At 46.8% G+C, this 101985-nt stretch overlaps 2 protein-coding genes across 2 annotated transcripts in view; both read left to right on the top strand.

Annotated features, from left to right (window-relative positions):
* Positions 1 to 3121: 3121 nt before the first annotated feature.
* Positions 3122 to 77185, top strand: gemin5 (gem (nuclear organelle) associated protein 5). The gene is made up of 28 exons (XM_072264144.1): positions 3122 to 3415; positions 4529 to 4683; positions 5517 to 5698; positions 9982 to 10133; positions 10840 to 10953; positions 11532 to 11661; positions 13843 to 14005; positions 19526 to 19738; positions 22108 to 22193; positions 23465 to 23547; positions 25671 to 25807; positions 28723 to 28796; positions 29732 to 29913; positions 35393 to 35532; positions 38541 to 38712; positions 40434 to 40649; positions 51429 to 51560; positions 55259 to 55381; positions 56045 to 56140; positions 57331 to 57468; positions 58423 to 58570; positions 61558 to 61677; positions 62779 to 62989; positions 65511 to 65774; positions 69160 to 69322; positions 71653 to 72289; positions 75073 to 75160; positions 75586 to 77185. Exons 1-28 carry the CDS (start codon positions 3178 to 3180, stop codon positions 75757 to 75759), a joined length of 4731 nt encoding a protein of 1576 aa, XP_072120245.1. The 5' UTR covers positions 3122 to 3177; the 3' UTR covers positions 75760 to 77185.
* Positions 77186 to 91637: 14452 nt separating this feature from the next.
* anxa6 (annexin A6) overlaps positions 91638 to 101985 on the top strand; it is a 96155-nt gene continuing 85807 nt past the window's right edge. Inside the window, 2 exon segments of the mRNA XM_072264631.1 lie at positions 91638 to 91792; positions 97260 to 97317. Coding sequence (XP_072120732.1) covers positions 97300 to 97317 — 18 coding nt within the window. The 5' untranslated portion in view covers positions 91638 to 91792; positions 97260 to 97299.

Here is a 101985-nt window from a genome sequence, read left to right as displayed (position 1 = left end):
TGGCTATATTTAAGAGGGAGTTAGATATGGCCCTTGTGGCTACGGGGGTCAGGGGGTATGGAGGGAAGGCTGGGGCGGTGTTCTGAGTTGGATGATCAGCCATGATCATAATAAATGGCGGTACAGGCTCAAAGGGCCAAATGGCCTAGTCCTGCACCTATTTTCTATGTTTCTATGGGAGGGAGAGGGAGATAGAGAGAGAGAGGGGGGGGGGGGGATAGAAACATAGAAAATAGGTGCAGGAGTAGGCCATTTGGCCCTTCGAGCCTGCACCGCCATTCAGTATGATCATGGCTGATCATCCAACTCAGAACCCTGTACTTGCCTTCTCTCCATACCCCCTGATCCCTTTAGCCAGAAGGGCCATATCTAACTCCCTCTTAAATATAGCCAATGAACTGGCCTCAACTGTTTCCTGTGGCAGAGAATTCCACAGATTCACCACTCTCTGTGTGAAGAAGTTTTTCCTAATCTCGGTCCTAAAAGGCTTCCCCTTTATCCTCAATCTGTGGCCCCTCGTTCTGGACTTCCCCAACATCGGGAACAATCTTCCTGCATCTAGCCTTTAGGATGTTATATGTTTCAATAAGATCCCCCCTCAATCTTCTAAATTTCAGATAGAGTGAGAGAAGGGAGAGGGGATAGAGAGAGTGAGAGAAGGGAGAAGGGATAGAGGAGAGAGAAAAGAGAGAGGGAGAGGGAGACAGGAAGGGTGAGGGGAGGAAGAGGGGAGGGGGAGGAGTATGGAGTTTGAGAGAGACAGCGAGAGGGATTAGAGAAACTCTGATGGGAGTGAGATCCTTCAAGATGTTTCTGGCCTTTTTCCAGCACCTTTGTGTACATATGTCCTCCAGTAGGAAGTAGGTTCAGGAGACCTCAGGATCCTCACCACCAGAATCAGGAACAATTATTACCCCTCAACCATCAGGGTCTTGAACTAAAAGGGATAACTTCACTCACCCCATCACTGAAGTGTTACCAATGGACTCACTTTCAATGACTCTTCATCTTTTTCATGATATTTATTGCTTATTTATCAATATTTGTTTTTCTTATTTCTTTTTATATTTGCATAGTTTGAGGTCTTTTGACCATAAGATATAGGAGCAGAAGCAGGCCATTCAGCCCATCGAGTCTGCTCCGCCATTCAATCATGGGCTGATCCAATTCTTCAAGTCATCCCCATACCCTTTGATGCCCTGGCTAATCAAGAACCTATCTATCTCTGCCTTAAATACACCCAATGACTCGGCCTCCACAGCCACTTGTGGCAACAAATTCCACAGATTTACCACCCTCTGACTGAAGTAATTTCTCCTCATCTCTGTTCTAAATGGACGTCCTTCAATCCTGAAGTCGTGCCTTCTTGTCGTTGAATCCCCTACCATGGGAAATAACTTTGCCATTTTATCTAATCTGTTCAGGCCTTTTAACATTCGGAATGTTTCTATGAGATCCCCCTTCATTCTCCTGAACTGGAGAGAAGGGGGGAGGGAGAGGGATAAGGGAGAGGGGAGAGGGGGAGGGAGAAGGGAGGGGAGAGGGGGAGGGAGAAGGGAGGGGAGAGGGGAAGGGAGGGGAGAGGGGGAGGGAGAAGGGAGGGGAGAGGGGGAGGGAGGGGAGAGGGGCAGGGAGAAGAGAGGGGGAGGGAGAGAGAGAAAAAGGGGAGGGAGGGGGAGAGAGAAAGGGGAGGGAGGGGGAGAGAGAAAGGGGAGGGGGGGAAGGGAAGGGGAGGGAGGGGGAAAGGGGAGGGAGGGGGAGAGGGAGGGAGGGAGGGGGGAAAGGGGAGGGAGGGAGGGAGGGGGGGAAAGGGGAGGGAGGGGGGGAAAGGGAAGGGGAGGGAGGGAGGGGGAAAGGGGAGGGAGGGAGGGAGGGGGGGAAAGGGGAGGGAGGGAGGGAGGGGGGGAAAGGGGAGGGGGGGAAAGGGGAGGGAGGGAGGGAGGGGGGGAAAGGGGAGGGAGGGAGGGAGGGAGGGGGGGGAAAGGGGAGGGAGGGAGGGAGGGGGGGAAAGGGGAGGGAGGGAGGGGGGGAAAGGGGAGGGAGGGAGGGGGGGAAAGGGGAGGGAGGGAGGGGGGGAAAGGGGAGGGAGGGAGGGGGGGAAAGGGGAGGGAGGGGGGGAAAGGGGAGGGAGGGAGGGAGGGAGGGGGGGAAAGGGGAGGGAGGGAGGGGGGGAAAGGGGAGGGAGGGAGGGAGGGGGGGAAAGGGGAGGGAGGGAGGGAGGGGGGAAAGGGGAGGGAGGGAGGGGGGAAAGGGGAGGGAGGGAGGGGGGGAAAGGGGAGGGAGGGAGGGAGGGGGGGAAAGGGGAGGGAGGGAGGGAGGGGGGGAAAGGGGAGGGAGGGAGGGAGGGGGGGAAAGGGGAGGGAGGGGGGGAAAGGGAAGGGGAGGGAGGGAGGGGGGAAGGGGAGGGAGGGAGGGAGGGGGGGAAAGGGGAGGGAGGGAGGGGGGGAAAGGGGAGGGAGGGAGGGGGGGAAAGGGGAGGGAGGGAGGGAGGGGGGGAAAGGGGAGGGAGGGAGGGAGGGGGGAAAGGGGAGGGAGGGAGGGAGGGGGGAAAGGGGAGGGAGGGAGGGGGGGAAAGGGGAGGGAGGGAGGGGGGAAAGGGGAGGGAGGGAAGGGGGGAGGGAAGGGAGGGAGGAAAGCAGGGAGGGAGAGGGAGATAGACAGAGGGGGAGAGGGATAAGGGAAGGGAGAGGGGGTTAGAGAAACTCTGATGGGAGCGGGATCGTTCAGGATGTTACTGGCCTTTTTCAATGACTCATCTTTTTCACGATATTGTTTATTTATTCATTACTATTTTTCTTATTTCTTTTGACATTTGCCCAGTTTGAGGCCTTTCGCACTCGGTTGAACGCCCGTAGTTGGCGTGACCCTGTGTGGGTATGGTGCTGTAGGTTTACTGAGGCTGGATCTCCGGGTTGGATATGGGGACGGGAGGTGCGGGTACCTGGACAACAACTTCACCTTGAGCTTTGATGGCGCCGGTGATGTGTTGGACAAAGTCGGCTGGACAGAGGTAGTGACACCGAGGGTCCGGTCCGGGCTGGAGGCCAGCCGAGGCCGGCGGACTGAGCAGGATCTTGGGGGCGGTATCGGAGGGAGGAGCTGCCTCCCCGGGAGGGGAAGGGGAGGGACTGCGGCGCACACGAGTCTCCGAAGGCCGGGCGAGGAGAACCGGACCTCATGCCCGGGACGGGATCAGGACCGGGGCCGGGAGCTGGAGCCGCGGAGAGCGCGGAGCGAGGGGCCGAGGAGCCGCAGGCCGGCTCGAGGGCGGCGATGTCGGGCCGGCTGCTCACCCCGTCCCCCAACTGGTACTGCAGCCGCTGCAGCGACGCCAGCCTCGGCGGCGTCCTCGGCTTCGGAGCCAAGAACGGAGTCTTCCTGCTGGGGGTTACCCGGGACCGGCCTCTCGTCCTCGGTAACACTCGCCCCCACCCCCAGGGGGAGAGGGGGAAGTATGATGGAGAGAGGGGTCAGGGAAAGGCGAGAGGGAGAGACCTGCATCGGTTAACTCATCCCCCATGCGTCCCAGCAGCGCCCTTGTTCAGCCTTGGAGATGCCCTTTCACTCTTCAGTTGGCGAGGAGTTGGGGATGGTGGCCCTTGGAGGGATGTGACAGGCAGAAACTCCCAATACTGTACCTAAACTGGAAGCACAGAGAGCTCTACAGCGTGGAAACAGGCCATTCGGCCCACTCTGACCATGTTGAACTTGTCTGCCCTTTATTCCATGGTCCACTGCCTCCTGGTCAGATTCCTTCTTCAGTCTTTGTCATCCCCAGCTCTTTTCTTCTCAGATCATTCACCCTTTTAGCCCTCTCCCCACCCCCTTGCCTTCCCTTCAACCTCACCTATCACCTGCCAGCTCCTACTCTTGCCCCTACTCTTTCATTGTGCCCTTTCCCCTTTGCCCTTTTCCTTCCAGGCCTGATGAAGGATTGTTCTTTCAGAGTCACGGAGGCACAACACAGGCCCTTTGGCCCATCTCATCTCTGCTGTTCAAGATTCCCATAGGGGGAAAATAGAGGGGGGAATATACATTTACATTTTAATGTTTACAGTATTATTTGCACAGTTTGCCTTGTGTAGATTGCTTGATTGTTAGTCTTTATGTATAGATTTTCAAAAATTCTGTTGTGTTTCTTTATCTATATGCCTGCACGAAAATAAATCCCAATTAGTATAGGTATGAACTGATTCAGCAACCTATGGACTCACTTTCAAGGATTCTACAACTCATGTTCTCAGTATTATTTCTTGTTTTTGTATTCTTTTGTCTTTTAGACATTGGTTGTTTGTCAGTCTTTGTGTGTAGTTTTTCATTGATTCTATTGTATTTGTCTGTTCTACTGTGCATGCCTGCAAGAAAATGAATCTCAGGGTTGTATATGGTGGCATATAACAAACTCTGATAATAAATTTACTTCGAACTTTGATAATAAATTAATTTTTACTTTAACTTGCCTAAGTTTGGTCATATCCCTCTAAGCCCTTCCTGTCTTAATATAAGAAATGTTATTGTTGGATTGCAGGGGAGCTGATGGGTCACACAGAGAGGGTGACGGGATTTGTGTTTTGTCCACATCCCGGCCTGTCCGGTATCTGCGCCAGCGCGTCCGACGATGGCACTGTCAAAATCTGGGACACGGAGAATAAAGCTGTGCTGAAGGAGCACGCAGCTCACCAGGTTAGTGTGCCAGCGATGTAGGTTGATGAAAAAATTAAATTTAAAAGTTTGAAGGTTCCCTTTATTCATCACAGGTCCATCAAAACAGGGACTGGGTCAGCCTACAAGTGTCACCATGCTTCTGACACCAACGTAGCTTGTCCACAGCTTACTAACCTGAACTGTCCGTCTTTGGTCTGTGGGAGGAAACCGGAGCACCCAGAGGAAACCCACGCGTTCGTGAGGAGGACGTACAGACTCATTACAGATGGTGCCGGAATTGAACTCTGAACTCTGTACTGAGCTGTAATAGTGTCGCGTTAACCACTGCGCTAAGTTGGTACCCCATGTGGATGTCACAAGAGCAGAAGTAGGCCATTCGGCCCATCGAGTCTGCTCCACAGCTCCCCCATGAGCTAAACTATTCACCCATCTAGTTCCAATTTCTGGCTTTTTCCCCATATCCCTTGATACCCTGACTAATTAGATACCTGTCAATCTCCTCCTTAAACACCCTCAATGATCGGGCCTCCACAGCTGTATGTGGCAACGAATTCCACAAATCCACGACCCTCTGGCCAAAAAAATTTCTCCTCTTCTCTGTTTTAACTGGGTACCCTCTAATTCTAAGACTGTGTCCTCTTGTCCTGGACTCACCCACCAAGGGAAACAACCTTTCCACATCTACTCTGTCCAACACTTTCAACATTCGAAATGTTTCTATGAGATCCCCTCTCATTCTTCTATACTGTAATGTCGGGGTGGAATGCGCGCCTGGGTGGTGATTTGGCAGGAGATCCGGCTGCCACTCACACGTGTCTAATTGCCTCCTGGCTCTCTCTCTCTCGTCACAGGCGATCATCACTGCCCTGCACTGGTCCCCGCTCAGGAAGGATATGGTCGTGTCAGGTGACGAGAAGGGGCTGGTCATCTGCTGGAGACACTTCAAGGATGATACCCAGAGCTACTTTCCGGAACCCCGCCACATCTTCTGCCTTTCCTGTTCACCACACTGCGAGGAGCATGTGGCTGTGGGGTAGGCACCTGCGTCCTTACTATTACCCGGGAGCCTGTCACCCTCCCCCTTCGGATGTGTGCAACTCTGAGAAGTTCAGGAGAAATTTCTTTAGCCAGAGGGTGGTGAATCACCACTGGCATCTGTGGAGAGCGAGTCACTGGGTATAGTTACAGTGGAGGTTGATAGGTTCTTGATTAGTCAGGGTGTCAAAGGTTATGGGGAGAATGGGGTTGAGAGGGATAAAAATCAGCCATGATGGAATGGTGGAACAGACTTGATGGGCTGAATGGCCTAGTTCTGCTCCTATGTCTTATTTCTTAAGTTTTAAAACAATGTCTGCTTTAAGTATATCCAATGACCTGGCCTCTACAGCCATCTGTGGCAAAGAATTCCATAGATTCAGCACCCTCTGGCTAAAGAAATTTCTCCTCATCTCTGTTCTAAATGGACATCCCTCTATTCTAAAGCTGTGCCCTCTGGTCCTAGGTTCCACCACCATGAGAAACACCCTCTCCATATCTACTCTATCTAGGCCTTTCAATATTCGATAGGTTTCAATGAGGTCTTCCTTCATTCTTCTTAACTCCAGTGAGTACAGGCCCAGAACCATCAAATGCTCCTCATATGTTAACCCTCTCCAATACCAGCACATTCATTCTTAGATCCCAAATCTGCTCACAATTGGGTCGAGAGAGATAATAAATCAGCCACGATGGAATGGTGGAGCAGACTTGATGGGCTGAATGGCCTATTTCCGCTCCTATGCCCGCTGGTTTTTATGGTCTAATCTCGATAACACTAGTCTCACTAATCTCAAATCTTATTGAATTTTTTGAAGAGGTTACTAGGAAAGTTGACGAGGTTAAAGCGGTAGATGTCTATATGGACTTCAGTAAGGCCTTTGACAAGGTTCCACACGGAAGGTTAGTTAGGAAGGTTCAATTGTTAGGTATTAATATGGAAGTAGTAAAATCGATTCAACAGTGGCTGGATGGGAGACGCCAGAGAGTAGTGGTGGATAACTGTGTGTCAGATTGGAGGTCGGTGACTAGTGGTGTGCCTTGGGGATCTGTACTGGGTCCAATGCTGCTTGTCATATACTTTAATGATCTGGATGATGGGGTGGTAAATTGGATTAGTAAGTATGCAGATGATACTAAGATAGGTGGAGTTGTGGATGACGAAGTAGGTTTTCGAAGCTTGCAGAGAGATTTAGGACAGTTAGAAGAGTGGGCTGAAAGATGGCAGATGCAGTTTAATGCTGATAAATGTGAGGTGCTACATTTTGGTAGGACTAATCAAAATAGGACATACATGGTAAATGGTAGGGCATTGAAGAATACAGTAGAACAGAGGGATCTAGGAATAATGGTGCATAGTTCCCTGAAGGTGGAATCTCATGTGGGTAGGGTGGTGAAGAAAGCTTTTGGTATGCTGGCCTTTATAAATCAGAGCATTGAGTATAGGAATTGGGATGTAATGTTGAAATTGTACAAGGCATTGGTGAGGCCAAATTTGGAGTATTGCGTACAGTTCTGGTCACCGAATTATAGGAAAGATGTCAACAAAATTGAGAGAAAATAGAGATTTACTAAAATGTTACCTGGGTTTCATCTCCTAAGTTATAGAGAAAGGTTGAACAAGTTGGGTCTTTATTCTTTGGAGCGTAGAAGGTTGAGAGGGGATTTGATAGAGGTATTTAAAATTATGAGGGGGATAGATAGAGTGGACGTGGATAGGCTTTTTCCATTGAAAGTGGGGGAGATTCAAACAAGAGGACATGAGTTGAGAGTTAAAGGCAAAAGTTTAGGGGTAACATGAGGGGGAACTTCTTTACTCAGAGAGTGGTAGCTGTGTGGAACGAGCTGCCAGCAGAAATGGTTGAGGCAAGTTCGATGTTGTCGTTTAAAGTTAAATTGGACAGCTATATGGACAGGAAAGGAATGGAGGGTTATGGGCTGAGTGCAGGTCGGTGGGACTAGGTGAGAGTAAGAGTTCAGCATGGACTAGAAGGGCCAAAATGGCCTGTTTCCGTGCTGTAATTGTTATATGGTTAACATCATACAACCTCGGGACCCCCAAGGCATTCTAATGCAAAGGAGCACTATTTATGTGGAATCACAGGTGATCTAAGTGGGTGGTAGGATTGCTTTGAGAGCCCGCATAAGTTCAATAGAATCAAGACGTGCATCCTGCTCATGGACTGTTAGTCCCACTCTCATCAGGAAGGAGGCTACATTAACATCCAAGCCAGGACCACCAGACTCAAAAACAGTTACTTCCCCCAAGCAGTAAAGCTGATCAACACCTCCGCCCACTAACCTGCCTCTCCACACCCCCAACCACCACTACTTTATCATTTCATGTCAACCACCTTACAGTGGTGCTGGGAAGTTTGTGAACCCTGTAAAATTCTCTCTATTTCTGCATAAATATGACCTAAATTGTGATCAGATCTTCATGCAAGTCCTAAAACTAGATAAAGAGAACCAAATTAAATAAATAACACGAAAACATTACACTTGTTCATTTACTTATTCAGAAAAATGATCGAATATTACATGAATTTGTTAGAAAATGTTTGTGAACCTCTGTGCTTTTAGTAACTGGTGTGACCCCTTTGTACAGCAATAACTTCAACCATACTTTTCCGGTAACTGTTGATAGTCCTGCACATTGGCTCGGGGGAATTTTAGACCATTCTTCCTTACAAAACTGTCTCAATTCATCAATATTTCTGGAATATCTTGCATGAACTGCCCTCCTCAGGTCAGGCCACAGCATCTCAGTTGCGTTAAGGTCTGGCCTTTGACTTGGCCATTTCAAAACACGAATTTTCTAGTTTTTAATCCATTCTGTTAATTTACTTTTGTGTTTTGGATCATTGTCCTGTTGCATCATCCAGCTGCTATTAAGCTTCAGGTGACGGACCGCTACCCTGACATCCTCCTATAAAATGTCTCGATACAATTTTGAATTCATTGTTCCCTCATTGATTGCAGGCTGTCCAGGCCCTGAGGCAGCAAAGCAGCCCCAAACCATGATGCTCCTTCTACCGTGCTTCACGGTTAGCAGGTTTTGGCGTTGGTGTGCAGTGCTCATTTTCTTCCAAACATAGTGGTGTGTATTTCTGCCAAAAAGTTCAACTTCTGTCTCATCTGTCTGCAGAATATTGTCCCAGAAACATTGTGGAATATCAACGTGGTCTTCGCAAACTTGAGACGTGCAGCAATGTTTCTTTTTGGAGAGCAGTGATTTCCTCCGTGGTTGTCCTTCTGTGAACACCATTCTTGTTCAGTGCTTGTGGTGGGCACGTGAACAGAAACTTTTGCAAGTTCTCGAGATTTCCTCAGGTCTCCTGCTATTACCCTTGGGTTCTTTTTTTTTATCTCTTCTGCATTGCATATTGTGCTCTTGGTGTGATCTTTGTGGGACACCCACTCCTAGGGAGAGTAGCAACAGTGCCGAGTTCCCTCCATTTGTAGACAATTTCTCTTACTGTGGACTGATGAACACTCAGTCTTTAGAAATGCTTTTGTAACCTTTTCCAGCTTCATGCATCTCTACAATTCTTTGTCTAAGGTCCTCTGGAAGTTGTTTTTGATTGAGGCACAGTGCACATAAAAAGATCTTGGAAAAGTGCAGCTGTCTCAGTAATCTGAATGTGTGTGTCTTTTTATACGACAGGGCATCTCTACAAACCACACCTCCAATCTCATCTCATTGATTGGAACATCTGACTCCACTTTTCTGAATCTAGACAGTGATTGTTTAAATGCTGCACTCAGTAATGATGAGAAGTAATTGTCTGTGTGTTTTTAGTTCAGGCAGATTGTGTTTATTATTGTGACTTAGATAAAGATCAGACCACATTTTATGAGTAATTAATGCAAAATACAGGTAATTGCAAAGGGTTCACAAACTTTTTCTTGTAGCTGTATGTATAGACACTCCTTTGCCTAACATCCCTTAATGGGCATGCAATCACTCTGTGTATAAACTATCTTATGTATTTATAATTATTGTTTTTTATTACTATTGTGTTCTTTATCTTTTTTTTGTTTGTGCTGCATCAGAACTGGAGTAACAATCATTTTGTTCTCCTTTACAGTGGTGTACTGGAAATGACATTAAATGTTAAGCTATCTTAATCTGTCCTGATGAAGGGTGTCAACCTGAAATGTTGACTGTTTATTTCCTGCCATAGATGCTGCCTGACCTGCTGAGGTTATTTTTTTGGGACCATTTTCCGAGTGTGCTGGGAGTTTAACTGTTCCTTCACCTCCCTCTCCTCTGTCCAGGTACAAAGATGGAATGATTGTCATCATTGACATTCACAGGAAGGGAATGGTGGTGCACAGACTGCGTGGTCACGATGGGGAGATCCAGTCCCTGGCCTGGTGTCCACAGCTGTGGGAGGAGGGACAGCTTCCTTGTGCTGACACTGTGGCAGGTAGGGCGAGGGTGCCTCATCCTTAGGTGAGGGGAGGGAGCTTCACTCTGTGTCTAACCCGTGCTGTCCCTGCCCTGGGAGTGTGTGATGGGACAGTGTGGAGAGAGCTTCACTCTGTATCTAACCCATGCTTTCCTTGTCTTGGGAATGTGTGACAGGACAGTGTGGAGGGAAGTTCACTCTGTATCTAACCGTGCTTTCCTTGTCCTGAGAGTGATTGATGGGACAATGTGGAGGGAGCTTCACTCTGTGTCTAACTGATGCTGTCCCTGTCCTGGGAGTGTATGATGGGACAGTCAGGAGGGATCTCACTCTGTATCTAACCCGTGCTGACCTTGTCCTGGGAGTGTGTGATGGGACATGTGGTGGGAGTGTTTCACTCTGTGTCTGATCCATGCTGTCCCTGCCCTGAGAGTGTGTGATGGGACTTGTGGAGGGATTTCACTCTGTATCTAATCCGTGCTGATCTTGTCCTGGGAGTGTGTGATGGGACGGTGTGGAGGGAGCTTCACTCTGTGTCTAATAGTATGTCTAAACTTAAAATTGAATAAGATAGTGACTGTTTCTCACGTCAGTGTTATTTTGTGTGTTACCCCACATCCTCAGGTTTTGTTAAACCAGCCTTGTGCTTATTCTGGGAGTGTGTCCTATCACAGGAACAACACAAGTATTTTTTAAACATCTGGGGTGTTTATTTTCCTGTCAGAAACCGACGAACAGAATGGGAACCATGTAAAAGAGGAGACCGTACGGTTCTGTGCGCTGGCTTCCGGGAGCAGGGACCAGACAATTCGGATTTGGAACTGCTCTAAGGGGAAAGGTAAATTTAACTTCACTCACTCCCTCTTGTTCCCTCTCGCTTCTCCAAAATAGACCTCCCTCTCGTCCTCCTCCTCTCCTTCCTTCCATGGTTCACAGTCCTCTCCAATCAGATTCCTCCTCTTTCATCCCTTTACCTCTTCCACCTATCCCCTCCCAGCTTCTAGATTCATCCCCGCTGCCCCACCCACCTTCACCCTCACCTGGCAGGTTGTACCCCCCCCCCAGCTTCTTTTCCTTACCTGTCCTGATGAAGGGTCTAGGCTTGAAATGTCAGTAGTTTATTCCTCTCCATAGATGCTGCCTGACCTGCTGAGTTCTTCCAGCATTTTGTCTGTTCTGTGGATTTCCAGCATCTGCAGAATCTCTTGTAGGCACATTGGCTTTTGGCTGATCTGTGCTTTCCCTGCCCTGGGGGTGTGTGATGGGTGATGGGACAGTGTGGGGGGAGCTTCACTTGATGGATTTGCTGGAGGGTGGTGAATCTGTGGAATCCTAACCCTTTCTGGTTTGTGTTGTGCCTGAGGCACGGTGAAGCTCTCCGTGCTTGATTCGGATCTGGAACGATCTGTGTTACAGGTCTGGTGACCCTGAAGTTGCCTCAGCTGAAGAGGCGGGGAGCAGCCGACTTGGGGACGAAGGAGCGGATATGGCTCACGTTGCATTGGCCCCAGGGCCGTCCCACCCAGCTGGTGTCCAGCAGCTTTGGGTAAGTAGTCCATCCGGTCAGTCTGCCCCTTGAACTGCCATCCTCGCTTCCGATTACCTCTTCAATGCACTCGAGAGTGGCAAAAATATTTTAAAAAATCATTCCTCCTCCTTTTCTGATTCAGCAGCAGGAGATATTGGTGAACAAGTAAGGCACTGTACACGTGTTACAATTGAAAGTAAATTTATTATCGATGTATATCAGAGTTCACAACCCTGAGATTTATTTTCTTGCAGGTATTCACTGTAAATATAATGAAACACAATAAAATCAATGAAAAGCTGTACCCAGTAAGCTGGGCAAACAACCAACGTGCAAAAGATAAACTGTGCAAATAGAATAAGCGAAAGAAAAATCAAAAATAATAAATAAGCAATAAATATTGAGAGCATGAGACGAAGAGCCCTTGAAAGTGAGCCCATAGATTGTGGGAACAGTTCAGAGTTGGGGTGAGTGAATTTGAGTCAGAAATTACTTGAAATCAGTGCGGTTTGTGGATTGGGCTCTGTAGTTCACGTTATGATGTGTTTTGGGTTTCTGCTCACTCGTTCTTTTGCTGTTGCTGCTGCTGAGGGTGATTTTAATTGGGGCAGTTTGCAGATAAAGAACGGTACAATGCCGGTTTGAACTCAATGTGCCTGGACTCATTCAATTTTGTGTTTTAGATTTTGTGTTTTTCACTCTTTTTGCCATTTGCACAATTTTTTGGGCTCATTGGGGGAGGGATTGATGTTTTTGTTGTACGGTGTTGCATGGTTTTCTTTGTTTAGTGGCTGTCTGTGGAAAGACGTCTCGGATGTACACCGCGTACATACCTTGATCATAAGTGTACTTTGATGTTGAAAGAAATTACTTATTTATTTACTTATTTACTCAGTAAAGAATAAAATACGGAAAGAAAGGGAATTAATTTAAAAAGTAGAAAAAGAGAGAAAATAAAACTCATCAACCAACCGCTAAGCCGCTCCACATAATGTACTGCTGGAGGGCAGCAGCTGGCTGGATCATCGTCTGGTATGGCGGGGTCACCGCACAGCATCAGAAAAAGCTGCGGACAGCTGTAAACTCAGCCAGTCCATCATGGACACAACCGTCCCCACCATTAACACATCCACATGAAATACTGTCGCAGGAGAGCAGCATCCATCATCAGGGATCCCCACCTACCAGGACATGCTGTCTTCTGGCTGCTGCCATCAGGAAGGAGGTACAGGAGCCTCAGGGTCCACACCACCAGGTTCAGGAACAGTTATTACCCCTCAACCTTCAGGTTTGTGAACCAAAGTGGATAACTTCACTCACCCCATCACTGAAATGTTCCCACAACCTATGGACTCCTCATCGTATGTTCTTGATATTAATTGTTTGTTTATTTCTTTCTGCTTGTATTTACCCAGTTTGTTGTTCAACACTGGTTGTATGCCCTGTTGGCTGTGGTCTTTCATTGATTCCATTGTGTTTATGGATTTACTGATTATGCCCACAAGAAAACAAATCTTGGAGTTGTATATAGTGAGATATATGTACTTTGACAATCAATTTACAGTGAACTTTGCTCTTCAAAATGTGGTGGCTCAAGAAGGCAGAGTCCATTACTAAGGACCTTAAGTACTAAGACACATACACTCAATGTTTTAGGAACATCTTCCCCTCTGCCATGAGGTTTCTGAATGGACATCGAAAAAATGAACTCCGCCTCATTTTGTCTTTTTATTTTATATTATTGTAACCTATATTGATTTGTCCTGCCTGCACTGCACTGCTGCTACAAAACAGCAAATTTCACAACTAGAACACGAGATTCTGCAGATGCTGGAAATCCTGAGCAACACAAACAAGATACAGCAGGTCAGGCAGCATCTGTGGAGGGGAATAAACAGTCCTGATGAAGGATCTCAGTCAGAAACATCGACTGTTTGTCCTCTCAGTAGATGCTACCTGACCTACTAAATTTCACAACAATAAATCGAACTCTGATCCCTCACCGTTGATAACTGTGACTTCAGAAGCCCAAAGCCCAAGCCTGGGAATTCTTTCTTGTCCTCTCGACTTCTCCAATGCTCTCTCCTCAAAACCAGCCACATTGCAGCAACCACTATTCACCTTCCATCCCCCTTCCCCCATCCATCATTTCTGTGAATATGGACAGCTGTTTGACGAGGGTTTTTCTTTCCCCTGCAGGGGGGAGCTGCTGCTCTGGCACTTGGCGAAGTCGGCCAAGCCGAAATGGACGCTGTTGGGCCGATCTGAGGGCCAGAACCACAACAGGATCGTCTTCAACCTGAGCTCCGTCCGCCAAGATGACGGCCCCGAGCTGCTGCTCTCCACCTCCATGGACCGAGACGTGAGTACTTGCCGACATTTTCAGGCATCATACAGGCAATCTGACCCCGTGGAGTGGGGGTTACGGATAGCGTGCGGGCAGACCTATTTCGAGATGCCATGCGGAATGGACCCTTGCAGCTCTTCAAACCGCACCAATAAGCAACACCCCCAATTTAACCCTATCCTAATCACGGGATAATTTACAGTGACCAATTAACCTGCCAACTGGTACGTCTTTGGACTGTGGGAGGAAACCAGAGCACCCGGAGGAAACTCACACATTCCATGGGGTCTCCTTACAGTTGATGTCCGAATTGAACTCTGAACTCTGGAATGCATCGAGCTGTAATAGCATCGTGCGAACTGGTTCCCCCCACAGTCTAGAGATGTAGCGGGTAGGGTAATTGGTGATTGTAAATGATCCAGTGATTAGGCTAGGGTCATTTGGGGCTGTGGGGGTGCTGGGGTGGTGTGGCAGGGTCTACTCCGCACTGTGTCACTAAATAAATTTTAGTTTCTTTCCAATATTTTTATTATTAATTTTACATATAAGAATACAGAGTACAAGAAAAAAATATATCAATACATTATACCAAATTGCATATGAAGACTCCTTATCCTATATTCGTACAGATTAATTAATTCATGGCATTGAAATATAGTAATTTTATTATATAAAAAAACTAACCCGCTACCAAGACCAAAGCTGATTAGTAAAGAAAAGAAAATATTGGTCATCATCTGCTTTAACAGCAAATCAAAGGTTTTGAAAATAATTCAGAAAAGGTCCCCACAATGTTTGAAAGTCTTGGCTAGATTCAGAGATTGAACGTTGAATCTTCTCTAAATTTAAACATGACATCACATCACGTAACCATTGAGCGTGAATAGTAGGGGCCGAATAAGTTTTGGTTTAATGTGGTATCTTGTTCAACACCGTTATGATGGGCCGAATGGCCTGTGCCATGTCACTGTGTAAATGATCTCACCTCGTTTACTTGAACCAGATCATTCCAGACAGTTGCAATGGCCTCAAGGCCAACTGGCATTAGCACCTCAGACTGATACACACAGGAACAGGCCCATCGGCCCACTGAGGTGGTGCAGACCATCAAGTGCCCATTGGTACCAATGACATAGGTAGGAAAAGGGAAGAGGTCCTGAAAACAGACTACAGGTATTTAGGAAGGAAGTTGAGAAGCAGGATCGTAAGGGTAGTAATCTCGAGATTACTGCCTGTGCCACGTGACAGTGAGGAGAGGAATAGAATGACGTGGAGGATAAATGCGTGGCTGAGAGATTGGAGCAGGGGGTAGGGATTCATATTTCTGGGTCATCGGGACCTATTTTGGGGCAGGAGTGACCTGTACGAAAAGGACTGGTTGCACTTGAATCCCAGGGGGAACCAATATCCTGGTGGGGAGGTTTGCTAAGGCTACTGGGGAAAGTTTAAACTAGAATTGTTGTGGGGGTGGGAACCGAACTGAAGAGACTGGGGAAGAGGAAGTTGGCTCACAAATAGAGAAAGCTTGGAGACAGTGTGTGAGGGAGGATAGGCAGGTGATAGAGAAGGGACGCGCTCAGACGGTTTGAGATGTGTCTATTTTAACGCAAGCAGTATTGTGAACAAAGCGGATGAGCTTAGAATGTGGATCAGTACTTGGAGCTATGATGTAGTGGCCATTACAGAGACTTGGATGGCTCAGGGACAGGAATGGTTACTTTAAGTGCCGGGTTTTAGATGTTTCAGAAAGGACAGGAAGGGAGGCAAAAGAGATGGGGGCGTGGCACTGTTGATCAGAGATGGTGTCACGGCTGCAGAAAAGGTGGACGCCATGGAGGGATTGTCTACGGAGTCTCTGTGGGTGGAGATTAGGAACAGGAAGGGGTCAGTAACTTTACTGGGTGTTTTTTATAGGCCGCCCAATAGTAACAGGGATATCGAAGAGCAGATAGGGAAACAGATCCTGGAAAGGTGTAATAATAACAGGGTTGTCGTGGTGGGAAATTTTAATTTCCCAAATATCGACTGGCATCTCCCTAGAGCAAGGGGTTTAGATGGGGTGGAGTTTGTTAGGTGTGTTCAGGAAGGTTTCTTGACACAATATGTAGATAAGCCTACAAGAGGAGAGACTGTACTTGATTTGCAATTGGGAAATGAACCTCGACAGGTGTCAGATCTCTCAGTGGGAAAGCATTTTGGAGAAAGTGATCAGAATTCTATCTCCTTTACAATAGCATTGGAGAGGAATAGGAACACACAAGTTAGAAAAGCGTTTAATTGGATTAAGGGGAATTATGAGGCTATCAGGCAGGAAACTGGAAGCTTAAACTGGGAACTGATGTTCTCAGGGAAAGGTACGGAAGAAATGTGGCAAATGTTCAGGGGATATTTGTGTGGAGTTCTGCATAGGTACGTTCCAATGAGACAGGGAAGTTATGGTAGGATACAGGAACCGTGGTGTACAAAGGCTGTAGTAAATCTAGTCAAGAAGAAAAGAAAAGCTTACAAAAGGTTCAGAGAGCTAGGTAATGTTAGAGATCTAGAAGATTATAAGGCTAACAAGAAGGAGTTTAAGAGGGAAATTAGGAGAGTCAGAAGGGGCCATGAGAAGGCCTTGGCAGGCAGGATTAAGGAAAACCCCAAGGCATTCTACAAGTATGTGAAGAGCAAGAGGATAAGACGTGAAAGAATAGGACCTATCGAGTATGACAGTGGGAAAGTGTGTATGGAACCGGAGGAAATAGAAGAGGTACTTAATGAGTACTTTACGTCAGTATTCACTATGGAAAAGGATCTTGGTGATTGTAGTGATGATTTGCAGCGGACTGATAAGCTTGAGCATGTAAATATTAAGAAAGAGGATGTGCTGGAGCTTTTGGAAAGCATCAAGTTGGATAAGTCGCCAGGACCTGAGGAGATATACCCCAGGCTGGTGAGGGAGGAGATTGCTGCGCCTCTGGCGATGATCTTTGCATCATCAATGGAGGCGGGAGAGGTTCCGGAGGATTGGAGGGTTGAGGATGTTGTTCCCATGTTCAAGAAAGGGAGTAGAGATAGCCCAGGAAATTATAGACCAGTGAGTCTTACTTCAGTGGTTGGTTAGTTGATGGAGAAGATCCTGAGAGGCAGGATTTATCAACATTTGGAGAGGTATAATATGATTAGGAGTAGTCAGCATGGCTTTGTCAAGGGCAGGTTGTGCCTTACGAGCCTGATTGAATTTTTTTGAGGATGTGACTAAACACATTGATGAAGGTAGTGCAGTGTAGTGTATATGGATTTCAGCAAGGCATTTGATAAGGTACTCCATACAAAGCTTATAGAGAAAGTAAGGAGGCATGGGATCCAAGGGGACATTGCTTTGTGGATCCAGAACTGGCTTGCCCACAGAAGGCAAAGAGTGGTTGTAGATGAGTTATATTCTGCACAGAGGTCGGTGACCAGTGGTGTGCCTCAGGGATCTGTTCTGGGACCCTTACTCTTCATGATTTTTAGAGATGACCTGGATGAAGAAGTGAAGGGATGGGTTAGTAAGTTTGCTGATGACACAAAGGTTGGAGGTGTTGTGGATAGTGTGGAGGGCTGTCAGAGGTTACAGCAGGACATTGATAGGATGCAAAACTGAGCTGAGAAGTGGCAGATGGAGTTCAACCCAGATAAGTGTGAAGAGGATCATTTTGGTAGGTCAAATATGATGGCTGAATATAGTATTAATGCTAAGACTCTTGGCAGTGTGGAGGATCAGAGGGATCTTGGGGTCCGAGTCCATAGGACACTCAAAGCAGCTGCGCAGGTTAACTCTGTGGTTAAGCAGGCATATGGTGTATTGGCCTTCATCAATTGTGGAATTGAATTTAGGAGCTGAGAGTTAATGTTGCAGCTATATAGGACCCTAGTCAGACCCCACTTGGAGTACTGTGCTCAGTTCTGGTCGCCTCACTACAGGAAGGATGTGGAAGGATGTTGCCTGGATTGGGGAGCATTCCTTATCAAAACAGGTTGAGTGAACTCGGCCTTTTCTCCTTGGAGTGATGGAGGATGAGAGGTGACCTGATAGAGGTGTATAAGATGATGAGAAGCATTGATCATGTGGATAGTCAGAGGCTTTTTCCCAGGGCTGAAATGGTTGCCACAAGAGGACACAGGTTTAAGGTGCTGGGGAGTAGGTACAGAGGAGATGTCAGGGGTAAGTTTTTTACGCAGAGAGTGGTGAGTGCATGGAATGGGCTGCTGGCGACGGTGGTGGAGGCAGATACGACAGGGCCTTTTATGAGAGTTTTGGATAGGTACATGGAGCTTAGAAAAACAGAGGGCTATGGGTAAGCCTAGTAATTTCTAAGGTAGGGACATGTTCAGCTCAAGTTTCTGGGCCGAAGGGCCTGTATTGTGCTGTAGGCTTTCTATGTTTCTATGTTTCTATCTGTCTATTTCTCTTGGGACTGACAGAGGATGAGAGGTAATTCAGTAGAGGTGATAAGGCATAGATTTGGTGGATGGCCAGAGACTTTTTTCCCCAGGGTGGAATACTAGGGGCCATGACTTTAGAGTGATTTGAGGAAAGTATAGGGGGATGTCCGAGGTAGATTTTTTACATGGGGTTTGATGTGTGGAACATCCTGTCGGGTGGTGGTAGAGGCAGATACATTAGGGGCATTTAAGCACATGGGTGATGGAGAAATGGAGGGCTCTTTAGGAAGGAAGGGTTAGATTGATTTTGGGGTAGGTTATAAGGTTGGCACGACATTATGGACTGAAGGGCCTGTTCTGTGCTGTAGTATTCTATGTTAATGTGGGAGAGATTAATAATAAAATATTTAAAAAAACATGATTGATATTCAGTGTGAACTCTGTAATATTTCTATTGACATGGCTAGTTAATTCAGATTGTCAGCTGCCTCACTGAGATTTGACCTCTTGACTCAAGATTCAACTATTAAAGATTGTTTAATGTTGTTTCCAGTACACAAGTATAAAGGGGAACAAATTAATCGTTACTCCAGACCCAGTGCAGCACAAACAAAACAATAAGATAAAGAACACAATAATTAAAAAACGCAATAAAAATAAATACACAGGATAGGTTATATGCATGGAATGTACGTCCATAAGGTGATAGGAGTGTCTGTATAAGGTGACTCCGAGGGGAAATGAAGAAGTCGTAGCGGTTGGGGGTGTGGAGGGGTGGGTTAGTGGGTCGAGGTGTTGATCAGCCTCACTGCTTGGGGAAAGTCACTGTTTTAGGCGGTCCTGGCGTGGATGTTACATAGCCTCCTCCCTGAGGGCAGTGGGACAAACAGTCCCTGAGCAGGACGTCACTGGTTCTTTCCCAGCACCTTTCTGTATGTGTGTCCTTGATGCCGGGTAGGGTAGTGCCGGTGACGTGGTGGTAGGACTGTGATTCAGTAACGTAACTAACGTGCTGCCTGCTTCTGCTGGACACTGACCAGTGGAGTCTCGGGCAAAGGGTCCCACCCTCTCTCGTGGTCTGTCCACTCTCTCAAGACCTGCAGTGACCTCGGCTCGTGCTGCCCACAGGTGAAGTGCTGGGATCTGTCCACTCTGGACTGCTGCTGGACGCTGCCGACCCTTGGCGGTTTTGTGTATGGCCTGGCCTTCTCACCGGTGAACGTGGGCTCGCTGGCTGTGGGCGTGGGCGACGGGATGATCCGAGTGTGGGACACCATCTCGCTCCAGGGCCCCTACGACATCAAGACCCTCTGGCAAGGCATCAAGTCAAAGGTCACATCGGTGAGTGTCCGTCAGTTCGTTGGTGTTAAATGGAGGCTAATCTGTCCGTCAGCCCTGTTCTCCCAGTCGGGATTAGGGCCCTGGCCCGCCAGTTGTGCGCAGATGCAGAGTGCGTCATTTATCATAGTGATCCAAGCTATTCGGCCCATTGAGCCTATGCCGACCACAACGTCCACCCTGCTCGCCAATTGCCCATAATTTTACCCCTCCCCCCCCCACCTGGCCTCTCTCTCTACCTATCAAATGTCTCTTACAGAACTGTGCAAAGGTCTTAGGTACATACATGTAGCTCAGGTGCCTTTGAACTTGGAGCAGAGAGGGAGCTTGTAAATCTGGCAGGAGCAAAGGATGTTGAGAATGGCGGGGCGGAGTGCTGAGGGACAGATGGCAGAGAAGGAATTTCAGGGGCAGAGGATGCAAGGGTGCAGACACACCCAGCCCTGAGACACCAGGCAAGGTTATTTGATTCCAAACAATTGGTTTATTGATCATTATAGAATGTGTCCCTGGTGCTTCCCGCTCCCTCCCCTCTCCCTTCCCCTTTTCCCAACCATGATCCCCTTCTCTCTGACCCCGCTTCCCACTCTCAATAGAGACCCATATCAGAATCAGTTTCATCAAGGTTGCTGGTGAACACAGCAGGCCAGGCATCATCTCTAGGAAGAGGTACAGTCGACGTTTCAGGCTGAGACCCTTCGTCAGGACTAACTGAAGGAAGAGTGAGTAAGAGATCTCTTACTAGATCTTTCTTCAGTTAGTCGTGACGAAGGATCTCGGCCTGAAACGTCAACTGTACCTCCTCCTACAGATGCTGCCTGGCCTGCTGCGTTCACCAGCAACCTTGATGTGTGTTGCTTGAATTTCCAGCATCTGCAGAAGTCCTCGTGTTTCAGAATCAACTTATCATCTCTCACATATGTCGTGTTCTTTTTTTGTAGCAGCAGGACAGTGCAATCCATAAAATTACTACAGTACTGTGCAAATCCTTAGGCACCCTAGATATATGTGTGTATGTATGTATATATATATATATATATATAAAAGACTTTTGTACAGGACTGTAAATGTTGCCATTGTACCCACGTTGACCACTTTTGGCAGCTCTTTGCTACCATCGGAGAGGAGGTACAGGAGCCTGAAGACACACAAACTGTGTTTTTGGAACAACTTCTCCCCCTCTCCCCCACCATCACCCCAACCAGTGCAAGGGTGTTTATTCAGTGTGTCAACCATTAAACTTACAAAAACTAGCAAAGGTAGCAAAATGAAAACTACCAATATTTACAAAAAGATAGCTACAAGAAAACACATTAGTTCCGCACTTGTATCTGGCCAGTGTACTGGCAGCTCGATCTCGCTCTGCTACGGAGAGCGATTCGTCTCATTTTTTTCGATGACAGGAAATAGCATTAATTGCCAACAAAGTTAACTTAAGACAGCACATGAATTAGAATATGAAGCACCCCGCAATGTAGTTACAATCATATTGCAAAATAAGCAGAGGTATCTCCCTTAAGTACTGTGTACTAACAACATATACACATTGACACATCCCCTTTGCTGAAGAAATGGAATACTCCACCGCGTATGATGGGAAAGGCACCATAAAGCCGAACTCGTTATCAGACTATATCGGGCTGAAACATTGAAGTGCGTTGACAACAGAACGCCGAGGCTGTGCGTGTGTGTGTGTGTTAACCGAGCGCTCTCCATCACACAGATACAAAGAAAGTGCCTTGTAAGTAAACAGTAAAGTTCAAGTTGTGAGTGACGTTATGGAGTCAAGAGTGTATTGTACAATATGTCCATTCAACAGTCTGCTAACAGTGGGCTAGAAGCTGTCCTTGAGCCTGGTGGGATGTGCTTTCAGGCTTTTGTAACTTCTGCCCGATGGGAGAGGGGGGGAGAGAGAATGTCTGGGATGGGTGGGGTCTTTGATTCTGCTGGCTGCTTTACTGAGACAGTGAGAAGTGTAGACAGAGTCCGTGGAGGGGAGGCTGGTTTCTGTGAGGCGCTGGGCAGTGTTTCCCACTTTGTGCAGTTCCTTGCCATCTTGCAGGAGATGGCCTCCCTGTCATGGCTAAGGTGCCTCTGATATCTATTGGGAACTTTGGTGGTGATGTGCGTTATGTGTGCACAAAGCACAGATGATAACGGAGTATGATTAAGAGTTTTTACTGAGTCATGTTGGTAATGGTACATGCTGGGAGTACGTGCCGCCAAGATGAAAAAGAAAATCCTGTGCAGAAAGAGAGAGCCCTGCACGTACGAGGCCCAATTGATTCACCGCTCAATCGATCGGCTGCTTGTGCGCTCGCCGCAGTCTCACAATTGATCCGGTACACTTCAGCTTGTTTCCTTTGTTTCAGTTGTGTTGGCATCCAGCCAAGGAGAGCCTGCTGGCGTTCGGGACGGAAGATGGCAAAGTGGGCATTTACGAAATCTACTCAAACAAGTGAGCTTCATTTATATAGCGCCTTTCTCCAGTGCCCTCCCTGCCCCCTCGAGTATTGTTCAGACCTCTCTCTCCTTGGTAAGGGGTGGGGGGGGGGGCTTGAACTCTCTCACCTTTGGGGCACTCCTCTGTTTTCGTGGATGTTTGCGAAGAGAAAGAATTTCAGGATGTATATTGTATACATTTCTCTGACGTTAAATGTACCTATTGAAACCTCTGTATCACATCCGGAGTTCCCGTATCACTTGGGAGAATAGGAGGCGATATCCACACCGACACTCCAATTGGTTCGTATGATGTGGGTGATCCTTATCTCTCCATAACCATGTGTGTTCCTGGCAAATTCTTCCACAGAAGTGTTTTGCCATTGCCTTCTTCTGAACAGTGACTTTACAAGACAGGTGACCTCAGCTATTATCAATACTCTTCAGAAACTGTCTGCCTGGCATCACTGGTCACATAACCAGGACTTGTGATATGCACCAGCTGCTCATATCAGCAGAGTGAGCATAGGTATTGGAATTAAGATGGCTGGACACCAGGAAATCCTGTGCATGGGGAATGAAGTGAATGTGCTCACAAAGTGGTCCCCCCAGTTTATATTTGTGTCACCAACGTAGAGGAGGCTACCTTGGGAGCACCGAATACAGTTGAGGTGCTGTTGTAGGGCAGATGGTAACACGACTTTCTTACAGTTCAGAGTTCAGTTCTGGCGTCCTCTGTAAGGGGTTTGTACGTTCTCCCTGTGACCACGTGGGTTTCCTCTGGGTGCTCTAGTTTCCTCCCACAGTCCAAGGAGTACCGGATAGTAGGCTAATTGGTCATTGTAAATTGCCCTGTGATTGGGCTGGGGTTAAATCAGTGAGGTGCTGGGTGGTGAGGCTTCCTAGGCCGGAAAGGCCTATTCCACACTGTATCTCTAAATGAATAAATGGCCTTGTTAGATTTTCAGGTGAAGTGTTTCCTCACCTAGTCCTAGTTCAATATGCTCTTAAGGTTAACTTACAGGTTGAGTCACCCCACCTCACTTTCCCTGAACACCCCAACCCTCCTCTCCCCTCTCAATCCTCCGACCCTTCACCCTCTACGCTCCCCTGACCCCTGCTGCACCTTCACCATCCCTCGCTGACTGACCACCTTCTCTGAAAATGTCGTATGTTAGTTTCTGTCCATAGATGCTGCCTGACCTGCTGAGTTCCTCCAGCATTGCTCTGGATTTCCAGTACCTGCAGAATCTCTTGTGTTTATGATTCCCTCTCCTTTCATTCCAGGTCTCCTCAGATTTCCAGCTCCTACCACAGGAAAACTGTGTACGCTCTGGCGTGGGGTCCCCCTGTGCCTCCCGTGACTACAGGTGGGTCTCTCCCACCATCCCACCCCCTTGAGACAACACAAGCTTTCACGTACCCTGTTCCTTGGCTACACATCCCACCCCAGTTTCTAATCATTCAGCGCACTCAGTTCTGTAACCACAAGACTGAAAGACGTAGGAGCAGAATTAGGCCATTTGGCCCATCGAGTCTGTTCCACCATTCAATGATGTCTGTTATTTTGTTCTTGACTATACTCGCCTGTCTTCTCCCCGTAACACTTAAAATCCTTACCAATCAATCTCTGGCTTAGGTATTCCTAATGACAGCCTTCACAGCTGTCTGTGGCAGTGAATTCCACAGATTCACTTTACTTTATACTTTATTACTTTATTGTCACCAAACAATTGATACTAGAACGTACAATCTGCGCTTCCTGCTCCCTGGAGTACAAATGGATAGTAAATATTAAAAATTTTAATTATAAATCATAAATAGAAAAGGGAAAGTAAGATAGTGCAAAAAAACCTCGAGGTAGGTCCGGATATTTGGAGGGTACGGCCCAGACCCGGGTCAGGATTCACCACTATCTGGCTGAAGAAGTTCCTCCTTATGGATGTCCTCCAATTTGAGGCTGCGCCCTCTGGTCTTAGATTCCCCCACTATAGGAAACATCTTCTCCACATGTACAACACCAGGTATTTCAACATTCGATAGGTTTCTATGAGATCCTCCCTCATCCTACTACAGGTCCAGAGGCATCAAACGTTCCTCATACGTTAAGCTTTTGATTCATGACGTTCATAAACCTCTGGACTCTTTCCAGTGCCCGTACATCTTTCCCGAGATACGAGACCCAAAGTTGCTGACAGCATTCCACCATCGTCCAGGTCATCCTCTGTTCTCGCTGCTGACATCAGGAAGAAGGTACAGGAGTCTCCGAGTCCCACACCACCAGGTTCATGAACAATTACATCCCTCAACCATCAGGCTTCTGAATCAGCATGGATAACTTCACTCATCTCAACACTGAACTGATTCCACAACCTACGGAATCACTTTCAAGTACTCTACAACTCTTGTTCTCAATTCAAATCATTACTTTATTATTATTATTATTACTTTTTTTTCATTTGCACAGTTCCTCTTCCTTTGTACGTTGGTTGTTTGTCAGTCTTTGTGTGTAGCCTTTCATTAGTTCTATTGTATTGCCTATCTACTGTGAATGCCTGCAAGAAAATGAATCTCAGGGTCGTATCTGGTGATAAATATGTACTTTGGTAATAAATTTACTTTGAACATTATAACACTTTATAGAGCCTCTGCATTACATCCTTGCTTTTATACTCTGGTGCTCTTGAAGTGATACCAACACTTCATTGAGGTAATGATACGAAGGTGCTGCAGGAAGTTGTAAACTCAGCCAGCTCCATCACAGGCACCAGCCTCCCCACTTTAAGGACATCTTCAAAAGGCAATGTCTCAAAAAAGTTTCTTCCATCATTGTGGACCCTTATCACCCAGGACATATAACCATATAACCATTACAGCACGGAAACAGGCCATCTCGACCCTTTTAGTCCGTGCCGAACTCTTACTCTCACCTAGTCCCAACGACCTGCTCTCAGCCCATAACCCTCCATTCCTTTCCTGTCCGTATAGCTATCCAATTTAACTTTAAACAACAACATCGAACCTGCCTTAACCACTTCTGCTGGAAGCTGGTTCCACATAGCTACCACTCTCTGAGTAAAGAAGTTCCCCCTCATGTTACCCCTAAACTTTTGCCCTTTAACATGCCCTGTTCTCATTGCTACAGTCAGAGAGGAGGTACAGGAGCCTGAAGGCACACACTCAGCGATTCAGGAACAGCTTCTACCCTTCTGCCATCAGATTTGTGAATGGACAGTGAACCCACGAACTCTACCTGACTATTGTTTCCTCTCTTTTCCCACCACTCACTTAGTTGATATCTACATTTCAAATTGTGATTTATAGTTTTTATTATTACGTATCGCGTGAAACTGCTGCCACAGAGCAATTTTCACAACATATTAAACCCAATTCTGATTTACATCGAAGCTGCATAGATGTAAGTTGTTGTTGTGGGTTAACCCTTGCATTGCTGGCAACGCTGACTTGTGTACCCTGGTCTTTCTCCCGTCAGCTGGGGCTGGGGACGGTCCAGCCCTGACCCTGTACAGCTGTGCGGGCGAGGGTATCATCCTCCAGCACAACCCCTGGAGACTGACGGCAGATGCTCAGGACATCAACCGGATCATCCGGGAAACAAATGGGATCAAGGTGGGTCCACGGGTGAGACGAGGGTCGCGGGTGCTGAAACCTGGAACACTGAGCAGTCCGATGGAGGACGAATTAATTTCAGCTGTATTTGTCAGCTCTGCACTCGGTGTACACCTGCTCTAATGAGCCAATCGCATGGCAGCAACTCGACGCATAAGAGCAGGCAGACGTGGTCAAGAGGTTCAGTTGTTGTTCGGATCAGAATGGGGAAAATATGTGATTTAAGTGACTTTGACCGTAGAATGATTGTAGGTGCCAGGCAAGGTCGTTTGAGTATCTCAGGAACTCCTGATCTGGGATTTTCATGCCCAACAGTCTCTAGAGTTTATAGAGAATGGTGCGAGAAACAAAAAAACATTCAGTGAGTGGCAGTCCTGTGGGGGAAAATGCTTTGTTAATGAGAGAGATCAGAGGAGGACGGCCAGACTGGTTCGTGCTGACAGGAAGGTGACGGTAACCATGCATTCCAACAGTGGTGCGCAGAAGACCATCTCTGAACGCACAACATGTTGAACCTTGAAATGGACGGGCTACAGCAGCAAAAGATCACGAGCATTCACGTGGTGGCCACTGAATTCGATACCTCCTCTGACTAATAAAATAGCCATTGAGAGCGTGTTGAAACACACAGTGAAATGCATCTCTTGTATCAACGACCAACACAGTCTGAGGATGTGCTGGGGGCAGCCTGCAAGTGTGTCCGTGTTTCTGACGTTGACGTAGCATGTCCGCAGCTCCCTGTCACTAATCCGTACGATCCGTCCCGGAGGAGGTTCACAAGAATTATCCTGGGAAAGGAAGAGTTAACCTACGAGGAGTGTTCAGTGGCTCAAGGCCAGTTTTTGCTGGAGCTTAGAATATTGAAAGGTCTAGACAGAGTTCACGTGGACAGGATGTTTCCAGTAGTGGGAGAGTCTAGGACCTGATTTCAGAATACAAAGATGTCCCTTTAGAACACAGATGAGGAGGAATTTCTTTAGCCAGAGCATGGTGATTCTCTGGAATTCAATAAAACAGATAGCTGTGGAGGCCAAGTCATTGGGTATATTTAAAGTGGAGGTTCTTACTGAGTCAGGGTGTCAACGGTTACAGGCAGAAGGCAGGAGAATGGGGTTGAGAGGGAAAATAAATCAGTAATAGAATAGAACAGAATAGAATGGTACAGCACAGTACAGGCCCTTCGGCCCACAGTGTTGTGCCGACCCTCAAACCCTGCCTCCCATATAAGACCCCACCTTAAATTCCTCCATATACCTGTCTTGTAGTCTCTTAAACTTCACTAGTGTATCTGCCTCCACCACTGACTCAGGCAGTGCATTCCACGCACCAACCACTCTCTGAGTAAAAAACCTTCCTCTAATATCCCCCTTGAACTTCCCACCCCTTGCCTTAAAGCCATGTCCTCTTGTATTGAGCAGTGGTGCCCTGGGGAAGAGGCGCTGGCTACCCACTCTATCTATTCCTCTTATTATCTTGTACACCTCTATCATGTCTCCTCTCATCCTCCTTCTCTCCAAAGAGTAAAGCCCTAGCTCCCTTAATCTCTGATCATAATGCATACTTTCTAAACCAGGCAGCATCCTGGTAAATCTCCTCTGTACCCTTTCCAATGCTTCCACATCCTTCCTATAGTGAGGTGACCAGAACTGGACACAGTACTCCAAGTGTGGCCTAACCAGAGTTTTATAGAGCTGCATCTTTACATCGCGACTCTTAAACTCTATCCCTCAACTTATGAAAGCTAACACCCCATAAGCTTTCTTAACTACCCTATCCACCTGTGAGGCAACTTTCAGGGATCTGTGGACACGTACCCCGAGATCCCTCTGCTCCTCCACATTACTAAGTATCCTGTAATGATAGAATGGCAGAGCGGAATCGATGGGCTGAATGGCATAATTCTGCTCCCATGTTTTATGGTTTTTGGAATGTGGGAGGCACCCCACGGGGTCATGAGGAGAACGTACAAGTTTCATTATGGATGGCGGTGGAATTGAACCTCGATCGCTGGTGCTGTAAAGTGTTAGGCTTTCCACTAGTCTGCCCCTGACTGGGCAGGTCAAGTGGCATCTGGAGGGAAATTGGACAGCTGATGCTTTGGGTCAGGACCCGTATCAGGGTGGGGGATGGTACCTGGGGTGGTAGTGGAGGCAGGTGTATTAGAAGTGTTTAAGATCATAAGCCTTAGGAACAGAATTAGGCCATTCAACCCATTGAGTCTGCTTCACCATTAATCATGGCTGTTTTACTATCCCTCTTAACCCTATTCTCCTGCCTTCTCCCTATAACCTTTGACATCCTGACTAAACAAGAACCTACCAACCTCTGCTTTAAATATACCCAATGACTTGACCTCCAAAGTCATCTGTGGCAACAAATACCAGAGATTCACTACCTTCTGGTTAAAGAAATTCCTTTGAAGCTCTGTTTTAAATGGCTATCTGTCTTCTGAGGCTGTGTCCTCTCGTATCAGACTCCGCACCATAGGAAACATCCTCTCCAGATCCACTCTATCCAGGCCTTTCAATATTCGATAGGTTGCAGAGGAATCCCCCCCTCATTCTTCAAAACTGCAGCGAGTACATTTTAGGTAGACCGATGAATGTGTCGGGAATGGAGGGATATGGACATTGTGTAGGCAGAAGGGGCCAGTGGGTAATTAGTTAGTAGATAACATTATGGGCGGAGGAGCTGGTTGTTGTGCTGTACTGTTCTGTGTTCTGGATGGTCTACAGGGAGCGAGTGAGGGGGGTAAACATTCAGGGTCGTGGAGGGTTTATAAAATCACAATCCTTTGTGGGTGTCAAGCTGCCCCCAAGTATGATTGGAGTTGCCCTTGTCCGGACAAGTGCTGGGGTTGATGAGAAGTGAATTAGCTGGAAATAATTCTTCGAAAATTCCCCTTGATCCTGCAGCACAAACTCCCAGGCCGCAGTGAGCTGAGTTGGAAGCCGGATGGGACAGTCCTGGCGATCGGCAATGACGACGGGTAAGAGGAACACCTCGCCATTTGTCTTTTAGTTTCAGACTCCGTTATTGTCACCTTCACCAAGATGCAGTGGCCGTAGCTCACGGAATAAACGGTTTACGTGGTAGAACAAAGGGAGTACATGTCCGTAATTCCTTGAAAGTGGTGTCACAGGTAGCTAGGGTCGTAAAGAAATCTTTTGGCACATTGACCTTCATAAATCGAAGCATTGAGTACAAGAGATGAGATGTTATGTTGAAGTCGTATAGGATGTTGGTGAGGCCTAACTTGGAGTGTTGTGTGCAGTTCTGGTGACCCACCTACAGGAAAGATGTAAATAAGATTGAAAAAATGCAGAGAAAATTTATAGGGATGTTGCTGGGTCTTGAGCACCTGAGTTATAGGGAAAAGTTCTAGGACTGTATTCGCTAGAATGTAGAAGCCTGAGAGGAGATTTGATAGAGGTTTACAAAATTATAAGGGGTATAGATAGGGTAAATGCAGTCAAGCTTTTTCCATTGAGGTTGGGTGAGATGAGTACTAGAGGTCATGGGTTAAAGGTGAGAGGTGAAATGTTTAAGGGGAACCTGAGGGGTAATATGTTCACTCAGAGGGTAGTGAGAGTGTGGAATGAGCTGCCAGTGGAAGTGGTGGTGCAGGTTCAATTTCAACATTTAAGAGAACTTTGGGTAGTTACGTGGATGGGAGGGGTATGGAGGGCACTGGTCTGGGTGCAGGTCGATGGGACTAGGCAGAATAATGGTTCAGCACAGATGAAATAGGCCAAAGGTCGTGAAGGGGGCACGTTAGTCAGTGTGGAGCAGTTAGGCCGATGGGTCTGTCCCATGCTTTATGAGGAGTGATTCTGCCTTATGGCCTCTCTTCTTTGTTGGGATCAGTTGCATGTTTCTGGCTTTGTTACCCAGCTGGGTCTCCCTGCTTTCTGCTTGTTACAGCTCCATTGAGATCTTCCAGGCTCCACTCCTGACGTTACTGTGCACCATCCAGACACATCACAAACTCATCAATGCCATCCGCTGGCACCACACTCACAGCACAGACCCTGAGCTCGGCTTCCTGCTGGCCTCGGGATCCAACAACGCAGTGGTCTACGTCCACAACCTCAGGACTGTGTTGGGTAAGTGTCTGCAGGCCTTCAGCTTCCATTCCCACCCCCCCCCCCACCATCCCACTCCCACCTGACTGTTGGATTGTAATGATTTTAATCCAAAGTTCTTTCAGAAGTCAGGGAAGAGGCACAAAAGTTGCTTCCTGATCATTTTATTAGAACAAAGAGAAATTGAAATCAACAGTGATAGAAGTGTACGAAGTGAAGGGAGGGATGAAATGCTGAGGGACTAAGATGGCGCTGACCTCTTGCAGCTTATTTACACAAGGAAAATTTCAATCAAATTTGTAGATAAGAGCCAACCAATGAGATGCCCCTTATTCAAATAATAAAGTACCAATGATCACACAATAGGTCAGGGTTTCTCATCCAGGGTTCCGCGATTTAAAAAACATCATTGTTTGAACTTCACACGACGCTAGCGCCAGCAGTGGTGGGCAGTGACCGTGCAGCCGTCTGCAATCTCAGCCCAGTACAGCAGGACTGTGTTTATTTGCTTGAGCCCGTTCTCCGTTTTTAACGCAAGGTAGCAGGGGCCATTGATGATTGGTAAGTGCTGTATTGCACGGAGGGGAGGATGAATTTAGATTATGAAGACACGTAGTCCTCTTTTATTGTCATTTAGTAATGCATGCATTAAGAAATGATACATTATTTCCTCCCGTGTGATATCACAAAACACAGGACAGACCAAGACTGAAAAAACTGACAAAACCACATAATTATAACATATAGTTACAACAGTGCAACAATACCATAACTTGATGAAGGGGTCCATGAGCACAGTAAAGTTCGAAGTTTCTCAAATGTCCCACATCTCACGCAGACGGGAGAAGGAAGAAAAACTCTCCCTGCCATGCCGACCACGGTCCGACTCTGAGTCAAACGAAAACTTCGAGCTCTGATCAGCTCTCTGACACCGAGTACTGAGCGCCATCTCTGTCTGAATGATTCGACCTCCTTCTCGGTCGCCAACAGCGGGCAAGGCCGGGGATTTTGAGGCCTACCCTCCAAAAGATTCCCGACCACACAGTAACGACAGCAGCGAACGGGTGTTTCAGAAATTTCTCCAGATGTTCTTCTGTGCTTTCACATCCATTCTCCATCAAATCAGAATTGTCCACGGCCCCTATTTAACAGATACGATATCATTTTTCACCGGAGGGCTGGGCACATGCAGGCGCACCGCCATCTTCTCCTCCTGCCGATGGTAGGTTGATAATTGATGAGCACTGAATTACACGGAGGGGAGGATGGTAGGCTGATGAGGAGCCTGAAGTGTGTTTTCTGAGCATTGAATGGACTCGTCCAATTTGGGCTGTGACGTCAGCCTCTCCCTCCTGAATTTCCTCCCCCAACTTCCCCTTGTGCACCACTGACTGGCTTATGGGAGCAAACAAACCCTACTAGTGTGGTAGAAAATTGGAGGGAAATTTTCATTCTTAAGACGGTCCGGTCTGGTGATATTGGAAGAGGAGGATACTAGGCCGTGGCCTATGGACAATTCTGATAAGGTTAATGATGAAGAATTACAATCTTTCTGAGTCATTTCACTGCACTAGAGCAACAACAGACACAAAAAAAAGTCCGACTTTACAATGAAAGCTGCTTATTAATGGGTTTTACATGGACTGGTGATGCAAGTGCTCCTATTCCATCGTAACTAGTCTGTGGCAAACAACTTGCAAATGTAGCTGTGGCTCCAGTAAAATTGAAAAGACACTTAAATACAAATCACGGCCATATGACAAGTAAAAATGCTGATTATTTTAAATGACTATTGGAATCTCAAAACAAGCAGATTAAAGCTTTTGAAAATAAAGTCACAGTCAGTAAAATGATCAGGAAGCAAGTTATTTAGTGGCTTTATGACCATTTAATTCGAGAATGTTTGAAAAAAACTGTGAAAACCTGGACAAAGAACACACCAACCTCCTGCTATATGCACAAAACCGGTGGCTTAGCAGAGGAAGAGTTCTCAACAGTTTGAGCTGAAAGGTGAATTGCAGGAGTACTTTCAAGGAAAAAGCAGGCCAGATTTTGCTAAGTCCTTTGAAGATGAAGAATGGCTGCAGAAACTAGTCTACTTAACATATGAGCCAGTTCAACGAGTCTCTGCAAGGCCCTGGAGAAAATGTTTTGACTTCAAGTGACAAGATTCTTGTATTTAAAAGGAAACTGAATCTTTGGAAAAATCATGCTGCAAAAGTAAATCTCGAAATGTTTCCACTGCTTCTTGGGCTTGAGAGTAAGGAAGGAGATCAGAAAGTCTTGAGTCTTATTGAAAACCACCTGGAAGAACTTCAGAACAAAAGTGAGCAGTACTTTTCCTCCCTTTCCACACCAGTGCATGACCGGGTGAGAGATCCTTTCTCTAAATCTTCTGCTCAGCCCGAGATCTTGGCTTTGAGAGAAGAGGAAGAACCTTGTGAGTTGTACTCTGATCATGCACTCAAGATGAGATTTACTGACCTGCCCTGGACAAATTATGGATTTCTGTGAAAGAAGAGTATCCTGTCATCCATAGAAAAGCAATGAACATTTTGATGTAACTTTCAACTTTCTTACACGTGTAAGCAAGCATTTTCTTGTTTAACAAGCATCGAGCAAGGATAGAAATCGTCTCATTTCAGTTGAAGGTGAATTCCGTGTGTGCTTATCTCCAGTTTGACCCAGAATTGAGAAATTTATTATGTTTGTCTTATGAGTTTTTAAAATTGATGAAAGGGAAAGATACAGGTTAGTTTCAAGAAAGTTAAGCTAAACTTAACTCTTATTTTTTCAAAAAAAGGTTGCCTAAAAATTCATTCTCTACTCAAAAGAGCATTGACAGATATTTTTGTGTTATTATGTCTATGCTTACTGATCACTCTAATGTACTGTGAGTTGTAGATATAATAATTTTTATGCAGGGGTTCCCTCAGACCTGAAAATTATTTGAAGGGTTCCTCCAGGACAAAAAGGTGAGAAAGGCTGTTCTGGCAGATACACAGAACTTGCATATACATATTCCAGCCACTAAGGGGCACATTAAACTGTTACATGCATATGAGAACTACTTGAAATGCAAGCAGATTATTAATTGTTAAACTGCTAAGGAAATAATTAAACAGTCTAATCTAAGAATTAAACTTTTGGATCCAACATGTCCTTCCACCATCAGATTTCTGAACTGTCTGTGAACCCACAATCGTTACCCCGCTATTTCGCCTTTGTTTTTAATTTTTCTGTCTTGCAATGTACGGTTCCCGCAGAATGACAGATTATGTCAGTGATGATGCACAGCCTCAGACTTGAAGGGTGTCAATTTAGAACAGGCATAAGGAATTTCTTTAGCCAGAGGGTGGTGAAACTGAAATTCATTGCCACAGGTAACTGTGAAGGCCAAGTCACTGGGTGTATTTAAATCGGAGGTTGATAAGTTCTTGATTAGTTAGGGTATCAAAGATGGTGCCTCCAAAAGGCAGCATCCATTACTGAGGACCCCCATCACCCAGGACATGCCCTCTTCTCATCGCTACTGTCAGGGAGGAAGTACAGGAGTCTGAAGACACACACTCAACAATTCAGGAACAGCGTCTTCCCCTCCACCATCAGATTTCTGAATGAACAATGAACCCACAAACACTTCCTCACTATTTATTCCCTCTCTTTTGCGCCACTTATTTGATTTTCTTATTTTGTATGTACTTATTGTAATTTATAGTTTTTATTATTATGTATTACAATGTACTGCTGCCGCAAAACAAATTTCACAACGTGTTTAGGTGATATTAAGCCTGATTCTAATTCTGTTACTGCAAGAGGGCAGGAGAATGGGGTTGAAGGGGATAATGAATCAGCCATGATGAAATGGCAGAACAAACTGGATGGGCTGAACTGCCTAATTCTGCTCCTGTGCCATTTGAATTACAGTGAACCTGATTGTAAATCGAGTGACTGGGCTATGGGGAGAGGTTAGAGAGGATAGAACTCTTGGCATACTGGTGACTGAGTTGTGATTTTATAGAGGTGTGTCAAATCACGAGGGGCATAGGGTGAATGGATACCGTCTTTTTCCCCTAACTCAGAGGTAGTTTTTTTATGCAGAGAGTGGTGGGTGTGTGGAACGCCCTGCTAGGGGTGGTGATAGAGGCAGATACATTGGGGATATTTAAGAGCCTCTTAGATAGGCACTTGGATGATAGAAAAATGGAGGCAATGTGGGAGGGAAGGGTTAGATTGATCTCGGAGTAGGTTACAAAGTCAGAAGAACATTGTGCATCAAAAGGCTGGAACTGTGCTCTACCGTTCTATATTCTAACTCTGAGAGATCCCAGGGGGTGTCCCTCCCGTGCCGAGAGATCCCGGGGTGTCCCCCCACCCCCGTACCGAGAGATCCCTGGGCATTCCCCCCCCCCCCCCCCAGTGCCGAGAGATCCCGGGACGTTTTCTCCCCCCCCCCCCCCCCCACCTCCGTGCTGAGAGATCCCGGGGCGTTCCCCCCCCCCACCTCCGTGCTGAGAGATCCCGGGGCGTCCATCCCTTACCGAGAGATCCTGGGCTGTCCCTCCACGGCGAGTTCCCATGTTGCAACTGTGAGATCTCTGGATGCTCATAAAAGCACAGGAACAGGCCCTTTGGCCCTTAGTGCTAGCACTGACCATAACAGTGAATTGAACCTATTCCATCTGCCTAACAGTCTAACTCGTTATGATCTTGCAGCCAACGTGATTGAAGACCCCCTCAGCTTGGAGATTCTCTCTTTTCCCTTTCAGTTCCCACCACTGTGTGTAAGGAATTTGTATGTTCTCCTTGTAACCGTGTGAGTTTCCTCCTATTGCTCGTTTCCCCCCACATTCCAAGGATGTACAGTTGAAGGTCAGTAGGTTGTTGGCGCTGCACGCATGGCGATTCCTGAGATCTGTCTCCAACGTATCCTCGGACTGTATCGATTGTTGGCGCAATTGATGCTCTTCACTCGAGGACCAACCAAAACAGATTCTTTCCAGGACAGGTATGGATCGCTCTCAGAAACCAGCCTCCCCTCCACGGACTCTGTCTACACTTCCCACTGTCTCAGTAAAACAGCCAGCATGATCAAAGACCCCACCCACCCCAGACATTCTCTCTTCTCCCCTCTCCCATCAGGCAGAAGACACAAAAGACTGAAAGCACGTCCACCAGGCCCAAGGACAGCTTCTACCCCACTGTTATCAGACTATTGAATAGTTCCCTAGTATAGTAAGACGGACTCCTGGCCTCCCAATCTACCTCGTTATGACCTTTCGCCTTATTGTCTGCCTGCAGTGCACTCTAACTGTACCACTTTATTCTACGATCTGTTACTGTTTTACCTCAGTGTACTGATGCGATGAACTGATCTGTATGGATGGTGTGCAGTGGGTACACGTGACACTAATAAACCAATTCACCAACCAGATTTGTGAACTGTCCCCATGTGAGAATAATGAACTGATTGAATTTACTATTTCTCTTCCTGTCCCAGAACATCCCTCTGGAACGCCGACCACGATGACTGAGCCGTTCCGAACCCTCACTGGGCACACAGCGAAGATCACCAGCCTGGCATGGAGCCCCCACCATGATGCCACGCTGGTGTCTGCCTGCTACGACGGTACTGCCCAGGTGAGTGTTCGGTCTAGGAATCGACTGTTGTGCTGAAGACCGAATGGGGTGTGTTTTACATGAAGGTGGGACGCAGGAAGTAGCACCTCAATATCTGTGCCGAGCAAAATGTCAAATTAACTCATCCCTTCTGCCTGTACGTGATCCATATCTCTCTATTCCCTGTACGTTCGATGCCATGCATCTGCTTCCAGCACCACAGGCAGTCCATCCCAGGCACACACCACCTTCTCATTATCAGAAAATCTTGCCCCATGTATTTCCTGTAAACTACTTTCCCCTTTTCACCTTAAATGCTTAATCACAGGAGATTTTGCAGATTCTGCAAGTCCAGAGGAACAGACTCAAAATGCTGGAGGAACTCAGCAGGTCAGTTGGTGTCTGTGGAGAGGAATGAACAGTCAGTGTTTCAGGCTGAAACCCTCCATCAGGATCGGTGAAGAGTTTCAGTTCAAAACGTTGACTTAAAATGCTTGCCCCCTGGTATTCGACATTTAAACCCTGGGGAAAAGGTAGTTCCTGCCTCTCCATTAGATCTCCCCTCAGTGTGTGTGTGTGTGTGTGTGTATGTATGTGTGCGCGCGCGGTGTCTGCATATTCTCCTTGTGACCATGTGGGTTTCCTCCGGGTGCTCCAGTTTCCTCCCACATCCCAGAGACGTACTTGGGAGTCCTCGTACAGGGTTCCCTAAAGCAGAGATTCCCAACCTGGAGTCCACGGATCTTTAGCTTAATGATATTGGATTTGCCTATGGCACAAGAAAATTCGGGAACCCCTGCGCTATAGGTCCAAGATGGTTTATTGTCAATCTTCAGTAGCTGAGTGTAAAGGAGATTGTTACTCTGGATCTGATACAGCATCAAAAAGCACAGTAGATATAAAAGCAATGCTGTAAAACACTTGCGGGTCGAGTCGGCGGTGAGGAAAGCAAGTGTGAGGTTAGCATTCATTCGGAGAGGACGAGAAGATAGAAGCAAAGCTGTCATGTTGGGGCTTTATTAGCCACTGGTAAGAATGTAGTGTGAGCCGTTTTGGGCCCCTTATCTGAGAACGGACGTGCTGACATTGGAAGGAGTCCAGAGGAGGTTCATGAGTGTTTGGTGGCTCTGAGCCTGTACTCGCTGGAGCTTAGACGAATGATGAGGGATCCCATTGAAAGGCTTGGACAGAGTGGCCATGCAGAGGATGTTTCCAAGCGTGGGAGCGCCTCCGGACACTTCATCATTTTGTGCCGCGTCGTATGGCATCGTCATTATGTGCCATGTTGTATGATGTGGTGATCCTAGTCTCACGTACTTGGCAAATTTCTCTGCAGAAGTGATTTGCCATTGCATTCTTCTGGCCAGTGTCTTTACAAGACGGGTGATCCCAGCCATTATCAACACTCTTCAGAAATCGTCTGCCTGACATCAGTGGTCGCATAACCAGGACTTGTGATGTGCACCAGGTGCTCATACGACCAGCCACCACCTGTTCCTGCGCCTTCACGTGACCCTGATCGGGGCCCAAGGGTGACCTGCAGGCCAGCGAAGGAAGGAGCGCCAAAACCTCCTTTGGTAGAGACGTATCTCCACACTGCCGCCCAAATTCTGGGGCGTCCATTCTGAATGGAGATGTAAAGTAATTTCTTTAGCCTGATGATGGCGAATCTGTGGAATTCATTGCCACAGATGGCTAAGGAGTCAAATCATTGGGTATATTTAAAACAGAGTTTGATTGGTTCTTGATTATTCAGGACAACAAAGGTTATGGGGAGGAGGCAGGGGAGTGCAGTTGAGAAGGATAATAAATCAGCCATGATGGAATGACAGCAGACTAGATGGGCTAGATGGCCTAATTCTCCTCCTATGTTTTATGGTAGTGAGCCACATTGTTCCGGAACACTGTGGTGCAGAGGAGATTTCTCAGACTGGTTGAGATGGGTACGAGGTTGGGTCTGTAGAGAGACCAGAGCAAATGGTTATCCATCTTTGAGCAGAGAAAGGGAGCATTGCAAACCTAGTGTTTTGGTTCAGTAAATAAAGTAGCAAGAGACCCATTGACCAGGAGAGGGCGCACTTCCCCAGAGGCTGGTGGAGATGGAATTGGTAATGGTTTGTTATTGTCACACCTATCGAGACAAGGCAATGAAAAGCTTGGCTTCATAGTCAAATTCAAAATAAATTTGTTGTCAGAGTACGTATGTTACCACATACAAGCTTGAAATGTCGATGCTTTATTCCATAGATGCTGCCGAACCTCCTGAGTTCCTCCAGCATTTTGTGTGTGGTGCTTTGGATTTCCCCCATCTGCAGAATCTCTTGTGCATATGTCACCATACTCTACCTGGAGATTTATTTTTTTGCAGGCGTTTAGAAGAAAATTTTGCAATAGAATTCATGAAAAGTTATGCATAAAATTCAAGATTGTTTAATGTAATTTTCAGTATACAAGTGTAAAGAAGAACAAAATAGTTGTTACTCAAAACCCAAAGCAGAACAAAAAAAAAGTTAAAGAACACAACAATAATAAAAAATATAAATATAAATACATAAGGTAGCTTATAGATTGATTGTATGTTCATAAAATGACACTAGGCACAGGAGTGTCTGTACGTAAGGTGACTGACGGGAAATGATAAAGTAGTGGTGGTTGGGGGTGTGGAGGGGTGGGTGGGTGGGTGAGTGAGTGGGTGGGTAGAGGTGTTGATCAGACTTATTGCTTGGGGAAAGTAACTGTTTTTGAGTCTGGTGGTCCTGGTGTGGATGCTACGTAGCCTCCTCCCTGATGGGAGTGGGACAAGTATCTAATGTGGAAAAGGGGACAAATGATGCCAATAATAAATAGATAAATAATACTGAGAGCATGAGTTGTAGAGTCCTGTCCGTGACAGTGAGTCAGGTCAGTGTTGAGGTGAGTGAAGTTATCCACACCGGATCGGGAGCCTGGTGGTTGAATGTCACCGTGTGTAAATGTTAACAGTTCTCCGTGCTGTTAATGTTATATGTTAACGGTTCTTTGGGCTGCAGGTGTGGGACGTCCTGAAGGAGGAGCCCAAGTGCAACTACCGAGGACACGCGGGGAGACTGCTGGGAGTGCAGTGGTCGCCAGTGGAGGCAGATGTGGTCTGGACAGGAGGGGACGACTTCACGGTGCGGCGATGGGAGGTTTCAAAGCAGGAACACACCAGACCACCTCAAGGTACAGTACTGACAATGTGCATTTTGTTTTCTTTTAGTTTTATTTAGAGATACAGCACAGTAACGGGCCCTCTTGGGCCAATGAGCCCCTACAGCCCAATTACACTCATGTGACCAGTGAACCTACTACATCTTTGGACTGTGGGAGGAAACGGAAGCACCGGGAGGAAACCCACACGGTCACTGGGAGAATGTACAAACTCCTTACAGACAGCAGTAGAAATTGAACACAGGTCTATAATAACGTTACACTCACCACTAATGTTACCGTGCAGCCTCTCTTTGTATTAATTGTTTATGGGTGTGGGTCTGGCTGTTAGGCCAGTGTTTACTGCGCTTGAGATGGAATCAGAATTGGTTTATCATTGTCATTTGTACCGAGATACAGCGAGAGGCTTGTCTTGCATACTGTTCATACAGATCAGATCATTACACAGAGCACTGAGGTAGAACAAGGGAAAACAATGACAATGCAGAATTAAGTGTAGCAGCTACAGAGAGAGTGCAGTGCAGGTAAACGATAAAGTGCAAGGTCACAACGAGGTCAATTGTGAGGCCAGGAGTCCAGCTTGTTGTACCAGTGGTCAAACTAAGAGTCCAATAGCAGTGGGGTAGAAGCTGTCCTTGAGCCTGGTGGGACGTGCTTTTGGGCTTTTGTATCTTCTGCCGGATAGGAGAGGGGAGAAGAGAGAATGTCCGGGGTTGGTGGGTCTTTGTTTTTGCTGGCTGTTTGTCTCATTTCTCAGTAAGAGTCCATGGAGAAGAGGCTGGTTTCCATAACCTGCAGAGCTGTGTGTGGTTTCTTGTGGCAGGGGTCGCCCTTCCCATTTGACTTGTAGAAGTCCCTCTGGTGAAGGTGCTCCTGCTGTGCTGCTGTTGGGAACATTTCCAGGACATTTTCTCAACAATAACGAGCTAGCGACAATAAAGCAATTTGTCCTGGTCCAACCTCAGAGACCCCATGGTCAAGAAGCTATTCTGAGAAGTAGGCACCATGGTCTACTTCCTGAGAAGGCCAAGGAGATTCAGCCGGTCCCTGACGACCCTCAATGCAACGTAGAAAACATCCTGTCCAGATGCACCGCGGCTCGGTACGGCAACTGGCCTGCGTGTGACTTCAAGAAACTGCAGAGAGTTATGGACACGTCTCAGCGTGTTTCATAAACCAGCCTCTTCTCTGAGAACTCTCTCTGGAGTTCCTTGTGGTCTCATGCAGTGCAGTTGCAGCTTGTGTTTATCCTGCATGTGTGGGGGCTCTCATGTTATGCACCGTAATGCTGCTGCAAGTAAGCATTTCATTGCAACTGTGCATACATGGACTTGTGCAGATGAGGGTAAAGTTACCTTTACACGGTAGTGTACTGGTTAGTGTAATGGTTTACTGCGCTAGCTGTAAGATCGGAGTTCGGTTCCCACCACTGTCTGTAAGGAGTTTGTACGTTCTCCTCGTGACCGTGTGGGTTTCCTCCGGGTGCTCTGGTTTCCTCCCACGGTCCGAAGATGTACAGGTTGGTGCTGGCAAGTTGTTGGCGTGCTATGTTTGTGCTGGAAGCGCGGCGACACTTGTGTGCTGCCCCCAGCGCATCGCAAAACTAAAAACTGATGATGCGTTTCACTGTATGCTTCAATGTTTTAGTCTTCCTGTGATGTGATGGGTAAAGCTGACCGTGATCTTTCTGGTCTTTAACTATCTCTGAAATGTGGTCCTTGTTCCTCAATTAGGGAAGAAGTTCTCCGAGATGGAAAGGAAGAAGATAAACGGCTTGAAGCCCAAATCCAAGAAAGCCAAGAAAAAAACGGACAAGGGCGTTGAGGGTTTGGGAGGGGTGGGATTTTCGGACACTCCGTCGGAGGCCATTCCCACCCCCCATGTCTGCGAGGAGCCGGAATGTTCCAGGGAAGTCGAAACGGGATTTGTTGGAACCTCTAAGGTGCCAGGTATGACTGATTGCTTCTATTCCATGGCCCAGAGAGGTGGACACTAACCTCTGACCCCATTTTGAGGGCAATATCTAGCAGTTCAGAGGAGGTACAAAGGGACTTTGGAGTTCTACAGAATTCCTCAGAAGTTAACTTGCAGGTCGAGTTGGTGGTGGTGAAGGCAAATGCAACATTAGCATTCATTTTGAGAGGACCAGAATATAAAAGCAAGGATGTAATGTTGAGGCTTTATAAAGCACTGGTGAGGCCTCACTTTGGAATATTGTGAGACCACATATCTAAGAAAGGATATGCTGCCATTGAAGAGGGTTCAGAGGAAGTTCATGAGAATGAACTTAAGAACATAAGAAATAGGAGCAGGAGTAGGCCATCCAGCCCATCGAGCCTGCCCCGCCATTCAATAAGATCATGGCTGAGCTGTCCGTAAGCTCAGCTCCATCTACCTGCCTTTTCCCCATAACCCTACTATGTAAAATGATTCCAAGAATGAATGGATTAACATGTAAGGAGCACTGATGACTCTGGGCCTGTACTCGCTGGAGTTTAGAAGGTGGGGAGGTGATCTCACTGAAGCCTATTGAAAAGGGGATAACTACACTCACTTGCCCCATCATTGAGATCTTCCCATCTTCCCACATCAATGAGATCTTCCCACAACCAATGATCTCACTTTAAGAACTCTGTATCTTGTTATCTCATGTTCTCATTATTTATTGCTATTTATTTATATTTGCATTTGCACAGTTTGTTGTCTTCTGCACTCTGGTTGATCTTTTATTAAACACAAAATAATCTGCAGATGCTGGGGCCAAAGCAACATTCACAACACTCTGGAGGAACTCAGCAGGTCGGGCAGCATCCGTGGAAAAGATTGGTCGAAAAGACTGGCTCCATCCTGACGAAGGGTTCTGGCCCAAAACGTCGACTGATCTTTTCCACAGATGCTGCCCGACCTGCTGAGTTCCTCCAGCGTGTTGTGAGTGATCTTTTACTAATCCTGTAATAGTTACTATTCTTTAGATTTGCTGGGTACGCACACAGAAAAATGAATCTCAGGGTTGTATGAAAACCACCCTGATACATTTGTACTCTGCCAATAAAACTTACTTTGAGCTTTCAATACTGAAATGTTGAGATAGAGTGGATGTAGAGAGAATGTTTCCTGTGACGGGGGAGCCTAGGACCAGAGGGCACAGCCTCAGAATATCCGGATGTCTCAGAGATGAGGAAGAATTTCTTCAGCCAGGTAATAGTAAATCTGTGGAGGACAAGTCATGGGGGATGTTTAGAGTGGAACTTGATAGGTTATTGATCAGTGAGGATCTGAAAGGTTACTGAGGGAAGGTCTCGCAAAAGCAGAAGTGCAGTGAAGTGCCTCATGATCAACTCTTCTTGGTGCACAAATATATCAGTGCAGTCCCAATTCTACTCACCAGACCTGGAATATATACCTGCTAAGTGCCATCCATGATTTCCAGGATCATTTTGGTAGCAGTATATATTCCACCTCAGGCCAATGTCAATCAGGCTTCAGATGATCTGAGCAATGGGATCAACATGCACAAAACAGTGCACCCTAATGCCTTCATTATCGTTTTGGGGGATTTTAAGTAGGTCAGTCTGAAAAAAATCACTAAGCAATTACCATCAACAGATCACTTGCAATACCAGAGGAAACAACACACTCGACCATTGTTACACCACCATCAAGAATGCCTACCGTGCTATTCCACTCCCTCACTTCAGGAAGTATGAACTGGCTGTATTTCTACTCCCTGAGTATAGGCAGAGACTGTAGTCTGCAGCACCAGCAGTGAGGACCAAGAAGGAATGGACAAGGGAAGCACAGGAGCGCCTACAGGACTGCTTTGAATCAGTGGACTGGACTGTATTCAGGGATTCATCTTTGAATCTGGATGAGTATGCTGCAGATGTTACCGACTTCATTAAAACCTGTGTGGATGAGTGTGTGCCTACAGAGACTTACTGTACATTCCCAAACCAAAAGCCATGGATGAACCAGGAGGTACGTCGTCTGCTGAAGTCTAGATCTGTGGCATTCAAGTTTGGCGACCCAGATTTGTACCAGAAAACCAGGTATGGTCTGCGGAGAGCTATTTCAAGGACGAAGAGACAATTTCAAATGAGGTTGGCGGCAACATCGGATGTACGACAACTCTGGCAGGATTTGCAAGACATTACTTCCTACAAAGTGAAACCCAATAGCATGAATGGCAGCAATGCTTCACTACCAGATGAACTCAACACCTTCTATGCCTGCTTTAAAAGGGAGAACACAAGTACAGCTGTGAAGATCCCTGCTGCACCCGGTGACCCTGTGATCTCTGTCTCAGAGGCCGATGTTAGGCTGTCTTTAAAGAGAGTGAACCCTTGCAAGGTGGAAGGCCGGATGGAATACCGGGTAAGGCTCTGAAAACCTGTGCTTGGCAATTGACGGGAGTATGCAAGGACATTTTCAACCTCTCACTGCTATGGGTGGAAGTTCCCACTTGCTTCAAAAAGGTAACAATTATACCAGTGCCTGAGAAGAATAATGTGGGCTGCCTTACTGGCTATCGCCCAGTAGCACTCAGATCGACAGTGAGGAAATGCTATGAGAGGTTGGTCATGACCAGACTGAACTCCTGCCTCAGTAAGGACCTGGACCCATTGGAATTTGCCTATCACCACAATAGGTCAACGGCAGATGCAATCTCCATGGCTCTCCACATGGCTTTAGACCACCTGGACAACACAAACACCTACGTCAGGATGCTGTTCATCCACTATAGCTCAATATTTAACACCAACATTCCCACAATCCTGACTGATAAGTTACAGAACCTGGTCCTCTGCAATTGGATCCTCACCTCCCTAACCGGAAGACCACAATCTGTGCAGATTAGTGATAATATCTCCTCCTCGCTGATGATCAACACTGGCACACCTCAGGGGTGTGTGCTTAGCCCACTGCTCTACTCTCTCTATACCCATGACTGTGTGGCTAGGCATAACTCAAATACCATCTATAAATTTGCTGACGATACAACCATTGTTGGTAGAATCTCAGATGGAGGCAAGAGAGCATGCAGGAGTGAGATACGCCAACTAGTGAAGTGGTGTCACAGCAACAACCTGGCACTTAACGTCAGTAAGACAAAAGAGCTGATTGCGGATTTCAGGAAGGGTAAGACGAAGGAACACAAACCAATCCTCATAGAGGGATCAGAAATGGAGAGAGTGAGCAGTTTCAAGTTCTTGTGTGTCAAAATCTCTGAGGATCTAACCTGGTCCCAACATATCGATGCTCTATACTTCATCAAGAGTTTGAAGAGATTTGGTATGTCAACAAATACACTCAAAAAACATCTATAGTTGTACGGTGGAGAGCATTCTGACAGGCTGCATCACTGTCTGGTATGGAGGGGCTACTGCACAGGACCGAAAGAAGCTGCAGAAGGTTGTAAATCTAGTAAGCTCCATCTTGGGCACTAACCTACAAGGTACCCAGGGCATCTTTAGGGAGTGGTGTCTCAGAAAGGCAGCGTCCATTATTAAGGACCTCCAGCACCCAGGACATGCCCTTTTCTCACTGTTACCATCAAGTGGGAGATACAGAAGCCTGAAGGCACACACTCAGCGATTCAAGAACAGTTTCTTCCCCTCTGCCATCCAATTCCTAAATGGACTTTGAACCCGTGAACACTACCTCACTTCTTTATTATATATTATTTCTGCTTTTTGCACAATTTTTAATCTATTCAATTTTTTGATTGATTGATTTTATTTATTTATTCTTCTAGATTATGTATTGCATTGAACTGCTGCTGCTAAGTTAACAAATTTCACGTCACATGCCGGTGATAATAAACCTGATTCTGAATGGGGTTGAGAGGGGAAATTAATCTATCATGGTGGAGAATACTCGGGGCCAAATAGTCTGTTGCTGCACCTATGTCTTATGGTCTGAGGTCAAGGGTTGACAATGGGTAACGTTGTAGTACGGCTTATGGTGTTACAGCCTCTCAGCATCATTATCCCCCGTTTGATCCTGACCTTTGGTTCTGTCTGTGTGGAGTTTGCACGTCCTCCGTGACCACGTGGGCTGCCCCTGGGTGCTCCGGTTTCCTCCCACATTGCAGCGATGAAAGGGTCAGTGGGACAACTGGCCATTCTCAATTGCCCTGGTGTGCAGTGAATCTCGTGAGGGAGGGGGAGTTGGTAAGCTGGTATGTCTTGGGTGCTGAGACACAGTGAAAAGCTTGTCTTGCATACTCTAATACGGATGAGATTACTGAGTGCCGCTGTAATGTAGCTGTTAGCATGACACTGTTACAGCTCAAGGTGTCCTGGGTACGTCCTCCCTGTGGAATGGGAGAGTTTCCTCACGGTGCTCCGGTTGCCTCCCTCAGTCTGAAGACATACCTGCTAGGAGGTTAATTGGTCATTGTGAATTGTCCTGTGATTAGGTTAGGGTCACATCGGGGTGTTGCTGGGCGGTGAGGCTCGTTGGGCTGGAAGGGCCTGTTCCACACTGTATCCCTACATACATAAATCAGATGCATTGAGGTAGAATGAGTTAAAACAGTAACATCGCAGAATTCAGAGTAACAGAAAGTGCGCTGTAGGTAAAATGATAAGGTGGAAGGTCATAAATGAGGTCAAGTGCCCATCTTATCATACGAAGCAACTGTTTAACAGTCTTCAGAGCGCCAGAGACATTCTCTCAATCTTATAAGAGATGTTGGATTCTGACGTATTTGATCCAGGATTCTTTCGGAAGTCAGGAAAGAGGCACAAAACTTGTTCCTTCATGATCATTTTATTAAGAGTTGATAAAGGAAAATTGAACAGACAGTGATAAGCAGACTGAGCAAAGAGAGAGACTAAGGAACTAAGAACTAAGTTCAAGAAGGCTTTGTGTTTAGCTACTTTTATACCCATGGTTAAGAAAAAATTGCATTCAAGTTTATAGATAAAAGTTAACCAATGAGAAAACAAATATTCAAATAATGCAGTGCAAAGAAGCTTCCAGAACTTTTCAGAATTATACTTTGTGTAAACACATATTAAACTTGTATACTATAGCCACAAAGGTGCATATTGACCAGTTACTTGTATATAAATAATTATATCAAAATACAAGCAGACAATTAATTGTTAAGCTGCAAAAAAAAAGCAATAAAACAGTCTAATCTGCGAATTAAGCAGTCGGATCCAACAGGAACAGAGACTCTTTCAGCATCTGGATGAAGATGAGAACTGTCAGGGCTGAGAAGGCTACAGATTAAATGGCTGATTGGTACAGGCACGTTGGCCTGTTTCTCTGTTGCATGATGTTACATTAGCAAATTTGCAGATGACACAAAGCTGGGTGACAGTGTGAAATGTGAGGAGGATGTTATGAGAATGCAGGGTGACTTGGACAGGTTGGGTGAGTGGGCAGATGCAGTTTAATGTGGATAAATGTGAGGTTATCCACTTTGGTAGCAAGAACAGGAAGGCAGATTACTATCTGAATAGTGTCAAGTTAGGAAAAGGGGAAATACTACGAGATCTGGGTGTCCTTGTTCATCAGTCACTGAAAGTAAGCATACAGGTACAGCAGGCAGTGAAGAAAGCTAATGGCATGTTGGCCTTCATAACAAGGGGAGTTGAGTTTAGGAGCAATGAGGTCCTTCTGCGGTTGTACAGGGCCCTGGTGAGACCCACCTGGAGTATTGTGTACAGTTTTGGTCTCCAAATTTAAGGAAGGACTTTCTTGCTATGGAGGGAGTGCAGTGTAGGTTCACTGGGTTAATTCCAGGGATGGCGGGAATGTCATATGTTGAAAGATTGGAGTAACTGGGGTTGTATACACTGGAATTTGGAAGGATGAGAGGGGATCTGATTGAAACGTCTAAGGTTATTAAGGGATTGGACACACTAGAGGCAGGAAACATGTTCCCGATGTTGGGGGAAGTCCGGAACCAGAGGCCACGGTTTAAGAATAAGGGGTAGACAATTTAGAACGGAGTTGAGGAAAAACTTTTTCACATAGAGTGTTGTGGATCTGTGGAATGCTCTGCCTCAGAAGGCAGTGGAGGCCAATTCTCTGGATTCTTTCAAGAAAGAGTTAGATAGAGCTCTTAAAGATAGCGGAGTCAAGGGATATGGGGAGAAGGCAGGAAGAGGGTACTGATTGTGGATGATCAGCCATGATCACAGTGAATGGTGGTGCTGGCTCGAAGGGCTGAATGGCCTACTTCTGCACCTATTGTCTATTGTTACTAAAGGGGGAATCAGTGAAAGGGTCATTGATTTATATTTGTATGGCACAGAAACAAGCCCGAGTGTGAGGGAACTATTTAGTGGAATTATAACAGTGTCGTAAACACAAGAGGTTCTGCAGATGCTGGAAATCTGAGCAACACACACAAAATGCTGGAGGAACTCAGCAGGTCAGGCAGCGTCTATGGAGAAAAATGTTTCAGACCGAGATCCTTCAGCAGTCCTGAGGAAGGGCCTTGGCCTGACACGTCGGTTGTTTATTAACTTCCATAGATGCTGCCTGGCCTGTTGAGATCCCCCAGCATTTTGTATGTTGTAACAGTATCTGTACTTTTGTGCCTGTGTCTGATGTCAGGCATATTTATTTACACCCTCTGGCCCTTCATGCCATAGTGCCCTGCAACCCCCGACAAACCTGATTAACTCTACCCTGATCGCAGGACAAATTACAATGACCAGTTAACCTACCCGGTATGCCTTTGGGCTGTGAGAGGAAGCTGGAGCACCCGGGGAAAACCCACTCATTCCACGTACAGAGACTTCTTACAGAATGGCACAGAAATTGAACTCCGAACTCGGATGCCCTGAAGTGTAATAGTCCCCGCTAACCACTACGCCCGTGGATTGAACCACGTCCTACTGATCCTGAGACAAGACCAAGGCAGCACTGCGTTGTTGGTGGTAAACTGCCTTGATTGGCCTCGAAGCCTGTTTCCTCTTGGAGAATGATAAATACAGTTTATTGGTGGCAAGGTAACGCAGTGGTTAACGTAACGCTTTACTGCGGCAGCTGTAAGATCGGGGCTCAATTCACTCCTCTGCCTGTATGCTTAGTCATGACTGTGTGGGTTTCTTCCGGGTGCTCTGGTTTCCTCCCGCGTGGCAAAGAAGTACGGGTTAGGGTTCGTGAGTTGTGGACATATTGGCGCTGGAAGTATGGTGACACTTGCGAGCCGCCCCCAGTACACCCTCGGACTGTGTTGGTCGTTGCTGCAAAGGACACATTCCACTGTAATGATGTGCAGGTGATAAATAAAACAAATCTGTAAATCCTCCCAGCTCGCTGAAAGGTCTTTGACCTGAAACGTTGACTCTGTTCCTCTCTTCACAGATGCTGTCTGGCCTGTTGTGCGTTTCCAGAATCTTGTGTTTCTGAATTCACGTTTATTTATAAACCACATTTTATAATGCTGCATACATTGTAAATCCACACTGGTATTTATACACATCTTATTCTATGTCTGTAGTTCTAACTATATTTTATATAATTCTTTAAATGTTACAATTGTTGAATGTTGTATTTTGTTGGATGTCACACCCTGACCAACACATCACAGCACATTCCCAACAATGTCAATGTATATGGTAAATAAAGTTGACCCTTGACCCTTCCTTCCTTCTGCACTTTCTCAATCATGTCACCTTCTTCCCTGTCTTTACTGGTGATTTCTGCTTGGACCTAATAAAGCTCTGCTCGGACTGTGGATAAATTCCTCAGATCCACCTGAAAACCTGCTGAAGATTATTTTCTCACAGTAAAATAGTCAAATAGGCTGTTACAAGACTATTGTACGCTCCCCTAGTAAATAAAATGGACTCAGCGTCACAGTCTACTTAGTCTTGCACCGTTAATTATTTATTTGTATTGAGATACAATGCAGTATAGTCCCTTAGAGCTGCGTTGGCCAACAACCCTCACTGTAAACCTCGCATAGTCACGGGATAATTTAGATTATGAAGACACGCAGTCCTCTTTTATTGCCATTTAGTAATGCATGCATTAAGAAATGATACAATATTTCCTCTGGTATGATATCACAAAACACAGGACAGACCAAGACTGAAAAAACTAACAAAACCACATAATTATAACATATAGTTACAACAGTGCAACAATACCATAACTTGATGAAGAAGTCCATGAGCACAGTAAAAGCTCAAAGTCTCTCAAATGTCCCACATCTCACGCAGACGGGAGAAGGAAGAAAAACTCTCCCTGCCATGCCCGACCACAATCCGTCTCTGAGTCATCCGAAAACTTCGAGCCTCCGAATCAGCTCTCCGACACCGAGTACTGAAAGCCATCTCTGTCCGAATGATTCGACCTCAATCTCAGTCGCCAACAGCAGGCAAAGCCGGGGATTTTGAGGCCTTCCCTCCAGAAGATTCCCGACCGCACAGTAATGACAGCAGCGAATGAGCATTTCAGAACTTTCTCCAGATGTTCCTCTGTGCTTTCGCGTCCATCTCCATCAAATCAGAATTGTCCACGGCCCCTATTTAGTGGATACAATATCATTTTTCACCGGAGGGCTGCGCACGTGCGGCGCACTGCTCTCTCTCCTCCCGCAGACTACAATGAATTGTTAGTCTACTAACCATAATGTCTTTGGACTGTGGGAGGAAACCGGGGTACCCAGCGAATACCCATGCATTCCATGAGGAGAACCATAGAAACTACAGCACAGAAACAGGCCTTTTGGCCCTTGGCTGTGCCGAACCATTTTCTGCCTAATCCCACTGACCTGCACACGGACCATATCCCTCCATACACCTCCCATCCATGTATCTGTCCAATTTATTCTTAAATGTTAAAAAAGAACCCACATTTACTACCTCATCTGGCAGCTCATTCCATACTCCCACCACTCTCTGTGTGAAGAAGCCCCGTCTAATGTTCCCTTTAAACTTTTCCCCCTTCACCCTTAACCCATGTCCTCTGGTTTTTTTCTCTCCTTGCCTCAGTGGAAAAAGCCTGCTTGTATTCACTCTATCTATACCCATCATAATTTTATATACCTCTATCAAATCTCCCCTCATTCTTCTACGCTCCAGGGAATAAAGTCCTAACCTATTCCACCTTTCTCTGTAACTCAGTTTCTCAAGTCCTGGCAACATCCTCGTAAACCTTCTCTGCACTCTTTCAACCTTATTTATATCCTTCCTGTAATTTGGTGACCAAAACTGAACACAATACTCCAGATTCGGCCTCACCAATGCCTTATACAACCTCATCATAACATTCCAGCTCTTATACTCAATACTTTGATTAATAAAGGCCAATGTACCAAAAGCTCTCTTTACGACCCCATCTACTTGTGACGCCACTTTTAGGGAATTTTGTATCTGTATTCCCAGGTCCCTCTGTTCTACTGCACTCCTCAGTGCCTTACCATTAACCCTGTATGTTCTGCCTTAGTTTGTCCTTCCAACGTGCAATACCTCACACTTGTCTGTATTAAACTCCATCCGCCATTTTTCAGCCCATTTTTGCAGCTGGTCCAAGTCCCTCTGCAGGCTCTGAAAACCTTCCTCACTGTCTACTACACCTCCAATCTTTGTATCATCAGCAAATTTGCTGATCCAATTTACCACATTATCATCCAGATCATTGATATAGATGACAAATAACAATGATCCCTGTGGCACACCACTAGTCACAGGCCTCCACTCAGAGAAGCAATTCTGTACCATTTAGAGAACATACAGTCTCTTTACAGATGACATTGGAATTGAACTCTGAACTCCGCCCCGAGATGTAATAGTGTTCCGCTAACCGCTGCCCCACCGTGGTATTGTCCGCCTGCACTGTAACACTTCAGTCTGCAGCCACGCACAGGTCAGGCAGCATGGATGGAAATGTGTGGGTGGTCAACATTTCAAGCCGAGACCTTTCCTCAGCACTGGAAAGGACGGGGGAAGAGACCAGAATAAGAAGGTGGGGGAAGGGGAAGGAGGACAAGGTGGAAGGTGATAGGTGAAGCAGATGGATAGGAAAGGGAAAGGGCTGGAGAGGAAGAAATCTGAAAGAAGTGGGGAGTGGATCATAGGAGAAAGGGAAGGAGGAGGGGTACTGGGGGGGAAAGTGATTTATTCTGCATTCTGTTATTGGCAGCTAATCTGATCAACCATTCCGTTTAGCATTCCCACATCCCCCTCTGTCTGTGACCTCAGTCATTGCACTGTACACATGATAAACCATTTTTTATAATGCTGTTTATGTTGTACATACTTGCTGGTTGTGTATTTATGCACATTTTATTTTGTATATGTACTTCTAACTTCAAGTATTTGTTATTCAAAGTACATTTATTATCAAAGTATGCATGCAGTATGCAACTCTTGAGTTTTCTCTTCCCGCAGTCAGACAGGAAACAAAGAAGCACCGTGGAACCCCTTCACCCAATGCACAAAAAAAAGAACAAATCACGCAAATGGCAAAAACAAGCGAAAAACTGGCTATTAAACATAAAACCGCAGCGTCATTGAACCAGTGTCGTAATGTTCAGTTTAGTTCTGTTCAATTTAGCGTTGTGTGTTTCCTCATAATTGTTCGTTGTTGCATCTCACACTCTGACCAACACACCACAGCATATCCCCAACACATGTCAGAGTACAGTATCTGGCCAACAAAGCTGATCCTTGACTTACAGTCTTTAATTTCCAGTATTGTATCATTTACCTTGGGATTGTATGATTGACGTGTCTCCCGGTTATTCCCAACAGCACCTCTGGAAGAGCACGGATCTCAGGAGAGCATGGAAGCCTGGCGTCCCAATGCTGCACAGGTCCCTGCAAACCCGCTCCCTCAGGCCAGGAAGGACCAGACGAGGGATGAGAAGAAGAGAGATAAGCCAGGTGAACCTTTTCTTTGCTTCTCTGGTGTCGTGGGAATTGTGCATTTCTCCAAGAGGATCAGGGTTGGCGGGGATCAGGTTTGTTACTACCGTGTTAGATCACGTGAAGCTGTTTGGCAGTGCAGTGAAAAGATAAAATTACTAGAAATTTCAAAATAGCGAAGGGGAAAGAAGTTCTAACAATGGGTTCATGACCGTTCAGAAAACTGCTGGCGGAGGGGAAGAAGCTGTTCCTAAATCAGTGAGTGTGAGCTTTCAGTTTCCTGTACCTCCTCCCTGATGGTAGTTCACTCAACTTCACTCACCCCAACACTAAACTGTTCCCACAACCTATGGACTCACTTTCAGGGACTTTTCATCACGTGTTCTCTATCTATTTATTTTGTATTTCCACAGTTTGTTGTTTTTTGCACTTTGGTTGATTGTCCATCCTGTTGGGTGGGGTCTTTCATTGATTCCTATATTAGGTTAGATTATGAGGACACGCAGTCCTCTTTTATTGTCATTTAGTAATGTATGCATTAAGAAATGATATGATGTTCCTCCAGAATGACATTACAGAAACACAAGACAAACCACACAATTATAACATATAGTTACAACAGTGCAAAGCAATACCGTAATTTGATAAAGAACAGACCATGGGCATCATAAAAAAAAAGTCTCAAAGTCTCTCGAAGGTCCCAACATCTCACGCAGACGGTTGAAAGGAGAAACTCTCCCTGCCATGAACCTCCAGCGCCGCAAACTTGCCGATGCAGCACCCTGGAAGCACCCGACCACAGCCGACTCTGAGTCCATCCGAAAACTTCGAGCCTCCAACCAGCCCTCCGATACTGAGCACCGAGCACCATCTCTGCCGAGCGCTTGGACCCCGGCCCTGGCAACAGGCAGTAGACAAAGCCAAGGATTTGGGGCCTACCCCTCCGGAGATTCTCGATCGCACAGTAGCAGCGGCAGCGAACTAGGCATTTCCGAAGTTTCTCCAGATGTTCCTCCGTGCTTCTCACGTCTGTCTCCATCAAATCAGGATTGTGCACAGTACCTACTTAACAAATACGATATCATCCTGGAGCGGCCACGCGCGCTGTGTCGCGCCACTATCTTCTCCTCCCCATCTATTCTGTACTGATTCTATACTGTTTCTTGGATTTACTGAGTATGCACACAAGAAAACAACTCTCAGGGTTGTATATGGAGACATTCATGTGCTTTGACATAAATTTGCATTTAAACTTTGAACAGTGGTATTGTGGATAAAGAGGAGGATGATCTTCAGATACGAAACACTAGTAATGGAGATTGCTGAGTCTATAACCCTCTGTAGCCTCGTTTGATCTTGTACATTGTACCAGACGGAACCACTCCAAAATGCTCTCCGTGGTTCATCTATAGAAACTTGCGGGAGTCTTCAGTAACATGCCAAATCTCCTCAAACACCCAAGTAGTGAGAGCCACTGGTGTGCTGCCTTCATGATTGCATCAATGTGTTGGATGCAGGATTGATAAGCCACGAACTGAGCCAGGCTGCACCTGGAGTACTCTTTGTGATGTTATGAGAAAGGTGTTGTTTCAGTGGAAAGAGCGTGAAGAAGGTTTACAATTTGTTCAGACCAGAAGCTTATTCGGAGACTGAGGGTGACCTCATACAAGTTTGATTCTGTATTTCTTTTCATAAATTCTATTGCATTTCTTTATTTTTTGTAAATGCTACAAGAAAATGAATCTCAAGATAGTATACTGTGACATGTACAGTACTGTGCAAAAATCTTAGGCACATCTATATAGCTAGGGAGCCCAAGGCTTCTGCACTGTACTGTAGTAATTTTATGTATCGCACTGTCCTGCTGCCACAAAAACAAATAACACATTTGATAAATGTGAGTGATGATAAACCTGATTCTAATATGGATCTGTATTGTGGACTGAGAGTGGGAAGGGGTCAGGAAGAGGGGAATCATGGTTGGTTGGGGAAAAGGGGAAGGGATGGGGAGGGAGCAGGAAGGATCAGAGAGCCATTGTGTAAACCAATTGTGTGGAATCAAATGACCTGAGGGCTGGGTGTACCTGCACCCATGCCACTCCCTGCCCCTGGCACTCCTTCTCCGCCACCTGTCCCACAACCCTCCTGTGATGTTCCACCCTCGCCATTCCCAACATCCTTTGCTCCCACCAGATTTACAAACTCAATTCTCATAGTCATACTTTATTGATCCGGGGGGAAATTGGTTAAATTTCCTTGCTCCACGTTGACAAATATGATACTGTGCAGATTAAAGAAATGCTATAGAATTTATGAAAAATTATGCATACAGTACTCTGCAAAAGTCTCAGATATAGATCCAAGACTTTTGCACAGTACTGTATGCATAATTTTTAAAGTATAAATTCTATAGTACTTTAATTTTCCTATAAATGTCGGCGAGAAAATGAATCTCGAGGATATATATGATGATGGATAAGTACTTCGTTTTAAAAAAAACTTACTTTGACTTCTGACTTGTGACCTTTTGACTTAGAAAATCGTGAGGGGTATGGATTAGGTAGGTAGTCCTAGTTTTCCCCCAGGGTAGGTGCATGGAGGAGAAAGGCTTGGAGGGTTATGAGGCATTGTTTGTGTATAGTTATGGGAGGCGGAGATCTTTCAGCCTAGTTTTTCATTGATTCTATTGTATTTCCTTGTTCAAAGTAAATTTATTATCAAAATTCATTTATGTCACCGTGAGATTAATTTTCTTGCGGGCATTCAGAGTAAAGTTGAAAACCATAATCGAATCAATGACAGACCACACCCAACAGGACAGACAAACAACCAGCAAAAAACAGCAAAGTGTGCAAATACAAAAAAAAATCATAATAATAAATAAATAAGCAATAAATATTGAGAACATGAGATGAGGAATCCTTGAAAGTGAGTCCATCGGTTGTGGGATGAGTGACTGATGAGGCAAGTGAAGTTGAGTGAAGTTATCCACTTTTGTTCAGGAGCCTGATGGTTGAGGGGTAATAACAGTCCCTAAACCTGGTGGTGCAGTTCCTGAGGCTCCTGTACCAGAATCCTCATGGCAGCAATGAGAAGAGATCGTGGCCTGGATGCTGGGGTCCTTGATGGTGGACACTGCTTTCCTGTGACAGCGCTCTGTGTAGATGCGGTCAGCAGTGGAAAGGGCTTTACCAGTGATGGACTAGGCCATATCAACCATTTTTGAAGATGTTCCTTACAAGGGCATTTGTGTTTCTGTAACTGGCCATGCTGCAACCTGCTGATTATATTCTTCACCACCCACCTAAAGAAGGTTGTCAAAGTTTTAGATAACACGGCAAATCTTTCCAATCGTCTCTGAAAGTAGAGGTGTCGCTGTGCTTTCTACCTGTGACACTTGCGTGCTGGAGCCAGGACAGATCCTCTGAATCTGACTGCTTGCAAGAAAGTGAATCTTAGGGTTGTATATGGTGACATACATGTACTTTGATAGAATCTGCTTTCAACTTTGAACATGGGCATCTGGGGATTAGCAGGGAAGGTGGTGTGCTCGGCATGGACCATTTATGCTGAAGGTCCATTTTCTGTGCTGTATGACTTTGAGGAGAGTGGAGGAAAGTATCAGGTGATGTTGGAGGTAGGTATTTTTGCACACAGAGTGGTGGGTGCTGACTGTAGCTCTGGACAAAGTGTTGACCGCGATGTTTGTGTTGCAGAGGCTCTGGTGAAGAAGAAGAAGGTCCGGTCGATGCTTCCGCTGAGTACGGCCAACGATCACAGGACCAAGGACGAGCTCCACGCTGACTGTGTCAACCTCGCCAATATCCTGTACACACAGGGTGAGTGGGTGCTTGCCCCCCCCCCCATCGGAGCTAACCCCTTCTTCCTTCTTCTCCCCCCACCCCCGGTGGGTCCCTGCAACTCTCTCTCGCCCCCCCCCCCCCCGCCCACACGTTCACTCATCCCCCTCTCTGCCCCCAAACCCATTTCTCTCTCCTCCTCTCTGCCCACTGGATCCCACTCACATTTAACCCCCCAGCACCACATCCCAATCTTGTCTTGCCTCTAGCGCCCTCACCCTGGGTCTCTCTCTCTCCCACCCCTCCACCTGACCCACCATTCTTTCTTCCTTCTCTGTGGCCCACCGCGATGTCTCATCACTTTCTCCCCTCCCTGCACTGCACCACCATCTCTCTTCCCGTTCTCCCCTCTCTATGTCCCAGCACCATCTCTCTTCCCGTTCTCCCCTCTCTGTGCGCCCTTACCATCTCATTTCCCTCTCCCTACCTCACCTAGGACTATCTCTCCCCCACCCCCTCTGTGACCCTCTGTCCCAACCACCCATTGGGGGGGGGGGCACTCGTTTGCTCTCTCCTCTTCTTCATCCCCAACCCTCTCTCGCTTCCACCTCTGCAAACCAGCCATCACATCTCTCTTTTTCTCTGTCTGTGTCTCCCAACTCCATCAGTATCTCACTCACCCAACGTGTGGTCTTGTTGCAGGGTCTGACAGCCGCGGGCAGGCGGGGTCAGGAGACCAGATACAGCTCGGCCTCTTCGTGGACCGACCGGCGCTCTACCAGATGTTCCAGGAGGAAGGTAAGGACCTGGGTTGGTGATCTGTATCTGGCTGGGGGTAGGGGGGACGTGACTCCCACAGTCCGGTGAGATGCAATCCATGAACAGGTACCTCAATGTCTGTTCACAAATCAGATGGCGGAGGGGAAGAAGCTGTTCCTGAAACATTGAGTGTGTGTCTTCCTACTTCTGCACCTCCTACATGAGATAGTAATGAGAAGAGGGTATGTCCTGCATGGCGAGGGCCCTTAAAGATGGGAGCCGCTTTTCGAGGCATTTCCTTTTGAAGATGTCCTTGAAATGGGAGGCCTGTGCCCAGAGATTCTGCAGACGCTGGAAATCCAGAGCAACACACTCAAAATTTTGAAGGAACCCAACAGGTCAGGCAGCATCTATGGAGGTGAATAAATGGTCAACAGTTCGGACTGAGACCCTTCATCAAGATGGGAAAGGAAGGGGGCAGAAGGCAAGGTTCTTATTCTGGACTCTGCCCCCTTCTTTTCTAGTCCTGATGAAGGGTTTTTCTAGCATGTGCCAGCGATGTAGCCCCACCTCCAGGAAGAAGACTGGCCACCGACCTTGTCTGTATACCCCTGATGATCTTCATCTCTACAGCACAATACAGGCCCTTCAGCCTATAATGAAGTGTTGACCCTTTAACCTAATCGGTGAGATCAATCTCACCCTTCCCTCCCACGTAACCCTTCATTTTCCTATCATTCATGTGCCTAAGGGGCTTTTAAACGCTCCTAACGCATTTGTCTCTACCGCCACCCCTGACAGCACCCACCACTCTGTTAAAAAACTTACCTCACTGTTCTTTCCATCTACCATCTTAAAATTATAACCTCTTCTATTGGTTGCTCTACCATCACCCCAGTGTAAAAAAAAATAAATAAAAACCTACCTCTGACATCCCTCCCCCCCACCCCCCCCAGACACACACACACTTTCCTGCAATTAACTTAAAATTACACGCTAACATCTTAGCCATTTCCACCCTGGGAAGAAGTCTCTGGCTGTCCACTCGATCTCTGCCTCTCATCATCTTGTACACCTCTACCAAGTCACCTCTCATCCTCCTCCACTCCAAAGAGAAAAGCCCCAGCTCGCCCAGTCTCTCAAAAACCACGAAGTAACATTGTAAGGTTTATCCATTAGGTTTCCTGCTGCCACTTCTCGGCACCCAGCCTCTGCTTTCTGTTCGACAGCTGGGAACCACGTTGAGGCGGGTCATCCCGAGATGCGTTATCAACTGCTGCTGTGGAAAGGTGACGTGAAGGGAGCCCTGGAGATGGCCATTGAGAGGGGGGAGCTGAACGACACCTTGGTCGCCGTAGCACCCATGGGTGAGTTTCTTTCCGGACACGGGTAACCAATAGGAACCTTCTTCCTCTCCAACACCCGCTGATGTTTACTGACGCAAATATTTCCTTCAAAAAAAATTAAATTGCACTCAGAGTCTGTGGTGGGATTTGAACTCGGACCATGCAGTCTTGCGTTGCTGCTGCCAGTACATTCTCTTTCCTTGTGAGCTGAGCAGATTCCTCCTTTGTTGTTGTTCTTTAACCATTTTTGTTTGGGAGGGACGTAGCCAACCTGTATTATTCCTGCTGTGAGAATGCATATGAGACAGTGTGGTGAGAACTTCACTCTGCATCCAACCGAAGGCCTTAGGAGAGTGTGGTGGGAGCTGTACTCTGTCTATCCTGTGCAGTAAACAGAAAGAAAGTATTTTAACGTGCTACAATCCCAAATCAATTAGTATAAATAACCACAATAATCAAACAATGAGACTAAATTATTATTATTCTCATTCTCACCCGTGTTGTCCCTGACTGGGAGTGTGTGATGAGTTTTACTCCATATCTAACCCCCCTTGTCCCTGACCGGGAGTGCATGATGGGACAGTGTGGTGGGAGCTTCACTCTGTCTAATCTGTGCTGTCCCTGACCTGGGAGTGTGTGATGTGATGAGACAGTGTAGAGGGAGCTTCACTCTGTGCCTAACCTGTACTGTCCCTATCCTGTGTGTGTGTGTGTGTGTGTATGTGTGTGTGTGTGTGAGAGAGAGAGAGAGAGAGAGAGAGAGAGATGGGACGGTGTGGCAGGAGCTTCCCTCTGTATTTAGCACGTGCCGTCCCTGACCTTGGACAATGTATAGAGAGTTTAACTCCATATCTGACTCGTGCTGGCTGTGCTGTGTATGTGTGTGTTGGTGCGTGAAATGGATGACACCCCTCTCTGGGGGGGAGGGTTCTGTCTGGAAGGGGGTTTCATCCAGATGCTGTCGTTGGATTACAGCTGGCTACGCGGTTTGGGTGCGGACAGTCGAAGCGTTTGTCAGACAGCTATGTCTCCAGGAGCATTTCACCAAGGCGGCCACCCTCCTGCTCTCCATTCACCGGGTGTACGAGGCAGTCCAGCTGTTGAAGGACCACCAGATGTTCCGGTAGGAGGGGGTGGTGGGAGTTACCGTGCTATTGTCTCTTGAATCGCGATGGTGGGGTGGTCTAATACTGATCTGGATTGGCAGAGGAATACAAAACCCAACGCTATCTTGAGGCCATTCAGCCCCCAATACCCTGCTTTCTCCCACAACCCTGTTTCTCCCACCTCCCCAGGCTTTCCCGGGGGGGTCAGGGAGATAAAGTAAGAAGCTGGGAGGTGATAGGTGGAAGAGGTAAAGGGCTGTAGAAGAAGGAATCTGACAGGAGAGGAGGGTGGACCATGGGAGAAAGGGAAGGGGGAGGGAAACCAAAGGGAGGTGATGAACAGGTGAGGAGAAGGGAAAAGGGTTGAGGGGGGAACCAGAATGGGGAGTGGAAAATGAGAACGGGTTTGGGGGAGGGAGGGAAGGGGGAGAGAAATCACCAGAAGTTTGAGAAATCGATATTCATGCTATCGGGTTGGAGGCAACCCAGACAGAATAGGAGCAGAATTAGGCCATTCGGCCCATTGAGGCAGTTCCACCATTTCACTGTGGCTGATTTGGCCCTATTCTCCTGCCTTCTCCCCGTAAGCACTGACGCCCTGACCAATCAAGAACCTATCGACCTCTGCTTTAAATATTATATACCCAAAGACCTGGTCTCTGCAGCTATCGGTGGCAATGAATTCCATAAATTCATCATGCTCTGGCTAAAGAAATTCCTCATCTCTGTTCTAAAGGGACGCCCTTCTATTCAAAGCTGTGCCTCCTGGTCCTAGCAACTCCCTCCCCACCCCCCCACACACATGATAAGAAACATCCTCTCCACGCCTTTCAATATTCGAAATCCCCCCTCATTCTTCTAAACTCCATTGAGTGCAGGCCCAGGGCCATTAAACGCTCTGAAAATTGGTCAAGGGAGTTGACCATCCCACCATTCTACAATGTCCTCTGTCTGCCTTTCCATCTCCTGCTCCCTGTTGGAGGGGTGGGGTGGTTAGGGGAAAGATTGCATGGGACAAGCTGTGTATGGGGACAAACAGAAGTTACTGGAGGAACTATCATCCTCCACTTTAAATATACCCGATGACTTGGCCTTCACAGCAATGAATTCCACACATTCACCACCCCCGGCTATTGTTTGTTCTATTTTCACTGGGTACACTGTTTACTCTGTGGGCTTCACGTGAGCATGAAGTTTCAGTTCACCCTGGTGTCTGGACCTGTACTCACTGGAGATCAGGAGAATGAGGGAGGGGATCACATTGAAACCAATCGAATATTGAAAGGACTAGATAGAGTGGACGTGGAGAGGATGTTTCCTATGGTGGGGGAGTCTAGGACCAGAGGGAACAGCCTCAAAATAGAGGGATGTCCATTTCGAACAGAGGAGGAGAAATTTCTTTAGCCAGAGGATGGCGAATCTGTGGAATTCATTGCTACAGACAGCTGTGGAGCTGAAGTCATTGGGTGTATTTAAAGCACGGATTGATAGGTTCTTGATTAGTCAGGGCATGAAAGGTTACGGGTGAAGGCAGGAGTATGGGTTGAGAGGGAAAATGGATCAGCTGTGATGAAATGGCGAACATCCGCCCTCTCTCACTCACTTTCACCTATCACCTTCCAGCTTGTACTGCCTCCCTCCCCGCACCACCTTATTCTGGCTTCTGCCCCCTTTGGCTCTGAATTCAGCTCCCCAAAACCCTTAATTCCCCTGCTATGCAAGAAATTTATTGAACTGTGTCTTAGATCAATTTAATGAGGTTACCTCCCTGGGCAAAGAATTCCACAGATTCATTCCTGTCTGGGAAAGCAGTTTCTCCTCATCTCCGTCCTAAATCTATTCCGAATCTTGAGGCTATGTCCCCTAGTTCTAGTCTTGTTTACCAGTGGAAACAACTTCCTGCCTCTGTCTTATTAATCCCTTTCATAATTTTATATGTGAATTATTTTTATTTCGGGTTACAGCATAGTAACAGACATTTCCGGCTCACCAAGCCTGCTCTGCACAATTATACCACCGTGACAAATGAACCTCATTGTCTTTGGGCCTTGGGAGGAGACCAGAGCACCCAGGGGAAACCCACGCGGACATGGGGAGAACGTACGAACTCCTTACAGACAGTGGCGGGAATTGAACCCGAGTCACTGGCACTGTAACAGTGTTCCGCTAGCTGTAGACTACCGTGCCTCTCCACGTGAACTGTTCACTGAGCACAACCTTGGGACACACTTTCAACGACTCTACCACGCATGTTCCCATTGGTTATTCATTTTATTTGTTTTGTTTGCTGTTTATCGGTTTATGTATTTGCACATTGGTTGTTTGTCTGTCTTTGTGTGTAGTTTATCATTGATTCCATTGTATTTCTTTGTTCTACTGTGAATGCTCACAGGGCTGTATATGGTGACATATATGTACTTTGAAAGTAAATTTACTTTGAACATTTAACATATAGAACATACATCACAGGAACAGGTCCTTCAGTCCTTCGTCTCGGCCCAAAACGTTGACTGTTGGTTTCCACGAATGCTGCCCGACCTGCTGAGTTCCTCCAGCGTGTTGTGCGTGTTGCTTCGGCCTACAATGTTGTGTCAGGCCATTTAAGTTAGTCATCAAATAGCCATCTAAATGAATCCCATCTGCCTACACAATGTCCATATTCTTCCATTTTCCTCACATTCATGTGCCGATCTAAACGTCTCTCATGTTTCTGCCTCCCCCCACCCTAGGCACCCACCACTCTGTGTGTTTATAAAAACAACACAACTTGCCCCTCACATCTCCTTTGTAATTACCCCCTCACCTGAAATGCATGAAAAAGATGCTGTCTGTCTACTCAGTGCATCTGATAATCTCGTAAGCCTCTATCGGCCCTCCCTGCAGCCTCCGCCACCCGGACATGTTTCTGTAAGACCCAACCTCTGGCCGTGCTTCTTGTGTGGTAGTGTTTTTGTAATTTGATGCTGTCCTACCTTGTTGAGAGATGTGAATCGTGTTTCAATAGAGAGGCCATCGCCCTCGCTAAGGCCGTTCTCCAGCCAGACGACCCTGTGCTGAGGGAGCTGTACACCCACTGGGCCAGCGTCATGGAGAAAGACGGCCACTACTCCATCGCAGCGAAGTGGTGAGTGGGAGCTGGTAATTCAGCCAGCCCAAATTCCAGACCTCCGAATTCTCCTTATTCTCCTGGGTTCTGTTGGTGAGATCTTGCTGTTGACGTTTCAGGCTGCACTATAGTCCCCGTACCATTTGGTTGTTTTCTGATTGCCCCTCTATTTATTGTCGCATATGTCGCCACAGAACACTACAGCACAGAAACAGGCCCTTCAGCCCATCTATTCCATGATGAAATGTTATTCTGCCAACTCCCATCAACTTGGATCCGGACCATAGCCCTCCATATCCCTCCATCCGTGCACCTATCTAGACTTCTCGTAAATGTTGAAATCCAACCTGCATCCACCAATTCCGCTGGCAGCTTGGTCCACATTCTCACAACTCTCTGAGCGGAGAAGTTACCCCTCATGTTCGCTTAAACATTTCACCTTTCACCTTTAACCCATGGCCTCTAGTTCTAATCTAGCTGTTCTATGTTGACAATATCTTCTGATGAAAGGTCTTCAACCTGAAATATTAACACTTGCTCCCCCTGTGGATGCTGCCGAGTGTTTCCAGCATTTAGAGTCGGAGCATTACAGCTCCAAAACAGGCCCTTCAGCCTGTCTAGTCCATGCCAAACAGTTTTCCTGCCTAATTCCATCAACCACCTTCTGAACCACAGCCTCCAAACCCTTCTCATCCCTGAGCTTATCCAAACTTCTCTTAAATGTTGCAGTCGAACCTTCATCCACCACTTCCACTGGCAGCTGGTTGCAGAGTCTCACCACCCTCTGAGTGAAGAAGCTCCCCCTGAAGTCCCCTTCAACATTTCACCTTTCCATAGTCCTTCGAAAGTGGCGTGCTGGACTTTGAGTCCAGTGATCTGAATCCGTGCGGGAGTTGTGGTAAAAAGCCATTCCCTTTATGCTCTCCCTTTTGTTTCACACTTTTCCCGGATTTGATGAAAGGCCAGTGAATTAAGGCCGCGGGTAGGAATGCGGAGAGAACTGAAAGGATGGTTGACAAGGACTCTGGGCCCACGGACTCTGTTTCCATGGCGGCCAGTCCAGGGGGCGGCATCACCTACGGTAACCGAACCCGCTCACCGTGCCTCCCTTTGTTCTAGCTACCTGGCAACCGAATCGCCCTACGACGCGGCAAAGGTCTTGGCGAAGAAGGGTGACGTGGCTTCTCTGCGGACGGCGGCCGAGGTGGCCTCCATCACTGGGGAGCGGGAGTTGTGCTCTCAGCTCTCCTCCAGATGTGCGTTGGACCTCCTGGCGCAGAGAGACTGGCTGGGAGCTCAGTTCGTCCTGCGTGGGAATGACAGTCTGCTGGTAAGTTTCAGTCCGTCCCAACTGGGAAACGTGTCACCACACCTCCAAAATATTTAAGAACTTCCTCCCAGAAGCACTGCGTGAGCTCCTTCACCAGAAGAGAAGAGGGGAAGGATATTTTGGGCCTGACGGGTAAGTTTTCCGCACAGAGGATGATGGGTGTATGGAACGAGCAGCCAGAGGAAGTGGACGAGATGAGTATGGCAATTAGCTTGCAGACGTTTCATCCTCGGTGCGCCGTTGGTGTTTCCGTCTGGGAGTGCTCGTGTTTATAGTCATAGTCACTTTATTGATCCCGGGGGGAAATTGGTTTTCGTTACAGTTGCACCATAAATAATTAATAGTAATAGAACCATAAATAGTTAAATAGTAATATGTAAATTATGCCAGTAAATAAGTCCAGGACCAGCCTATCAGCTCAGGGTGTCTGACCCTCCAAGGGAGGAGTTGTAAAGTTTGATGGCCACAGGCAGGAATGACTTCCTATGACGCTCTGTGCTGCATCTCGGTGGAATGAGTCTCTGGCTGAATGTACTCCTGTGCCCACCCAGTACGTTATGTAGTGGATGGGAAACATTGACCAAGATGGCATGCAACTTAGACAGCATCCTCTTTTCAGACACCACCGTGAGAGAGTCCAGTTCCATCCCCACAACATCACTGGCCTTACGAATGAGTTTGTTGATTCTGTTGGTGTCTGCCACCCTCAGCCTGCTGCCCCAGCACACAACAGCAAACATGATCGCACTGGCCACCACAGACTTGTAGAACATCCTCAGCATCGTCTGGCAGATGTTAAAGGACCTCAGTCTCCTCAGGAAATAGAGACGGCTCTGACTCTTGGTGTAGACAGCCTCAGTGTTCTTTGACCAGTCCAGTTTATTGTCAATTCGTATCCCCAGATATTTGTAAACCTCCACCATGTCCACACTGACCCCCTGGATGGAAACAGGGGTCACCGGTACCTTAGCTCTCCTCAGGTCTACCACCAGCTCCTTAGTCTTTTTCACATTAAGCTGCAGATAATTCTGCTCACACCATGTGACAAAGTTTCCTACCGTGGCCCTGTACTCAGCCTCATCTCCCTTGCTGATGCATCCAGCTATGGCAGAGTCATCAGAAAACTTCTGAAGGTGACAAGACTCTGTGCAGTAGTTGAAGTTCGAGGTGTAAATGGTGAAGAGAGGGCCCCGTTTGCTTGCCTCCGTCCTGATTGACTGCCCCTTCAGTTGACCTTTGAATTCAACTGTTTAGTGTTTCTTTGGCTCTTAAGCTTCATAGAGGGCGTCTATTTCAATAAGTTAGTTTATGGAGTTATCAGAAGAGATCAAAAGCTCTTAAAGGTTCTTGTGCCGGCTTTGTGTTTGCCTGGACCAGAACCTCCGTGGTGTCCCCGTTAAAGTGGTGCCCTTCTCGGTCTTCATGGACTGAGATCAGCGACAGTGGATCATGTCTCCGTACCGCCAGTCTGTGTTCCCGTAACTGAGTTGAGAGTTTACATCCCCAGGTGATCCTGCACACCGCATTGCTTTTGTTGAATGCCTTTACCGGTACCATGGTTCACCGCCGTCTTAGATGGGTACAATGACAACATTTAACAGAAAGCAGTGGGTAGGAAGGGGTCAGATGGATGTGGGCCAAATGCGGGGAATGGGATAACCTGAGGAAAGCATCTTGGTTAGCATGGACACGATGGGCCGAAAAGCCTGTTTCCCTGCTGTGTGGCTTTGGCTGTGGGTCAAAACCGTGGAACTCACTCCGTGACAGCATTGTTGGGAGACAGCAGCCTCAGCGACTGCACTGGCTCAAGAAGGCAGCTTGGGGTCCACGTCCACAGATCCCTCAAAGCAGCCGCGCAAGGTGACAGGGCCGTTAAGAAGGCTTAGTGTGTGTAGGCCTCAGAGTCCAAAAGCCCTGAGGACTTTTGCAGCTTTATAAAACCTTGGTTAGACCACACTGGGAATATTGTGTTCCGATCTGGAAGGATGTGGAAGCTTTAGAGAGGGTGGCAGAGGAGATTTACCATGATTATGATTATGATTTTCTGATGCTGCCTGGATTAGTGAGCTGGTCTTATGAAGAGAGGTTTAATGTGCTCTTTGGCGAGAAGGAGATGAGAGGTGACTTGAGAGAGGTGTACGAGATGATAAGAGGGGTTCAATTCCTGCCACTGTCTGTAAGTTCTCCCTGTGGAACGTGTGGGTTTCCTCCGGGTGCTCTGGTTTCCTCCCACAGTCCAAAGGTGTTCTAGCTGGTAGGTTAATTGGTCATTGTAAATTGTCCTGTGGTTAGGCTAGGATTAAATTGGGGGGGGGGGGTTGCTATGAAGCACAGCTCGAAGGGCCTGTTCCACAATGCAGCTCAATAAATAAATTAAAAATGAACACCAACACATCAGACGCCTTCTCAACCTCCCTATCGACTTGTGCAGCAACCTTGAGGGATTTAGAGACTTGGACTCTTCCTCCTCCTCCTGGGCTCTTGCGGCAGGGTCTCAGTGTGTGAACGTGTTTGTCCACAGGGTCAGAGGTTGGTGCTTTGTACCTACGAGCTGCTGTACAGGAGCCTGGCCGAGAAGCAGCTGGTCCTCTGGAGGAGCATCGACCCTCCGCATTACCACCGCTGGAGCCTCCATGCGGAGGGGAGCCTCATCGACTCCATGCTGACCGTCTGGAGCAGCGAGTTTGGAGTCAGTATGGTGGACGAGTGCCGGCTGGAGGCGGCTCACAGCCAGCTGAGGACCACCGTGTACCCTGAGGCATCGGCCAACACACCGGCTAGACTGGTAACTGCATTCCTCTCTCCTGGTCATTGTCCCATTCCAGCTCACTCCACCCTGCCTATTCCTCCTCAGAAAGCCCTCAGCACCTCCCCATTGTCTCTGTCCTTCCTCAGTCTTGGGCCAAATGTCAATGGGTTTTCCAAATGTAAGAAGGCAGGAAGCCCCCTCTCAACTAACTCCTGGGTCATCCCCTCCATGGACTCTGTCTACACTTCTCACTGTCTCAGTAAAGCAGCCAGCGCAATCAAAGAGCCCACCCACCCCAGACATTCTCTCGTCCCCCCTCTCCCATCGGGCAGAAGATACAAAAGCCTGAAAGCTCGTCCCACCAGGCCCAAGGACACCTTCTACCCAACTGTTATATTGATTGGTCACCTTGTACTGTAAAATGACCCAACACTCTACCTTGCACCTTACTGCCTGTCCACACTGCACTTTTTCAGTAGGTGTAACACTTTATTCTGAATTTTCAGGATCCGAGTCGGGTTTATTAGCATTGGCCCCCCAGTTTAGACCCATCATAAATATAGCGACTGTTTTCTCGAGCTCCATCCACCAAAAGCAGAACTTCCCAGTGGTCAAACATATTAATCCTGATTCTCATTGCCACTTGTGACTGTGACTGCTTCTTGTGCCACGACGAGACCACCTTCAGGGTGGAGGAGCAACACCTCAGATTGGTTGATGGGAGCGGGCAGTTTAAAGTGGATGGGAGCGGGCAGTTTAAAGCGGATGGGAGCGGGCAGTTTAAAGCGGATAGGAGCGGGCAGTTTAAAGCGGATGGGAGCGGGCAGTTTAAAGCGGATGGGAGCGGGCAGTTTAAAGCGGACGGGAGCGGGCAGTTTAAAGCGGATAGGAGCGGGCAGTTTAAAGCGGATGGGACGTTTGCATCCGTTAGTCTTGCGAGACCATGGATCTATGCCTGGAAAGTCTTCACTCTCCAGGGAGCAGGCCTGGGCAAGATTGTATGGAAGACCGGTAGTTGCCCATGCTGCGTCTCCCCTCTCCACGACACCAATATTGTCCAAGGGCAGTAGGACCCATACAGCTTGGCACCGGTGTTGCCGCAAAGCAATGTGTGATTAAGTGCCTTGCTCAAGGACACAACATGCTGCCTCCGCTGGGGCTCGAACTCACAACCTTCAGGTCACTAGTCGAATGCCTTAACCACTTGGCCAAGTGGATAGGAGCGGGCAGTTTAAAGTCAATAGGAGTGGGCAGTTTAAAGTGGAGAGGAGCGGGCAGTAGACCGAAAGGGCTGTTGCTGTGCTGTTCTTTTCTATGACTCTGACTTTATTCTGTCTTGGTAGCTTCCAATTTGATGGCACGAATATCGATTTCTCCTTCTGGTAACCAAATTTGCCCCTCGCCCCAACCCTTTATTGCCCACTCTGATTTATTTTTCTTCTCACCTCCCTCTGGGTCTCCTCCTTCTTCCCCTTCCCCCATGGTCCACTGTCCCCTCTATCGGATTCCTCCTTCTCCAGCTCTTTACCGTTCTCACTCACCTGGCCCCACCTATTACAGCTATCCTCCTTCCCCTCCCCTCCTTTATATTCTGGCATCTCCTCCCTTCCTTTCCAGCCCTGAAGAAGGGTCCCGGCCCAAAATGTCGAAGGTTTATTTATTTCCACAGATGCTGCCTGATCTGCTGAGTTTTGTCTGTGTGTGTGTGTGTGTGTCTGTGTTGCTTTGGATTTCCAACATCTGCAGAACTTCTGTTTATTGTAAGAACCCTTTTACAGGCTGTAAAATTTGTGCTTTTGCACCTGAAGTACAGTGTTAAGACGTAAAATTACTATAATTACAAAAAAATGTGCAAAAACAGGAATAATGAGGTAGTGTTCATAGACAGTTCAGATGGCGGGGGTAAGAAGCTGGTCCTAAAATATTGGAGTGTGGGTCTTCAGGCTCTGGTACCTGCTCCCTGATGGTAGTCATGAGAAGAGGGCACATCCTGGATGGCGAGGGTCCTTCGTGGTGGATGCTGCCTTCTTGAAGCACCATCTCCTGAAGATGACCCCAGTGGTGGACAAGATTGTGTCCATGATGAAGCTGGTTGGGTCTACAACCCTCCCTCTGCAGCCTCGTGTGATCCTGTGCGGTGGAGCCTCCAGACCAGGCTGGGATGCAACCAGGCAGAACGCTCTCCACCACAGATCTGCAGAAGTTTGCAAGGATCTCTGGTGCCGCACTGTTCTGGTTTTCCTCTGTTCCACCTCAGCGCACTGATGTGAAGAGGTGATTGCATTGGATGGCATTCAGGGCGTTTTTCACTGCTCCTCAGTACATGTGACAGGTTACTAGTTTTCCCATCTCCGGCCAAGGTCCCCAAAAGTCCTCCGCCACCTCCCCCTATGCTTTCCTCCAAATACCTTAAAGTTATGCCCCCTTGTACTAACATTTCTGCCCTGGGAAAAAGTCTCTGGCTGTCCATTCTATCACTCAGTTCCTTAAGGTTGTTACAGCTGGGGGTGGTAATGGGAACCATCTCCCACTACCTATAAAAGGCTCCTAATGGTGTGCGCCTCTGACAACCAAGTCCAGCTCCTGGCCTTCATGTGTGCCTTAGCCACTAAGCCCAGCAGAACTGTTTCTGACAGGAGAAGGGGCAAAGGCAGGTTACTGGCGTCTTAAAACAAGTCGCTTCAGGCAGATGGGGGTCGTTGAACGTGGTTGGCAGTTCAACCAGAAGGAGAAAAACCCCAATTTCAAACCTCTGCTGCCTTGTAACCGTACCTACTCGTGGAGAAGGCTTCGGGAGTAAACCCTGGGGAAAAACCCGTAACTGGAGTCCCTAGTGCAGTCCTACGTTGAGTTCGACACTGACTGGCAACTCCTGTGATGCCACTGATACCAAACTGTATCGGTCTCTGCCGTTAATTTGGATTCATCCGCTGTGTGGAGAGGGGGAGCCTGCTACACGGGCACTGCTTGCTCTCCATATTGTACACCCCTGGCGTGTGTATCATGTGAATGGCTATGACATAATATACGGCTATGGTCGAACTCGACCAACAGAGGGCCTTGTTGTCCACTCTATCTGTGCCACGCAGGGCTGCCTTTCGGATGCCAACTCCAGGGTTTACTCCCAAACCCTTCCCCATGAGTGGGTATCGACGCGAGGCAGCGGAGGGTTGAGATCAGATGAGCTGCCAACTATGCTAATCATCATCCTGTACACCTCTGCCGAGTCACCTCTCATTCTCCTGTCGAAAGAGGAAACTAGAGCTCACTCAATCTTTCCTCATAAGACACACTCCCTAATCCAGGCGGTGGGGTGGGGCTCTTGGTTTCCTGCCCCCTCCCCGATCGTACCCCCTGCACAAGCCGCAATCCCCAGGTCAGAGTTCAGCCCAACAGTGACTCGGAAACCCCTGTCTCCCAGTTACAGCTGCAGATGTCTCACGAGCTGAGCCTGGCTCTGTCCTGCACGCTGCTCTCCAACTACGCCGAGTCCGTTGTCACCCTGCTGAAGGTTCTTGTCCGGTGTCTCAGCGCTGGAAACTTCACATTGATGCAAGAAATCGGCAAAGTGCTTTTCCCAAAGGGTAAGTGAAGTTCTTTCTGCACCAGGGGTTCCCTGCCTGGGGTTCACAGACCCCTCGGTTAACGGTAGGGGTCCATGGTATTAAAAAATGTTGGGAACACCTGCTCTACACTGACCCGTTAATATACTCTCGGGATAAAATTGCCTCCACACCGTCCTGTCACACACTCCCAGGGTCCGATGATGTCAGTTGGCATCATTCTTCCTCCGGAGGGGCTGCGGTCTTCACGATGAGATGCGGCTACCGCCGGCGGGCGTCAGCCGTGCTGCTTTGCGGAGTCTGCCCGGCTTCTATCAGGACGTACTGAGAGTCTGGAACATGGTCGCCTCAGGCCGGGAATCCCCTCCTCTGGTAGAGGGTGGAGTCCTGGCCGACCCTTGCCCTATGTCAATGGATGTCGGAGCGACTCAGGCTGAGCTGCTTGTCAGGCCTAGGCCCCGCAATCTTATCCAAGAGAGAGCCGAGTCCACACAACCTGAGCCATCTCTCCTCAACAACCACAATCCCATTCAGGGATGCAAGTAGGGGGTACCTCTACGGGCTGCAACTCCACACCCTCCACTTCCTAGCCCTTGTCCACCGTCCCGACACGCCATGGCGGTCGGTCTTTCCACCTGGAGGTGAGGGAGGTCCCCAATGGAAGTCCCTTTATGAGGGAGTTCTTCCCAAGCACCTGGGGGATCTGGGGTGGAGGCTGCTGCACAGAGCGGTGCCCTGCAATAAGTTCTTTAGTTTGTACACCGATCTTCCAGCCAAATGTCACTTCTGTGGGCTGGAGGAGACCATGTACTACATGTACGTGGAGTGTGTGAGGCTGCAGCCCCTTTTTGCGTATTTGCGTGGGCTGCTTCTCACCTTCTGGTTGCATTTTAGCCCCACCCTATTTATATACAATCATCCAGTAAGGAGGGGGGCACAGAGGGATGAGGATGTCCTTGTCAACTTGCTCCTGGGGGGGCGAAAACAGCCAACCGTGGGTCTTGGAAACGGGTGGCGGGAGGATCTGGCCGGGTAGACTGCCTGGCAATGTTTAGGGGGTATGTTCGTGCCTGGGTAGATATTGAGAAGGAACACGCGCTGTCCATGGCGACCATGGAGGCGTTCCGTGACCGTTGGGCTCCGCGGGGGGTAATTGCCATCATTGACAGAGATGGAGACATTTTAGTTTAATGTGTATTGTCTATTTGTAGTAAAGTAATTGTGTTAGTCACTGTTTTGTATATATAGCGCTGAATTTGTAATAAAAATATTTTGTATATTTAAAAAAAAAGGGTCAAACACAGAGTAAAGCTCCCTCCACACTGTCCCATCACACACACCCGGAGTCAGACAGAGTGAAACTCCCTCCACACTGTACCATCACACACACCCGGGGTCAGACACAGGGTGTAGCTCACTCTGAACCGTCCCATCACACACTCCCAGGGTCAGACACTGTGAAGCTCCCTCCACACCGTCCCATCACACACACCCGGTGTCAGACACAGAGTGTAGCTCGTTCTACACTGTCTCATCACACACTCTTGGGTCAGACACAGTGAAGCTCACTTCACACTGTCCCATCACATTCTCCCGGGGTTAGACACAGAGTGAAGCTCGCTCACGGGTTAGACACAGAGTGAACCTCCCTCCACACCATCCCATCACACACGCCCAGGGTCAGACACAGAGTGAATCTCCCTCCACACCATCCCATCACACACTTCCAGAGTCAGACACAGAGTGAAGCTCCCTTTATACTGTCCCATCACACACTCCCGGAGTCAGACTGAGTGAAGCTCCCTCCACACTGTCCCATCACACACTCCCGGGGTCAGACACAGGGTGTAACTCACTCTGAACCATCCCATCACACACTCCCGGGGTTAGACACAGAGTGAACCTCCCTCCACACCATCCCATCACACACTCCCAGGGTCAGACGCAGAGTGAACCTCCCTCCACACCATCCCATCACACACTCCCAGGGTCAGATGCAGAGTGAATCTCCCTCCACACATCACATCAGATACACCCGGTGTCAGACACAGAGTGTAGCTCGTTCTGCACTCTCTCATCACACACTCTTGGGTCAGACATAGTGAAGCCCACTCCACACTGTCCCATCACATTCTCCTGCGGTCAGACACAGAGTGAAACTCACTCCCGGGATTAGACACAGAGTGAACCTCCCTCTACACTTTCCCATCACACACTCAAGATCAGGATGAAACTCCCTCCATACTCTCCCATCACTCACACAACCAGGATACAGTTAAACATCAGGGTTCTTTGCAGTATCCCATTACACACATTCTCTCCTCCCCCTCCCTCTCCCTTTCTCTCTCCAGGGGCAGATTTCATACCTGATCTGGAGGCTAAGCTGACCCCTGAACCTTTCAGCCTTGCTGCCCTCCGGAGCCTGCGAGCCTTCCTTTGTTACGGGCAGCTCTACGAGCTGTGGTGGGCGCTGTGTGCAGAACATTCCAGAACATGGCAGAGCAGCACTGAGGAGAGACCGGAGCAGTTGCCCGCAGACAGCAGCAGTGGGCCAGTACTCGGCGGCACGGCCCAAGAACTCCTGGCTCGTTGCGGCCTCCTGCTGTCAGTGGAGCACGCCCGGCTGCAGGCCCTTGAGAGGAGGACGATGGAGGTCCAGCAGGCAGTGGCCATACTGGTCAGCCTTCACCAGAGACAGTCGTCTGGTACCGAGGCAGAGAAGAGTGGGCCCCGGCCGAAGACTGGGCCTCAATGTGACAGAGAGCCCGAGAGTGGGACCATGCCTAGGCCCAAGAGTGAGCCAGCTTTAGGGCCTGATACCGAGTCTGGGGCTGGGCCTGGGCCCAATGCAAACATTGGGACTGAGATTGGGCCCGAGCCTGGGGCTGGAACTGAGCCTGAGCCAGAACTGGCACCCAATGACACATCAAAGGCGACATCCGAGGAAAGACCCACCTCGAACCACTGTGAACAGGAGCTCCCATTAAGGTAAGCAGTCATAAGCTGGGATAATCGGTTGCATATTCCCGGTGCAGGGACCCTCCTCTGTGAGGGAAGATTTTTTTTGAGTGTCAGTGAAGCAATCTGAGCTTGGGTGAGTTCTCTGGTGTGGACATTACAAGGGATTGATGGACCAATCTGTCTGGGGGATAAGGGATTGACTGTGTAGGCTATTCCTCTCTGAGATCAGGCCATCTTCAGGACTGGGGATTGAGTTTGGGTTGGAGAGCTCGGTCCTTGGCTGAGGTTTGCGACACAATACTACAGTACAGACCCTTTGGCCTGCAATGTTTATAGAATCATAGAGCACTACTGTACAGAAACAGTCCCTTCAGCCCATCTATTCTGTACCAAACTGTTCTTTTGCCTAGTCCCGTTAACCTGCACCATATATTATACTGTACTCTATATTATATTTACTGTACTATTATAAATTACAATGATTTCACATTGCACATTTAAACGGAGACGTAACATATGTGAAGGATGTAAGAGATAAAGTCAACTCGATTCAATTCAATTCTAAGAAGAGGGTCAAGATCTGCTCACAATACTCCAAGTGAGGCCTCACCAGTGCTTTATAACGTCTCAACGTTACATCCCTGCTTTTATATTCCAGTCCTCTTGAAACGAATGCTACCATTGCATTTGCCTTCCTCACCACAGAGTCAACCTGCAAATTAACCTTCAGGGAATGCCACACAAGGGCTCCCAATATCCTTTGCACCCCAGTTTTTGTATTTTCTCTCCATTTAGAAAATTATCAACCCTTTCATTTCTTCTACCAAAGTGTATGACCATACACTTCCCAACACTATATTCCATCTGCCACTTCTTTGCCCATTCTCCAAATCTGTCTTAATTCTTTCTGTACCCTCCCTGCCTCCTCAAAACTACCTGCCCCTCCACCTGTCTTCATGTCACCTGCAAGCTTTGCAACAAAGCCATCAATTCCATCACTAAGTCATTGACATATAACGTAAAATGAATCGGTTCCAACACAGAACCCTGTGGAACACCACTGGTCACCAGCAGCCAGTCAGAAAAGGCTCCCTTTATTCCTACCCTTTGCCTTCTGGCAATCAGCCACTGCTTTATCCATGCTAGAATCTTTCCTGTAATACCATGGGCTCGTAGCTTGTTAAGCAGCCTCACGTGTGGCACCTTGTCAAAGACCTTCTGAAAATCCAAGTACACAACATTAACTGGTTCTCCTTTGTCTATCCTGTTTATTATTTCTTCAAAGAATTCCAACAGATTTGTCATCTTAAGAGTATCTTAAATGTTCCTAATGTATCTGCCTCTACCACCATCCCTGGCGGGGCATTCCTTTCGCCCCCTACACTGTGGGTTTAAATAAAATACTGGTGACCTCTGACATCTCCCCTAAACTTTCCTCAAATCACCTTAAAATTATGCCCCATTGCATTGGTCATTTTTTGCCCAGGGAAAAGAGCAGTGGTTGTCCGCTGACTGGCCATCTATATTCTACGCACCCCTCATGATTTTATAATCTCTATAAGATCATTGCTCAGCCTTCTTCGCTCCAGGGAAAATGGCTCCAGGTGCCGGAAATCCAGAGCAACACACACACAGTGCTGGAGGAATTCAGCTGGCCAGGCGGCATCTATGGAGGGAAATAAACAGTCGATATTTTGGGCCGAGACCCTTCATCAGGGCTGGAAAAGAAGGGGGAAGAAGGTGGGAGTGGGTGGGGGAGGCTGGCAGGTGACAAGTGAGAGAAGTGAGAAGCTGGGACATGATGGGTGGAAGGTGTGCAGCGCTGAAGAAGGAATTTGGGAGAGGAGAGTGGACCATGGAAGAAAGGGAAGGAGGAGGGGCATCAGACGGAGGTTTAGGGCAGATGAGAAGAGAAGGGGTGCGAGGGAAAGCCAGAATGGGGATAGTTGATAAGGGAGGAGACAGCTGAACAATTTTGAGAAAGCATTTGAAAAGTTTGGCTCCATCTCACTAAAACATCACAGTACATTCCCACAATGTCTGTTAGTTATTTACAACAGTCTTACAGATTACAGGCAATGCCACAGAGTTACAAGTCCTTCACAAAGTAATACCTCCAGAGATGCTGTCAGTCTCTCCTTAGGACTCAAGCTCTCCAGTCCTGGTAACATCCCTGTGAAGCTTTCGTGCATCCTCTTCAGTTTAATAACTTCCTTCCTACAGCTGGGAGATCAGAACTACACACAAAACTCCAAGCATGGTCTCACCAACGTCTTGTACAGTCTCAGCTGGGCACAGGCGGAAGAGGTACAGGGCTGAAGGAGGAATCTGATGGAAGACGAGAGTGGGCCTTGGCAGAAAGGGAAAGAGGGGGAGCTCCGGAGGGAGGTGATGGACAGGTGAGGAGAAGAGAAAGGGGTAAGAGGGGAATGGAAAAAGCGAAGGAGACAGCGAAACAAATTTTGAGAAAGCATTTGAAAAGTTCAGTGCCATCTCACTAAAACACAACACATTCCCACAACGTCAATTATTTACTCACAACAGTTACAGATAATGCCACTATTACCAGTCGTACACACAGTTCCATTAATTGTTAATTAATTGTCCTGTCCAGCCTCATGGTTGGGTACAAGAATGCAGGCCGAAGTCTGACCACGGCCTCGGCTGTCAGACCCGTGGCATGGGTCATCTTGTGTAAGTTACAGAATCTGCTGTCTTCCACTGGGCCGTTTTGCCGGTGGAGCCAGCACAGAGGGGTGAGGGATGGAACGGGCGGTATTTAAAGGAAACTCTCCCTGTCCCCTCTGCAGGGAGGAAGGGACTGTCTCCATGGTTAGTCTGATGGGAGAGCTGCAGGACATCAGCCGAGAGCAGGCGGAGATGGACGAGGCCGTCAAGGTGAGAAGGGGTGATCGATGTTTTACCGTGGGTGGCGGGCCCGAAGGAGGAGGGGGTCTCCCTGTTCAACTCCTTCCACGCCTCCCTCACCCAACTCATCCCTCGCACTCTTCCCCTCCATCCTTTTCGTGGCCCCTACCCTGTCCACACTCCTTCCCTTGTCACCTTCCTCGCCTACCCCGCCTCCTTGCCTTTGCCCACCCCCCTAGAGACTCCCATTGACACCCCACCCTGACATGTCATCTTTTATCTCTGCACTCAGCCCCAGAGAGGGGCTCAGTTGGGTTTCTTGCTCTGCCCTCTTGTACCGAATCCCACCCTCCCATCCCAGCCCTTGCTAAAATGACGCCAGTGAGGGGTTTCTGTGGATGTGTGTGCTGTTCTCCCATGAATGTCCTGACCCCCTGTGTTGTCCTCTCTTCCAGCGTTACTCCTTCCCGGATGTCATTGACTGCTGCCTTGTCCTCCTTGCCATCGACTCTGTCGCCCCCTCCCTGCTGCCCCCTGCTCTCCGGGAATCTGCCCTATCTCTGGCTCAGACCTACGGCACGGCCAAGGTGCAGCAGATGGTCCGAAAATTCCGGCGGGATACAGACTGAGATGGAGATGTGTCAGGGCCGAAATTCCCAGGATCTGGAGCAACTCTTGGGAGTGTCTGCTCTCCCATCGGATCGAGCGATTGTGCTTGGGTTCCAAATTGCAGCATGGGTTATACCGTCAGCTGCGCTCGGTCTGAGAGAACCACGGGAACTTTGAGAATGGACCCTGAGTTTTGAGGTCTGTTACAATCTCTCCCTCTCCACCTCTCATGGATTTGGGAATTCCACAGTGGGATTTATGGACTAATGATGCTCCCTGAATTCAGAGTGGAAAAGACTCTCCCCGCACACTTGCCGGTGGACATGAAGTGCAGATGTGCTGAGTGAACCTTTGGACCTCTGCCTAGCTGCTGAACTCAGCCAGGCCTCGAGCTGCCTCTTCGGAGGCTGACTGATCTGAGCAGAATTCCCCACACTCCGAGCCTGGAACCTCCCTGACGTGGTACAGAAACACACTTGCAACCAATAACGCCTCGTATTCACAGTACCACATCTTTTCTCAAAGGACTTTGACCTCTCTCCTAAATCCAGGGAGTTCAATCCATCTTGTATCTTGGATTTCTTCAAGTTCAGGCTTAATGTCATTCAGCCACACAAAAAGTATAGCCAAATGAAACAGCATTCCTCTGGGGCCAAGGTGAAAAACACATTACCAGCGGCACACTGCTCACGTAGTACGTATGGTTACAATAGCAGGAAAACAGTCACAAAATGATTATAATATTGACCAAGTCCCTGAGTGTCCTGGTCTGTACATGGGATGTTGTTCTAGTCCAGCTTGTCCTTCCACCAAGTGAAGACTAGACGGCAGTAAGGAGCAAGCACTGGAGAGCAACACCGACAGGAAGGGGTGAATTCCGTGGCCCACAGAGGCCTCTGCTTTCTCCCACACTGCACCCCCACTTCTTCACCATTCCTCCCTCCCACCATCCCCATCCTTCCAGTGTGTACTGGGACCCGTCAGGATCTCACAAGAGAGACCCTGCCCAAGCGGCTCTTTGGAACCCTCTCATTAGTCGACGGGGTTGGTTGGAGATCAGAGTTAGGGATCTCTGTGGTGCCGATCTCTTCAGAAAATCAGGAGATCTGTTATTCATTCCCTAAGATATGGTTCCCCATAGGCCCTTCAACAGAGAGCTGTGTACTTGTGTGTGTGTGTGAGACGAAGGATCTGCCTTGTACTAAACTCCCCCCCCCACCCCCCCATGTCATCTTGGACCTCCCTCCAACGTGGATCAAACAGGGGAGACAGATTGAAGTGGATTTAAGATTCAGGGTGTGTGTTGATTCCGGACGGAGGGGTTTCTCTTCTGTTTCTGAGTTGTGTGTGGACTGCTGGGTTTGAGTTTTCTAGGTTTTAACTATATCCTGTTTTTGTACTAACAAAAGAAATCAATAAAAAAAATCCCTGCATCATCAGTTCTCTGAGCTCTTGCCACTTCTGCACTCCCGCCGCTGGCTTGGTAGATCGGTTTCTTACTGTCCGAGGCACCGAGGTTAGTGAAAACCATGTCTTGTATATGCTATTTCAGCATGCCGTGTCGGAGTTCAGAGGTCAAGTCCCAGCACCACCTGTAAAAAGTTCGCATGTCCAAGTTTGTCTCGTACACTGTTCATACAGCTCAGATCATTACTGTGTATTGAGGTAGAACAAGGTAAAACAATAACAGAATGCAGAATAGAGTGTCACAGTTACAGAGAAAGTGCAGTGCAGGCAGACAGTAAGGTGCAAGGTCATAACGAGGTTGATGTGACATCAAGAATCCATCTTACCGTACCAGCGAACTATTTAATGGTTTGATAACAGTGAGCCTGGTGGGATGTGCTTTTAGGCTTTTGTATCTTCTGTCTGATGGGAGACAGGAGAAGGGGGAATGTACGGGGTGGGTAGGATCTTTGATTCTGCTGGCTGTTTTACTGAGACAGTGAGAAGTGTAGACAGAGTCCGTGGAGAGGAGGCTGGTTTCTGTGATGTGCTGAACTATGTCCACAACTCTCTGTAGTGTTGGCAAAGAGAACTAGTCTATACTTCAGTTGAATCAGACAGACCAATTGTCTTTGTTCTTACCATGAAGAAGGAGATGGAGGCTGCCATCTTATGAAGAGACTCTGTTCTCCATTTTGTGAGTCAGTCACTTGGTTTGATGAGTGTTTTAAAGTCAATACAATGATGTTCCATGTCATCTGCTGCACCAGGGATCACTGCCAAATTAGCAGTTATTTGTGAGATGTTCCTTGGTTGGATATAACATGCAGGTTCGTGACTGTTGGGGTCTGCATCTGCCCTGCGTGATTCAAGTTGGTTGCTGATTGAGAACAAAGAGCCATAAAATACTGAGTATCACTTGCTGGGAAGAGGCAACAAATGGATGCCAGCTTGGAGCAGAGACAATAAAAAAGCGTTAAAGGTTAGACACATAATCTACAGCCAGTGACACTGGAATGCATTATCTGAATTGGTAAGAAATTAGTATAAAAGCAGAGGTCTTCACATAGAAGATGGTGATTAGAGACCAACCATCGTGGATGTGAGGTGCCCCACTGACGTGTGGGGATTGGAAACGGGACTACAAGGAACATGTGGCCAGCAGAATAAACTCCTTTTTAACTGGCAACACACATAAAAGTTGCTGGTAAATGCAGCAACTTTTACGTGTGTTGCTTGAATTTCCAGCATCTGCAGAATTCCTGTTGTTTTCCTTTTTAACTGACATTACATTTTCTGTTCTTTGACTGTTCATGGAAGGTCAGCAAGAGTTGGTAGGTGTGCCTACAGGTGTTCGGTTGTCTAAGTTCACGTGTTCTTCTATGGTACTTATCAGTAATTAGAGATTCTCTCTGCCTCCCTGACCATTATTTCAAGGGGTGATTCTTGTAACAGCATTTTCTTGCATTCACGGGCAGAGCAGTTGCCGTACCAGGCCATGATATATCCAGATAGGATGCACTCAATAGTGAGTAGATTAAAAATTGATGAGGGTCAACTGGGTACATGGTTGTGATCTGTTGCGGGGTGTTTTCAGCTGGGAGGGTGTAAAATGCATTGTTGCCCCATTGAGCACATCAGCACAGAGTGCTGTCACAGGAAAACAGCATCCGCCATCCAAGCCTTGCTCTCTTCTCTTTACCGCCCTCAGGAGAGAGGTACAGGAGCCTTAGGTTCCCACACCACCAGGTTCAGGAACAGTTACTACCCTACAACCATAAGGCTCGTGAATCAGCATGGATAACTTCACTCAACGTCAGTAAGACGAAAGAGCTGATTGTGGACTTCAGGAAGGGTAAGACGAAGGAACACATACCAATCCTCATAGACGGATCAAAAGTGGAGAGAGTGAACAGCTTCAAGTTCCTGGGTGTCAAGATTCCTGAGGACCTAACCTGGTCCCAACATAACGATGAAGTTATAAGAAGGCAAGACAGCGACTATACTTCATTAGGAGTTTGAAGAGATTTGGCATGTCAACACTCAAAAACTTCTATCGTTGTACCGTGGAGAGCATTCTGACAGGCTGCATCACTGTCTGGTATGGAGGGGCTACTGCACAGGACCGAAAGAAGCTGCAGAGGGTTGTAAATTTAGTCGGTTCCATCTTGGGTACGAGCCTACAAAGTACCCAGGACATCTTCACGGAGCAGGGTCCATTATTAAGGACCTCTAGCACCAGGCCATGCCCTTTTCTCACTGTTACCATCAGGTAGAGGAGACCGGCATAAGCACCGGCCTGATGGGTCACAAGGCTCGTGACAAACTTTAATCTTTAATCAACCATCAGGTAGGAAGTACAGAAGCCTGAAGGCACACACTCAGCAATTCAGGAACAGCTTCTTCCCCTCTGCCCTCCGATTCCTAAATGGACACTGAACCCATGAACACTACCTCACTTTTTTTAATATGTATTATTTCAGCTTTTTGCACAATTTTTAATCTATTCAATATACGTAATTGATCTACTTGTTCATTTATTAATATTTTTTTTCTCCTAGATTATGTATTGCATTGAACTACTGCTGCTAAGGTAACAAATTTCACATCACATGCCGGTGAAAATAAACCTGATTCTGATTCTGACTCATCTCAACTCTGAGCTGATTCCACAATCTGTGGACTCACTGACTCACTCACTCTACAACTCATGTTCTCAATATTTATTGCTTATTTATAGCAAATATTATTATTTTTGTACTTGCACAGTTTGTTGTCTTCCTAACATAATTGTTTGCCCATCTCTGGTCTTTCATTGATTCTATTGTTTTTAATTGCATTTAATATGAATGCCCACTTATGGTAGTATATTGTGACACAAACGTACTTTGAAATGCAAGGGACAAGCTCAACCCTGACTTGAGCATCAGTAACTCAACTTAAGTCAAGCACGTGACCGATTGTCCCGAAGCTGTTTTCTGCCACAGTGACTGTCGTTGCCTGCCACTACAGACTTTCCCATTGCACGTCAGGGAAATGTTTCACAGGGTTATGTTCACCTCATGATCCTTTTTGTTTTTGACTAGACAGTGCCAAGTTATTTATTTATTATTGAGATACAGGGTGGAACAGGTCCAACGAGCCCCACTGCCCAGCAACGCCCTGATTTAATCCGAGCCTAATCACAGGACCTACCAGTCTTTGCACTGTAGGAGGGAAAGGGAATACCTGGAGAAAACATGGAGTCATGGGGAGAACATACAAGTTCCTTCTGTTGCCTAGATTGAGCTCCAACTCCAAAGCCCCAAGCTGTAATTGTGTCGTACTGGCCGCTATGCTACCGTGGTGCCCTGTTGAAAAACACACTTTGCACAAGAAAATCTCCAGATCCTGGAAATCTTGAGCAATCCACTGCGATTGCTGGAGCAATCAGGGATCTCAACCTGAAACGTCGACTGCTTGTACCACTTCATAAATAACTGCCAGACTTGCTGGGTCCCTGCGGCATTTTGTGTGTGTCACACTATTCGTGTCAATTTGCCCAGACTCTACTAATTTTAACACAAATATTCAACCCCTCCCCCAATAGTGCTTGTGCTGCCCAAAGTCATGAATCGAGGATTTGATGGGCATTGTGCAACAGGGCCTGGGAACTCAGAGTTCAAAGTAAAACTTATTATCAAAGTACATATGTCACCATATACATCCCTGAGATTCATTTTCCTGTGGGCATACTCATCAAATCTATAGAATAGTAACTATAACAGGATCAATGAAAGATCAACCAGAGTGCAGAAGACAGAAACTGTGAAAATACAAATGAACAAATAGCAGTAAATAATGAGAACCTGAGAAAACAAGGTAAAGAATTCTTAAAATGAATTCATTTGGTTGTGGGAACATCTCAGTGATGGGGCAAGTGAGAATAGTTATCCCTTTTCATTCAAGAGCCTGATGGTTGAGGGATAGTAACCGTTCTTGAACCTGGTGGTGTTAGTCCTGAGGCTCTTGTACTTTCTATCTGATGGCAGCAGCAAGAAGAGAGCATGACCTGGATGGATGATGGGTGCTGCTTTCCTATGACAAGATTTCATGTCGTAGATGTGTTCAATGGTTGAAAGGGCTTTACCCGTGATGTACTGGGCCAAATCCACCTACATCACTGACCAGTGCATGACAAGGATCAGATGCAAAATAGGAATAATGCAGCCAATTCCAGAAGCAGCCTGAATCTCAACAGAGGCATTACAGGATTAACGCACTTTAGTACAACTCAGTCAAACAATGCTGACACCTCCCAACATCACGGACATCTTCAAGAGGGTTGTAGACTCAGCCCGGTCTATCACAGGCACAACCCTCCCCACCATCGAGGACATCTTCAGAAGGGTTGTAGACTCGCCCAGCTCCATCATGAGCACAACCCTCCTCACCGCTGACATCTTCAAGAGGCCATGACTCAAGAATGTGGTGTCCATCACTGAGGACCCTGGCCATCAGGATATGACCTCCTCTCATTGCTATCATCGGTATGACCTCCCCTCATTGCTATCATCGCAAGGAGGTGATACAGGAGCCTGAAGACTCTCCATCCATGTCTTAAGAACAGTTTCTTTCCTCTGCCATCAAATTATGAACACTACCTCACTATCTACTTTGTAATGGACCTTGCACTTTATTGTCTACCTGCACTGCATTTTCTCTGTGACTGTGACACTTTATTCTGCATTCTGTTATTGTTCTATCTCAGTGCACTGTGTAATGATCAGATCTGTATGAACTGTATGCAAGACAAGCTTTTCACTACATTTTCAAAAAGATCAAAGTAAATTTATTATCAAAGTCCATATATAGCACCATACACAACCTTGAGATTCATTTTCTGGAGGTCAATCACAGTAAATACAAGAAATACAATGATTGGTGAAAGATCACACCCAACAGGATGGACAAACAACCAATGTACAAAAAATACTGCAAATACAGACAGCGAAAAGAAATAAAGTTTCAACAGCGGGCAGTCGGACTTTGGAAGTGAAAAGTAGTGGTCTTCACTCAGGTTGAGGAAAGAGCTTTAAAAATTAGCACTTTGTAGCCATTTTTCTGGAGCTTGAACATCGGCCAATCAGAGTTCGGGAGTTATTAGCAAAGTCAGATAAAAACAAGGTAGAGGCAAATGGAGCAGCCATCATTGGAGTGGAACGGTTAAACTTCAGCTCAACAGGTATGGGCGGTGTACGTACCTGATAAACTCTCTTTTTCATTCTTCATCTGTGAGTATATAGTTGGAAGAGTAAGAATGGCTCCAGGGTCTGTGTTTTGTTCTATGTGTGAGAAATGGGAATTCTGAGTGTCCTCCAGCCTCCTGCATAACCACAGCTGCAGCTCGTCAGAGAACGCGTTACGGAGCTGGAACGACAACTCGAAGACCTGCGGCTCAGCTGATAGACAGGAGCTACAGGAAAGTGGTCACCCCTAGATCGCAGGAGGCAGGTAAATGGGTGATTGTCAGGAGAGGGAAGGGAAAATAGGCAGCCGGCACAAAGTACTTGTGACCGTTCCCTTCAATAACGAGTATACCATTCTGGATACTGTTGCGGGGGGTGGGGGTGGTGAACGACCTAGCAGGGGGAGCCACAGCAACTGGGTCTCTGATGCTGTGCCTTGGAAGGGCAAGGAGCAGAGAAGGAATGCATTGGTAATGGCTGATCTTATAGTTAAAGGAGTAGAGAGGACAGTCTCTGGACGTGATAGAGAGACCCAGGTGGTATGCTGCCTCCCAGGTTCCAGCGCCAGGAACGTCTTGGATCGCGTCCACAGCATTCTAAATGGGGAGCGTGGCAGCCAGGCATCTTGGTACATATTGGTACCATTGACGAAGGAAAGGAGAAGAGGCCCTAAAGAGAAATTTTAGGGAACTAGGTCGAAAGTTGAGAAACAGGACTTCCAGGGTAACTACCTCTGGATTGCTGCCTATGCCATGTGCCAGTAAGGGCAAGAATCAGATGATTTAGCAGATGAATATGTGGCTGAGAAACTGGTGCAGAGGGCAAGGTTTCAGATTTATTATCTCTTCTGGATAACGTATGACATGTACAAAAGGGACAGGCTACACCTGAACCCAAGGGGGACCAATATCCTTGTGGGCAGGATTGCTGGAATTGTTGGGGAGGATTCAAACTAGCTTGCCAGCAGAGTGGAAACCAGAGAGAGAGCGCTGAGGATAGAGATGTTGGTTTACAAGTGGAGGTAGTGTATCACGAGATGGTCAGGGAGGGTAGGCAGTTAACAGGGTAAAATTGCAGTCAGTGGGATGGGTTGCAGTGTTAAAGGGGGACAAAACTGAAAAGGACGAATACAAGACCAAAGGTGTTATATTTGAACGTACACAGAATACAAAATAAGGTGGGTGACCTGGTAGTGCAGTTGGAGATTGGCTGGTGTGACGCTGTGGGTATCACGGAACCAAGGCTGAAAGACTATTGTAGTTGGGAGCTAAATATCCTAGGGTACACAGTCTATTGAAAGGGCAGCCAAGTAGGCAGAGGCGAAAGAGTGGCTCTGCTGGTAAAAAGTGAAATGAAATCTTTAGAAAGTGGTGAGATCAGATCGGAAGATGTGGAATCCTTGTGGGTAGAGTAAGAAGACCCTGACAGGAGTTATTTACAGCCCTCTGAACAGTAATCAACATGTGGTCTACCAATTACAGCACAAAATAGAAAAAACATATTTTGTTAAGTCTGGAGGATTTCAAAATGCAGGTAGATTGGGAAGATCAAGTTGATGTTGGATCCCAAGAGCAAGAGTTTGTGGAATGCCTCAGATGGCTTTTTAGAGCAGCTTTTAGTTGAGCCCACTAGGAAATCAGCAATTCTGGACTGGGTATTGTATAACGAATCAGATACTTTTAGGGAGATTCAGGTAAAGGAATCCTTAGGAAACAGTGATCATAATATGATAGAATTCACCATTGAGAGGGAGAAACTAAAGTCTTCTTTCTTTTCAAATCTTTATTATTATTATCCAAAATTTACAAGAGTACATTGAAGTAAACAACACTTACAATGTCTCAAGAAAAAAAAACATTATTATAAAGATTATAAAATTTTTGGTGATTGAAAAAAAGAGAAAAGAAAACCCTACTGAGCAAGAAAAAGTGAGGAAAAAAACCCCATTAGGTGTTCAACCCTGGAGTCATGCGTCATACAAAAAACTTATAAAGATAAACATCAAACCGCCAGCAAAAAAAAAGTACAAAAAATTTACAGTTAGATCGTGGAGGAAATCTATCAATTAACTCAAATGATAATAATGAGCAAATGAACCCCATCTTATCTCAAAATCAAACATAGGTTCAAAGGTTCGACTTCTAGTTTTCTCCAAACTAAGACATAGCATCACTTGAGAGAACCATTGTGACAAAGTGGGAGTTGATGTATCCTTCCACTTCAACGAAATGGCCCCCTAGCTATCAATGCAACAAATGCAATAACATGTTGGTCAGACAAAGAAATACCACGGATATTTTGAGGAATTATTCCAAAAAGCACAGTTAATTTGTTAGGTTGTAAATTGATTTTAAGTGCTTTCGAAATTGTTGAAAAGACTGACTTCCAGAACTGTTACAGTATAGAACAAGACCAAAACATGTGTGTCAGTGTAGCTGTCTTAATTTTACATCTATCACAATAACGATCAATGTGAGGGAATATTTTAGACAATCTCTCCTTCATCAAATGGTAATGATGTACAATTTTAAATTGAATCAGTGAATGACTTGCACAGATCGAAGAAGAGTTAACCAGCTTCAGAATCCGCATCCAATCCTCCGTCATAAAAGGCAAGTTAAGTTCCTTTTCCAAGTCTTGTTTAATCTTAAATAGAGGACGCTTATCCCATTGTAATAGTAAATTATAAATTCTTCCAATGGAATCCTTCATCGAAGGGTTCATACTCATAATAGTATCTAACAGATCAGCATCCAATATGTAAGGAAAGTTACTTAAATATTTTAACAACTTTTCTGTTACAAATTACTCCTTTAACAATTAAAAATCTACCATTAAAATCTGACTCAATATCCTCTTGGATAAATATATTGGATTTAATAAAGATGGGCATGCCCTTAGTTTTACTCTGAGAAGTGGAGTGAAACTGAGAACCCCTCCACTATCCAAAGAATCTGTTTTGATCTCCCGCCCTGATATGTGTCTCTTGGGCAAAAATTATATCAGGTTGGAATCGATTAATGGTTTTAAAAGTCTTTTTTCATTTGATAGGATGATTCCAACCATGTACATTCCAACTTATTACATTAATCTGTTTAAATACCATACTATAATTTTATTCTACTTTACACATGTGCAGAGTACATACCAATGCGGGATGGTCAAAAATGGCGGCGATGAAGAATACAACCACATAGAAAACACGTATGCTCCAGAACCACCTAATGGGGAAAAATCCCCTAACTCTAACCCCACCTCCCTCCCCCCACAGCCCCAAAAAAAGCAGGCACCCTATGATAGAATATGAAGCCAGGGATTGCTCTGTCTGTACAAAGAAAAATATAAAAAGATTCTCTCTCCCTCCCCTAGTTTAAAAAAAAACCCACTGACCTTGTAAGAGGAACGACAAAATCTCAACAGAGGAAAGTATTTACATTCCAGCATCTACAAACTATCCCATGTTTATATTTAATCTTCTTTTTAAACAAGAAAGCACCAAAATAATGTTATCTCTTAAAAAGAAAAACCAGCGCCATTTTAAAATTTAACACTAAATCCCTAAAAAAAAAGCTTTAAATTCGGTTATAAGACGCTATAATAAAGCAGAAAAAAGTTAATAGCATATTTAACCCAACTAAATTTTCAAAGATACCAGCTAATAATATAATATTGAACCCTCCCCTAAATAGATATATAAAAATAAGCCCCATTAGTAGGAAAAACTACCAATTGATTAATTAAGAAAGAAACAAAAACACACAGAAAACGTATGCTCCAGAACTACTATGCTGCACAGGGTCACTGTCTGGTATGGACAGATAGCGTCTGGTACGGAGGGGCCGCACAGGATCACTGTCTGGTATGGACAGACAGCGTCTGGTATGGAGGGGTTGCTGCACAGGATCACTGTCTGGTATGGACAGACAGCGTCTGGTACGGAGGAGTTGCTGCACAGGACTGGGAAAAACTGCAGAGGGTCGTACACTTAGCCAGCTCCATCGTGGGCATTAGGCCCCACCCCCACCCCCCAGCATCGAGGACATCTTCGTAGCTCTCTCCCACATTTCAAATACATACTGATTAGTAGGTTATTTGTAAGTTGACCTATGAATGGGCTAGGGTTAAATAGGTGGGTCGTTGGGTGGTGCGATTCGTGTCTCGAAGGACCCAGTCTGCACTCTTATCTCCAAATAAATAAATAAGGTTACGCCTCAAAAAGGTGGCACCCATCACTAAGGACCCCCGTCACCCAGGACATGCTCTCTTCTCATTGTTACTATCACGGAGGAGGTACAGGAGCCTGAAGACACACACTCATCATTTTAGGAACAGCTTCTTCTCCACCTTCAGATTTGTGAATGGACAATGAAGATCATCTTGTTAGTTCTCATTTTGTTTATCTATCTGTCTGTCATTTTCATGTACTGCTGCCTCAAAACAAATTTCATAAAATACGTCAGCAATAATAAACCTGATTATGAATGACTATTTTCTGCCTTATTTGCACTACTTTGATATCTATGTTATTGTAAATTATAATACATTTTATTTTATTGAGAGAGACGGCAGGGGTAGACCCTTCCAGCTCTCTGAGCTGGTCTAACCCGCCTGTTGCAGTGGTGTTCTGTGCCAACAGCCACCTGGAGCCACAGGGTGAGAGCTGAGTGTCTGCTGGGGCCAAAGCTGAGTGAGCTGCCCCACAATGAACAGGACAAGCCCCTTGACCAGGGGCCCTGCCTTCCCTGGACTCTTCATACACCCCAACCGCAACATTTAAAAAACATAATTATTTTATTTAGAAAGACAGCCCTTTCCAGTCCTTGGAGACCCACCACCCAGCAACCCCTGCAAACCCCGATTAACCCTAACCTAGTCACAGGACAATTTACAATGACCAAGCAACTGGCCCAGTACGTCTTTCAACAGTGGGAGGAGACCAGAGCACTAGAAGAAAAGCCACACGTTCCACAGGAAGGATGTACAGAGGCTCCTTCATGGAGGATTCTGGGATTGAACTTTGAACTCCGATGCTCCGAGCTGTGATAGCGTCACGCTAACGGCTGCGGTACTTTAGCACCCAAACTGCACATTTCACAGTCTCTGTCAGTGATAAAGCCGAATCTGACTGCAAGGATTAAAATCTGAGGCAGATCAGCAGGTGGGTGGTGTTTCCAAGAAGGCTGTGGGACCTCATCTGTGTTTGAGTGAGGTCTGCAGCTCATGTGGAGATTCTGTGGAAAGGGTCAGACAAAGAGCCCGTTTCAGACACAGGAACAGCTTGGCACAAGTTGTTGTTGAGCGAGGCCCGCCTCTGGATAAATATGCTGAAGAATCAGACCTAGTGATGGACCACAGAGAGCGGGGGAACGGTCTGGAGGTTGTACAAAGCAGAGTGCAGTTCATCTACACTGAATAAGTGATCCTGAAATTTGTGATTTATAAATTGGTTTATTGTTGTCACATATACTGAGGTACAGTGAAAACTTTGTTTTGTATGTCTTCCATACAGATTCAAGATTGTTTAAAGTCATTTCCTGTACACAAGTGTAAAGGAGAATGAAATAATTGTTATTCTGGATCTGATGCAGTACAGAAATAAACACAATAAGGTAACACAATAATAATAAAAACACAGTTAATATAGACATAAGACCTTATATACATAGATTGAGTGTCCATAAAGTGACGCTAGGCACAGGAGTGTCTGTACATAAGGTGACTGACAGGAAATGATAAAGCAGTGGTGGTTGGGGGTGTGGAGGGGTGGGTTAGTGGGTGGAGGTGTTGATCGGCCTCACTGCTTGGGAAAAGTAACTGTTTTTGAGTCTGGTGATCCTGGTGTGGATGCTACGTAGTCTCCTCCCTGATGGGAGTGGGACAAACAGTCCATGAGCAGAGTGGGTGGGATCCTTCATGATGTTATGGTAAATCTCCTCTGCACCCTCTCTGAAACTTCCAGGTACTTCCTGTGGAACCTGAGTCTCTGGAGCTGTGGAGACCGGGGACCTACCCGCTGCACCACTCGGTCTCCCTGGAGCAGGTGGTGGTGAGCCCTTGGGGTCTGAGGAAGGAGAGCGAGAGATGAAGGAACAGATCGTCACTGCTGACCCATCCAGCAAACTCCCATGAACTGCTATTGAAAGTGTCCTGACTGGTTGTGCCGTGGTCTGGCGCGGCAGTTCCATTGCGCAGGAACGTAAGAAGCTGCAGAGAGCAATAGACTCATGGACACAGGCCTCTCCACCGCTGGCAGTATCTACAGGAGGCTCTGCCTGAAGTATGCAACGTTCACTGGTAAAGATCCGGCCACGCCATCTCCACACAACTCCCATCAGGCAGGAGGTACCGAAACCTGAAGTCCCACACCATTAGGTTCAGGAACAGCTACTTCCATAAGACATTGGAGCCCATCGAGACTGCTCTACCATTCCATCATGTCTGATTTATTATCCCTCTCCATCCCATTCCCCTGCCTTCTCCCCAGAGCCTTTGACACCCTGAATAAACAAGAACCTATCAGCCTTTGCTTTAAATACACCCAATGACTTGGGCTCCACAGCCGTCTGTGGCAATGAATTCCACAGATTCACCACCCTCTGGCTAACCTCATCCCTGTTCTGAGGGGACGTCCCTCTATTCTGAGGCTGTGTCCTCTGGTCCTACACTTCTCCACTATAGGAAACATCCTCTCCATTTCCACTCTATTTAGGCCTTTTGATAGTTGATAGGTTTTGTTGAGATCTCTCAGATTCCACCACTCGCCCCACAGTCGGGGTAATTAACAATGGGCAGTTAACTCTCTGACCCCACACAACGTTAGGATGCAGGAGGAAAGCTTGATAGAGGTGTATAAGATGTTGAGAGGCATAGATAGAGTGGACAGCCAGAGACTTTTTCCCAGGCCAGAAATATGAGGGGACTTAACTTTAAGTTGATTGGAGGAAAGAATAGGGATAGGGTTTTTACACAGAGTGGTGGTACATGAGGGACATTTAACAGACTCTTCAATAAGCACATGGATGATAGAAAAATGGAGGTTTATGTGGGAGGGAAGGGTTAGATTGCTCAGCGTAGGTTAAAGGATCAGCACAACATTGTTGGCCATAGTGTGCTATACCGTTCTGTGCTCTGAGCGCAATTGCAGGTTAATGAAATTAACTCTGTACAAGCATCTCTGGGGAAGAGTCTCCCAGGAAACAGCAGCACTTTGGGGGAAGACCGCAGGATTACGTTTGCTCATCAAACTGAGCGGTGTCCATGGTTATGGCCGAATCTTAATTGCAGCCAACATCTCATAAATAAACCAGTGCAGGAGCGAGTGGGGCTGGAAGTCAGATATTGTAAATTAAATGGTGGTAGTTTACCACTGACAATTTTAAAGGGAAATGATGCTCTTGGGCACTCAGAGTAGGGACCACCTCTTGTCCAAGGAGCTCACCTGTCTGCACCTTCCACTTTCCTTGTTTAACTTTTCAGGTGTCAGAACTTGTTCCAACTTTCAGATCCCCATGAGTTAGAGTCAGGGTCAGGTTTAATATCACTGGCATATGTCATGAAGTTTGTTGTTTTGTGGCAGAGGTACATTGCAGTACACAATAATAAAAACTATAAATTACAATAAGAAATATATACAGTAATAAATACATGTATATACTGTAAAAGTAAATGATATGTGTATATACATATTTTATAAATTAACTAAGAGAGCAAATAAAATAATGGAACAAAGTAGTGAGGTAGTGTTCGTGGGTTCATTGTCCATTCAGAAATCTGATGGCGGAAGAGAAGAAGCTGTTTCGGAAACATTGACAGTGTGCCTTCAGGCTCCTGTACCTCCTCCCTGGTATGAGCAATGAGAAGAGGCCATGTCCTGGGTGATGGGGGTCGTCACATCACATTCCTTCCCCGTTCTGACGTTTGGTCTGAATAACAATTGAATCTGCATGCTTTTCTGTATTGATTGCTGCCGCATGATTGGGTGAGAAGAGGGGTGCCGCGGGAGCATAGCAGTTAGCTTGACATTATTACAGCTCAGCGCGTTGCAGATCAGAGTTCAAATCCAGCATCCTCTGAAAGCATGTTTGTTCATTCCTTCCTCTGTGTGTGTGTGTGTTTTTTTCCTCCGGGTGCTCCGGTTTCCTCCCACAGTCCAAAGACGTACCAGTTAGTAAGTTGGTCATTGTAAATTGTCCTGTGATTAGGCTAGGGTTAAATCGGTGGGTCACTGGGTGGTGTAGCTGAAAAGCTCAGAGGACCTGTTCCATACTGTAACCCTAAAGAAATAAATAAAATAAATATTTGCATTAATGCTCAGATGTAGAGGTGTACTTAATAAATGGCCACAAAGTATATGCTCCAACGTGTGAGGCGATGGACCCATAGTGTGCCGTTGTGTGTAACATGGTGGGCAGAAACATTCATATTGTGCTCTTGTGTGTAACGTGATGGGCCAGTGGACACATAGTGTGTTGTGCTATGTAACGTGATGGGCCAATGGACACAGTGTGCTGTCCTATGTAACGTGATGGGCCAATGGACACAGTGTGCTGTCCTATGTAATGTGATGGGCCAATAGACACACAGTGTGTTGTGTTGTGTGTAACGTGGTGGGTTGAAACACCCATAGTGTGCTGTCCTATGTAACGTGGTGGGCCAAATGAACTGTTTACTGCTGTACGGTTCAATGTTCCTGAGGGGTATTTTATGCCTCGCTTGCAAGCCATGTCTTGGATCACAGTCAGAGAGGGATAATCTGGGTTACTAAACCTGGATACAGTTAGAAAGGGAGTAATCCAGATTTCCTGGATCCACATTACCCAGATCACAGTCAGAGAGGATGTAGTCTGGATTACCTGGATCCCTACTATCTGGATCATTGTCTGGTGGGAGGGGGTGGAATCCGTATTACATGAATCACAGTCAGAGCGGATGTATCCAATTTATGGACATACGATCAGTTTATGGACATATGATCAATCTACGTATAGAAGCCACCTTATGGATTTATAGTTATTGTTTATTATGATTGTGTCCGTTATTTTTTATGATTTTTTTGGTGCTGCATCAGATTCGGAATAACAATTATTTCGTTCTCCTTTACATTTGTGTACTGGAAATGGCATTAAACTGCCTTACAATTTTGAATGTACTTTTCACCGTGACCTTCCCAAGTTCACGCCCCAGTGGCCACACGGTGCAAGTGACTCTGCGTGGAGCCCGGGGTCTCACCTCAGAGACAGCCGCAGGCATCGGATTCTGCGCCACCGCCACGTCAGGGGAGGCTGGCTTCGCCCCGCCGTCGGGGGAGGAGAGAATCGGCCGGCCGGCGGCTGCAGCAGAGCGACGGGCGGAGACGCACTGAGCGCAGCTCGGGGTTCCGGTGAGTGTCCGCGGCCGGGACCACCACACCGCAAATACACCGTCCGCTTGTGTCAAACTGTTTTCAGAGATTGTTACTTAAAACATCATTTAAACAGATTATCAAGTGTATTCCGTTTTCTCAACTTACCTGGGTATCTGTTCTTATATTTTTCTGTAGGACTGTTAAAAATTGTAGAATCCGAATCAGGTACATTAGTGGCAAACGTCGTGAAATTTGTTGTTTTGCCGCATAAAATAATTATCGTTTAATAGTTCTTAAAAAAGGTGCACGAGTCTTGTTTCTAAATGTCACTTTACTCAGCTTTCAACCCGAAGTTGTTTAAAATGGTGCAATAGATACATTTAAAAAATTATACATTGTTACTTTAAAATATTCTGAAATGTCAAATTGCTTCAAAGTTTGCAGATCAGGAGGTTATCTTTGAAGGAAATAAGTAGCAATTGTATCCACCTATTGAAAGAGCTTCACTCTGCTGAAATGATTATATGTAAATGTTATGTCTGCTAAATAGTTTTAAAATCTAAATCTGTTATTTGAAGAATTTAATGGAACTGTTTTTGGGTTAAAGAATTTCAGAGTGAATGGAGATTGTAGAAAATCTCAAATGTTGCCTTGGGAAATGTTACTTTTTTTCAGAAGACAATGTGAATATGTATTGTATCCATATCTATAACAAGATATGTAGACCTTGTGTCACTTTGCTTAACACTGATACAATTTGACCATTTTAAGATAAGTGCCTATGACTTTTTCAAATTGTGTTTCTTTGGAAAAATCTAATTTGGGAATTAGCAAAATTTGATTTTACACCATATATTCTGTGTCCTCCTCTCCCAGGGGCTGAGTTCTGGTTCTGCAGTGTTGAGGTGTGACCACTGCAGTGGCCTTTCCAACAGGCTTCAACAGCTGGCCAATAAATCATCCTCCACACCCAGCCCAGCCTGTCGTCCCCTCTCCCCTGCAAGATGCAGCCTCGTGCAGAGCAGAAGAAATTTTGAAAAAAAAACACAATTTAGTAGACCTAACCACAGACCTCTTCTCATTGTTACCATCAGGGAGGAGGCACAGGAGCCTGAAGACACACACTCAACGATTTAGCAGACAGCTTCTTTCCCCTCCATCGTTAGATTTCTCAATGAACAATGAGCAATTTCTCAATTCTTCTCCCTTTTTGCACTATAATTATACTTTTTTTAATTAATAGGTTATTCTGTATTGTATTGTACCGCTGTCACAAAGCAACAAATATCACAACATATTCCAGTCATATTAAACCTGATTCTAACATTTTCAGTTCTTTCACCACTCAGTGAAACTCCTTCAAAAGTTTGATATATTTTCCACTTATTTCTTTCAAAAAAATAAGCATTTGATTGCATGCAACCTGTGCCTTGACATAACTGGCAGTCTTACCAGTTTTCCTCCCCAAGAGAAACACACTTGTAAATGTTGAGATATTTATCCAGCTAGCTGTGCATGCTGAGTTCTTAGCATTGTCAATGATTCCCCCATCTGTCCCACAATCCCTTTGACCCCCTACCATTGGGCGGGAGGTACTGTAGCATTAGGACAAGCACTGTTAGGATGGGAAGCAGCTTCTTCTCCCAGACTGTGAGACTACTGAACTCCCTCCCCCCCACCCAGATCACAAATGTGTGAAATGTTATACTATTTACTTTCTGACTTGTGCTGTAAATGTACCTTGTTATTTGTTAATTTATTTATGGTAATATTACTTTGTGTTATGTGTGTGAGTGGTGTGCACCCTAGTCTGTAGGAAAATTCTTTCGGTTGGCTGTATACATGTGTACGGTTGAATGACAATAGACTGAGCTTGAACGAAGCAGATAGACAGGAATAATTGGGTTCCCCTGAACAGCAGTCTCAAACGCCCATGGTATGAGAACCCTGTGTATATTACAGAACCACGCTGTAAAAATGACTGGATTACAGAGAGGCAGAGGAGACTTGGCTAAACACCAAATGTTCCTGAGGTTCTGTCAGATACAACGTTCTTCCCCTCAAACCCTGCTTGCTTCTGTTTTTTGTTCTGTGGCAGGGTTGTAATTTCAGTGCAGAGTCATTACAGCTGTGAATTATGACTGGTCTGAATTATGCAGTTTTCAAAGTAATTATCTCTCTGACTGAGTCTGTACATTCCCAGTGAGCAGATGTACCAAAATAACTGTCTTGTGTAGAGCAAGGTGTGAATTTTAAAACTGCTGGTGCATTTTTGTGCATGCTGTGTCTTCTAGGGAAGGTGTGGTGTCAATTTAGTTGGATGGATGCTTTGCATGTTTTTGAGAGAATACTTACTTCATCCCTCTGTAATAGTTACCTCACACAGTTCACCATGGGTTGTGTGTATGTGTGAGAGAGAAGGAGAGGGGATATCCAAACACATCTAAGCACATACATTTTTGGGATCTAATTTTAAATTCATTCATCTATGGGAATTAGTTTATTGGAATTGGTTTGCTATTGTCTCATGTACTGAGATACCGTGAGAAGTTTGTCTTGCAGACTGTTCATACAGATCAGATCATTACACAGTGCATTGAGGTAGAACAAGGGAAAACAATAACAAAATGCAGAATAGAGTGTCACAGTTACAGAGAGAGTGCAGTGCAGGCAGACAATAAGGTGCAAGGTCATAACAAGATAGATTGTGAGGACAAGAGCCAGTTCCCTATCCTATGAGAGAATCTTTCAAGAGTCTGATGACAGTGGGGTAGAAGCTGTCCTTGAGCCTGGTGGGACGTGCTTTCTGGCTTTTGTATCTTCTGCCCGATGGGAGAGGGGGGGAAGAGAGAATGTCTGGGGTGGGTGGGGTCTTTGATTCTGCTGGCTGCTTTACTGAGACAGTGAGAAGTGTAGACAGAATCCATGGAGGGGAGGCTGGTTTGTGTAACTATTATCACAAGCATTTTGTTTTCTGTATTCTGCATTCTGTTTACTTTTTCCTATCTCAAAGTGCAATTAGTGGCTACTTTATTAGGTACACCTGTACACTTGCTTGTTAATGCAGTTATCTAGTCACCCAATCATGTGGCAGCAACTCAATGCATAAGAGCACGCAGACATGGTCAAGAGGTTCAGCTGTTGTTCAGACCAAACATCAGAATGGGGAAAAATGTGATCTCAGTGACTTTGACTGTAGAATCATTGTTGGTGCCAGAGAGGGTGGTTTGAGTATCTCAGAGACTACTGATCTCCTGGGATTAACAGCCTCTAGAGTTTACAGAGAATGGTGCAAGAAAAAACAAAAAGCATCCAGCGAGCGGCAGTTCTGTGGGTGAAAATATCTTGTTAATGAGAGAGGTCAGAGGAGAGTGGCCAGACTCAGGCTGACAGGAAGGCGACGGTAACTCCAATATCCACGCATTACCACGGTGAAGAGTATCTCGCGTTGAACCTTGAAGTGGATGGTGTACCGTAGCAGGAGGCCATGAACATACACTCAGTGGCCAATTAGTTAGGACAGGAGGTGCCTAACTGGGAGGGATGGTGGAGGAAGAGAGACTTTGAATTTTTGAAGTTCTGTTTGTAAAAGCGACGTCATCACCAGTGTTTGCCTACACTACACTTCCAGATGACGTTACTTTCAGATGCACATCACAGTCCTGAAGAAGGGTCTCGGGAAACATTGATTGTTCCTCTCCACTGATGCTGCCTGACCTGCTGAGTTCCTCCAGCATTGTGTGTGTGTTGTTCTGCACTATTTTGTAGTTTTTACACTTTATTCTGCTTCCACTATCCTGTCCTATCAGATTACTTCTTCTCCAGCCCTTTGCCTTTTCCACCTATCACCTCCCAGCTTCTTACATCTTCTGCCCCCCCCCACCCACCCACCTGGCTCCAGCCTATCACCTCCCAGCTTCTTACATCTTCCCCCCCCCACCCACCTGGCTGCACCCTATCACCTTCCAGCTTGTCCTTGTCCTCCCCCTCCTCCCCACATTCTTACTCTGGCTTCTGCCCCCTCCCTTTCCAGTCCTGATGAAGGGTCTTGGCCCAAAACATTGACTGTTAATTCCTGAGGTTGCTGGACCTGCTGTGTGTGTGTGTGTGTGTGTGTGTGTGTGTGTGTGTGTGTGTGTCTGTTACACTTTATTGTGCTTTGTTACACAGTGCAGTGAGCTAGAACAGTAACAATCTGATCTGTATGGACGTGTGAGGATATTAAGCCAATTCCAATGTGTCTGAAACTACCTTGAAATGGCAGAGAGACATCATGAGCTGAGAATTGTTTAGTTATGCTGGTCGAGGGGGAGCGACTGACCCAGGGAGAATTTTGTGTTCTTCTGTGAAGTTGGATTCTCTTGTGACGCCCAGAGGGAGCAGGCAGATGGGCTGAGTGACATCTCCCCATCCAATGACAGGCACTGGCTCTGCCTCATGTCTCCAGTGTGGGACGTTGGCAGGGTTGGAGAGGAGACCCCCCCCACCCCCCGAACCACAGCCCGGCCCCGAGCGGATCTTGCGAAGTGTGAGCCCAACATCCTCCGACGTGGAGGTGCAGCTCACCCTGCTGGCTGTGTGTGTGCATGTCACTGAGGATTTGCAGCATCTGCAGAGTCTCTGGTGGTGGTGCTGCAGAGGAGGGTGTGTGTGTCCCTGAAGCAATCATGCAGCAGAGACGACTACGTGACCCCCGCCACCGCTGCAGCGATCTGCATGCATTATCATAAAGTGCCTCAAACTGGTGCAGGTTGCAGTGGTCTGAGAGGCAGATCCCAGCATAACTTCTGCTGTGGCACGGTACATTCAACTCAAAACTGCCCAACGCACCACCCGCTCCAGCCCACCCACCATCGAGGACATCTGTACAGAAAGGAGCCAGAACAGGGTCAGTAACATCATGAAGGATCCCACCCACCCTGCTCACAGGCTGTTTGTCCCACTCCCATCAGGGAGGAGGCTACGTAGCATCCACACCAGGACCACCAGACTCAAAAACAGTTACTTTCCCCAAGCAGTAAGGCTGATCATCACCTCCACCCACGAGCCCACCCCTCCTGTCAGAGTCACCTTATGTACAGATACTGCTGTGCCTAGCATCACTTTATAGACATACTTTCAATCTGTATATCGAAGCTCTCTTGCGCATTTATACTGTGTGCTTTTCTAATTATTATGTTATTTATCGTACTGTTATTTTTTTTATGCTGAATTGGATCTGGAGTAACAATTATTTCATTCTCCTTTACTGGAAATGACATTGAACAGTCTTGAATCTTGACTTTAAGGAGCTGATTAAACTAATGTTTCAAACTGGCTTTGTGGCAGGATGTTTGGGTAAATAAACAGCATCTGCTGCTTCATCTGATTCTGTTTACAGATCCTGTTCTAATATGAGACTCATTATTGATGATCCAGGCAACCGAGTGTGGACAAGTGCATCAGAAACGGAACGATGTCCAAGTCATGAATTATTACCGTCCCTCTCTTTCTGTCCCTCCAGATTCATTCTCCTCAGCGTCGGATTGCGGTAACTCGAAGACATGTCAGCTGTGGTGAAGGTGAGCCGAACAAGCCGGGCAAGTGGGGGGGAGACCCAAGAGACGGTGGGGTGGTGGGGAAACCTGAGATTGGGAGAGTGGGTAGGAAGTGGTAGATGGAATATGGTGCAGTGGGCTCCATGGTCGTGCACTTTGGTAGAAGGAATAAAGGTGTAGACTATTTTCTAAATGGGGACCAAATTCAGGAGTCAGAGGTGCAAAGGGGCTTTCAAGTCCTCGTGTTGGATTCCCTAAAGGTTAACTGGCAGGTTGAGTCAGTGGTGAGGAAGGCAAATGCAATGTTAGTATTCACTTTGAGAGGACTGGAATATAAAATTAAGGAAGTACAGTAATGCTGAGGCTTTATAGGGCATTAGTCAGACTGTTGTGAGCAGTTTTAGTGCCCTTGTCTAAGAAAAGATGTGCTGTCATTGGAGAGGGTCTGGAGGTGGATTACAAAACTGATTCTGGGAATGGAAGGGTTAACATATGAGGAGCATTTGATGGCTCTGGGCATGTACTCACTGGAGTTTAGAGAATGAGATAGGATCTCATTGAAATCTATCGAGTATTGAAAGGTGTAGATAGAGAGGATGTGGAGAGGAAGTTTCCTGTAGTGGGAGAGTCTAGGACCAGAGGACACAGCTTCAGAATAGATGGGCGTCCATTTAGAATGGAGATGAGGAGGAATTTCTTTAGCCAGAGGGTGGTGAGTCTGTGGAATTCATCACCACAAACAGGTGTGGAGGCCAAGACATTGGGGGTATTTAAAGTAGAAGTTGATAGGTTCTTGATTGGTAAGGGTGTCATAGTTTGTGGAGAGAAGGCAGGAGAGGGGAAAATACATCAGCCGTGGTCAAATAGTGAAGCATACCAGAGGGGCTGAATGGCCTAATTGTGTTCCTGTGTCTTGTGGTCTAAATCCCAACAAATCTCTTGTCTCCGCAAGTTAACCTAATGACCAGCGTAGTGAGGGGTACAGCAGCCCTGCTGGCTGAGGCATTGTCTCACAGATCCAGAGACCCCGGTTCGATCCCGGCCTCCGGCACTGTCTGTGTGCATGCAGTTTGCACATTCTCTCTTTGACCGCCTGGGTGTCCACCGAGTACTCTAGTATCAAGGACCAATGTTATTCACTGAGTGTACATTTACATGTGTTAGGAATTTGGGCAGAGGGTGACATCAAACAGAAAACAACAGCAATCAGCAATAACAGTGGATTATATCAAAATAAGGTTAGATATAATAGTATGGATATAGAATAAAATGTGCAATAATATATAAATACCAGCATGTATTTGCAATGTAAACAGCATTATAAAAAGTGGATTAAAACGTTTACAGTACAGTAGCTGAGGTAATAGATAGAGGGGGTTGGGGGGTAGCTAGCCAGAATGGTTGAACAGATTAACTGCCTGGGGAAAGAAACTTTTAAGATGGCATGAAGTTTTTGCTTTAATCCTGACCTAGCGCTTTCCAAGAAGGGAGTTTCTGGACAAAGCAGCCTGCAGGCTGGGTCGTATACTTGGTACTTCCTCCCACAAAGTGCAGAGTAGGTGGGTTAATTGTAAATTGCCCCCAATGTGTGGGCAAGGGGGTAGAATGTGGGGGGGGGGAGTTGATGGGAATGTGAGATTAAAATGGGATAGCATAGACCCAGAGGGCCAAAGGGACTGTATGGATTATGTGTTCAGGTTGGACTTGATCGACTGCCCACTTTGTGGGAACTTTGACCATGTTTTCCCTACGTTAGAATCATGCCCACTCTTTGGAAAAAATATCATCTATCGAACAACAGGAGCCGGGGTTGAGGGGGGCACTTTACAAAAGAGAAATGCACACCAAATGCTGAAGGAACTCTGCAGGTCGGGCAGCATCTATAGAGAGGAAGACACCATCAACGTTTTGGGCCGAGATCCTTCATCAGGACTGGAAAGGAAGGGGGAAGAAGCCAGAATAAGGAGATGGGGAGGGGAAGGAGGACAAGCTGGCAGGTGACAGGTGAGGAGGAAGGTGGGTGGGTTAGGGACAATGGGTGAAGTAAGAATCTGGGAGGTGATAGGTGGGAAAGGTAAAGGGCTGAAAAAGAAGGAATCTGGTAGGAGAGGAGAGTGGACCATGGGAGAAAGAGGAAGGAGGAGGGGAACCAGAGGGAGGTGATAGGCAGGTGAGGAGAAGAGGTAAGAGACTAGAGTGGGGAATTGAAGAAAAGGGCAGGAGGAAAGGATGAGAATTACCTGAAGTTGGAGACACTGATGTGCATGCCATCAGGTTGGAGACTACCTAGGCGGAATATTTATCTATTTCATTTGGAGTTGCAGTGCAGAATCTGAATCACTAGCGTGTGACGTGAAATTTGTTAACTTAGTAGCAGCAGTTCAATGCAATACATAATATAGCAGAAAATAATTAGATTAGATTATGAGGACATTTTGTCATTTAGTAATGCATGCATTAAGAAATAATACAATGTTTTTTCCAGAATGATATCACAGAAACACATGACAAACCAAGACTGAAAAACTTAACAAAACCACATAATTATAACATATAGTTACAACAGTGCAAAGTAATACCATAATTTGATAAGAACAGACCATGGCACGGTAAAGTCTCAAAGTCTCTCGAAAGTCCCATCATCTCACGCAGACGGTGAACCTCCAGCGCCGCCAACTTGCCGATGCAGCATCCTGGAAGCATCCAACCACAGTCCAACTCCGAGTCCATCCGAAAACTCCGAGCCTCCGGCCAGCTGTCCGACACCGAGCACCATCTCTGCTGAGTGCTTCGACCCGGCCCCGGCAATAGGCAAGGCCGAGGATCTGGGGCCTTCGTTTCCGGAGATTCTCGATCGCACAGTAGCAGCGGCAGCGAAGCAGGCATTTCAAATGTTATTCCAGATGTTCCTGCGTGCTTCTCACGGCTGTCTCCATCAAATCAGGATTGTGCACGGCCCCTATTTAACGGATACAATAATAAATAAATCTTATTCCCTGTACTTTATACAGTATATGTATATTGAATAGATTAAATTTGTGCAATAAACTGAGATACTATATATTTAAATAAAAGTGAGGTAGTGTCCAAAGATTCAATGTCCATTTAGGAATCGGATGGCAGAGGGGAAGAAGCTGTTCCTGAATCATTGAGTGTCTGCCTTCGGGCTTCTGTACCTGCTACCTGATGGTAACAGTGAGAAAAGGGCAGAGAAAGCCGTTATGACCCTTCGAGCTGTGCTGCCCAGTAACCCCCGCTTTATCCCTCGCCTAACCATGGGACAACTTACAATGACTGATTAACCTTCTAACTGGAATGTCTTTGGATTGTGGGAGGAAGCCGGATCACCCAGGCGTTCCGCGGGAAGGACATGCAGACTCCTTGCAGAAGACGGCGGGATTGAACTCCGACACCCCGAGCTGGAAGGACATCGCGCTAACTGCCATGCGACCGTGGCGCCCAATACCTGGTGTTGCTCCCCCACCCCCAGGGTGGTCCCGGCACGGCGAGAGAGGAGGCCACGGACCGGCACGTCAGCATGAGAATGGGGACGGGAATTAAAATGGTTGGCCACCGGGAAATCCCGCTTTCAGCAGATGGAGTGGAGGTGCTGAGGAAATCAGTCCTCCAATTTACGTTGGGTTTCACCGGTGTAGGGGAGGCAGCGTCGGGAGCACTGGACACCGTAGGCGACTCCAACACAGATTCCGAGGTGAAGTGTTGCTTCACCTGGGAGGACTGCTTGGGGCCGAATGGGCAGGTGCAGAGGGATCTCTCTGATACTATGTCCCACCAGTTTGTCAGTTGTGGAACTGAATACTTCGAAGGATGTTGCTGGGACTTGAGGGCCTGAGTTATAGGGAAAGGTTGAATAGGTTAGGATTTTATTCTCTGGCGTGTAGGAGAATGAGGAGAGATTTGATAGAGGTATATAAAATTATGAGGGGTATAGACAGGGTAAATGCCAGCAGGGGACAGGTGAGTTCTGGGCTGGACGTCCTGCTCACTTAAAGAAGGTGAATCATCTCCCTTTCCGGGTGTAGTGATCACCATACGACCACTGTTTGACTTGCCGTGCAGGAAATCACTCGCATTTGGCCTCTCCTACGCTACTGTGCCCACAGCAGTGCCTTCACGTGGTGTCCCTGTTCTTACCGGGTTTGCTGTGTCATCGTGTGACTGAGTGTCCAGCGGGATAACTGGGCAGCCAGCCTGCCTGGGCTCATCAGCCTTGGCCGGCAGCCAACCTGAGAGAAGGGCAGCTCCGATTCCACGCCCAGGTAGATGGGCCTGGTTAGACTTGCCAGGCAGTCTTTCTAGGAGAAGGAAAACGCCGATACTCAACCCACAGCTGTGCGGTCACCGCAGTTGTCGCAGCTCGCTGTGCTGTTGTGGAATGCCCCCCCGGTCTAAAGAGTGGAAATTGCTTCGCACGCAGGCAACAATCCTGGCTCTAAACCTACAGGAAAAATGTCCTGCAGTGATGGAGATCCCTCCTGATCTTCGCAAGTGAAGAACCAGCATTCACCATCAAATGCAAGCGAGCTTTTTGCACGGAGGTTTGGGTGAGACTCGAACTAGAGGTCACGGGTTAAGAGTGAAAGGTGAAACATCTAAGGGGAAGCTGAGGGGGAACATCTTCACTCAGAGTGTGGAACGAGCTGCCAGCGGAAGTGGTGGATGCGGGGTTGA

Source organism: Mobula birostris, chromosome 7 (genome assembly GCF_030028105.1).
Source record: "Mobula birostris isolate sMobBir1 chromosome 7, sMobBir1.hap1, whole genome shotgun sequence".
Taxonomy (NCBI): Eukaryota; Metazoa; Chordata; class Chondrichthyes; order Myliobatiformes; family Myliobatidae; genus Mobula; species Mobula birostris.
This window is presented reverse-complemented; position numbering and strand designations above follow the sequence as displayed.

What these genes read in the sequence shown, in the direction of transcription:
- gemin5 (XM_072264144.1), top strand. Translation starts at nt 3,178, where the DNA reads ATGCCCGGGACGGGATCAGGACCGGGGCCGGGAGCTGGAGCCGCGGAG. An exon ending in GAAGAAGAGAGATAAGCCAG is followed by an intron (nt 51,561 to 55,258) that starts GTGAACCTTTTC and finishes TTTGTGTTGCAG; the next exon opens with AGGCTCTGGTGAAGAAGAAG. An exon ending in CCAGATGTTCCAGGAGGAAG is followed by an intron (nt 56,141 to 57,330) that starts GTAAGGACCTGG and finishes TCTGTTCGACAG; the next exon opens with CTGGGAACCACGTTGAGGCG.